This window comes from Brienomyrus brachyistius, unplaced genomic scaffold (genome assembly GCF_023856365.1).
Source record: "Brienomyrus brachyistius isolate T26 unplaced genomic scaffold, BBRACH_0.4 scaffold87, whole genome shotgun sequence".
NCBI classification, from domain to species: Eukaryota; Metazoa; Chordata; class Actinopteri; order Osteoglossiformes; family Mormyridae; genus Brienomyrus; species Brienomyrus brachyistius.
Genome location: NW_026042362.1, coordinates 57,861 through 174,428, shown reverse-complemented (window position 1 = coordinate 174,428; position 116,568 = coordinate 57,861). Strand labels below are relative to the sequence as shown.

Below are 116,568 nucleotides of genomic sequence, written 5' to 3'. Positions count from 1 at the left end.
AGTGAGCAGCTGCCATTCTGCGAAAGTCTGGCTTCCCTCTTGGGGACATGATGAACAGAACAACATGTGAAAGACAGTGAACTAAAGTGATGTGTGGCGGAAAAGTAACACTGCACATCACTCTGAACACACCATCCCCACTGTCAAATATGGTGGTGGCAGCATCATGCTCTGGGGGTGCTTCTCTTCAGCAGGGACAGGGAAGCTGGTCAGAGCTGATGGGAAGATGGATGGAGCCAGATACAGGGCAATCTTGGAAGAAAACCTCTTGGAGTCTGCAAAAGACTTGAGACTGGGGCACAGGTTCACCTTCCAGCAGGAAAACGACCCTAAACATAAAGCCAGGGCAACCATGGAATGGTTTAAAACAAAACATATATCCATGTGTTAGAATAGCCCAGTCAAAGTCCAGATCTAAATCCAATCGAGAATCTGGCAAGATCTGAAAACTGCTGTTCACAAACGCTGTCCACCTAATCTGACTGAACTGGAGCTGTTTTGCAAAGAAGAATGGGCAAGGATTTCAGTTTCTAGATGTGCAAAGCTGGTAAAGGCAAACCCTAAAAGACTGGCAGCTGTAGTTGCAGCAAAAGGTGGTTCTACAAAGTATTGACTCAGGGGGCTGAATAATTACGCACACCCCACTTTGCAGTTATTTATTTGTAAGAAATGTTTGGAATCATATATGATTTTCGTTCCACTTCTCACGTGTACACCACTTTGTATTGGTCTTTCACGTGGAATTCCAATAAAATTGATTCATGTTTGTGGCTGTAATGTGACAAAATGTGGAAAAGTTCAAGGGGGCCGAATACTTTTGCAAGCCACTGTAAACTACAGGCATCACCCTAATGGTAAGAAGTGTGATCCGCTTACGACTGACACGCAGTAGAGACAGGATCCCATCCAACACGGGACCCACTATAGGCTCACACAGAAATAAAGGAGAAAAACACCAGCTGCCTTTTCCAAGCTGTTTACATTCCTGCGCTTCCTCATGGTGACAGTAACAGCCCGTGTCACATGACCACGGTCATGTCCTACCCATCACACCTGCCTGACCCTCCTGTCTCCTCACTAGCGTGACCCTCATGATTCATGCCTGTTGCTTGTTGCCCCTCGTTAGTCTTTGCATTTAAGTATCTATTTGTCTCGGTCATTGATGTTAAACCTTCCTGCTGCCTGTGACCTTCCCGGTTGCCAGTCCTCCCATTTGTGATCCCTCACGATCCTCTTTGTTTCCAGTCTCAGCCCATCTAGTTCAGCAAACCCCCTTTTTGTTTCGCTACCAAGGATGCAGAGATGAGAGTCTTTTACCAAGCGTACGGTGTCCAGAGTGGATGAGCATGACCACAGTGAGAAGAGGATCTGATGGATGGAGGACCTAAGTACCATCATAAGTAACGCATGAGCAGAATTGGACCATAAGAGGAACTGGCCGGCTCCATCTCACACATGGTACGTGGGTGTAGAAGTTACTCAAAACCATATGGCTGAAATCCTCCACATGTGCATTTTGAATGTATTGGGCATGTTGTCCTGTTTTAACCATGAGAATCCTGTGAGGGGCGGCTCAGTGGGTAACAGGGCTGCCTTGCAGCTGCAGTGTTGAATGTTTCCATCCTTCTCCTATGCTGTCTGTGTGGCGTTTGTTTGCTCTCTTTATCCCACATGGGTTTCTTCCTGCAGTGACTCTGACAGGCATCTGTAAATTGCCCAGAGTCTATGACTGTGAGTGTGCCTTGTGATTAAATGGCATTCTATCCATGGTGGACCCCAGCTTTGTACCCTGTGTTTCCTGTAATTGGCTCTGGGATACCCTTGTGATAAGTGTTTGGAAGATGGATGCATCACATCTTAGTACTTGTGACGATCTGTCCCGTCTCCTCCTGTTTGGGCCAGCAGAGCTCACTAATGGCCCTCCGTAACTCTCCTAACCCTCCCCAGCTGTATCCCATCGCTGACGTTCTCCACCCTGGTCTGTTAGCCTCCTACACCTCTCTCCCGTCGGTGATTACTGTGTATAAATGTTCCTGCTCTCATGGTTCCTCAGCTCCGTCATCATTCTTCCAAGTGTTGTTTGCTGTATTCCCTTAATAAAGCCTGTGTCTTTCCCAGAGCTACTGCATCTGAGTCGTCCTTAACCCAGATTATATTACTCATCACATAGAATATCCATTTACATTTAACCCCATGGACACTAAGCTTTTCTCCCAGGGGTCTAAGGTCAGAGAGCCCAATTGGACCAATTTGTCCAGATAAATACATTTGTAAAAGAAGTAGTGAATACGTTTCCAATCAATTCCTATTACACATTGATGTTATAATCAGAAGCCACATTATGAAATGGAATATATCCAAACAGCATTTTAATCTGACCAGTAGGGCATGCTGTTGTACCATTTGTAGAAACACTTTTGCATTTACCAGACTTGTTTACCCAAAGTGACTTACAGCAGTGGGAAGGGTTATGTTTTATGCATATTCTTGGGGGATTTGAACCCATGACCAATGCATCATAAATGCAACACTCTACTTGTTCAGCTAGAGAATCTCTATAAAAAAAGTCCTAATGACTTGAAGTAATCAGCTCCTAATGCCAGGTAGCTGAAAACACAATGAGGTTCTTCCTCAATGTGATGCTGCCCAACCCAGCAGACGGGAATCTGATGAATCAGACACGCCTGCCAGTGTCCAGTTTAACCTTTGGGGTCCGTGGACTTGACGGCCAATCAGAGATGGCAGACAGCTGTCCACATGGCCCCGATTGAGCGGTACGTTTGCGTAACCTGCTGGCTGTAAAAGGAGACCATGTGTTTGAATGCTGCATCGCAGGCCTGACACATGAGAAAGACCAGATGCCAGCCACCTCAGACATGTGGATTTTATCTGTGTTCCACAGGCACTTTCATATAAGTGATTTACAGGAACAGCCAGTCTAGTGCAGGGCAGCGCAAACACCCTCATGCATATACTGGTTTTAGCACAGCTTCATTGTAAAGCATATCAGATGGCCTCAGAATCCTGCTCCCTGCTTAATACAAGGTGAATAGGGAGTAGGAACTGGGGGACCAAGGAGTAGTAGACTATGGGATTAGGGGCCACAGGACTAGGAGACTATGGGACTAAGGGAATAGGGGACCAGGGGAAAAGGGGCTACAGTGTTAGGGACCATGGGACTAAGAAACAAGGAGACTAGGGACTTGTGGATCATGGAAGTGGGGCAAAGGGGAATTGGGCACCATGGACTATGAGACTAAGGTATAGAGGGACCACAAAATTTGAGCACTTAAGACTAGAGGACTGTGGGACTGCAATGCAGCATCTCCGGAAACCTGTTTACTCCTGCTGGGCAGCTTTCATGTGGCACCCCCTGCTGGACAGTGGAGACACTACAGAGGCTGTGTATTGTGTTCAGTCACCTTTTACTGTAAATCACACATGGGTTCACGCTCACTTGTGTCTGCTCTGAATCCCCATGCGCCGAGGTGAAAACTCCATCCACTTTAGGTAATTCAGGGGCCTCTTGCCAAGTTATGTGAGCTTCGTGTCTGATTCTATGGGCTTCCGTACTGGAAGCAGTCCAGGGTAATTCTGGGAAAGTGTGGAGCTTAGACAAACCAAACTACAGCGTAACATGCAGCCAAGGGGGATTTTAAGATTTTGGTATATTGTGTGGGCATCGTTCTGTTCTTGATATTGATTGATGTATGTAATTATGTAGTATTTTTAATATACGGATAGCGCACTATTGTATACAAAGCGACAAGCCAAGCTTGCAGTTTTGCAGTGATCATGTGCTGCCACCTTCTGGGAAAACGAAGAACGGATTTTCAGATTAAGATCAAAAAAACTACACATTTACATTTTAGCCCATGTTACACTGGGCTTTTCTCCCAGGGCAGTAAGGTCAGAGAGACCTACCAGAGAGAAATCTACCATAGTTACTGTTGTATATACATTCATACCGACTTACATTTTACTTATTTATCAGAAGCTTTTATCAAAACGACATACAAATGAGGAAGCAGATTGACACTGTACGGTGCTGGGCGTCGCCCCGGTATGCAAAGTGCTTGGAAAGATTAAAAGCGACAAAACATTGTATAAAAGATTGAGTGCAAGTACATCAATTATTAAAAATAATACTTAAGAATATCAGTAACAGAGCTCAGCACCAGCATGTATGGGCCTTCAGGACCTGTGATGATGAGCACAAAAACACCAACGCAAATCCCCAAACTGCACAATATTGTGTTTTGAGTGAAACCTCAATGAGTCTTTAGGTCCATGATACTGTAACAATTTCGAGGAACTTTGGCGCTACATGCAATTCCCAAAGCGGACCACTAGATGGCGGCTTCCTACCGTGAGCTGAAACAGCCGCCGTAGGGGCGATACGCGGCAAGTTTCCCCAGCCGCCAACCGGCGTGCACCGGGGCTGCGTCTGGGTCAGGCTTTTGCCTGCCGCTTTCCTCCAGCTTATTTTCTTGTGTAACTTGGTGCTGGGCTCCTCGCCATATAAACAAACTCAGCCTAGCAAACATTAAGAAATCTGGATGCTATGAAAGGATCGTCTACCATACTCCCATATTCCACTCTGCTTTCATCCGATTGTCTTTGGTTTGTGCTGCTGGGAACCATTATCGCTGTCCTTTTATTTTTCTGCAAACGTAATCGTATGATCACATTATATCACGACGTCCCTTGTCCCCACCCACGTTTTGTTGAAACTGCATGAAGGTCAGACCCACTTTTGTACCGTTTAAAACACATGTTGATCATTTTTTCTCCTGCAAAAAAGAGCATTTACTTTTATTTTGGAGATATTTTTTTGCAAAGCGACTTACAATTGAGAAAGCGGCGAGTTGAGCAGCAAACTTAAGGCGGTGTGACTAAGCAGGTTTGGACCCACGAAGCTCAAATTCCACGGTCAAACAATTAAAAACATTTTCTTTGAGAAGGCAGACGCAGGCAGTCACTGGTGCGTTTGGGGTTAAGGGCCTTAGTCACAGGAGCATAGTGATATAAGCCACTGAGCCAAACGCCAACCCACAGCACTGACCTCTGGCAGAATTCACCTTTACAAGCATGTTTGGCAAATGCCACTAAGTACAAAACTGATGCACTTTTACATAAATAATTGTACTTATCATCAGGGTTCAAATGTCAGAAGTGCTTCTGCTACTCTTTAGTAAGGTTGCAAATTCCATCTGTCCATCCATCCATCTTCTGTAGCCAGGTACACGCACACACACAGGCGCACACATGCACGCTAACACGCGCACACACACACAGACGCACACACACAGAGGCGCACACATGCACGCTAACACGCGCACACACACACAGACGCACACACACAGAGGCGCACACATGCACGCTAACACTCGCACACACACACAGACGCATACACACACGCTAACACGCACACACACACAGACGCACACACACAGAGGCGCACACATGCACGCTAACACGCGCACACACACACACAGACGCACACACGCACGCTAACGCGCACACACACACACACACAGAGGCGCACACATGCACGCTAACATGCGCACACACACACAGACGCACACACGCACGCTAACGCGCCCACACACACAGAGGCGCACACATGCACGCTAACATGCGCACACACACACAGACGCACACACGCTAACGCGCACACACACACACACACACAGGCGCACACATGCACGCTAACATGCGCACACACACACAGACGCACACACGCACGCTAACGCGCACACACACAAACACACATGCGCACACACACACGCACGCACACGCGCACACACACACAGAGGTTTGTAATTATATCTTTGTGGGGACTCTCCATTTGTTTCGATCGTGAAAACTCTAATCCCAACAATGACAGTCTACCCAGCCCCAACCTTAACCATAAGTAAGCAAACAAAATACAAGATTTTAGGTATTTTCAGTTTTGTGATTCTATTCACAGATTTTTTTTATGAAATTGAGGTTATCCTTGTGGGGTGTGGGGAGTGAAAATATCCTTACATGGCAAAAGGTTTTTATCACATCGTGGGGGACATTTGGTTCCCACAATGTAATACACTGTGTTCACAATTATTAGGCGAGTTGTATTTTTGGGATTAATTTCAATAAAAAACAAATATAGTGTCATCAGTCAGTCCAAAATGTTAATGAACCTGAAGCCTGAATGTTATGCAAAGGAAATGTGTGAACATTATCAGGGGAAAACACGTGTGTGCAGAATTATTACACAACTATTAGTGTGCAGAATTATTACTCAACTATTAGTGTGCAGAATTATTACACAACTATTAGTGTGCAGAATTATTACACAACTATTAGTCTGCAGAATTATTGTACAACTATTAGTCTGCAGAATTATTACACAACTATTAGTGTGCACAATTATTACACAACTATTAGTGTGCACAATTATCATGCAACTAAATGAAAAACCTACATTTTCCCATCTACCTTGTTTATTATCATCTTTCAAAGTGCGAATAATAACATCACATAATTTCCAAATAAACATTTCTGACATGAAATATCAATTAGTGAGCAATATAGCCACCTCCTTACGGACGCAGCAGGAAGTGTGAGTGTCCTGCAGGCTGGAGAGAGAGCTGCTGATGACGCGCTCAGCGGTCCGGACCCTTCAGAAGACTGTGCAGACCGCTGAGTGCATCATCGGCAGCTCTCTCCCCAGCCTGCAGGACACTTACACTTCCCGCTGCATCCGTAAGGCCACCAGCATTGTGATTGACCGGTACCATCCCACCCACCAACTGTCTACTACCCCTCTTCCATCCGGAAAGAAGATTCTGCAGCATCAGGAGCAGGTCTGCACGACTGTGCAATAGCTTCTTCCCCCAAGCAGTCCGGCTGCTGAACAGCAATAAGTCTTCCATTCATGGAATCTGTTATTTTCTTGTTCTGTTGACGATTAACTTTTTGTGCAGCAGCAACCACAGCCTCCCAGACACTGTTCAGAGAGCTGTACTGCTTTCTTTCACTGTAAATCTCCCATATAAGCAGGGCCCACAAGTTCTCAATAGGGATTATTTCAGGTGAGGAAGGGAGGCATGTCATTATTTTGTCATCCTTAAGGCCTTTACTGGCTAGCCATGCAGTGGAGTACTTCGATGCATGCGATGGAGCATTGTCCTGCGTAAAAATCATGGTCCTCCTGAAAGATGCTGACTTCATCCTGTACTGCTGCTTGAAGAAAGTGTCTTCTAAAAACTGACAGTAGGTTTGGGAGTTGAATTTGAATACATCTTGACATTTTCTGGAAAAGTAGAGTGTACCCTTGGGGAGGTGGGCTCCGGCTGGGCTTAAGATACGGTTTCATTAATGAGACTCACATGGTCAGAAGGATTGAGGTAAACGAGTCTCACTGGCTGTTTCTGAAGGTGGGACCCTCCCCCAATAAAAATCTCACATCTTCCCATTAAAATAATAAAATTGTAACTCTCCACTACGATTATTCATGTTACAGGGTCCAACTGACAGCACTACTTTGAGGAGAGTTCTTCATCTTCTACCTGTGTGTTGGTAGAATAGTGATTCAGAACATGGGCTTGTGATCTGAAGCAGGCGGGTGTTCGCCGTGGTACCTTTGAGGGAGGTTCCTCACTAAATTAGCCTAGTTGTGGGCATCTCCATCACTGCAGTTTGCGAGGGCTTGGTAACCTAGCCACTTGCAGTTGTTTCCCGTTTTAAGGTTCCCTTTTAGTAGCGCTTGTACTCAGTCAGTGGATGGCGATTTGCTGGAGTGTCCCGGACCGGCGTGAGCCAGGCAGCCGGCGGGATACTGATCCACTACAATTGCTGCTGTTTTCTGCTTTTGTTTCGTTTATTTTGTTTTCGGGTTTCCTGTTTAATTAGTATTAAGTATTTATGTGTTTTGTTTAGTTTGTTGTACGTAAACCGTGGGGCGCCGTTGGGGAGGCTTGGTGTTGGGTGGTGAGGATCTGGTTTGGGGGGGGGGGGGGGGGTAGGTCATGGTCGTGGTCGCTCTGCCTTCTTAGCCCACCCCCCTGGTGTGTGTATCTACGCCATGTGATGTGGTGACCCTGTGGAGTACCTTCTGACAGTGTGTCCCCCCACCCCAAGGTAATAGCTGCCGGGTTTGGGTTTCTTTGTGTGATTGGAGTGTTATTCTAACATGATTTGATTTGTACCATTTGTGGGTGATTTTTAAAGTAATTGCTTTGCTGTTTGGTTTTTCCTTTGGAGTGTTAACTGAACGCAGAATAATAAAGGCAGTGTTCATGGTCTTCACGTCCCCCGGGCGGTGATTATGAATTTGTGTGCTTTTATATCGGAGTGGGCGTAGTCGGCAGGATTTCACCAGTACATGGTGCAGATGTGACTCCCTGATCGCTTCCTGCGGAGGTTAGGTGAGATTTTTTATTTTTTGGTGTTTAATTTGTCATAGTGGAAAGGCAAAGTAAAACAGCAGCATTAGTTTCCCAGGAGCCGCTACTATCTTGAGTAAATTTTGTTTGCCGGGCTTCGTTTGTGCCGTCTAGTTTTATTGTCCTATTGTCATTATGGACGACGAAGTGCAGCAGCTCAGGAATTTGTTGGGGCAGCTCCAGCCTGATAATGATCGTTTGCACCAGGAACGAGCAGAAGTTCCAGGTCCCTCTACTGCCACCCAATCCTCCCCTGCACCTCCACCTGTTTCGGTCGAGCCTCGTGTCTATAATGAACGTTTTACTTTTATTTCTAGAGACCGGAAGTGTCCAATGTTTGGGGGCAGGTCTGGTGTGAGCTTTGAGGAGTGGGAGGAAGAGGTGCGAGTTTGTATGCGGGCCTGGCTTCTGTCGTCTGCTGATCAAGCATTTTTTCTTTTTGACCATTTAGAAGCAGAAGCTAAGGAGGAGATTAAATATGGCCCTGCTGTTGAACGGGGTGACCCAAAAAGGAGATACTGGCACATGGAGAGTCATGTCACCGGTTACAGGGTGGTCCCACACGCAACTACAACCGGATCTTATATACGCACGCTGGCCACAACAATTAATCTATCAATTCAACAAAATCACGATACCTGAAAAGATCGCACATGGAACTCATGTTTTTTTTCATTGGTACATGTCAGGGTCTTATGTTCACCAGAAATGGTTGTCAGTTCAACAAGACATGCATCAGGATGCACCAAGAGAGCTACAGAAAGTCAGTGATACCAGATGAGCATGCAGGTACTATGCATGTAAAAATCTCATGGACAGACTGCCAGCTGTATTGCGTGTACTACATGAGATAGATGGAGAGAGCAGTGCGGAGAGATCAGTGGATGCACGGGGCCTGCTTTCACAAGTAGACCTTACCTTTATTGGAATTCTAGCAGTTCTTAGGAAGATTCTTGGGGAAGCCAAATATCTGTCAGACATGCTTCAAGCACCTTCCCTTGATCTAGCTAGAGCTGTGGACCTAATCCAGGCACTACAGGACACTTTATGGGAATACAGGGGTGAATCATGTTTTGATCAACCATGACAAGATACTGTGTACAGCAAAAATGTATAATGTTGTAGTTGAGGCTGTTTTTTTTTTGTGATTATAATTTTATTGTCATTCCGTCAATTTATCAGAAGACACATACAGGACAGAGATACCACAAGAATAAATGACAAAAAAGCAGCAAGAGAAAGGAGAAAAAAGAAAAGAAAAAAAGAAAAGGAAACACAGAACAACTTTTCACACTTGACATGTTGGCAGCAAACTCATATAAACTAGACCATTCAAAGAAGCTCTTTAAGAGCAGCAGCCATATTCCTCCAGGTATTTACAGTGATTGCTTTGCCTTGTTAATCTTTGCAGTGGTATACTCTAAATAGACAATGTAATGGAATGAGACAATCCAGAATTGCTTCAGGTTTGTATCAGGGTGTATCCATCGCTGTTGTGTGGTTTTCTTAGCAGCTGTAAAGCCTGCCTTTAACAGTTTTTTATCACGTAATGAGAACTGGTACATCATGTCATCATTAAGCAATAGTAAGCAAGGCTCCATGTCAAAGTATAGTCCAGTAAGATCACATTACACACGAGTGACAAGCTTCCATAAATGTTGGGTCACTGGAAAGTCCCAGAACATGTAGAAACGTACCGGTAGTGTCAGTGTTGCAAATGCTGCAGTATGGATGGGGAGCAGGTTTGATGAGATACCGTTTGTAGGGTTACAATAGAAACGATGGATAGTTTTAAAGTGAATACGTACATGACTAAGGTTTTTGGAAGTAAGGCAAAGATTCGACCGCACTGTTTCCCAAACCGGGTGGAATCCTAACCTAGAAAGTTCTAAATCCCATTTTGACAGAATCTTCAAAGGCTTATGAACGTTAAGGAGTAAATTGTTGTAAATGTTTGTGACCGTGCCTTTAGATGCCTCGACAGGATCGATCCAGCTAAACATTGGGTGATCATCTAAGACAGAATTCCATGGCACAGCATAGGTCTTCATTGTGGATCGTAGCCTGAGGTCGAAGAAAAATGAGAAGCCAGGCAGACTGTATTCTTTTTGAATGTCCTGGAATGTGCGCACAACATTCGCATCAAACGTATTATAAAATGTGAAAACCCCCTTGGATGACCAGGGGGGACAAACAAAAGCTTTATAGTCTGACAGAAAGTGGAAATTGTTCCATAAAGGAGATTGTTGACCTATTACTTTTTCGGCGTTGTACCATGCAGCTAAGGTGGATGAAAAGATACAACCAAGTTTGTGTCGTGATTTACGAAGACCTACCCCTGGGAAAGGTAAGTCCTGGAGTCCGTGGGGATGCACTATAGCCGATTCAATACCTCTCCACGACACTACACTGCCTGCGTCTGTCCAAGTGCGCATAGCCCTAATTTGAAATGCCCAATGCTACAGCTTAAAATCAGGGAGGGCGAGGCCACCGTCTGATTTGGTGCGCTGTAAAACTGAGAAGCGTTTCCTGGGTTGTCTGCCGTTCCAAATTAATTTGGATACAATGAAATTCAAATCTTCAAAATAATTTGGAGGTGGTACATATGGAATCATAAAAGACCAAAAGATAAGTGAGTAAAATATTCATTTTGATTGAACGGCATCTTCAGCTAGAGAAAGACGTGGAGACAAAAGGCTGGAGGAGATAAAGACAGCGCAGAAAGAAGACGACGTATGCAGACAAGTGACAAACCACTGTTTCACAGAATGGCCAGAGAGATGTAAGTTAGATCCAGACATTAAACCATACTGGCAGCACAGAATGGATTTTCACCTTGCTCACGACCTTCTCATGAAGGGAGAAGGACTTGTGATACCTCCCCCCTTGAGAGCGGATGTTCTTCAGCGTCTGCATGAAGGCTATCAGGGAATTACAAAATGCCGAGCCAGAGCTACACTGTCAGTATGGTGGCCCGGTATCACAGCACAGATTAGCCAGATGGTGGACAGCTGGGTCCTAAATGGCCAGATCTGCAAGTTTTTCGCAAGCAGGATGAGGAGAGAAGGCGTCAGCAGGCAAAACACTACAACCGCAGACTCCGCTCCAGACCTCTCGCAGAACTGACATCTGGTCAGACAGTTTGGATTAGCACAGAAGGGACTGCTGGGAGTCGTCAGACCTGCAGATACTCCTAGACCATATGTGGTAGAGACTGATAAAGGTCATCTTTGGCCTACAGGGACTGTTACTAGGTCAAGTTGACTGGAAAACCACCTGACAGAATGGACTTGTGAACAAAGAGGGAAGTTCAGTAGAAGAGAGAGAGAGAAGGAGGTTGTTGATAGCAGTAATAGAAATTAATGTCAAAAGGTACACAGCACATTTGACTTAAGCTAAAAGGAGGAGGTGTAATAATAGAACTACTGTTCCCATAATGCTCTATTCCCCACAGTGCTTTTGTGCCTTGTATGCAGTATTCCAGTTGTTGTATTAAACACGATCTAACCATGTACTGACAGTCCCATCTGCTCATTATACAGTTTAGTCAGGGTGATGACTGACTGATGACTGATAACTGAGGGGGACAGTTAAGTTACTTTGGTTAGTCTTTATTTATTTATTATTTTTTTATTTTGGGTTATTTCTGTATTTTTTCCCATTTTTTTAAATTTTCTTTAATTGCATTTGGTTGTTTGGAGCCTATTGACACTTGATAGAGGGATTTAATGGACAATGAAGAGTGTGCATCCTATCCTATCCTGTAAGGCATTCAAGTTTGTCCATCAGCCCACAGGCCAGCAAGCAAAGGCAGTTTAAAGTTTATAAAAGTTTAGATGAATGCAAGTATTTTCTGGCTGATCATGTACACGGGACTGATTGCTTCCTAATCGTATAGTTTTTATTGTTTATCGTTTTATATGTTTTATCCTGATTAATTCTGCAAGGTTTTTGTGGTTTTTCGACCTCCCAAGAGCAACTTCGATTTTGTTTTGTTTTTAGTTCATACTTGGTTCAGGCAGAAGTTCTTTTGGTAAGTAGTAGTAAATTTATCGGATTTAAAATTTTAAATAAAAATAATAATTAAGTTCCGTTTCAACCCAAGTAACTTATTTTAGTGTACTCGGCACTTTATTGCATTTAACGGTACGCTAATTAATCTTTAAAGTTAAATACGCTATATAAATTTACTGGGCTGGGAGTACGGGGTCATAGTGAGTTAGTTAATTATGGGGCCGGCTCAGTGTTGCGTTTGCAACATGTTTGCCCTTCTGGACGTTAGTGTCCAGTCGGACTTCATCTGCGAGCGATGTAAGCTAGTGGACTCGCTCATGGTCAAGGTTCGCGACCTTGAGGAGCAACCGGCTCTCATCCAATGCAACAGTGAGTTAGAGGAGCAAGTTAATACGCCTTTTAGGGAGAAGGTGTGTACGCCACTAGCCGGGAGGGGGGAGAATGAAGAGCAGAGAGGTCGAGAGAGCTGGGTGACCGTAGGTCTTAGACGCAGGAAAGGGCGTACACACGTTGCAGAGGCGGCATCACCTGAGGTGACTGTGTCGAACAGGTTTCAGGTTCTTCCAGCTTTAGAGCCGGAACGGACTGGGGAGGCAGGTGGGCCCTTGGGCACTGAGGAGCCCCCTCCCCCCAGGAAGAGGGAGGTTGTGGTAGTGGGGGATTCCATTATTAGGGGAGTAGACAGTTATGTGTGCACGCGTGATAGAGGGTCCCGTACGGTGTCTTGCCTGCCTGGGGCCCAGGTAGGAGACCTTCCAGATCGTGTGGATAAGCTTTTGGCCCCAGCTGGGGTGGATCCAGTTGTCGTGGTGCATGTTGGCACCAACGACATAGGCAAGGGTAGAAGGGCTGTTCTGCAGGATAAATTTATAGAAGTCGCCAATAAGCTTAGAAGCAGAACGTCCACGGTGGTATTCTCCGAAATACTCCCCGTGCCACGTGCAAGTCAGGCTAAGTTAGCTGAGATAAGGAAATTAAATGCGTGGCTAAAAGGATGGTGTAGGAAAGAGGGGTTTAGGTTTATGGGGCATTGGAGGACCTTCTGGAACAGGTGGGACCTGTTCAAGCCGGATGGGTTGCACCTGAACCAGAGGGGAACCAGTGTATTGGGGAGGCGTATGTGTAGAGTAGTTGAGGAATGTTTAAACTAGGGACTGAGGGGGCAGGGAGGTTAGTTAACTATGTCAGTGGGGGGAAACGGAAAGCCCCAAATAATCATATTGTAAGTGGGCACCGTAATAGGCCTACCCTTTGTTGTCTGTATTTAAACGCCAGAAGTATTAGGAATAAAATTCATGATTTAGAGGCTTTTATCTCATCGGACTCTTATGATATTATAGGAATAACTGAAACGTGGTTGAGTGAAAAGGATGGACAAGAATATAATATGGATGGTTACACGTTGTTCCGTAAGGATCGTATAGGAAAAAAGGGAGGTGGTGTTGCAGTATATGTAAAGGAAAACTTGCAGGCAAGGGAACTTACTGATATAAATAAAACTACGGAAGCAATATGGGTAAAAGTAGATGCTAAAAACTCAAATAGCCTAATTGCGGGTGTTTGTTACAGAACACCTAATATAGCTGCTGAGGAAAGCAGATTGTTATACAGTGATATTAGGACTATGAGCAATAAAAATGATGTGGTAGTTATGGGTGATTTTAATCTACCAGGAATGCAGTGGGACATTGTCACTGGCTCTTCAGAAAATGAACTGGAGATGGTGGAATTAGTACAGGATTGTTTTTTTACTCAGTTTGTTAACACCCCTACCAGGGGAGATGCCATTCTTGATCTTGTTCTCTCTAATAACCAGGACAGGATTGGTAAATTAGACGTTTTAGAACCACTTGACAGTAGCGATCATAACATGGTCAAATTTGAGGTTAAGTTTAGTGTTCGAAGAGCTAAGTCCAAATCAAAAATATATAATGTTAGGAAGGCTGACTTTAAGTGTATGAGACTAAAACTAGAAACTGTGAACTGGATGGAGTTAAATAACAAAACTGTTGAAGAGGCCTGGGAATTTTTTAAAAGCACATTATTGCAAGTGCAAGAGGACTTCATACCTGTTTCCAGCAAGAATAAATCTAGGAAATTGAAACCTAGGTGGTTTACTAGGGAAATAAAGTATAAAGTAAGGAGGAAAAGGGCTTTGTTCCAGCAATGGAAAATAACTGATGATGACAGAATTAAGCAGGAATATCTAAGTCTACAGGCTGAGTTAAAAAATGATATTAGACGAGCTAAAAGAAATGTCGAAAGGATGGTTGCATTGGAAGCTAAGGATGATGTTAAAAGTTTCTTCCAGTATTTTAACTCTAAAAGAGCTCTAAAACCTGAAATTACTAATCTGCAGGATAGTAAGGGTCTTATAATAGTAAACGACATTGATATAGTAAATGAGTTCAATGATAGTTTTGCACGGGTATTCACTGTTGAGGACCTTAGTAATTTACCAGTTATTACCTATCCAGCATTGTCTATAGCTAATATATATATAACTGAAGCAGATGTTTTGCAAAGCCTAGCTAAGTTCAAAATAAATAAATCACAGGGCCCTGATGGCATCTTACCTATAGTGTTAAAAGAGATGAGGGATATTATTTGCTGACCCTTAACTTTACTGTTTCGAAAATCCTTATCTGAAGGTGTGGTACCTTCTGATTGGAAGCACGCCTTCATAACGCCTATTTTCAAAAAAGGGGATAGAAGTAATTTGTCTAACTATAGGCCAATCAGTCTAACTTGTATAACTGGTAAAGTTATGGAGGCTATAATCAAAGAGAAAATGGTAGATTACCTGGACTCCAATAACATTTTGCGGGATAGCCAGCATGGATTTAGGAGAGGTAGATCCTGTTTAACAAATCTGTTGGAGTTTTTTGAGGAAGCTACTCAGGAAGTTGATGATAAGAAGGCCTATGATGTCATCTACTTAGATTTCCAAAAGGCTTTTGATGTTGTCCCCCACAAGAGGCTCCTACTTAAACTCAAAGCGACAGGTATTTTAGGTACCGTAGCGACCTGGATTGATAACTGGTTAACAGATAGGAAACAGCGAGTAGTTATAAGAGGCACAATGTCACAGTGGGCTTGCGTTCATAGTGGGGTACCGCAGGGTTCGATTTTAGGACCACTATTGTTCCTAATTTACATAAATGATATGGATACCAATATATACAGTAAACTGGTGAAATTTGCAGATGACACCAAGGTGGGTGGTGTAGCAGATACTGAATTAGTGGCTCAGCAGCTACAGCGGGATCTTGATTTAATTAGTGACTGGGCCGATACCTGGCAGATGAAATTTAACGTCGATAAATGTAAGGTACTCCATCTAGGGAGCAGAAATATAAAGTACAGGTATTTCATGGGTGTCACTGAAATAAAGGTAGCTGATCATGAGAAAGACCTTGGTGTGTATGTTGATGCTTCCATGTCCCATTCTCGCCAGTGTGGGGAAGCAATAAAAAAGGCCAATAGGATGTTGGGGTATATCTCCAGGTGTGTGGAGTTTAAGTCAAGGGAGGTAATGCTAAGATTATACAATTCCTTGGTGAGACCTCACCTAGAATATTGTGTGCAGGTTTGGTCACCATATCTTAAAAAGGACATTGTGGCCTTAGAAAATGTGCAGCGTAGGGCCACAAAAATGATTCCTGGTCTTAGAGGAATGTCATACGAGGAACGGTTACTTGAGCTAAATCTGTTCAGTCTCAAGCAAAGGAGACTGAGGGGGGACATGATCCAGGTATATAAGATTCTAACAGGTTTGGATGCTGTTCAACCAAATAGTTACTTCAGCATTAGTTTAAATACACGAACTCGTGGCCATAGGTGGAAATTAGCGGGAGAACATTTCAAGCTGGATTTAAGGAAGCACTTCTTTACACAGCGTGTAGTCAGAGTATGGAATAGCCTTCCTGATAATGTAGTGCAAGCTGAATCCTTGGGTTCCTTTAAATCAGAGCTAGATAAGATTTTAACGACTCTGAGCTATTAGTTTAGTTCTCCCCAAGCGAGCTTGATGGGCCGAATGGCCTCCTCTCGTTTGTATAGTTCTTATGTTCTTATGTTCTTATGTATAATGACAGACAGACAATATGTAAATCAATTTTGAAATCAGCCTATGGCTGGGCAATATTGTACAATAGTAAAGTTTTTTTCATAGGAAATGATATTGATAATTATCACGATATAATTTTATTCTACATTTTTACTTAAAATTCACATAATTGCGTTTAAAAAGGCAACGTGAAAATTGAGAAACGTGGAAATTGAATTGACTGCAAACTTAAATCTAAATTTAATAAATTATATATATGATATTTGAATGATGTGTGAATGTGCCCTGCGATGGGCTGGCCCCCCATCCTGGGTTGTTCCCTGCCTCGTGCCCATTGCTTCCGGGATAGGCTCCGGACCCCCCGCAATCCAGTAGGATAAGTGATTTGGAAAATGGATGGATGGATGGATGGATATATATGATATTTGATGTATACACAGGCCTATAGAGGACTCAGACGTCAATCCCTCGCACAGGCCTATAGAGGACTCAGATGTCGGTCCCTCACACGGGCCTATAGAGGACTCAGACGTCAGCCCCCCACACAGGCCTATAGAGGACTCAGACGTCGGCCCCCCACACAGGCCTATAGAGGACTCAGATGTCGGCCTCTCACACAGGCCTATAGAGGACTCAGACGTCAGCCCCCCACACAGGCCTATAGAGGACTCAGACGTCGGCCCCTCACACGGGCCTATAGAGGACTCAGACGTCGGCCCCCCACACAGGCCTATAGAGGACTCAGATGTCGGCCTCTCACACAGGCCTATAGAGGACTCAGACGTCAGCCCCCCACACAGGCCTATAGAGGACTCAGACGTCGGCCCCTCACACAGGCCTATAGAGGACTCAGACTTCAGCCCCTCGCACAGGCCTATAAAGGACTCAGACGTCAGCCCCTCACACAGGCCTATAGAGGACTCAGACTTCAGCCCCTCACACAGGCCTATAGAGGACTCAGACGTCAGCCCCTCACACAGGTCTATAGAGGACTCAGACGTCAGCCCCCCACACAGGCCTATAGAGGACTCAGACGTCGGTCCCCTCACACAGGCCTATAGAGGACTCAGACGTCAGCCCCTCACACAGGTCTATAGAGGACTCAGACGTCAGCCCCCCACACAGGCCTATAGAGGACTCAGACGTCAGCCCCCCACACAGGCCTATAGAGGACTCAGACGTCAGCCCCTCACACAGGTCTATAGAGGACTCAGACGTCAGCCCCCCACACAGGCCTATAGAGGACTCAGACTTCAGCACCTCACACAGGCCTATAGAGGACTCAGACGTCAGCCCCTCACACAGGTCTATAGAGGACTCAGACGTCAGCCCCTCACACAGGCCTATAGAGGACTCAGACGTCAGCCCCCCACACAGGCCTATAGAGGACTCAGACGTCAGCCCCCCACACAGGCCTATAGAGGACTCAGATGTCATTCCGCTGGATGCATTAGAGAACCAGAGCGTACCTCTGGCAGATACGTGGTGGCTGTGTGGTCAGGAGGGAGGATTGAGGCCTCCTCTCCCCAATAATTGTCGAGGCCTCTGCACTAGGGGGATGTTAGCTAGCCAGGTGGATATTGACAAACAGCCCTCTAGGTCCCACAGGTTTGTTACGAGCTGCGAAGATGATCCCAGTGTGTATATAGATGCCATATGCCAGCCGAGGGGCATTCCAGAGAAATATAAGGTGAGAAGTGAGATAGCTGCAGGGTTTGAATCAATATTAATTTGGCCTACTGTTAACAAAAATGTGGAATGGAAAAATTATTTGTACTATAATCAGCAGAGGTTTACCAACTATACTCAGGAGGCACTCGAATCTCTGGGGGAGCAGCTTCAGGCCACCAGTCTGATGGCATGACAGAACAGGGTGGCCCTGGATTGGCTCCTGGCAGAAAAAGGGGGAGTGTGTGTGCTGTTCGGGGATCAGTGCTGTACATTTATTCCCAATAATACAGCCCTGGATGTTTCATTTACTGAGGGTATGAGAAAGTTGCAGGGGTTACAGGATGAGATGGCGAGAAATTCGGGACAACATGACGGGTTGTTTGACTGGTGCTATAATATGTGGGGTAGTTGGCAGTAAGCCCTTATGAAAGCACTCTGCGTGCGTGCTGTGTTCATTCTTGCTTTGCTACTAATCTTTTGTTGTGTACTTCCTCTTGTTCGCTCCCTAGTGGGAAGAGCGCTGTCTCAGCAGGCGACTATAGCTGCAATGTTTAGAGTGGTGGGAGGACGGTTTGGAGCGGCAACCTCCTGGACCAACACGGAAACGGATGGCGACATAGACACCTTGGATACGCTCCTGCCCATAGCTGAAGTTCGGCCGTACCGCCTGTGAATACTCCATGTTGGAAACGCTGCAGCCTGCCTGCCGCCCACGACACCTGGGACTTTCCTGCTCATGACAGAGTGCCTGTTATAGTAATCTACAGTGTTATCAGTTAACCTTTCAGTTATCTTTGCATTAGCCGTATATGTTTATGTAATGAGCTTGTGGTAGGTGATGTACTCCTGGTAGATTATGTATTCCTGATAATATATGCAATGTATCCTGGGGAGTTCATTGCTGTTGGTTGATTCTGAGTGTTGATAGTTTGTGAGCCATGTCAGCCATGGACCCCGAAGGGGGGCCGCGCCTGTGGCGGGCTGGGAGTGGAATTTCCCTAGATCTTAGGGTTTTAGCCCTCCCTCCTAGGCTGGATGGACAGAATTGTGTGTGGGACTCTTTAGAATCCCAAAGGGGGGAAATATATGGGATATTATTTAGCACTATACAATGTAGAATATAATCATTACGGTATTATTAAAAAGCATGCCAAATACCCGTGATGTAATCATTATAATGTAATCAACACAATGTAATCAATTGAGTATGTATTTGCACCTTGTATTAGCCTCAAATGTTCTGTTAGCTACTTTATGTTAGCCCTGAATGCATGAATATCCACCTTTATTAGTGTTATGCCTTATCATTATGTTGAAGGACAAATATATTATCAACCCTCTAATTAGACAATGTGCAACAGGCTCACCAAAAGTTCACGGCTGAGCATTTTTAAAAAACCAAGTGGAGATGGTCGCACCACCATTACGTTCGGCTGAGGGACCAAACAGTAAAAGAATTGATGGACAAACTTATCACCTAGGGGTGTGGATTGATGTAAAAAACAATGATTGTGAATGGTTGAAGGAATGATGATGCTTAAGTGACGAGATATTGTTAAATGATAAGAACTTGTATAAAAATAGGTATAAAACAGTACTGGACACACTTTAAGTGTCCGGCCTTGGTTGTAACTTAATTGTTGCAATAAAGACTGAATTTGGATCTACACCAGCGGCTTCTGACTTCTGATTTAGCAGGGAATGAAAAACCACAAAACTAACATTTTGCCTTTTTCCCCATCTGTAACTGTTATTATGTTATTATCATTTAGAACTGAATATCCATACTCCCTTTTAATCTCATGCATCTTTTTTATCATTCCCCAGACTTTACTAATGTCAGTTTCCCGTCCTACTGAATTACAGAAGGACCTCCAAAACTCCCTCTTTGCTCATTTAACTACCCTCCTTACGTTAGCCTGCAACTTTTTGTACTCAATCAAATTCTGAAAGTTGTGAGTACTTTTTAACATTGTAAAAGCTTTGTTCCGAGACTTAACTGCAGTATCACATTCCTTTGTTTACTATGAGATCTTTGGTTAGTCTGCTTTGCTGCCTCTAGAATTACTGCATCATGGTTAGATTTCTTTTGTCCGACATAAAGCCGGCCCTGCAAAACGTCACCTAACGTCACCAAGTCACATGGTACAAAAACCTACAAGACGATCGTGACAGATCGTGCAGCACGTGCAGAGAGCAAGTAAGATCGTGCAGCACCTTTCAGCCGGCATAACTGTAAATGTCGCTACTATGTGCCCCTGGCTTATTTTGTAAATGTCTCGTAAATGTTCTTGTTTGTTTTGTTAATCTTAATGGTCACTGGTCAGCTATTACTTCTGTTGTAATTTAAAGCTTCAATAACAAAAATAATAAAAAAACCTCTCAGCCGGCTGCACAAACTGGAACTGCCTCCGTGACACAACTTTGCCCTTATTGGCTGAACAATTTTAGTCACACGCATGACGTTTGTATCTCTGGAAGTTCCGATACGTTATCTGCTATTTCTCCCGAAAAGCCTGTAAAGAAGTAAAGTTTCAATAAATGCTCTAATAGTACACATAAGTTAGTCATTTATTTATTGTTAGTTACTGTAATGTTGCGCTGGTTTATGTGTTTAATCGTCTAGTCTGTGAAGAAGGCATTCAAGTAAGAATTGCATTGTATTCTGTGCATGACAATAAAAACTTTGAATCCTTGAAATAAATGTATTTGATCTTTTTCCTGGCAGCTATCTTTTCACTGCTAGCACTTTGGATCAGGAGTTGGTTATTGTAGAAGAGGTAATGTGCATGCAGGTGATATTTTTATAGATGTATCTACACCCTTTTGGAAGTGCGGCCATCTCAGTCAGGTCTCGCACTACGAGGAGTAGAAGTTGTCTAGTTTGGCTGCTGTCAATTTATATTACAAGTGTATATTACAGTTTCTATTATTATATTACACTCCTGCAGCCGCCGGCAGATGGCGCTCCCCCTCACGTCAGCTGCAGTCAGACCTAAGTGAAGTCGAACGCACCCAACGCATTCCCAATTATCAAAAAAACCCACTAATTGAATGGGTCGCGTAATTATCGCTATGAATTCTGGGAGTCTGTGCAACTTCAAGACCGCAGCTCTCGTGTTACTTATAACAAGGAAGGAACATTATTCTATATTTTTAATGGCGACCGAATGATTGATTGATATAATGTAGTGTTTCATTCTATATCCTGTTTTGATAAGATATCGACATTTCGTAAACATTCGATATACAGTTAAACCATAATTGGTCCGTCTTGTTTCTTTGTCACCCAGATACTTCACAACTGTGTTGTGAGCGGATTTTCAGCGCTTATATGTTTTTAAACTTATCTTAAAATTTTGTGGTACTTCTACGTTTCTGCGCTTTTGTAAATGTAGATCGTATGTTTTGTCATTTGATTAAAGCGTTTGAAGACTTTGCAGCGCGCTGACACCAATCGGCCACCGTAGCTTAGCAACCGAATCATAACAATTCTTTTCCGTTTAGAGTTTTCATTTGAACATTTAAAGCAGCTCAGACTTGCAGTTTATCAGCAAGAGAGAAGACGCGAAAGATGTCCATCGTGAAAACCACCGTGAATCTCCAGAGGATTGACTGGCTGCTGCCGAATGGTGCAGTCAGTGTGCGGATCGCCCCGGAATACATCCCCGGTCCAGTTGGCCGAGGTAAGGATGGCAAAATGATGCCCAGACTAACTCAGCACTTAAAGAGTTAAAGTCAGAATATGCTTGACTAGTCTTCTTGAATCTTCTGTTCTATTATCTTGTTTTAGAAGTACATGTCTAAATAATAAAGTAGTTCACCTTTAGCTTTAATATACGGGAGTCTTTTTGCATGTCTACTGCATTATATAATGAAATCAGTAAAATATGTGGCTGTGCTGTGTTTAAACATCAGAGAAAATCATCATGAAGTGGTAAAGTAACAGCTGAATATGTCCTAATATACGAAAATAAGACAGGGTCTTATATTAATTTTTGCTCCAAATGACGCGTTACGGCTTATATTAAGGTAGTATTTTCCCAAGTATAACATGCTACAGTATATTTACCGGTATTCATGAAAAAAATCCACATTTATTCAAACACAGACATCATGTCATCTTCTAACAGTATCTTTCCATGTAAACAATTTGACGGTGAATTTATTCATGAACAAAATTCTGCTGTATACTACATATGTTTATTCAAATATAGTCGTAATGTCATGTTCTTCTGGAACATCATCGTAAATCTCCAAGTTCCAAATTCCGTCCTGAATATCTCGCAACTCAATTTCCTGTAGAACCAGTGTCCCCAATCTCTCATGTTTAGCAATAACTCTGTCCTTAAATGAGCGCCTCTTGTCCATGTAGCCTTCTCGTAGTATAACCGCATCTCATTCTAGTTACCGTACAATCCATGGGACAATAACTAGGGCTTATATTACGGGCTTCTTGAAAAATCATGTTAGGGCTTATTTGCTGGGAAACGCGGTAGAAATCAGAAAAAGCATGAATCTTAGTTTGGTACCTTGAGAGTGAATAAATAATGCAACTTATGGAAAGTGTAAGATATGTAAAGGATTTGACTTAATAGTCAGTTGTTGATGCCAGCATTTGGATTGAGTGGGCTGCTATATTTGATGCACATGAACCTTTCCAGTGTTGTTTTTCGCTGTTGTTCTGCGTATCAGGGAATCTGTGCACAAACTGGCTTGTTTTTATAGGTCAGGTTCCCCTGCTGAAACACAGACGGCCCAAGTCAAGACCAGCGCATAAGTTTCCCAAGCATGTGTTTCCTGTATCCAATAAAGACGGCAGAATTTTTCTTAGTGTGCAATACCGACTGCCAAGTGTGATATCTGTGATGGTTGTGATGTAGTGTTGTTGTACAGTGACATAATGTTTCATTTAAATTAAATATGCTGTCCCCTGTCTTTATAATCCCAAAGGACAAACCAGTTCCAGTGATGCTGGCCGTCGGAAGAAGTGCCGCACCAGGCCGCCGGCAGCCAGCTCCCTGACCACGTCTGCCTCTTCTGGATCTGCTGCCATCCCGGTGGTAACCAGCAGGGGTCAGCAGGGCACAGGCCGCCGTAGAAATACGGCGGGAGGCCGGTCAGGGCGAAGAAGGAGGTATGACCAACAGAAGGGGTTAGAGCCTAAGCCCAGCTCACCAACCTTCTCCTCCTCTTCATTTTTATTTCCGTCTTCAGCCCCCTCCCCTTTTGTTTCATCCCCATTTCTTTTTATGGGCTCCTCTGTTTTATCGCCACACTTAGTCACACCTGTAAGCCCAGCTCCACATCCATATTCAGCTCCAGGCCTGGTTCATCTGACCCCTCTGCTTCAGGCTCCAGCACAGGCTGTAGCCGCCTCATCTCACCTGGAAAAATTCTATTGGTTGTATAACTATTATGTAACCAAGTACTCTAAAATGACCTATGACGCCAAGTGCTTTACTGAGTACTGGTGTCAGGAGTTTTGGAACAGACATTTAAATGAAATTAACTTAGCGAAACAGGGGAAGAATGAGGATAATGAGGGTACTCATTCAACCAAGAGGCGTAGGATTGATGAAGATGAGTTCATCTTTCCTATTGATGCACTGGAGCAGCTAAGTACCATGCCCAGGGCTCAGGAGATGGGTGTGGAGATGGGCTATCAGTCAGATGCACATAGCTACATTTCCCTGTAGATTCATCACATAATTACACGAGAGTTGTCATACATACTTAGGATAAGATAAAATTAGGATATGTTACCATGTAGTTCTATAACATAAGGTACTATAGGATAAGATTAAGATAGGATAAGGTTAAGATAGTCTTAACTTGTATGCCATTTTATGTTTTACAAAGACATGATAAATTACCATAAGTTTAGGATAAGATTATATAAGATAGGATTGCATAGCATAAGATAAGAAAGATAGGATAAGATAACATAGAATAAAATTAAGATAGGATAGGTTATGGTAAGCTTAAGATTGTACAACATAGGATTAGATTAATTATAAATAAAGCAGTCCTCCTTAGAGGGGGGGTGGTGGAGGGAATATTTAAGAAATAAAAATAGAATTAATTAAGATAAGGTTAAGATAAGATTGTACAACATAGGATTAGATTAATTATAAATAAAGCAGTCCTCCTTAGAGGGGGGGTGGTGGAGGGAATATTTAAGAAATAAAAATAGGATCAGTTAACATAAGGTAAAGATAAGATTGTACAACATAGGATTAGATTAATTATAAATAAAGCAGTCCTCCTTAGAGGGGGGGTGGTGGAGGGAATATTTAAGAAATAAAAATAGAATTAAGTAAGATAAGGTTAAGATAAGCTTGTATAACATAGGATTAGATTAATTGTAAATAAAGCAGTCCTCCTTAGAGGGGGGGTGGTGGAGGGAATATTTAAGAAATAAAAATAGGATTAGTTAACATAAGGTTAAGATAAGATTGTATAACATAGGATTAGATTAATTATAAATAAAGCAGTCCTCCTTAGAGGGGGGGTGGTGGAGGGAATATTTAAGAAATAAAAATAGGATCAGTTAACATAAGGTTAAGATAAGATTGTATAACATAGGATTAGATTAATTGTAAATAAAGCAGTCCTCCTTAGAGGGGGGGTGGTGGAGGGAATATTTAAGAAATAAAAATAGGATCAGTTAACATAAGGTTAAGATTAGATTGTATAACATAGGATTAGATTAATTATAAATAAAGCAGTCCTCCTTAGAGGGGGGGTGGTGGAGGGAATATTTAAGAAATAAAAATAGGATCAGTTAACATAAGGTTAAGATAAGATTGTATAACATAGGATTAGATTAATTGTAAATAAAGCAGTCCTCCTTAGAGGGGGGGTGGTGGAGGGAATATTTAAGAAATAAAAATAGGATTAGTTAACATAAGGTTAAGATAAGATTGTATAACATAGGATTAGATTAATTATAAATAAAGCAGTCCTCCTTAGAGGGGGGGTGGTGGAGGGAATATTTAAGAAATAAAAATAGGATCAGTTAACATAAGGTTAAGATAAGATTGTATAACATAGGATTAGATTAATTGTAAATAAAGCAGTCCTCCTTAGAGGGGGGGTGGTGGAGGGAATATTTAAGAAATAAAAATAGGATCAGTTAACATAAGGTTAAGATTAGATTGTATAACATAGGATTAGATTAATTATAAATAAAGCAGTCCTCCTTAGAGGGGGGGTGGTGGAGGGAATATTTAAGAAATAAAAATAGGATCAGTTAACATAAGGTTAAGATAAGATTGTATAACATAGGATTAGATTAATTGTAAATAAAGCAGTCCTCCTTAGAGGGGGGGTGGTGGAGGGAATATTTAAGAAATAAAAATAGGATCAGTTAACATAAGGTTAAGATTAGATTGTATAACATAGGGCTACAGTGAAGAAATCAAAAATTTCAAGGCAGCATGAAGGTAACGCACAATCAGGGATGTGCAATTTCTGAGGCATGTATTCAAAAAAAGTATTTTAATTGTGTTTTATGATTCATATTTGACTTAGTTCATGAAATAAAATGTTTTTTTCTACAGACTTTGATCAGTGTTTTTGTAATTTGTAAAATACGAGAAATACTGTATGCATGGTAATGTCAGGTGTGCAAAATGTTTGTGCTAACAAAGGACACAGAGCCCCTAGAAGGGCACAGAGCCAGGCTGAGCACCGCAGCGCTATCCAGCCCATGGCTGCCGATGGTCACATTCCACCAGAACCCCCCAACACTAACTCCCCAGGGAACTTCCAAGCAGCAGAGCAGATTCCAACAACCGAGGATCAAAGGAAAAGAAAAGATACTGGCAGGAAGAAGATGATCTTGTGGCCAAAGGTTAAAAATGTAGAAGTTTGGAGAACAAATGTGTTACAAATGAAATATTATTTGAAATGTGCTACAGCTTAATCATTCTATCATACATCTATCCATCCATTTTCCAAACCGCTAATCCTACTGGGTCACGGGGGGTCCGGAGCCTATCCCGGAAGCAATGGGCACAAGGCAGGGAACAACCCAGGATGGGAGGGCCAGCCCATCGCAGGGCACACTCACACACCATTCACACCTACAGGCAATTTTTTAGCAACTCCAATTAGCCTCAGCATGTTTTTGGACTGTGGGGGGAAACCGGCGTACCCGGAGGAAACCCCACGACGACATGGGGAGAACATGCAAACTCCACACACATGTAACCCAGGCGGAGACTCGAACCTGGGTCCCAGAGGTGTGAGGCAACAGTGCTAACCACTGCACCACCATGTCGGCCCAAAAATTTAAACAAATTCATTTTAAAAAACTTTAATCTCAGAGCCAATTGCCATTTGCCCACAAATATTTAAATTATTATTGTTTATGATTATAAATGCCGAATACATTCCTGGAGCCTTCGATTTAGCATACACAGTGCCCTCTACAGGATTCTGTCGAAACAGCATCTCTCAACCTCGTTCACAAGATTTGTGTCTTTTTCACAAAACGTTTTTCTTTGTAAATCCCAAAATCTTCCTATAAATGTATGTATGAATGCTTCTCATCTTTTTCAGTCACACGAAGCCTTTATGAATGAGCTCCCCGATTAATCTGTTTACATGAAAACATCTTAATTGCGTTAAGGCATGTAAACGTAGCCACCTAACGAAAGGTAACCACGTGACTTAGCAGACTGCATGTTCCTCATCTCCTCTGTATGGACCATAGAGCTGTGTGTCGGAGAGTCTGACAACACGCTACGTTTCAAGATACAGGCATTACAATTCAGTGCGCTGCTCTATTTTGCCAACACATGGCATATAGAGAGCACACCACCAAATGGATGAAATCTGAGTAAAAACATTTGATTTTTAACGCAATCAGAATAAAGGGGTCTGCATTTATCACTGTCCCTGTAACAATCCAGCATCGTAGCACGAGAGCTATTTCGGATTCAGCCAACGAATAACGTTGCTAGTCAGCAGCCTTGTGCAAGCTACTGAAAATTACTAATTACCAATTACTGCATATAAAAGTAATTATAATAAGGGTGGGATTCGACCGTGTGTCTGCCTGGGGGGTCGCCGGCCAGGATCGCCAGCAGTTTGGACGTGTGGTTGGTGTGGCAACGCGCTGCATCAGCGTCTGCTCCCTCTGCCTGACCTGCCCTGTATAATAACATAATCAAGGAAAATAACAGTGGGCTAAAGGTTGCATAGTGATCACATTAACATCGCGTCGATGTTGAAATACATGGTGCAAACAAAAGTAGTGGAATTACACTGACGAGTTACTACCAACACTGCTAGGCAGCTAGGTTTGCTAATGCTAACGTTAGCAGCGCACCCATATGCTACTTCCTCTCGCAAGATAAGGCAGCGTTACTGTCACTGTGTAAATACAATGAGATCTCTTTGGAGCAAGCCTGTCGATACCATGTTAAGTGTAAAACCACAAGTAAAATACCTAGAAAAATAATAGAAATATAGATAGTGCTGAACCATGGTGAACAGTGGAGTCATAACAGAGGCTGTGCGTTGTGTTCAGTCACCTTTCACTGTAAATCACACATGGGTTCACAATCTTTTGTGTCTGCTCTGAATCCCTCAGGGCTGGAGTGAAAACTCCATTCACACTAACATGGTGCCAAGGGGTATTGGGTAGTCATGATTCTATCCTTTTTGGATGCAATTTGTTTTACTGATTTAAATAAGTTTTAAAAAATTTCAAAATATAAGGATAGCTCATTGTATCCAAAGGGATGTGCCAAGCTTGCAGTGTTGATGTGCTGCCACCTTCTGGGAAAATGATGAACTGATTTTCAGATTAAGAACATGTATGGTTTTCTGGTATCATTTGAGAACCGTTCATGCTGCGAACCTATGCTTATGGGTTAGGGTTAAGCTTGGGTCTAGAGCTCAGGGTACTTCCAGGCTTGGAGGCCAAGGGTAAGGTCTCTCTTTCCCCATGTAAGCATTTAATGATGATCCAGCACCAGGGCTTGGGTAAGTCACCACGAGTTGGGAGCCTCATTCCCCAGGTAAAGGATGAACGATGTCCATCCAGCCCAGGGATTCTGGTGAACCTCTCCTTACGCTGGAAGCCTCCTCCCTCAGGTAAGGGTTTAAGAATCTCGCGGTACTTCCATTGAGCCTTGGGGTTCTGGAGAAAAATCCCAGGGCCATCCAACTGTAGCAGTGTGGAATTTTGCGGGTAGGACTTGTTGATTATTTCCAGTAAGTGTGTGTGGGGACCCCTAGTGTGTGGAGGCGTCATTGGCGTTTCCCGGTCCGGTAACTCCCCTTCCGCACCGCAGTGGTCTGCCGTGGTACGCTGGCATGCTGGCTGAGGTTCACACTTATTCTGTGTCTTGGTGGGAGGTTTTGCTGTTTTAATTAGCGTTAATCCTCTGCTTGATTTAAATGGCTAATGGTAATATTTTATATTGCAGTGTTTCTCTTGTGTCTGTGTTGCAGCTCCAGTGGTTGCAAGTTATTCTGGTGACTAGGCCTATAGCTACTTGTCAGTTGCTTTACTTGATGTGTTTTAATTGTAGTTACGGTTGTTGCCAGGATTACAGTTTCAGTTGCTCGTCAGCTTCAGTTTATGCCTCTTCCAGCAGATTTGTCAGACAATAATAGTTTGAACCAGCACTGTGGCTGCTGTGTTTCCTACGTCAGTTTTTCTTTTCCGTCAGTCTTGTCTTGTCCTCGGTCGGTCCGATGTCGCCCAACAACTGCTGCTTGAAGCTCCTGATCCTCGGTGGGACATCGGCGATGTGCTGGGAGCCTTGGAACGCGCTAAGGATCGTCGCACCTTTTCCTGCATTTGGAGCTGTTTCATTCCCTAGTTCTGCGACTTAACAGACTTTGGGCCGCCCTTTCTTTCTGTTTGGGACTGATACAGAGGGACAGCCTGTATTCTGCTACTCATTGTTTGCACTCTTCATAGTTTTCAACACTCAGATTCTTGGTTAGATTGGGGTATTTTCTGGGAGACTGTGAGCAGTGGCTGCCTCGATTGATCTGGCTGACTAAGATTTGATTGGTCTGGGGTGGTGGTGTTCACACTTTCACCTTGTGCAGTATATTTGTGTGGGGATCAGTGTGGTGGAGCACAGGTGTGTGTGTGCGTGTGTGTGTGTATGTGTGTGTGTGTGTTAGTTTAAGGGACTCTATTCCCCATTTTGATCAACTTCCCCGGACACCTGTCTCCTGCTTGAGTTTAGTCAGCCAGTGGCCAAAGGCTGGTTGCTGGTTTATTTTTTAAGGTTGTTGATGCTAAAGCGCTTGTCTTGTTTCTTTGTTTTATATTTTCAACAAACTGTTAGTAGTACAAACACATCTCTATAGCTCCATTCGGTAAATGAACTTGTGTGCTCTTATTTTAGAGTAATTTTTCCTGTGGTGAAATTCCCCAGGTGGTGTAGTCGTGTCCTTGTACTACTGACCGCTCTCTGCCACAAACACTTTACTCTAAACCTAAGCCTAATCCTAACCCTAACCATAGCCCTAAACGTCATGTCCTGCCACCTCCCTGACGTGGCTCTAATAAGCCATGCCTGCTGCTCGTTGGTCTCGCGTCTCGTTCCATCCCTCATGTTAAACACTCCCAGCTACTTCCAGTCTGTTCCCTTGTTATTCCTGTATAAGTGCTTCCTGGCCCTGTGTTCCCCATTGATGTGGTGCCCTCCATGTTGCTCGTTCCCTAGCCTCCCATCTTGATCCCAGTAAATCCCAGTTTATTGTCTGACAACACCTGCTCCCAGAGTCGTTCATCCTGGCACCCAACAGAATGACGGAACTCGACCAGTAGATTCCCCAGGTCCCTACAGCCGATCACTGCTGCTTGTGTCAAGCATACCTAATGTCGCTGGTTCAGGCCGCAGTACAGCTTTCCCCAGAGAGAATGGCCCATCTCTGACGGATGGCATAGCCGCCCTCTCCCCGCACTCCCAAGTGGAGGGTGTGACAGCTATAGCGGAGATCCTCAGGGCCCTCTGGAATGGAGTGAGTGTGCTGAACCCCGCAGAGGTGGGGTGCTCTGGAGAAAAGGAGCCCGCCGTCTCCATGTCGTTTGCCGTAGGGCGACCTGCGTCCTCATTGTCACTTGAAGTCTGACAACATGATGCTTCTCTGGGATTTACTGTGATCCCCCTGTTCGCCAAAACATGCTCCCCAAAGCTCTCCAGCACAGAAGAACAGGCTTCACTCCTAGTTCTATGGTTGTCAGAGTGCTGGACCACAGTAGAGGTCGGACTTTGCTTCAACATGGTTTTATTGGAAGTCTGCACACAATACAGATGTTTCCTACCATCCTTCGTTCCAATTAAATGTGGAAACGTTTTGTCAGCTGGCTGGACAAGACCCTACTGCCTCTTTTAATAGTACACATAGTAGTGAGCAGTGGTGACGTAATGGTTAGGGACTCGTGATTGAAAGACACTGCATCTACAGCATCTGGCCCAGGAGAGCCAGCCGTTGCAGTCGTTACATCCGCACTTAAGGCTCCCGGCCCAGAGAGAGAGGCTCAGGCCGCACCCACAGTGTCCAACACAGGTGAGGCCTTGGTTGCCTCTAGGCTTCTCATAGAATCTGACACGGTTCCCTGGTAACCAGCCGACACCTGCCACACTGCTCCATAATGTCAGGCCAGCATCCACCTCTCTGTCCCCTGATGCCTGGCCAGCACCCACCTCAATGTCCCCAGACTTCCAGCCGGTGCCCACCTCATCTCCTGACGGCCTACTGGTGCCCACTTTCTATCCTGACGTCCCATGGGCACATGCCTGCAGGCTGCCACCAGCCCAGAGAAGATGGATCCAGAGGATGTCCTGCTGGGTCCTGCTACGTGGGTCCCTCCTTCATCCCAGACTCCAGTTACTCTGGTCCCAGTTTCTGGGGTGGTCACCAGTATCAACAGGAGTCCAAGAAAGCGGCAGGCAGAATGTCTGTCTCCCAGAGAGGGTTTGCCAGTCTCTGCTCTTGCCCTGTATGTCCCTTGTCATCTTCCTGTTCCTGTCCTGTTGTCTCCTTGCTGCCCTACTGCTCTGCGGTTCCTCACTTGTTCACCACTTTCAGCAACAGTATCTGCTATGTACTAGAACTGTAATCATATGTGAGTGAGTCTGTCTGCTTTGAAGGAGCAGAGATCCCAGCTCCTTACTGTAGGTACAGGGCATAGAAATGGGTAAATCCTGTAAGGTAACATTCTTACAGTCAGCATAGATTCCAACACAGTTCTGGAATATGAAGTTCATAGTCAGTCATCATTTTGTAGCATTAAAATGTAACTTTTAAATAAATCCTAACAGTATGTGTGATTGTGGGGGGTGTGGGGTCTCGGGGTGTAACCTCTGTCTCTGGGTTTGTTTCCTGTCCCTCCTGCTGTATGTGTGAAGTCTGCATGTTCTTCCAATGTGGGCTTTCTCCTCCTACTTTGGAGAACATGAAACTGCGATCAGCCGATTGGAATCTCTAAGCTGCCCTTAGTGTGAGTCTGTATGTGTGAGTTTGTGCTCTGCTATAAACTAGTATCCTGTCCATTGTGTCCCCTGCCCTGTGCCACCTGGGACAGGCTCCAGGCTGCCCAACCCCCTGTACAGGATAAGCAGTAATGCAGGACGGCTCCACACTGTTCCAAAGAAATGGCGCTCCAGCTCCCTTCAGGACTTCAGACCAGCTGCTCTCACTTCACACCTCCAGGCTTGTGGGTGTGGTTCCCACTCCTAGTTCTGCATGTACAGCTTGCATGTTCTCCCCGTGTTCCTGTGGGTTTCCACAGTTTTCCTCATGCTGTCCAAGATCATGCAGTTTGGTGAATTAGTGTCTCTTGATTGTCCTCAGCATGTGAGTGAGTGATGGACCCTGTGATGGACTGGCATCCCATCCAGGGTGTCTCTGCCTTGTGCCCTGTGCTTCCTGTGATGTGTGTGTCCCATAACCCTGTACTGGATAAGCGGTTATTGGAATTAGTTGGTATGGGGCGCTGTTTGTAAAGGTAGCAAACATTTTTGTACTTGCCACTTTTTCAACATTTAGTGCAATTTTCTGACTTTTAGCTAGAAGTCAATGGTGTTGTGGATCATCAGGTTTTTTTGCTGTGTAAATTATGTTCGAAATTGTTTATCATATGTAAATATAAATGGTTTGTCTATATATAAATATTAAATGTAAATGTAAATATAAATATAAATGTTAAATATAAATGTAGACTCTAAATGTTGAGAATGTATGCAAATTAGCCACGCCCATTTGTGTAAAATGGGCGGGTACCAATGAGATCGCAGGATAGGGCTGATGCGGGACAACATGGCGAATTCCGCTCTCTTAGAGGCCATAGAATGTGCAGTTTTGGCAGGTGTTCGCGCTGCGTTACATGGTATTGCTACACAGCCGGGAGCAACATCATGTACACCTTCCACTGTGACATCGGGAAGTTTTATAGTGGGTAATATTTGTGTGAGTTTATCCATGACAGTATGGTATTGGATCAGTGGGTAACGCCTCAGTGAGGTTATCCATGTCAATATGGTATTACATCAGTGGGTAATGCTTGTGGGAGGATATCCATGTCAGTATGGTATTAGATCAGTTAGTAATGCTTCTGGGAGGTTATCCATGACAGTATGGTATTAGATCAGTGGGTAATGCTTCTGGGAGGTTATCCATGACAGTATGGTATTAGATCAGTAGGTAATGCTTGTGGGAGGTTATCCATGACATTATGGTATTAGATCAGTGGGTAATGCCTGAGTGAGGTTATAGATGTCAGTATGGTATTAGATCAGTGGGTAATGCTTGTGGGAGTTTATCCATGGCAGTATGTTATTGGATCAGTGGGTAATGCTTCTGGGAGGTTATCCATGATAGTATGGTATTGAATCAGTGGGTAACACCTGAGTGAGGTTATCCATGTCAGTATGGTATTAGATCAGTGGGTAATGCTTATGGAAGGTTATCCATGACAATATGGTATTGGATCAGTGGGTAATATTTGTGTGAGTTTATCCATGAACGTATGGTATTGGATCAGTGAGTAATGCTTGTGGGAGGTTATCCATGACAGTATGGTTTTAGATCAGTGGGTAATGCTTGTGGGAGGTTATCCATGACTGTATGGTATTAGATTAGTGGGTAATGCTTGTGGGAGGTTATCCATGACAGTATGGTATTAGATCAGTGGGTAACGCTTGTGTGAGGTTATCGATGTCAGTATGGTATTAGATCAGTGGGTAATGCTTGTGGGAGGTTATCCATGTCAGAATGGTATTGGATCAGTGGGTAATGCTTGCGGGAAGTTATCCATGACTGTAGGGTATTGGATCAGTGTGTAACGCCTGAGTAAGGTTATCCATGTCAGTATGGTATTAGATCAGTGGGTAATGCTTGTGGGAGATTATCCATGACAGTATGTCATTGGATCAGTGGGTAATGCTTCTGGGAGGTTATCCATGACAGTATGGTATTGAATCAGTGGGTAACGCCTGAGTTAGGTTATCCATGTCAGTATGGTATTAGATCAGTGGGTAATGCTTCTGGGAGGTTATCCATGACAGTATGGTATTAGATCAGTGGGTAACTCTTGATGGAGGTCAGCCAGGACAGCATGTTGGTAGGTCAGGAGTGACGTTTGGGCCCTTCCATGTATTGACACTATTGTGCTGGAAGGGTTCGTGTCCCTCTGTGAGGTTAGCAGCTATGTTGTTGGGGGAGCTGCCCCTCTTTGGGTCTCCTAAGGCAAATTGTTCCTGGGTGAGCGGCCAGACAAAGTGTGAGTCACTAACACTAAGGATCATGATAAGGATCACTAAGGACCTTAGAGCTGAAACCAGGGAAGAACAACCTTCTTCTGTGACTCTACAGCCTGCAGAGAGACAGACAAAAACACTGATAAATAAGATCACATCACCAATACAATTATTACTTATAAGTAAATGTAACTACTTTCCTATTGACAATGTGTTTCCTTTCAATAAATACAGTTAACTGTGTGGAAAGAATACTCAGTAATACTGACCTCAGTATCCCCTGTTTACAGTCTGGAATACTCAGTAATACTGACCTCAGTATCCCCTGTTTACAGTCTGGAATAAGCAGTAATACTGACCTCAGTTTCTCCAGTTTACAGTGTGGAATACCCAGTAATACTGACCTCAGTTTCTCCAGTTTACAGTGTGGAATACCCAGTCCAGCAGAGAGCAGCTTCACTCCTGAATCCTGTAGGTCATTGTCACTCAGGTCCAGCTCTCTCAGATGTGAGTGGTTTGATCTGAGAGCTGAAGCCAGCGCCTCACAGCATTCCTCTGTGAGTTCACACCGGTTCACCTTTAGGAAAATGAAAGACTTCTAAGATTCAAGATTCTTTATTTGTCACATGCATAGTTATACAGGTACAACATCCAGTGAAATGTATCCTGAACCACTCTTTTGACTGTGCAACATTAGAATAATTTAATAATTAAAAACCACTTTTTGCATTGGTGCACTGTATATTATATCACAGTGAGCCATTACATTCATCACAGAAGAGATTCTTTTAAACAATGAATTTATTGTACAGCCTTTAAGAAGCACATTAACACTCATCTCACTTTTGACTGGAACATTGTATTTTGTTAAACTCAGCTTGTTAAATTTAAACTTGTTAAATTTAAAATTGCAACACATCCATCACTTTTCTTTTTCTATTAGCTGCTAACCAACACAGTGCTAACCATGACAGTTTGGTGTAAGATCAGCGGGTAATGCTTGAGGGAGGTTATCCATGACAGTATGGTATTGGATCAGTGGCTAACGCCTGAGTGAGGTTCTCTATGACAGTGTGGTGTAAGATCAGTGGGTAATGCTTGAGGGAGGTTATCCATGACAGTATGGTATTAGATCAGTGGGTAACGCCTGAGTGAGGTTCTCTATGACAGTGTGGTGTAAGATCAGTGGGTAATGCTTGAGGGAGGTTATCCATGACAGTATGGTATTAGATCAGTGGGTAACACTTGAGGGAGGTTATCCATGACAGTATGGTATTGGGTCAGTGGGTAACATTTGAGTGAGGTTATCCTTGATAGTGTGGTATTAGATCAGTGGGTAACGCTTGAGGGAGGTTATCTATGTCAGTATGGTATTAGATCAGTGGGTAACTCTTGAGGGAGGTCAGCCAGGACAGTATGTTGGTAGATCGGGGGTGACGTTTGGGCCCTTCCATTTATTGACACTATTGTGCTGGAAGGGTTCGTGTCCCTCTTTGAGGTTAGCAGCTATGTTGTCGGGGGAGCTGCCCCTGTTTGGGTCTCCCAAGGCAAATTGTTCCTGGGTGAGCGGCCAGAGAAAGTGTGAGTCACTAACACTAAGGATCATGTGACCCTGCCCACATTGGGGAGACCCTTCCCTGGAGCAGGTGAGCGCCTAATTTACATGGGCCCCCCCTCCTGTGTATCCACCATCTGCAGGGCGAGCCGTGGGGGTTGGGTGCAATGTGGATCAGGTGGCAGTGTATGCAGGGGCCTAGGCGGACCGATCATCGGCTACCAGTTCTGGTTCTAGGAACATGGAACGTAACCTCTCTGGTGGGAAAGGAACCTGAGCTGGTTGGGGAGGTAGAGAGATACCGACTACATATATGCACAGGTTGGGCTTGAGAGGGGCTGGACTCCCCTCTATTCCACTCTTGACTTGCCCCTGGTGAGAGGTGCTGGGCAGGTGTGGGTCTACTTATGTGCTGATTTTACACGGCCGCCATTTTGAATGGAAAGCGAGGCAGAGGAGGGAGTCACCCCAAGTGGAGCCTGTAAGTACAGTCACATAACAACGGCTTGGACCATAAACTTTGAGCTGGTGCCACATTTTACCATAAATGATGTTGAAAAATGGGCTGAGGAGGGATGTTGAATATCAAGAGCAGTTCTGTTAAAAGGATACAGCGACTGAATAGAGGGGAGCATTACTGATATTAAAGGTAAGCTAAGGATTTTGACAGGCGTAGCCTAAGTGTCAATGTAGTAGCTAATCAGCAAACATCAAAATATTCTTTGCAGCGTGAATAACTAACGTTAGTCATTAACAAGCATGATTTATTTTCTGAGTTTACAATTTTCTGAGACAACAAGCACTATTATCCTGAGATAGGCTGAAAACGCTGGATACATATTACTAAACATATATGGTACATTACAGAGTTAATCAATGGGGTATGAATATATTTTAGGTCCAAGCAGAGTCAGGTACTTCACCTCAAATGGATCATGGGTTTTCACATAGAAAATAAAAATCTTCAGCACCACTGTGAGGAATTATAGCAGGAGGCAGCTTGGTTATATGAAACATCCTCACTACTGTAAATCCATGATTCTGCAAAAGTGTGTTTTCTAAATTTGAACTTAGCTTCTAAGTGTCCCGGTTACAAGGAAATCAAGGGAAAGACAAACCTTGATCACATTCTCGTTTTTGATAAGATGTACATCCTGGTTCACAAGAATATGTCATACTAGCATCAACGAATTTTGTGGAATTCATCCCACCTCAGCCTCGTTTTCATTTTGAAAATGGTGACCTCTGCGAAATAAGCTAATAGCCCCCCAATTCAGTGCCAGAACGTTGGAGTTCACCCCAGTGAGCGAGAGGGTTACCTCCCGTCTCCTTCGAGTTGGGGGAGGGGGTCTGACTGTTTATGCGTATGCACCGAACACCAGCTCAGAGAACCTGGCCTGCTTGGAGACCTGAGAGGGGGGGCTGGGAGGTGCTCCCCATGGGGACTGCATTGTCCTGCTGGGAGACATTAACGCTGATGTGCGTAGCGACAGTGAAACCTGGAAGGGTGTGATTGGGAGGAACGGCCTGGCCGATCTGAATCCCTGTGCTGCCCACAGTGTGTCCATAACGAACAGCATGGTGGAACATAAGTGCTCCTGTGACCGGAGCACCCTGGGCCGCAGGTCGATGACCGATGGCCGTCTGATGGGACTGGCAGTTTGTCACTTTTAATATCTGTCCTTAAATGTTTCATGTTCTTCTAATTAAATTTTTTATTGTCATATTTAGTCGTACGATTTTACTTTGTGCATTAAGCATTTTATTTCTTATCATCTTTTCTGGAAATCACTTTGACTGACCTTCTTGTATGAAGATGTGCTATACAAATAAACTTGACTGAAACCGACATAAAATATTCATTCTCTACTCACTTCAGCTTCTCCAGTTTACAGCTGGGATCCTCCAGTACAGCAGAGAGCAGCTTCACTCCTGAGTCTCCTGGGTGATTGTAGCTCAGATCCAGCTTTCTAAGGTTTGACTTCAGAGCTGAAGTCAGGGAAGAACAGCCTCTCTGTGACTCTACAGCCTGACAGCCTATAGAAAGGAAACCACAAAATTTCAGACAAAATACAGGCAGCAGCGACCTGTCAAAACACCAGTGCTGACGTTGCCAGTGACTGGCCTGGACCCACCAGAGCAAACAGCCCTTCAGCACCCCCCCCCCCCCCCCCCCCCCCCACCCTTCCCCCATCCCAGGTCTCCCTGTTGCTGATAAAAAGCTGCCATTCGGGGGTAATATTCTGCACTTGGGTTTGCCTGAGTGCCTCTGTTCCTGCAGCTGCCACACACTGTTCACTGAAGCTCACCTTTTAGCGTCACTGACTGTAATAACAGACATAAATGATCAGCTTCTAAATTAGACCATCCAGTGAGCGCAAACCACTGCATCAAACAACTGGACTCTCTCATCCCAAGTCCTGCCAGAAGAAGAGCACTGAGGACAGAGAGGATGAGACCCTGGACTGATGTCAAGATCAAATGGTGTGACGTCATAGAAACCGCAAGATGCCCAGGGTCGAGCACAGAACCAACCGTGAGGAAGTGAGGAATGCCAACAGGAGGCGGTTGGTATTAGATCAGTGGGTAATGCTGGTAGAGTAACCAGTGCTCCCACCCACTCTTTATTTTCTACATCCTTTTTTGCCTGCTGTCGTGTCACAGAGACACAGAGTTTGGCCAAAACACACTGATGCTCTTCTGACTGTACATTAAGTCGCTCAGTCCCCACAAGCCGTAGTGAGGAATTGTCTCTACGAAAAATGACCCTTTTCACAGAGACCCCTCTGTGTTGTCCTGTGTGTGTGACGCAGCTCCTGACCCCCTGCCCAGTCAGCATGATCCCCAGTCCCCATTTATCCCCAGTTGTCACTTTGCGAGGCTGCAGAAGTCCTGCCATTTCCTGCAGACTTCAATCCCAGATCACTGCTGGCCACAGTAGCCTTTCATCCTGGCAGAGATTTCCCTCCATTGTTTTCTCCACATCCTTCATTAGAAGGAGATGTGAACATCCCCAGCAACTACTGCAGGCCTGTCTGGCTTTAAATTACGCAAATTATAGAGATAAGTTAATTGCAAAAAACTTTATGGATGGAACAGTATTTTCAGAAATTCTGTTTGAGAGCCCTTAGCACATGAACATTTTAAAGCCTGTGGTCCACACAGATCTGTACAGTACAGTGAGAGCTGATTATAGGAGAGATTCATCTCTCATAGCTGACAGACGGCTGATGTGACACAGAATTGTGGCCATGCAGCAGATTTCTAAAATAATAGAGTATTTTATTTGATGTAATTCCAAGGAAATGTGATTTAGCTTCTTCTAAGGGACTGTGAATAGTCCAGCGCATGCATTTACTCTAGTGTACAGCAGAACAATATTACAGGTTTTCTCGGTCGCTTTGGTACATTTCTCAGATCAGAAATGAAATTCTCATAACTACTTGTACAACCTCCACATCATCGAGTCCCTTTTGCACATCATACATGCAAAGTCTCATTCTTTTGTTCAAATTGCAAATGCTTTGGCTCAGTCGTGCGAATAATTATGTACAATCATCTGCTGATTCCTACATTTTCAATTGTTCATGACATGTTGGTCAAAATATATGTGACTCATCACCATGAAATGAGTCTTATGGGTGACTCTTATGGGTGGGGAATAAGACTCATTTCGTGGTGATGGGTCACATATTATACTGGTTCTCTGTTGAAAAGTCTGACCCCCCAAAACATCTGGTGTTAGTTCATTGTATAAGTCATTACATGCAAAATGGTCGTCATAATCGCTCAAGCATGTTCTCTATACATCTGTATAACTGCGTGTGTGTATATATACAGTACTGTGCAAAAGTCTTAGGCAGTCCAAAGAAATGTTTGAAGCTGTTTATCTGGGTAGCAAGTGTATTTTGGCTTAGAACAAAAAAGACAATTTAACATTAGAACGTCTGCAAATTAAGAGTAACACAATAAAAAACTAGTAATCCGTTCCATGATTTTGTTAAATTTCACCATTATCAATTAAATAATTAAATATATTGGTTTAAAAAGTCAGTGAGAGATTGACTAGTTGTATGAGGTGTGTTAGTGGTCAAGTCAAAAAATACATGGCTGCACTGGAAGATCGCTGCAAATACTGGGATGATTTTAGCAGAGGTTCTGAAATGGCGAAGCTGACACACTTTGACAGGCATCATATCATAGTTTTACACCAACAGAAGGATAACACTTCAATCTCCCAAATTCCTGTGAAAATGTTACTGCGACACATAGGCGATTAACTACACACTAATACAATCCAAATCCAAAACACACATGGTAAATGTGCTTTTCTACTCTTACGAGTACTGAAAGCGCTTTACAATTCATGCCTCACATTCACCCATCCACACACCGGTGGCGGAGGCTGCCATGCAAAGCGCCAACCTGCACGCCGGGAGCAATTTGGGGTTCAGGGTCTTGCTCAAGGACACTTTGATGGGGTCAGGAGAAACCAGGGCTTGAACCTGCAACTCTCTAGTTGCTAAACGATAGCACTACCTCCTGCGCCACCATCTTCCCCAAATGTAAGGAGAAGGAGGTTCCTCGGAGCTCCGAGATGTTTGGCTGTAATAAATCTGGAATATAGCTATATAACATAGTTTTTGATAACACCAGCATTTATTTTTTAGGCAAAAATGGCAAGCAGATCAGAACTGGCCAGATTTGATGTTGCAGCTTTTAATGGAAGACAAAACAAAATTAAAAAGTGCTGAAGTTTGAATGATTGTGTGTTTATTTCAGTTATTGATGTTGATAAGATTGGTTTCCTCATACAAATACAACACACATGATGTTTACTTGAAATGACTGAAAAGTGATACCAGGATCAGGGGGTCAATAAGCTTTTAAGTAATAATGTGGATTGTGCTTGGGATAGAAGCTGCATGTTGTGTTGAAGAAAAGTATAGATTTTCATTTGACAAAATATTCAAATTAATTGTAATAATAATATTAGTGACGTTCATTTTTAGATGACATTAATTGCATAACTAATAATACATTGAGAAGAAATGTTTTGTTATTGTGTAGATGGAAAGACATGAAAGTAATGTGGAAAATCGCCTCTTACCACTGAAACACATTGGTATGGGTGGTGCTAATAATAGTACTGCAGCCAGCCAGTAGGGGGCGCTTGACATGTTGCGTTTTCACCTTTTAGAGACATTTTGGTCTCCATGTTTTTTACAGTCAATGCTTTGATGACAGATTTGAAAGCAGTATGCATAATGCATCAGGACTCACACTGAAATTGCCTATATGTGGATATATTATGTAACATGGTTCTGTAGGAATGCTGGTACCTTGGAAACAATATACAAATATGCCTTATATGTGAGTTTGGATATGGGTGTGGCTGCAACTGGAGAGGCTTGTAGTACATATTCTGCAAAATTTTCATAATGGTTGTTGCAAATATTATGTAGAAAATATGACAGAGACTTGAATGCAAACATGGGTTTTGTTGGGAAAATATCAGTTCATGAAATACATTACTGAGGAAACTTTTACTTCTATTTAATACTTTTAGGCACACATACATCACGAGGAAAATAAACTATTATTTATAATAATTTATATACCGTGCAATGATTAAACAAAAAAACTATAGCATAGAAAAATCGAATGATACTATCAGACAAAATGGCCATGGAAATGTAACACAGAGCGGTGAGCTGGAGACCAGAGTCTTGACCCTGAGGAGTGAAATAAAATATTTAATTTATCTGTTGTGTCGCAAACCTGACAGATACACTGCTTGTCAAAAAGAAAAGAACTTACTTCCTCACACATTTCTAAAAGGATGTTTTTGTCAAATCCCTCCAACTCACTGAAAAACCACAGATCAAGATCACATATTATGGCCTAAATAAAAATATAATATAGATATATAATATAGACAGTTCATGGTGCATTTTGTAATACTCAAGACACACCAAGGCCATGCACAGTGCATACTGATAAAAGGGCGGGGAAAAACACTTCAATACATTCTCTGTATCACAAGTGTTACGTCCAACAATTCAAGGTGGACTCTTACAATTGTCACGCGCGCTCGTCCGATCCTCCCGTGTGCCACGCCCCCTCGTTAACCTCGTGTGGAATCCCAATGTCATTCGCTGTTTCCAGTTGTTTTCATTAGTTCTATGTATTTAACTCCGCGTCAAAATATATTTTCCCCGTCCAGTCATTTAAGTCCCTACTTCTATTGTCCTGTGTTCCTAGCTGGTTTCCAGATTCTCCATCTTCCTGCTCCTGCTTCCCCGATCCCTGACGTGACAACAATCAACTTGAACGCGCCACAGTCCACAGAACCAATCTGTTGAGGAACATCCTGCAAAATACAAAATAACACTAACGAAAACATTTCTTACAATTCTAATACAAATGTAACGACAGAAAATGCTGAAATCTACTTTACCATGTTTTTCAACCATTTTCCAGTGTCCTGGGCTTATTCGGTTTGTCAGTTTGCTGCAAAAAGAATTTTGGAATTGTCAGGGGCAACATAACTACAGCTTTTCATGAAACGGGATTAAAACTCTATGTATGAATTAATGGACACACAGAAGACCTTTTGTCACATTTGTAAATGTTTCACTGTTGTGCTACATCTGGTTGTGAGTGTTACCGAGAGCGTATGACAGTCTCTGCCCCAATTGTCGTCAGGAATGAACGAAGAAAATGATGATTAAAATATTAAAAAAACAGCAAACGATACGACTTAAATATTATAGCATTTATTGTACAATATACTATACATATGATCAGGAGCGCACATAACTGCATGGTGCGCAAGTACGCATTCCCCGTACACGTGCGGCAACTCCTTGTTGTAGCAGCGGAAATGCGTATTTATTTTATGTGCATTCACGCTGTTATGACAAGAAATTACCGTGCATCTTAACATTTAGGCTAATTTGTAATTCTTTCGCGGCATGAAGGCTAAAATACACAATGATTTCTTGTCATAACAGCGCGTATGCACATAAAGTAAATACGCATTTGCGCTGCTACAAGACATTACCACGCGTATCGCTTTAGACAACGAATGAGTACTTTCATATCAGTTATGTGCCCCCTGCATATGATCATTTTTGCATATAAAATAAGGGGGGCGACTTACGCAGGGTTGCCAACTTGGGTCAGCTTGTTTGGCATGAGATTTTCAATTCGGGACAAGCCTACACACGTATTCACATTTATATAACAGTTTCATTACCTTGTAAATAGTCTTTATGGTTTGCAAACTGCCGAAACGCTTCTGATGCAGCCAGTTTTAGGTTTTAAATGGATTAATAGAGATTCTCCATAAGATTTATTGCTGTGAGCGTTTGAGTCCGAAAGCCCGAGTCTCGCGCCACATACGTCAGAGTGGCAATCTGCTTACAGTCGAATCGGAGCCGAACGCGGCCGAAAGTCGCCGACGAGCTGCATAGGATCGCATTGTCTGTTATGGTACGAATGGGCGTCCGTGACAACAACTTGATTGCTTTTGAATCACATGTACTTATCTTCTCAAACTGCTTTCGAGCATCTTAACGACTGGTTGCATTTTGAAGTGTCTTGCCATCTAAAGAATGGAGAACAAAGAAATAAACATAGTTAAGATTAAAATTAAAATTACAATTAAAGTAAAAATAACGACGAAGGAAGGTGTCATTAAGAAGACAGATGACACAGACAAGCCCCGATCGACACGGAGGGTGCCTGACATGCCGAAGGTAAAGCCCTGGCTTAAGAGACCTTATTAGAACACGTTAATTATAGCATAAAATGTGTTATATCAATAATCTTTCCTTGTTTTAACAATCGGCTGTCCAGACTGGAAGAGAAGAAAATCACCAGGGCCAGAGGGTTCGTCCGTGGAGCGGGAGGGACAGGCTACCCACGCTGGAGGAAGAAGGAGCGACGAGGAGGAGGCCCCAGCTGAAGTTCCTCCGTCGTCCGGACAGCAACGGCTCCTGCGAGGTACAACCAGAGAGAGGCCAGGGGCAGCGTCAGCGATCGGCGGAACAGCAACTCCTGACAAGGATCCATGGACTTATGGGATATGGCCGGAGAAGGAGGACTGACTGCAGAGACATTGTTCCTGATGGACTTGTGGGTTATGGGCGGGGACAGAGGGATAATAGCGATGTTGTTGATGGACTTGTGGGTTATGGGCGGGGACGGAGGGATAATAGAGATACTGTTTAAGTGTTAATGTACAAAAGAGATAGGATAAGATAAGATAGGATAAGTTAAAATAGGATAAGATAAGCTAAGTTAAAACATAATAAGATAGGTTAAGTTAACATATCATAAGATAGGCTAAGTTAAAATAGGATAAGAGCTTTACAATAAAACATATACTTACTTTTCAAACTGTGTCTTTGTCATCTCTTCATTGTTGTGTCTGTCTTTGATAATTTCGCACCGTTAATTTATATCTGACACTCTCCTAAATGTCAATAAGCAGAGACAGAGGAATGGGAGGAAGGTACGGTTAAGTATAAATGATAAAGTATCAAAATCACAGAGTTACCTTATTTTGACGCAGAAAGAGTCATTTCCGTGTTACTACCACCTATAAGTTAATGGCTGCAAATGTTTTATAGTTTTAGTCCGGTGCACTCTGTATCCATGCTAACTAGCTAGCTAACGTTAACATGACACAGTACAGTCTTCCAGCTTGGGGATTCCCACCCTGGTCCGTGGCCAGTATTCCGCAGGGGGGTTTGCGGAGGGGTTGGTTGCAAATGCAAACGCATCCCTTCATGTTCGTGCGTTGTGTTCGGATGTGAAAATAAAAAAATCAAATTCAATGTTTATGTCATATTATACAAGATAAGACTGTAAAATAGTTTGCCCTGCATATGGATGCCATGCAGTCAGAGTATGATCAAGATAGGGTGTGAGTGTGGAAAAAAGACAAATGTAACAGTATTTGAGGGAAGAGTGAGAAGGAGGGAAATGTAAGGAGAAGGAGGTTCCTCGGAGCTCCCAGATGTGTTTGGCTGTAATAAATCTGGAATATAGCTATATGACATAGTTTTTGATAACACAAGCATTTGTTTTTAGGCAAAAATGGCAGGCAGATCAGAACTGGCCGGATTTGATGCTGCAGCTTTTATTGAAAGACAAAGTGCTGAAGTTTGCATGACTGTGTGTTTATTTCAGTTATTTTATATTGGACTCAAGGATTGGTTTCATCATACAAATACAGCACAGATAATGTTTACTTGAAATTACTGAAAAGTAAGTGATACCAGAATCAGAGGGTCAATAAGCTTTTAAGTAATAATGTGGATTGTGCTTGGGATAGAAGCTGCATGTTGTGTTGAAGAAAAGTATAGATTTTTATTTGACAAAATATGCTAATGAATTGTAAAAACAATATTAGTGACATTCATCTTTAGATGACATTAATTACATAACTAATAATACTTTGAGAAGAAATGTTTTGTCATTATTTTCTATTATCATTGCTTCTTACAGTAAATTATTCTTGATGCCCCCAGTCGGTAGCCCATGTATGTAAAATATGTGGGTAGGATGCCGGTTAAACCCCCCGATTCACGTGCAGCATTTGATCACAGTTGACCCCATTCATGCTGGGCAGAGTCATCCTGTCTTAGCAGAGTCCTGCTGAAGCTGTCTGTGAGCTTATTCTCCAGGTCTCACTGGCTTTTGTGTGGCTCCCCACACTTCTGTCACAGTAGACAGTCCTGCCTGCCTGCAGCTTAACCAATGAAGCGGCTCTTTCCTTGCATATAATTAATGCAGCAGCTATTTACTTGCATCTATCACTCAGGCGGCTGCTTCCCTGCATGTGACCTACTACAGTGTTTTATAAGGTGTTTCCTTTGCTGTTCTCAGTCTCTGCCCCAATTCCCCAGTTTCTTTCGCAGTTTTTCCTGCCATCTCTGCCACAGCTTCAGCTGCATTGTCTGCAGTCTCTCCTGCACTGTCTGCTCTGTCTGCAGCTCTGCCTCTTTCAACCCCCCCCCCCCCCTCCTATGGCTCCTGCTGCAGCCAAACCCCCCGCAGTTACACCCACTATTCCTACTACTGCTCCTGCCCCTAATGCCCAACTGCCCCAGCATCAGCAGCTCCTGCTGCCCCTAATGCCCCAGCTCACTCTCTCTCTTGCTCTTCTCCTGATCTCAGACTCCCCTGCTTCCTCTCCTCTCTCATCCATCTCTTCTTTTGTCGTTTTCACCTCCATTTCTGCTATGACCTGCAGTGATTTATTTGTGTAATGACTGCTGCCATTGTTTGTCACCATGTTCTCTATAGCTGTCAGCAGCTGTTTAATCTGAAGGCTGTTACTCCTGCACTCTGATGCATCCAGGTTTCCATCAGAGCTTGAAGGTCTTCCTGACTCTCGCCTGGTTCCTGATCAGGTGTGATGATCTTTGTTCTAACAGCCAGTTCTTCATTTCCTCCAGTGTCTGAACAGCCTGTGGTTCCCCAGCTTCTCTCCTCTCTATCATCACTTGCTGTAGTTGTTCCATGATCTGCAGACTGAGAATTTTTATCTTTTCTGTTCCAGTGCTTAGAGTGAATGACATGGACTCGGCCTCCACACTTATCAACAAGTTCCTTCAGATCCTTGTTCTCCTTCACATATTCCTCAGTGGTTTGGTTTTCTTTAAGCCCATCAGCCTGTGTGAAGAGGACACCTGTGTGTTTCAGGGCTTCCTCCCCAAACCACTTCAGTACCATCTTCACTGACTCGTTCTCTTCCCCCAGGATAACATTTCCTGCGCTGCTCTTCCCAGATCCTGTGTTTCCCAAAAGCACAATTCTTACTTCAGAAGGTGCTTTGGGAGAGAAATACAATATCAGTTACCATGAATATTATACATTTGTGTCAGTTTGATTGAAGACTCATAGCAATGTGCTACGATCAAGCCTGTCAGCAGGAGGCACCGTGAATGTGGTTATAATGAAGATGAACATGTCATATTGCTGTGGAAATTCTCCAGTATGACTTTAGCATGTCTTGGGTGCAACTACTTTATTCTGTCAGCAGATGGCAGTGCAGAGCCACACAAAGCATGAGCGCATGGGAAAGAGACTGACAGTCAGAGGTACTTATTCAACTCATTTTATTACTGAACACAGATATTTCATCTGTCTGCTTATCCAAAGGAAAACCTCATTTCTATACATAGTTTGTTTACCTGAACACTGACAGAAAAGCTTAGATATGCAGCCACACTTAGCAATTTCACGACAGATGCTTCTGTCCAGCTCAGTGGATGTCAGTCTGGCTCAGGGGTCGGCAACCGGATTAAGAAGAGCCACTTTTCGGAAAAGAAGCCAGAGAATTTTACTGGAAACAAACATTTATTCCAAACAGATTAGCGACTTTTTATACATACCAACGACAGAGTAAAACAATTTTCAATGTTTCATGGACTTTTGAAGAAAAACAGCATGTTTGCCCTAATTTTATTAATTATATCGTTATAAGCCTATAAATTAAGGAATGGAAATTCACTCAAAAAAATGCAATATGCTGTTTATTAAGAAGATAATTCCTTCATATTTTTGCATTATGTATTCAAAAAAGTTTATAACAGTTGAAAACAGTTGAATTAGATCGAGCCCATTATGTAACTGGAACCCCTCCCACATGTAAACACAGTGATGCACTACAGCGTTGGTTTGTTGTCTGAGGCTATGATACTGACCACAAACACATTCTCAAATTTCACTGCACCAGTCACAGCATATGCAGGCAGAAAAATGACAGCAAACAACATTCAGCATTAGACTCTAAAACCGTATATAATGTCTGTGTTTATCCAGTGGTCCATAAACTAAAATAAGCTTTTTATTGCCCAATTTTTATATTAGATGAGACTAAAAATTGAGAAATATCTATATGCACAAGTAGTTTTTCCTGATAAGGATATCAAGACTGTCAGCATTTACACATCAGATTATGACATATCTGAGTAGCCCAGACTGTCTGGAAAACAAAGCCATACAGCATATGTGGCTGACTAATGTACATACAGTGTCCATCCATCCACATGCGGGTCATTGTTGCAGGGGAGCCTGGGCCCATCCCAGCCAGCACAGGGCAGGGGTTCACCCTGGGTGTGACGTGCATCAGAAATACAAATTTAAAGTGATCGATATATTAAACAGTCTGAGACATTTAGAATGTTACTGTATATTTCCAAAATTTTATGATAAATTAAGCTTTCTTTTGCTTTGAGAAATTTAAACAGAAAGTTATAACTCTTTTCTGTTATGTTTCAGTCTGAGCCTCTTTTGTCTGTGAATATACTTTGACCCATCGACTGTATAAAACATGGACACTTGTCTGCATACACACAGGTGCATCCTGCCATTCTGACACTATTCTTTGGTAAGTTTTATATTTACAGAAGACATAAAAATGACAGGGCTGAATTATTCTGTTGCCGGCCGGGGGGTTGGGTTTGATTATAACCACCACCAACTCTTATAACAGAACCATGTCAGGACACTAGGGGGCACTAAAGTATAGGGGTAAGGGGAGATACAGGAAAAGCAGAGGATACAGAAGTAAAAGGCTGAGTCTGAATGCATCTGTGGTCGTGGTCTGTTGGAAATTCTAAGATTCACAGCAGAATATTATACATGGGGTCAGAAGATCGGCAGCAGGAGCCCGTGAGTAGAAAACCAACATTAGTTTGAAGGTCAGAGGAAATACAGAGGATCTGGCAATACTAGGGCCTGCTACAGTAAGTGAGGGAGCTGGCCAGCTTACAGATGCGTTTCCAAGAGGGGAGCAAAGAAAATAACATGAGAGGTGGAGCAGATATTTTCAGTAGAACCTCCAGGAAGCTTCAATTTTGACAGGCCAAGCAGCTGGACTTAGTGCCTACGATGCTTTGAGTGATTTTGAGGAGCTTCAGGAATATCTGAAAAGACTTAGGAAGACCATTCAACTCGCTGCTGTACATGACTGGGGAGAAAAGCAATGACACGCTGGTTTTGTCTGAGGAACAGAAATAGTTTGCAGAGACGTTTACATTTACAGTATTTGGCAGACGCCCTTAGCCAGAGCGACTTACATAAGTGCTTTAAGACGCTGTGATGAATTTTTCCGATACTAGCTCAATAAGGACCCAGGCTATGAATACCATCTATCTGAACACTGTTGAGAAAGTGCAACAATAATTATTATTTTTTTGTACACATACACACACACGGAAAAGAGCTGAGTAAGAATACAGAGTACTACTTCAGGTATTTCTGAAAAAGGAAAGCTTTGAGTTGTCGCTTGAAGACAGCCAAGGTTTCTGCTGTTCGGACATCAAGGGGGAGTTCATTCCACCAACTGGGTGCCAGGACAGAGAAGAGCCGAGATGTGTGTCGTCCTTGTGCCTTGAGGGGTGGAGGGACCGGTCGAGCAGTGCTGGAGGATCGGAGAGATGGGGGTGCAGTACGGGGTGTGATGAGGTCTTTTAGGTAGGATGGTGCCAGACCATTTTTGGCTTTGTATGTCAGCATCAGTGTTTTGAATTTGATGCGGGCAGCTACAGGAAGCCAGTGGAGGGAGCGTAGCAAAGGAAAGGTGTGGGAACTTTAGAAGGTTGAAAACAAGTCGAGCAGCTGCATTCTGAAGCAGTTGGAGGGGACAGATGGCACGCAGTGGTAAACCCGCTAGAAGCGAGTTGCAGTAGTCCAGGCGTGAGATGACGAGGGACTGGACGAGTATCTGGGTAGCCTGAGTGGAAAGAAATGGACGTATTCAAAACCAAAAGCCCTGGCTGAGTATTTTATTATTAAACACATTATAATATATGAGAGAGCAAATTTTAACAGCCGAAATCAACAGGCAGGTGAATCAGCAGGAAGTTGTATTATAAGACAGAGTTAGCTGAGGTGGCATCACCATATGCACTGTCAGCCCCTGGACATGGAGCTCTGTACACATGGAGGTGAGAGTCAGCTTGGCAGCAAAGGGCAGCCACCTGCAGTGGCACCTATGGAGCTGGGAGTTAAGGGCTCTGCTCAAGGGCCCAGAGACATGTGGCTGTTCTGCCAAAGCCAGGCTGGATCGAGCAACCTTCCGATCTTCCGAGGCTTAGCCCACTCTGCCTCATATTAGGATCTGTGTGGACCTAACAAGACTCAATGGAAGTGTCTGCTGAACGAGGCACATACTCCCAGCTGTGGATGACACACTTGCCAAACTGGACGGGGCAGTAGAGTTCTCCAAACGGGATGCCTGATCGGGATTCTGGCAGATACTCTCATATAAAGACTCCGAGCCCTTGATGACCTTCATTACACTCCTTCAGCAGGTACCGTTTTAACAGACTGCCTTTTGGGATCTCCTCGGCACTCGAGCACTTCCAGCTGAGAATCTCTCAGATTGTTTCAGGCATACCTAGAACAATGTGCTATACTGATGACATTTTGGTAATTGGCAAATATATGCAAAGTTCCCCAGAAGTTTGAGAATGCAGACCTCACTCTAAATGAACACTGTGAGGTCAGAGTGAATGAGTGAAGTTCCTGGGACATAAAATAAGCGTAACAGGGACTGAGGTGAATCCCGACAACATTAAAGCCGTTATCAACATGCCCAAACCTCAGAGTACTGAAGGAGTGAGACGCATTGTGGGGATGGTGAACTACATTGGCAGGTTTTCTCCCTGGCTGCCCCCAGCCAGATGGAGAATACAGACCAGTGATGTACATGTCTGTGTAGGAGTCTGACTCCCAGTGAAACCCGATACGCACTGATCAAAAGAGAGAAACTCCTGTGTCAGCAGATGCATCGTCATACAGCCTTGGAGGAGGGCTAATGCAGAAGCATCCGGATGGAGAATACAGACCAGTGATGTACATGTCTGTGTAGGAGTCTGACTCCCAGTGAAACCCGATACACACTGATCAAAAGAGAGAAACTCCTGTGTCAGCAGATGCATCGTCATACAGCCTTGGAGGAGGGCTAATGCAGAGGCAGCCAGATGGAGAATACAGACCAGTGATGTACATGTCTGTGTAGGAGTCTGACCCCCAGTGAAACCCGATGCACACTGATCAAAAAAGAGGCCCTTGGTGTGACACGGGCCTGTAAGTGAATGATCATATGTCTCTTGGGATTGGACGTCACGGTGCATACAGACCACAAGCTCCTGATCTCCTTGATAGGCTCTTGACCACTTGATGACTTTCCTCGAGGAACTCAGACTCAGATTGAGGACGAAGAGATTCAAATACAGAATCATTCATGTTGCAGGATAACAACTGGTGGCAGCTGGTGTGTGACCACAAGCTCCACTCGGATCCGAAAACACAAGGGAGAGTGACACACTGGAAAGGGAGAGTGACACACTGGAAAGGGAGAGTGACACACTGGGAAGGGAGAGTGACACACTGGAAAGGGAGAGTGACACACTGGGAAGGGAGTGTGGAGTCTATATCGATTATGTCATGGAGCACATTCCTGTGACAAAGACTAAACTAGGTCAGATTAGAGACGTGTTGAATGAAGACAGAACCACCAGGCCACTAAGACAGTTCGCAGACAGAGTTTAGCCTGTACACAGGAAAGCCGTCCCAGAGAATCTCTTACCTTACTGGTCGTTCAGATTGGACACACATGTAGCAGAGGATGTCCTGCTAAAGGGAGAACAAATCCTTATTCTGACCAGAGACATCAGAGAAATGGTGGAACAGTGTGACATAATCTGCCAGCATTCTGGCCAAGTAACAGAACCTCTCCTCACAGCACCTTTGCCTGCAGGACCATGGTAGAGAGCGGCTGCAGATGTTTTCCAGTGGGAAAAAGGTCACTACTTAGCTGCAGTGATCACTTCTCCAGATACATAGAAGTAGCCAATCTGCCGACTCTCACAACTTGAACATGTCACTAGTAGCCCCTGTTTTCCCAATGCAGCAGAGAGTCAGAGAGCTGTTAGAGCAGCCAAACAGATACTGAATAAAAATTAGTGTAACAGACTGGGCCACAGCCTGCGTAGTAGGGGTCTAGGTTGCCCAATCCTCCGGACGGAAAAGGTACAGCAGGATCTAGGTCCCTGTACCCTCACCAATCGCCTCCCTAGTCTGCTACATGCACTACGTGAGCAGATCGGCTAAGGCTCCAGGACTTCCCTATCAGCGTCACGGTGCCAGCCTGGAGTGTAGTACTGTTGGGGATAGCGTGATGTTTAAGTACCCACACCGTACTCCCCCCCCCGACCGAAGTACCCAGCAGTAGCAGGTGAGACGCCCCTACTCCGGAGAGAGCCTAAATAATAGAAGCAGGGTAACCACTGTACACCAGGATAGGGTAAATTGAACACACAGGCAGTTTATTCTCTGTAAGATGGTTACCAAATTATTAGATGGAAAGAACCAAAGCTCACATACAACAAAGGACTGCAATTACCAAATTGAGTTTCACCAACCACCTGACTCCCCTCTATTAATGAAACCCCAGCCCCAGTCACCCTACTGAGCGCTCAGTGTCTAACGGTGGAGGCTTCAAGTAAGAACTCCCGTTTACCTCCGACGGGATATTTTTTACCCTTCATATAACACGTTCGTAGTAACCTTACAACAGGACACATTCATATTACACATGCATAACAACAACCTCATAACAGAAATGAACCTTATTCATTTAGCACTTTATACCACTGGCTCATTGTAATAATCCGTCCGATAACATCAACACTCCCATGCGAAAGTCTGTTCAGTACATTTACTTCTGAAAATGGCCGCCAGAGAAATCAGGCATCCGGGCATGCAGTTAGAACATAGCGGGCCTGCCCTGCCAGGTGGTAGTGTGTGCAGAAAATGGGGTGTGCAGCAGCGATCTTTTAAAACTCCGCTTACTGTCCGTCACGTTAGCAGAAGTCTTCTACTTCTTGGCCAAGTTGCTGATCACCCTGATGTACATTCGCCGAAATAAACTTTATTAAATATCACCTGCGTCGTCCTTGGTGCTGGAGATGATGAGTCGTCTCTGTGTAGCAGGGAAGCTACCGCGATTCCTCCAAGCTCCGGTTCCCTCTGCGCGGCACCGGGAGCAGCTCTCGTCTGTCGTTCTGGTAACACACAGCAATTTCCCTTCTCCGGAGCACCAACGTGGCTCGAACCTGCCTTCAGACTAATCTGGTCCTGTGTACCGGTCGACTACATTAAGGAATTCTCCCTACTTACTCTACATCACCCGTTCTCACCCGAACGAACAAAAAAAAAAACTACTTCCCCCCTCTCTCTCCTGCCAACTTCACTGCCCTGCTATATGCAGCAACGTTACGTCGTGACGCACCATCACATTAGGATCAGAAAGCTCTCTTGGCTTACAGAACAACTCCATTAGGACACGGAGTCTCACCAGCAGAACTGTGATGGGGAGAAAGTTAAGGTCTACAGTTCCAGTCCCTCCTCAAACACTCAGAGCGGAGTGACCAGACCTCTAGGTCATTAAAACGAAGGACATGAAGATAAAATGAATCAAGATAAGCTCACGAAACAAGAGAAGAGCAGGAGACAAAAAATTCAGGCAATTTACCCTTTCCCTCAGCTTATAAACCCTGATCATGGACTCCATGGTGGGAATAAATGCTCCTTTTCTGAAGGCGTCTTTGCTGTTAACATGTCTTTGCTGTCCAGGTGTAGATGTGACAAGACTATCATGTGGTCTGCTTGAGGTGTGTTTGGTTCTTTTTGGTTTGACAGTGGCAGGAATGTGGCGATCACTGCATGTTTCAGTCACTGTACCCACAGCTCAGTAAAGCTGTCCTCTTTGCGATGTTCTCCAAAGGTCTGTCAGAGGGTGTCAGTGAGGTCGGCTGCTTTGCTAAGATCAGCCTTAGGTGACTGGAGCACGTCTGGCAGAAACTTTGCTTGATCGAGCATCTTTCTGAACACTACAAGGAGCCCTACAAAACTCAAGTCAATCTGAGACTGCAGTCCTCCTGCAGCTCTCTGGGGATCGGCATCATCTAAAATCTCACCTGGTAGCCTTAGTCCAGCACTCAGCCTCTCCGTAAGGTTTCTACACACAGCACGGCAGCAGGCCCACCTAGTCTCACTGAGCCTTTGCAGTTCCCCTGGGCTCCACTGAACATTTCTTTTTGTACATCCAGCCATTTCTTGTGAACATATGAGCCTGACATGATCACATACAGTCTTTCCAGGAAAGAGGAGAAAACATGCAGCTACAGGGACATTTTTCACACAGTCAACAATGACAAGATGCAAACAGTGTGGGCTGCAGTGAACATAAAATGCATATCTGGCAACCTCTCTAACTCCTGTTTGGACCCCAGAGCATCTGCCACTCACGACCTTCACTGCTTCGGCCACCAGCTTCTCTCTGTATTCCAGCCCATACTTATCCAGACATAGAATAGAATAGAATAGCTACTTCACTGTCATGCAGAACATACACCAGTTAGTGCACATCAGAGCAAAATTACGTTGCATTGACTCATCATCGGCCCAGTACAGTGTATAAAAAAATATATAAAGCGGAATTAGCATAGAATATGCATAAAAATATATTAACAGCACTATAGCAGCAAACACCAGTGTACATCGTCGTTTCAGACATTTTGCAGTAGACAATTTACAAAAAGCAGCTCTTGAAAGTGACGTGTGGATGGATGGAGAGAGGCGGGGGGGGGGGGGGGGGCTGCCATGAGGTATTGAGAGTTCAGGAGTCTAATGGCTTGAGGAATAAAACTATCACAGAATCTGACCGTCCTGGTCCTGACGCTGCAAAGCCTCTTCCCAGAGGGCAGCAGGGCGAACAGTCCGTGGTGGGGGTGGGCGGAGTCTCTGATGATGTCACAGGCTCTGCTGAGACAGTGTTTGTGTGCAATGTCCTGGATGGATGGAAGAGAAGTCCCGATGATCCTCTCTGCAGGCCTCACCACTCTCTGCAGCCATTTCCTGTCTGAGGCTTTCGAGCTGCCAAACCAGATGGAGATACAGCTGGTCAGCACGCTCTCTATGGTGCCTCGGTAGAAGGTGCTGAGGATGGGAGAGGAAAGCTCTCTTCATCCGGAGGAAGAAGTGCAAACGCTGCTGAGCCCGTTTAACCGGTGATGTTGTGTTTGGTGACCAGTCCAGACTGTCAGTTATCTGCACCCCCAGGAATCTGACGCTGCTGACCACCTCCACAGCACTGTTGTCAGTGACGAGTGCTGAATGACTGGGCTGTTTCCTCCTGAAGTCCATGATCATCTCCTTGGTCTTCTCCACATTCAGGATCAGGCTGTTGTCACTGCACCATCCCACCAGTCTCTTCACCTCCTCTCTGTAGGGCAGGTCATCGCTGTTCCTAATGAGACCCACTAATCTACTTTGGATTAAGCCTGAACACCACCTCTCACCCCCCCATCACAGACGCCCCACTATAACACTGCCTTAATATATTACCTGCACTGAAGCCCATTTGGAGCGAAGTGTTTCAGTGCTGCTCCGGTCTCCTCCCACAGTCCAAAGGTGTGCAGGGTTGGCTGATCGGCGTCTCTAAATTGGCTTTGTACTTGTGTGAGTGTGGCTGTGTGAATGTGTGCGCCCTGTGGTGTGTTGGTTCCCACCCAGGGTTGGTTCCTAGCCAGGGTTGGTTCCCGCCTGCGCCTGTTGTTCCTGGTGTGGCAGTATGACTATTTTAGGTAACTGCGCCTTTAAATTTGTGGGGCGATTTGTATCGTATCGTAATTTTTGGTAGCGCCCTATAAAAATGGCAGTGGCTGGCTGGAGATCACAATACGTCATTATGGGCTGCTATTCTGCCTGCTCTTACAGCGACGGTCTGGATTGCCTGTCCTGCAGTTGCTGCTGCTTTGCCTCTTCTCTTCTCTTCTCTTCTCTTTCTCTGTATTATGAATGTGGGGATTGGTAGATTGTCCTTCCTTGTTTAATTGTCAGGATTAATTGTTTAGCGTAAGGGGTTTTATTATTTTGTGTGTTTTAGATTCTTTGGGTTGGGACGCCATTAGGGAGGAAGGGAACTTTGTGGTGGCATGTTGTATTGTGTGTAGTAACGGGGCATTGGTGTGTGTGCATAGGAGTTGTAGTGTTTTGTTTCAGGATGCCCTCTGTTGCCTGACTGTTTAACCTCTTTCCCTGTGTGGAACCGCCCAGAGGTTTTATTTTGTCGTGTGGATGGTGTTTTATGGTTAATTTTATCTTTTAATAAAAGATTGTAAGTGGAGTCACGTCTCTTGCTGCCGTGTATAACGGACCTGAGTACCTTTCTCTTGGAGTTTCATTTAGCTTAGGAACTATTTCCCTGGGTGCAATTCCCAGGGTGGCGTAGTCGGTGTCTTAAGGGGTGGTTCCCCTGAACTCTGAGCCCAGCGCTGCAACACTGGGATAGGCAATTCTATATTATTCTGTTATATATTTATATTTAGTTACATCAAAGGTGTTTGGGTAGCTTGCAAACCCTATAGACTATTTACAAGGTAATAAAACTGTTACATAAATGTAAATGCGTGTGCAGATTTGACTCGAATTGAAAATGTCACACCAGCCAGGAGACCAAAGCTGGCAGCCCTGTGAACCTCTGAAATATATGTAAATAAGCGGGAAACCTTTTCCTGCCACTGAATTAGCTTTCATTAGTGTGTCATTCAGGCCACACACTGGTTTGTGTTAAATCTGCCAGACAAAAAATAAAGATCAGGCTAAATAAAGATGCGACTCCGAAATGCCTGAGTGATTCGGTGTCCAAGGCCTGTGAGATACTGGCACCATATCCAAGGGGCCCCATCGCGGGGACCCAGATAAACAGCTTTTGGAAATGGATTCATGCATTTCATCTAAACTCAGGACAGAAAATCACCTCCAGACATCTAGACAGGACATCAAGGTCCGTGCTGCATTTAATCGTAAGCTTAAAGTATAGAGGCCTTCATAAATGTCGAGTTTTGCAGTAACAATGAGGTCAATCCTCTTTGAAAGCTGTCAGCTGGGAAAGTATGTTGGATTATTGAACAAGACATACAGTAATAACTGCTTAAACAAGCTGATTTATCAATCTGTTTTATAATAATACACTCGTCCTTCCTGAATAACCCCTCACCCTGTTGAATACAGTGATCTGATGCCCATTGCTAATGTATGGGGTGCAGCACTTGATACTCACAGGATGCTAATTCATTGCATGGAGATTTCGGTTCACTTACATTTTCTTCATATTCTGTGCAATAAGTGCAATAACCAGAGGAAACCTGGTAATCTACTCAAACACGTCTAGGTCTGATTTAGAGTCAAGGCAAGAGAAAATGTTATTTACTGATTTTCAAAGTTCTCAAATCTGTAACACTTTAGAAGCACAAATAATGTAGTATTATGCTGTTACTTTTGTATTAATTAACCACAAACTAAGTCTTAGTCAGCAGCTTGATTTTGTCCGTAAATATGGCCGCTGCACACGCTGCATCTAACTGCTGCTGTCGTGGATTTTTAATTTCGCCGGCAGGAAACGGCAACATCACGTTCATCTAAAACGGGAAAGTGCTGAACTTCTGCTGCGCGATATCTGTTCCTGCAAAATATATGGATGATTTATGGCTCGTAATATTATTGTTTTTTTGTATTATGAAAGAATGCAAATGACTGCTAGTTACAAACTTGCATAAAAAGAAATGTCCCGTTAAAATGGAGAAATCATGGTATTTCATATCGCGCATAGATCCGCTTTCTTATAATTTAATTCTGATCGTATTTTATTTAGTAATCTGTGTTTTGTCTCCACCTAGTGGCGTCCCTGAAAAGTACACATTGTTTCCGGAATGATAGCTTTTCTGTGAATTGACGTGTCCAATGGATGTAAGAAATATGGCAGCAGTTTGATAGAGAGACATTATAACTGACTACAGTCACTGTATAGAATGTTAATCTGCAATAGATAATGAATCCAATGGTGGATTGTCAATGGATGTCCATTGTATATTGTATATGTATATTTTTACACGTCTGTTATTAATGATAATGCATGCAGATAAATTTAGTAGCTTTTGCCAGCCGGGCGTGGGAGGGGTTCAGTATCTATCTGTGTATCAATTTATCTGAGTCAGACAGATAAGTGGGGGCAGAGGAGTAAGGGTGCATGGGCACGTGCCCCCTCTGTCTGACGGAGGAGCATCCAGACCTTTTACAGTGGACTGGGGGTGGCAAGGCTGCCTGGGCTCCTGCCCGTTCTGTCTGACGGGGGCATAACCAGAACTATTACAGTGGGGTGGGGGTGGCAAGGGTGCCTGGGCACCTTCCGGTTCTGTCCGAAGGGGGCATAACCAGAACTTTTACAGTGGGGTGGGGGTGGCAAGGTTGCCTGGGCACCAGCTCGTTTTATCCGACGGGGGCATAACCAGGCCTTTTACAGTGGGGAGGGGGTGGCAAGGGTGTCTGGGCAGCTGCCCGTTGTGTCTGACGGGGGCATAACTAGACCTTTTACAGTGGGGTGGGGGTGGCAAGGCTGCCTGGGCACCTGTCCGATTTGTCCGACGGGGGCATAACCAGAACTTTTACAGTGGGGCGAGGGGGGTTAAGGGACCCTGGGCACCTGCCCGTTCTGTCTGATGGGCGAGCAACTAGATCTTTTACAAGTGGGCTGGGGGTGGCAAGGTTGCCTGGAAAACTGCCAGTTCTGTCTGACGGGGGAGAAACCAGACCTTTTTCAGTGGGGTGGGGGTGGCAAGGGTGTCTGGGCACCTGCTCGTTTTGTCCGATGGGGGCATAACCAGACCTTTTACAGTGGGGTGGGGGTGGCAAGGGTGTCTGGGCACCTGCTCGTTTTGTCCGACAGGGGCATAACCAAAACTTTTACAGTGGGGTGGGGGTGGCAAAGCTGCCTGGGCACCTGCCCAATTTGTCCGACGGGGGCATAACCAGACCTTTTTCAGTGGCGTGGGGGTGGCAGGGCTGTCTGGGCACCTGCCCCTTCTATCCGACGGGGGAGTAACCAGGCATTTTACAGTGTGGTGGGGTGGGGGTGGGGAAGGGACCCTGCACACACCCACCCGTTCTGTCTCATGGGGCATAACCAGACCTTTTACAGTGGGGTGGGGGCGGAAAGGTTGCCTGGGAAACTGCCCGTTCTGTCTGACGGGGGAGCAACCAGACCTATTACTGGGGGGTGGGGGTGGCAAGGGTGTTAATTATTTAAGAAAACAAATTTCATTATTTATTGAAATATATTAATAATTTTATTTACTTTAATCCACTGAAGTAAGACAGTAGCAGGACATAATTATATTTTCCCGTGTTTTTTCGGTCTGTTATGTCTCCAGTTAAATGATTATTATACACATTGATTGACAGTCATTGTGTCATTTATGTTCAGCTGCAGTAATACAGTGAATTTAACTTAATCCAGCAGACTGTGGTTTCATTATGTCACTCAGTTATGCTTTGGGTGATGCTGAAGCAGGAAAAAGCAGGACAGAACAGAAAGCCTTTATTGTCATTGTACAGGGAGGAAATACAGTAAATAGATATAAATATATAATATGTACATAGATAGGGGAGAGGGAAAGCCCCCCCCCCAATCATGATTACATTTAATTACATTTTAGTCAGAGAGAAAATGTATAAAACTATATTTTTCATGTTTATTCAGCTCACTGAAGACAGTCATTTATTTTTTGTCAAACACACAGTCCTGTGTAAAAGTCTTAGGCAGTCCAAAGAAATGTTTAAAGCTGTTTATCTGGGTAGCAGGTGTACTTTGGCTTAGAACAAAAAACACAATTTAACATTAGAACGTGTGCAAATTAAGAGTAACACAATAAAAACTAGTAATAATTTCTTCTCTTTTCTAAAAAGTTACTGATATCTAGTTGGATGGCTAGATGAACACCGCTTCAGTACCCAAACTTCTCCTCAGGGGCACCTCAGAACAATGACCTCAGTTCCATGATTTTGTTAAATTTCACCAACAGCCCAATTAAATAAACATATTGGTTTAAAAAGTCAGTGAGAGATTGACTAGCTGTATGAGGTCTGCTAGTGGCCAAGTTAAAAAATACATGGCTGCACTGGACGGTCGCTGCAAATACTAGGATGATTTTAGCAGAGGTTCTGAAATGGCGAAGCTGACACACTTTGACAGGCATCATATTATAGTTTTACACCAACAGGAGGATAATCTAATCATCATTTTCTTTGCCTGCCTAAGACTTTTGCACAGTTCTGTACATTTCAGAGTAAAAAGGATTATAAAGGTTAAAAAGCAGAGATTTTATCTTTTTGCCAGGAGAACCAGCAACACGTCACAGTGACACGGAGGAGTTACTATAAACCCCAAACCCTGGATAGAGGGACTCAGTGAATGAGGAGGTGAATCTGTGCAGGGGGGTCAGTCCATCAGAGGAGACTCTGTAGAAGGACAGAGCACCAGCCCCCCAGTCCAGATACACTCCTACTCTGCGGGGGCCTGAGGGCTCTATGGGTATGAGAGTCTCTTTCTTATTGTGCCGGACAGAGTAACTGTTAGTATCACAGCACAGACACCATGACTTGTCATTGAATCCAAGCCAACAGTCACTCCCTCCTTTCCTCCTGATCCCTTTATAAGTGACTCCTATCCAGGCTGCACGTCCATCCCACTCAGCCTCCCAGTAACAGCGGCCAGTCAGACTCTCTCTGCACAGAACTTGTTCCCAGCTGTCAAATCTCTCTGGATGATCAGGATATGGCTGCTTTGCCCCCCATGTCACCTTCCTGTTCCCCCCTGACAGAGACAGGTGTCTATGTGCTGTGTTGGGGTCCAGCATCAGCTGGCAGGAGTCTGTAGGCAGGAGGAAGAATTATTAATCCCATCAGGCCGCCTGTACTTTATGTTTCTGTACGACATAAAAACAGCACAGCTTCCCCTAACGAAGCGGGAACTGAAGTTTATGAAACATAAAGTGGGCGCGCGACGGCGGCGGGAAGAGCCGCCAAAATGGGGCGCGAGCTAAACTAACAGCTTAATTAATTTAATTAAAAAATGACAAAGCAGCGACATTCATCAGACATATTCATCACAAGCATATTTACCACAAAACGGCACCAGAGATCAATACTAAAGTCAGTGTCTTTCCTTCTAACCGCTAATTCCGGCGCGTGCGGCTTGAAAATGGCCATCAATAACAGAATATTTAAGTAATATTGTTTAAAGTGATATTTAATAAACATTTGGACCTGGATTCTGATATAAACGATGATTCCGGCACAGATCGTGCATCATAAAAAACAGGAAGGTTCTCATTAATTCCGAAAAATATTGCTCTGAAAAACGGGAATTATTATCTCATTAATTCGAAAAAACAGAATTAATTTTTCCCAGATGAATGCAATACGCTTCCATAGAGAACCGCTTACCGCGCGCGTGACTGTAGATGCTGCGCCGCTGCCGCGAGGCGTGAGCCCCGCATCTCGCGCACGCACGCGGCCGCTCTAATCTGTTAACATGGCGCCGAAATGAAATTTGATATTTTCCGCCGCACATCCAGTGTGTCCCGGGCGCAAATTTCTTTTAGCACCGTGGATCAGGAGAACTTTTTAATATTCATGAGCGAAGCCCTACACGATTGGCTAGCTGATTAATATTTATGAGAGGGGCACTACCTCATTGGCCAGTTAACATCGATTTGTGCTGCCTGTTTCTTCTACCTAAAGCAGGGGTGTCCAAATCCAGTCCTGTGGGGCCGGAGCCTTGTGTAGCAAAGTTCTTTCCCTGTTCCACCGTAAATAATTCAGCACAAGAGCTGTGTGGTTATTAGCACAAGGAGATGACTCAGGTGTGTTAAATGAGGGGAAACCCAAAAATGTGCAGGACTCTGACCCTCCAGGACTGGATTTGGGCTCCCCTGGTTTAAGGGATTCAGTGACCAATCAGTAATATTCTCTCATGAATATTAAGGAATGTTACAGAACCACCCTGTAAAAATGCAAATTCACATTTTGCACTTGAGGACAGAGTCCGGTCTCACTGCCTACAGGTGCCTCCTTAGGACAATACTAACGAATCTCACACAGAAAACACATACACACACGGCATCCGCAAAAAGAACAAATGCAAAGGATTCTTTTTTTTTGTGAAATTAAAGATGTATAACTACATCAGAATAAATTTTAACCATTCTACTCTCCCACACAAACACAATACAAGCAGATATAAAGCATTTGTAAAAAATATTTTTAAAAACGATTAAATGAATTGATAGAGTTTTTGGTGATGATTTTGATTTTTTGTTTCTCGTTTGGATGTTTGTCTAAAATGACATGAAACTCACCTAAACACAAACATGGAAATCCATCTACACACAGTGCAAAAAGCCACACTCATCACAACAATTGTGTGAATACAACCATAACATAGTATTAATGGTATTATTAATAAAAACATGCAAAGACACTTACATTTCTGTAAGCCTGGTCTAGTCCTGCACTCTCCACCGTGATCCACACTATAGGAGAAGCAGAATGACATAGTACTGCTGTATCCATTTATTTATTGGTGCCTCTTCTTCATATACATGCATAAGTATCTGTAGCGTGTCAGACACACACTCTGTACTCACTGCAGCTTCTCCAGTTTACAGCTGGGATCCTTCAGTACAGCAGAGAGCAGCTTCACTCCTGAGTCTCCTGGGTGATTGTAGCTCAGATCCAGCTCTCTCAGGTGTGAGGGGTTTGACCTCAGAGCTGAAGCCAGGGAAGAACAGCCTTCTTCTGTGACTCTACAGCCTGACAGTCTGCAGAAAGATGGAAAAAAAATCCACAATGAATAAGATCACCTGACTATTACAAGCATTAAATTACTACAAGTGACTCCTCTAATAAATATTTCTATAATCAAGCAAAATTAGCAATATCTTTTGAACATTTTATAAGAACCTATACTTCTCAGAACAAGAACCAGATCCAGTTGATATAGAATCATTTTTAAATAATATAGACTTACCCATATTAACCAATGAAACAGCAGATGCCCTTGATGCCAGAGGTGGAGATTTCAGGTCCAGAGAGTACAAATCCAGACCAAGATTTTGTTTCAACCAACCAGATGAATATAAAGAGTCACAGTCACAGAGACTCAACTGGTTTGTTGAAAAAAAATCTTGGTCTGGATTTGTACTCCCTACACCTGAAATCTCCACCTCTGCTTGATGCACCATTAACATCAGAAGAACTCCATAAGGTCCTCAACCAAATGCCTAACAACCAATCGCCAGACCGGATGGTTACCCTGCAGAAATCTATACACATTTTTGGGACATATTATCTCCACTCTTAAATAGACTGGCAAGAGAAATTAAACATGCATCACAAATACCATCAAATATGAGCGCAGCGACCATTACAGTGTTATTGAGACCTGATGAAGACCCAACACAGCCCTCCAGTTACCGCCCATTACAGTGTTATTGAGACCTGATGAAGACCCAACACAACCCTCCAGTTACCGCCCATTACAGTGTTATTGAGACCTGATAAAGACCAAACACAACCCTCCATTTACCCGCCACTCTCACTAATAAATACAGACTTGAAAATCATTACAAAAGCTCTCGCCACTCAGTTACAGACAGTCATTCCTACTATAATCCATCATGATCAGACAGATTTCATCAAGACAAGACATGCCTCAGACAACATCCATAGATTATTTAATTTAGTCAGTACTGCTCAGCACACCCATACTAAAACCATGATTACATCATTAGATGCAGAAACGGCATCTGACAGTCAGTTGGACATTCCTCTTTAATACATTGCATAGATTTGGCTTCGGAGAATCGTTCACCCACTCGGTTAAAATACTGTACACCTCAGCCAAAGCTACAGTGTCACAGATGGGATCACATCACCTGCATTCACACTCCGACGGGGAAGACGGCCTGCATGCCCACTCTCTCCTTCACTGTTTGCCATCTTCATAGAAACAATTGTGGCAGCAATACGACAGAACAGTGAAATAAATGGAATTCATACTAATAAGTCAACACAAAATTAGTCTCTATGCAGATGATATCTTGCTGTTTTTATGAAACCCTCAATACTGTATATGAAATTTTAATTTTATTAATACCTTTTCAAATCTATCAAACTACACAATAAACTGGAAAAAACCCATAATATTCTCACTGTCTGAAGATGCCTGGGATTCAGCCAATCAGGATGGTCCATTTCACACTGGAAATATCCGGTACTTGGGTATCTACATCTCCCACAGGCTGTCTGACTTGGTTACCCTCAACTACACCCCCTTATTCAAGACAATAGATGAGTCTCCCACTTAAATCAATAAAAATAAAATTACTCGTCCAGAATAATTTCAGAAAAATTCTTTCAAACTCATTAATGTCACACTTTTGCTGGAAAAACAAAAACACAAAATCAAACATTCCACATTACAGAAAAGTAAATCTCAGGGTGGATTACGAGCTCATTTTTCTTAATTATTACTTCATTAACTTCATTCATTAAATGGTCACACTACAGCAGTAACAGCAGCTCATGCTTACAGCAGGAGCAGCTGTACTGTAAAAATCTCAGACATGCAGACTTACTCAAAATGTCATTAAAGAAACAAAACTGCTTTAACAACACAGTGCTGCCATTTCCACAGCACTGACAGCCCAGTGGAAAGCCATTAAAATCACTAACTGTACTCTCAGACCCTGTAAATACACACCAATCTGGAATAATCTGGACTTCCTACTTCACAATATCACTATTCACTATCACTCACAGGAACAGAAAGGGATTACACATCTTCACCTCCTTTTCAGTAACAGTCATTTCATGACATTCGAAGACTTAATCAATAAATACGAGTTGAGAATATGCAATTTCTCTAATATTTACTAACTGAATCCAGCATCAAAACCAAAATGAACCTCACACATAATACACTGAATCCTCCTCAGATGAGACAACATTCTGCAACTTAAAAATAAAAAGAAACAAACAGATAATTATCTTCATGCTCTGTGGGCCTGTATACCTGCTCACAGTGCACCATGGGTGTCACAGGTAATTATCTGCATGCTCTGTTGGCCTGTATACCTGCTCACAGTCCACCATGGGTGTCACAGATAATTATCTGCATGCTCTGTGGGCCTGTATACCTGCTCACAGTGTACAATGGGTGTCACAGATAATTATCTGCATGCTCTGTTGGCCTGTATACCTGCTCACAGTGCACCATGGGTGTCACAGATAATTATCTGCATGCTCTGTTGGCCTGTATACCTGCTCACAGTGCACCTTGGGTGTCACAGATAATTATCTGCATGCTCTGTTGGCCTGTATACCTGCTCACAGTGCACCATGGGTGTCACAGATAATTATCTGCATGCTCTGTTGGCCTGTATACCTGCTCACAGTGCACCATGGGTGTCACAGGTAATTACTGTATGTTCTCTATAGGTGAAAGATCTGGACTGCAGACAGGCCAATTCAGCACCCGGACTCTTCTCCCACGAAGCCATGTGGTTGTAATAGCTGCAGTATGTGGTTTTGCATTGTCCTGCTGAAATACACAAGGCCTTCCCTGAAACAGACGTCCTCTGGAGGGGAGCAGGTGTTGCTCTAAAACCTTTATATACCTTTCAGCATTCATAGTTCCTTCCAAGACATGCAAGCTGCCCATACCGTATGCACTTATGCACCCCCATACCATCAGAGATGCTGGCTTTTGAACTGAATGCTGATAACACGCTGGAAGGTCTCCCTCCTCTTTATCCCGGAGGACACGGTGCCCTTAATTACCAACAAGAATGTCACATTTGGACTCGTCTGACCATAGAACACTTTCCCACTTTGAAATAGTCCATTTCAAATGAGTCTTGGCCCACAGGACACGACGGCGCTTCTGGACCATGTTCAGATATGGCTTCCTTTTTGCATGATAGAGCTTTAGCTGGCATCTGCAGATGGCACGGCGGATTGTGTTTACCGACTGTGCTTTCTGGAAGTATTCCTGGGCCCATTTAGTAATGTCATTGACACAATCATGCCGATGAGTGATGCAGAGTCGTCTGAAGGCCCGAAGACCACGGGCATCTAATACAGGTCTTCGGCCTTGTCCCTTACGTACAGAGATATCTCCAGTTTTTCTCAATTTTTTTGATAGATGATGACATTTGCAAATCCTTTGAATTTCACGTTGAGGAACATTGTTTTTAAAGTATCCCACAATCTTTTTATTCACTCTTACACAGATTGGAGAGCCTCTGCCCATCTTCACTTCTGAGAGACTCTGCCTCTCTGACGTCCCTTTTAATGCTAATCAGGTTACAGACCTGATATCAATTAACTTAATTAGTTGCTAGATGTTCTCCCAGCTGCATCTTTTTAAACTTTCTTGCTTTTTCAGCGATTTGTTGTCCCTGTACAGACTTTTTTAGGACATGTAGCAGGCATCAAATTTGAAATGAGCTCATTTACTGGATAAAGCTCTACAATTTCCCAGTTTGAACATTTGTTATATTATCTATGTTCTGTTGTGAATAAAATATAGGCTCATGTGATTTGAAAGTGTTTTATTTGTTATTTCATTCAAATTTAAAGAACTTTTCTGGAATTCTGGTTGTTTGAATGTTTGCTGGGGGCAGCATGGTGGTGCAGTGGTTAGCACTGTTGCCTAACACCTCTGGGACCCGGGTTCGAATCTCCGCCTGGGTCACGTGTGTGGAGTTTGCATGTTCTCCCCATGTTGTTATGGGGTTTCCTCTGGGTACTCCGGTTTCCCCCCACAGTCCAAAAACATGCTGAGGCTAATTGGAGTTGCTAAATTGCCCATAGGTGTGCATGCGTGAGTGACTGGTGTGTGAATGTGCCCTGCGATGGGCTGGCGCCCCATCCTGGGTTGTTCCCTGCCTCGTGCCCATTGCTTCCGGGATAGGCTCCGGACCCCCCGTGACCCAGTAGGATAAGCGGTTTGGAAAATGGATGGATGGATTATTATTACTGTTTGATTCATGTATTGTATGTTTCAATCATTACAGATATGTATGAAAGTGTGTCTGTGTATGTATGGACATTCATATCTATGTATTAATATACACTGCTCAAAATAATTGAAGGAACACTTCTTAATCAGAGTATAGCATCAAGTCTATTAAACTTCTGGGATATTGATCAGGTCAGTTAAGTGGTGGAGGGGGTTGTTAATCAGTTTCAGCTGCTTTAGTGTTAATGAAATTATCAACAGGTGAACTAGAGGGGCAACAATGAGACGACCCCCAAAACAGGAATGGTTCAAACAGGTGGTTCCTCATCTTTTCTGACAGTTTTTTCACTAGTTTTGCATTTGGCGACGGTCAGTGTCACTACTGGTAGCATGAGGCGATACCTGGACCCTACAGAGGTTGCACAGGTAGTCCAACTCCTCCAGGATGGCGCATCAATACGTGCCATTGGCAGAAGGTTTGCTGTGTCTCCCAGCACAGTCTCAATGGCATGGAGGAGATTCCAGGAGACAGGCAGATACTCAAGGAGAACAGGGCCGTAGAAGGTCCTTAACCCATCAGCAGGACCGGTATCTGCTCCTTTGTGCAAGGAGGAACAGGATGAACACTGCTGGAGCCCTACAAAATGATCTCCAGCAGGCCACTGGTGTGAATGTTTCTGATTGTTTGGTCAGAGACAGACTTCATGAGGGTGACTAGAGATATTATGTGGTACCTTGGGCGGAGCTTAATTCTCCGCTTCTGACATCATTAATTAATAAAGAATTTAAGCATAATAGCCCAGACGTACCACGGCCTATAAGCCGGCAGAAAGAGAGCTATCCTACGGCCTACAAGATAAAAGTATATGGCACCAAATTGGAATCAGTAGTCGTTAAAAGAATAAAATACATTATATGAATTTATCAATGCGACATTTTAAACAATAATTAACCGCGTTATTTCCTGATTATTGCTATCGAAAATGCTCAGAGCGCTTTACTTCATTATTCACATTGACAGAAATGTGCTTCATTACTTAAAAACATTACGGTTATAGGGGTTTTATTTGCTAAAACAGGCGCTCCGCCGGCGTAGCCATTTTTAAAGGGGCGTCGGCGTGGGTGCGCATGCGCCAAACGCCGGACTAGCGATCGTCCATTCCGACCCGCGTTGTTCAAACAGAGTAGTCGCATGTGGCGGGTGTCCGGGGTCGTTTCGTCCTATTTCGTTTTAAAGTTTGCCGCTTACATGCTTTCTCAAACCTGGTAAATATAACTAAAGTCTTTCGTGTTGGTTAAATGTAATGAGTGATCGCTTCTTTTAAAACTACGGGCTGTATGTTTATTGGTTTGGTTGTGCTGCTATCGTTTGCGCTTGTTTAAATTTGTTCTTCTGCTGCTTCTTTCGGACCTGTTTGTTTAAATTCACACTGCTTTTATTTTTAAAATAACCCAAAAGTTTTCCTTCTTTTGGTGCTTTCTTCTTTTAAAACATTTGGGTGCTTTCTTTTAAAATACGCCGCGGCGCTTACTAACAACACGGGGCCGGACGGACGCCCCCGCTGAACGTGTATGCGCTATCTTGCCATTATCCTGCTCTATGTTTTATTATACCTTAAAAACGTAATCAAAAAAGCACATTAATAAAATACATGTAATGTATTTTTATTCTATTAAAGTTTAATCTCCCAAACCATCCTATCGGCAACACGTGGCATAAGCATGTATTGATACCATATATGGACATAACGGCAGTCTCCCAAAACCATATCGCCCCCTATCGGCAGCATGTGGCATAAGCATGTATTGATACCATATATGTGCATAAACCCTCGACCAATCAAAATCAAGGATAAGCCACTTCCTCTTATGATGTCAGAAGCGGAGAATTAAGCTCCGCCCAAGGTACCACATAATATCTCTGTGGCTTGAGGGCCCAACGTCCTCTAGTGGACCCTTTGCTCACTGCCCAGCACCATGGAGCTCGATTGGCATTTGCCATAGAATACCAGAATTTGCAGGTCTGCCACTGGCACCCTGTGCTTTTCACAGATGAGAGCAGGTTCACCCTGAGCACATGTGACAGACGTGAAAGGGTCTGGAGAAGCCATGGAGAACGTTACGCTGCCTGCAGCATTGTTCAGCATGACCGGTTTGGTGGTGGGTCAGTGATGGTCTGGGGAGGCATATCCATGGAGGGACGCACAGTCCTCTACAGGCTAGACAACGGCACCTTGACTGCCATTAGGTATCAGGATGAAATTCTTGAACCCACTGTCAGACCCTATGCTGGTGCAATGGGTCCTGGGTTCCTCCTGGTGCACGACAATGCCCGGCCTCATGTGGCAAGACCATGTAGGCAGTTCCTGGAGGATGAAGGAATTGATACCATTGACTGCCCCCTATGCTCGCCTGACCTAAATCCAATAGAGCACCTCTGGGACATTATGTTTCGTCCATCCGATGCCACCAGGTTGCACTTCAGACTGTCCAGAAGCTCAGTGATACTATGGTCCAGATCTGAGAGGAGATCCCCCAGGACACCATCTGTGGTCTCATTAGGACCATGCCCCAACATTGTCTAGCATGCATACAACCATGTGGGGGCCATACAAACTACTGAATATGATTCTGTACTGTAATGAAATTTCAGCAAAATGCCACATCATTTTTCACTTTGATTTTCAGGGTGTCTTTGAATTCAGCCCTCTGTAGGTTGATAATTTCATTTCCATCAAACGATGTGGCCTCCTTTCATTCCTAACACATTACCCAGTCTTCGTCAGTATTGTCATGACCCGGCTCGTCCGCTCCTCGTGTGTGCCACGCCCCCTGATTACCCACGTGTGCTTCCCTGATCGTCTCCAGCTTTGTCCACTTACGAGCGTATTGTGACAGAATCGTGACAAGTATAGATATCCAGCATGATTTTTTCCCTATTGATATCTGATGTGTTTTCAAAGTGATCCTTTAATTTTTTTCAGCAGTGTATATGTGTGATAATTTTTTTACTTACTAATTTCTTTTTGACAATTACGGCTCCTATCATCCACAAAAATCATATATAAATACAATCCTGTCTGTTTTTTTTTCCTTCTTTACATTTATCTCCTTTTATTTGCCTCTCCCCTCTACGACTCCTCACATTAAATACTGACTTCACTCGCCCCCCAGTCACAGCACTTCCACTAGCCCCTAGTATGGGGGAGTGGTTCTTTTCCCCTGTGCCTCTGGGTGGGGCAGGTCACCTAATGCACTGGGGGTGGGGTGTCACAGACACTCACACACGCGTACCCTGCCACAGACACTCTCACACACACGTACCCTGCCTCAGACACTCTCACACACACGTACCCTGTGACAGACAATCTCACACACGCATACCCTGCCACAGACACTCTCACACACACGTACCCTGCCGCAGACACTCTCACACACACGTACCCTGTGACAGACAATCTCACACACGCATACCCTGCCACAGACACTCTCATACACACGTACCCTGTCGCAGACACTTTCACACACACATACCCTGCTAAGGACACTCTCACACACGTGTACCCTGTCGCAGACACTCTCACACACGCATACCCTGTCACAGACACTCTCACACACGCGTACCCTCCCACAGTCACTCTCACACACGCGTACCCTGTCGCAGACACTCTCGCACACACGTACCCTGTCACAGACACTCTCGCACACGCGTACCCTCCCACAGAAACTCTCACAAATGCGTACTCTGTCACAGACACTCTCACACACGCGTATCCTGTCACAGACACTCTCACACACGCGTACCCTCCCACAGACACTCTCACACATGCGTACCCTGTCGCAGACACTCTCACACACGCGTAGCCTGTCACAGACACTCTCACACACGTGTAGCCTGTCACAGACACTCTCAGGCACACGTACCCTGCCGCAGACACTCTCACACACGCGTACCCTGTCACAGACACTCTCACACACGTGTAGCCTGTCACAGACACTCTCACGCACACGTATCCTGTCGCAGACACTCTCACACACGCGTAGCCTGTCACAGACACTCTCACGCACACGTACCCTGCCACAGACACTCTCACACACGCGTACCCTGTCGCAGACACTCTCACACACGCGTAGCCTGTCACAGACACTCTCACGCACACGTACCCTGCCACAGACACTCTCACACACGCGTACCCTGTCACAGACACTCTCACACACGCGTACCCTGTCACAGACACTCTCACACACACGTACCCTGCCACAGACACTCTCACACACGCGTAGCCTGTCACAGACACTCTCACACACGTGTAGCCTGTCACAGACACTCTCACGCACACGTACCCTGCCGCAGACACTCTCACACACGCGTACCCTGCCACAGACACTCTCACACACGCGTACCTTGTCGCAGACACTCTGACACACGTGTAGCCTGTCACAGACACTCTCACGCACACGTACCCTGCCGCAGACACTCTCACACACGCGTACCCTGCCACAGACACTCTCACACACGCGTACCTTGTCGCAGACACTCTCACACACGCGTAGCCTGTCACAGACACTCTCACACACAAGTACCCTGCCGCAGACACTCTCATACACGCGTACCCTGCCGCAGACACTCTCACACACGCGTACCCTGCCGCAGACACTCTCACGCACACGTATCCTGTCGCAGACACTTTCACACACGCGTACCCTCCCACAGACACTCTCACACATGCGTACCCTGTCGCAGACACTCTCACACACGCGTAGCCTGTCACAGACACTCTCACACACGTGTAGCCTGTCACAGACACTCTCAGGCACACGTACCCTGCCGCAGACACTCTCACACACGCGTACCCTGTCACAGACACTCTCACACACGTGTAGCCTGTCACAGACACTCTCACGCACACGTATCCTGTCGCAGACACTCTCACACACGCGTAGCCTGTCACAGACACTCTCACGCACACGTACCCTGCCACAGACACTCTCACACACGCGTACCCTGTCGCAGACACTCTCACACACGCGTAGCCTGTCACAGACACTCTCACGCACACGTACCCTGCCACAGACACTCTCACACACGCGTACCCTGTCACAGACACTCTCACACACGCGTACCCTGTCACAGACACTCTCACACACACGTACCCTGCCACAGACACTCTCACACACGCGTAGCCTGTCACAGACACTCTCACACACGTGTAGCCTGTCACAGACACTCTCACGCACACGTACCCTGCCGCAGACACTCTCACACACGCGTACCCTGCCACAGACACTCTCACACACGCGTACCTTGTCGCAGACACTCTCACACACGTGTAGCCTGTCACAGACACTCTCACGCACACGTACCCTGCCGCAGACACTCTCACACACGCGTACCCTGCCACAGACACTCTCACACACGCGTACCTTGTCGCAGACACTCTCACACACGCGTAGCCTGTCACAGACACTCTCACACACAAGTACCCTGCCGCAGACACTCTCATACACGCGTACCCTGCCGCAGACACTCTCACACACGCGTACCCTGCCGCAGACACTCTCACATACACGTACCCTGTCGTAGACACTCTCACACATGCGTACCCTGCCGCAGACACTCTCACACACACATACGCTGCCGCAGACACTCTCACACACGCGTGCCCTGCTGCAGACACATGGCAAATGAGAAACGGGACCAAACTGTTTGTTTGTTATAAGCGAAATTCCATTATATGTGAGTCCGCTATATGGGATGCTTTTTCTGCATGTTCTTAAAGGCGCATGGCCAGCGGACCTCATCTGTTATAGACGATATTCCGTTATAAGCGAGTCCATTATAACAGGATTATACTGCACCCCCAACTCCACCTAGCAGACATACCTATGAGGGGATTGAGGTATGGACTGATTCTAACCGTGTTTGGACTAAACACCCCGGGATTAAAATATATCGTCCATCGTCATTCACCCACATTATTGTTGTGCCACAGGTGAACTGCACAAATGTGTTTTTTCACTGATCACTTATATAACTTGTTTCTCACAGAAAGAGCTAGAACACCTATCTTGCCTTTCCCAGCGGAAACGGAGGCTTATCGTTTCTCTCCCAGGGGAAAAGGGAAAGCCTTGCCCAAAATGCTTCGTAACCGCAAGTGCAAACAGCCTCACCTGGACAGGAATTGGAGAATAAAGGGCACATTCCCTGAGGGGAGGGGTGACCCTGGCCAGCTCGCCCCCTGCCCGCACGCGTACTGCTCCAGATTTAGTATAAAGGAAGGGGGAGAGCTCACCACTGAACGGAGATCAGCCATGGGGTAGAGCGCGCATCACCCAGCCTTCTCAGGAATCACGTGTTGGTCTCCTGCCAGGACTGAAAGGGGCTCCCCAGTCCATGTGTGAAGGTGGGTGATTATAGAACGTCTGAGTGTAGATGGCTTATGGCTACTTTTTCATTTTATTAATTAATGGGAGTACCTATCATCTATCCATCCATCCATCCATCCATTTTCCAAACCACTTATCGTACTGGGTCGCGGGGGGTCCGGAGCCTATCCCGGAAGCAATGGGCACGAGGCTGGGAACAACCCAGGATGGGGGGCCAGCCCATCGCAGGGCACACTCACACACCATGCACTCACACACGCATTCCTATGGGCAAATTAGCAAGTCCAATTAGCCTCAGCATGTTTTTGGACTGTGGGGGGAAACCGGAGTACCCGGAGGAAACCCCACGACGACATGGGGAGAACATGCAAACTTCACACACGTGACCCAGGCGGAGACTCGAACCCGGGTGTGAGGCAGAGTGCTAACTACTGCACCACCACCCTGCCCCCGATTACCTATCAATGCTTATGAAATATATCATAATTTTGTGTATATTTTAAGAAATATTTCTGAATGGACCAAAGCAAACCTGTTTGTTCCTTCGGCAGCCCTATATCCCCCTCTCACATTAAAACAATATTCTAGGTGGGGTCTTACCAAGGAATTGTATAATATTAGCATCACCTCATTTAACTTAAACTCCACACACCTAGAGATGTAACCCAGCATCCTATTGGCCTTTTTAATTGCTTCCCCACACTGGCGAGAGTGGGACATGGAAGCATCAACATTCACACCGAGGTCTTCCTCATAGTCAGCTACCTTTATTTCAGTGGAACACTTAAAAAATCTGTACTTTATATTTCTGCTCCCTGCATGGATTACCTTACATTTATCTACGTTAAATTTAATCTGCCAGGTTTCAAACCAGTCGCTAATTAAATCAAGATCCCGCTGTAGCCTCTCCGCTGCTAGATCAGTATTTGCTACATCATCCACCTTGGTGTCGTCTGCAAATTTAACTAGTTTACTGTATGTATTGGTGTCAATATCATTAATGTAAAATAGGAACAATAGTGGTCCTAAAATTGAACCCTGCGGTACCCCACTATGAACGCAGGCCCACTGTGACATTGTGCCTCTAATAACTACCTGCTGCTTCCTGTCTGTTAACCAGTTTTCAATCCAAGTTGCTACAGTTCCTAAAATCCCTGCAGCTTTGAGCTTAAGCAAGAGCTGTTTGAGGGGGACAACATCAAAGGCCTTCTGCAAATCTAAGTACATTTTGTGACCAATTTCTATTTTTGCTTCCTCAAAGAACTCAAGTAGATTAGTTAAACAGGATCAATTTCTCTTAAATCCAGGTTGGCTACCCCTCAGAATGTTATTTGTATGCAGGATATTTGTATCCATAACTTTTCCAGTTATGCAAGTTAAAGTAATTGGCCTATAGTTTTCTGGATTACATCTATCCCCTTTTTTGAATATGGGTGTTATATTAGCATACTTCCAATCATAAGGTACCACATGTGCAAATAAGGATTTCGGAAACAGTAAAGTTAAAGGTTGGCTAATAATATCCTTCATCTATTTTAAAACTATAGGTAAGATGCCATCAGGACCCTGTGATTTATTTATTTTGAGCTTAGCTAGGCTTTGTACCACATCAGCCTCAGTTATACATACATGCCCTCTACAATTATTGGCACCCCTTTGTACAAGGGGTAAGAAAAAATCCACCTTCTGGTGAAGGTGCTTCATCTCACACGGAAAAGATGAGAAAAATCCAACCTTTAATTAAAATCAATTTATTTGAAGAAAAATCAAATCCTTCATCAAGAAATAATTATTTTCAACAAAAACACATGAGCCACGATTATTGGCAGCCCTGCAAATTATAGTGAACACAATGTAACTGAAGCATGTTTCCCATGTAAATTATACATGTCTGAGTTGATTGGAGTGAATAGGAACCTTCAAGCTGTAATCCATGACTTCCTGAGTAACTGGGGTACAAACATGAGGAGACACAGAGGCCAAATTCCCTTAGTCATCCATCAACATGGGAAAGATAAGAGACACACAGACCAAATGAGGGAGAAGTGTGCTGACTTCATTAGTCAGGGAATGGGTATTAAAAAATAGCTACTCGCCTTAAAATGCCCATTTCTACTGTTAGGGCAATAATTAAAAAGTGGACATCAACTGGAACTGTTAGAAACCTGCCTGAAAGAGGACCCAAGTTTATTTTGTCCCCACATACAGTGAGGAGGATCGTAAGAGAGGCAAAAAATCCCCAAGGATGACTGTTAGTCAATTACCAGACAAAGTAAAATCTTGGGGTTATCAGGTCTCCAAAAAGCCATCAGATGCCCCATTCATGCTAACAGACATTTTGAAAGTTATGACAGAAAGAAGCTTTTTCTGTCAGTTACTTAAAATGTTAGTGCCAGGAGTTTGCAAAACATTATACAACTTTGACTGGAATAAAATTCAATGGTCTGATGAAACAAAAATGGAGCTTTTTGTCAATAAACTTTCAAGTTGGGCGTAAAAAGAAGGATGGTTATAATGAAATGAACCTTATCCCAGCTGTATAATATGGTGGAGGTTCTGTGATGTTGTGGAGCTGTTTTTCCTCATCAAAATTTGGCTGCTGCTGCCAGGAAACAAAAACTGGGCCTTCATTGGATCTTCCAGCAGGACGGTGATCCTAAGCACATGTCCAAATAAACATAAAAATGGTCAGCTGACCGCAGAATAAAGCTTCTGCCATGGCCATCTCAGTCCCCTGACCTGAACCCCACTGAAAACCTGTGGGCTGAGCTGAAGAGGAGAGTGCACAAGAGAGGGCCGAGGACCCTGGGTGATCTGGAGAGATTCTGTAAAGAGGAATGGTCTCAGATGCCCTGCTCTGTATTCTCCAACCTTATAAAATGTCATAGGAGACTCAGTGCTGTTATACTGGCAAAGGGAGGCTGTACAGAGTATTAAAAGCAGGGCTGCCAATAATCGTGGCACATGTGTTTTTCTTGAAAATAATCATTTTGTGATGGATTTGTTTTTCTTTGAATAAATTTATTTCAATGAAAGGTTGGATTTTTTAAAGTTTTTTCAGTGTGAGATGAAGCTGCTTCACCAAAACGTGGATTTTTTTCTAATCCTTTTTACAAATCTTTACAAGGGGGGCCAATAATTGTGGAGGGACTGTATATTGTTTATATAGGACACTGTATTTGTACTAAATGGTGGTAAGTTAAGCATGTCCTCTACTGTCAACACCCGTGTAAAATAATCATTAAACTCATTTACTATATCAGTTTTCATTTTCAATTATAAGGCCCTTACTATCCTGCAGATGAGTGATTTCAGCTTTTAGAGCTCTTTTGGAATTAAAATATTGGAAGAAACTTTTAATGTCATCCTTAGCCTCCAATGCACTTTCTTACTTTCGACATTCCACTTACTGTAACGAGTCTAATGTTATTTTTTAAGTCAACCCCTAGACTTAGATACTCCTGCTTTATTTTGAAATCATTAGTTATTTTCAACCTTAGTATTTCCAGCGTACAGTGTGAAATACCCAGTAATACTCACCTCACTACCCCCAGTTTACAGTGTGGAATACCCAGTAAGACTGACCTCAGTATCTCCAGGTTGCAGTGTAAGTCCCCCAGTCCAGCAGAGAGCAGCTTCACTCCTGAGTCCTGCAGGTCATTGTCACTCAGGTCCAGCTCTCTCAGGGGAGAGGAGTTTGATCTGAGGGTTGAAGCCAGTGCCTCACAGCATTTCTCTGTGAGTTCACACCGGCCCACCCTTAAAAAAATTAAACACTTTTAAATCCACTTTTTACACTGCAGCACTGTATTCAAATGAGGAGAATAAGAACAATAACATAATGGATTTTCAGAAAACAATGAAATTATTAAAAATCATTTTAACAATCATTCCGATTCTGTTTGGTGTCCATTATTTTTTTGTCCATAACATGTTAAAGTCCGCATGTTTATCTGTAACAGTGCCGTTAACTTTGCTAAACAACACAAATGTTTTGCATGGATTATATGTGTCACGCCCAGCTCGTGCGATCCTCGTGTGCCACGCCCCCTCATTAACCATGTCTGCTGCCCCGATTGTGACCAGCTGTTTCCTGTTATTTCGGCTTGTCTTGTGTATTTCAGTCCGTGTTCAAGTCTATTTCCCTAGATGTCATTAATGTTTTGTGTCGTGTTTCCTCGTCTGCCCTTAATAAATCCAGTTTGCTCGTCTTCACATCTCCACTGCCCAGTCTGCCTGCTCGTCCGCTCAGCGGATGTCACAATATGGGTGAATGGATATTTCCTGCTTCACTGCTTAATTATTTCTAACATGGATCGAGGGCTGATAAGATTGTGGGATATAAGGAAGTAGGAGAAGAAAAGAGAAGCTGTTTGTGTCTGTTCATTATGTAACTGCTGAAAGGCATTGTGGGTTTTCTTGCTGTCCAGTTACTTTTGTGTAAAATGCATATTCTGTACTCACTGCAGCTTCTCCAGTTTACAGCTGGGATCCTCCAGTACAGCAGAGAGCAGCTTCACTCCTGAATCTCCTGGGTGATTGTAGCTCAGATCCAGGTGTCTCAGGTGTGAGGGGTTTAACTTCAGAGCTGAAGCCAGGGAAGAACAGCCTTCTTCTGTGACTCTACAGCCTGACAGCCTGCAGAGAAAGACAGAAACTCCCCAATAAATAATATCACCTCACCATTATAATTATTCAATAAATGTGATGCTCTAATAAATAATTCAAGAATTACAGTTTAGTGTCTAAGACAAGGCAGGACCCCTCCTCTCTTTCCCTTAGCTAATTGCTCACTGTCTCCTCTTTATAGTGTGGAATACACTGTAATACTTACCTCAGTATCTCCAGTTTGCAGTGTGGAATATCCAGTAATACTGACCTCAGTATCTCCAGTTTAGAGTGTAGAATACTCAGTAATACTGACCTCAGTATCTCCAGTTTAGAGTGTAGAATACTCAGTAATACTGACCTCAGTATCTCCAGTTTGCGGTGTGGAATACCCCACAATACTGGCCTCAGTATCCCCAGTTTACAGTGTGGAATATCCAGTAATACTGGCCTCAGTATCTCCAGTTTGCGGTGTGGAATACCCCACAATACTGACCTCGGTATCTCCAGTTTGCTGTGTGGAATACCCAGTAATACTGACCTCAGTATCTCTAGTTTACAGTGTGGAATACCCAGTAATACTGGCCTCAGTATCTCCAGTTTAGAGTGTAGAATACTCAGTAATACTGACCTCAATATCTCCAGTTTACAGTGTAAATCCCCCAGTGCAGCAGAGAGCAGCTTCACTCCTGAATCCTTCAGGTTATTGTCACTCAGGTCCAGCTCTCTCAGGGGGGAAGAGTTTGATCTGAGAGCTGAAGACAGCACTTCACAGTGTTTATCTATGAGATCACAGCTGTTCAGCCTGAAACAGAAAACACTTTAAGACACAGACATATACACATCCTACACATTAGTAAAATACAAAGCATTACAATAAGCATTTGTTTTCAGTATAATTAGCAGCAGAGCTTACACTTCAAAATGAATTATAGTCTGCAGAGTGTTCTGTGCATCCTGACAATCTGCTACAGTCATATGATCACTAATTGTGAGTCAGTGCATCTTTGCTCAAAACTAGAGGTAAAAACATTAAGTAGAAGCTACAGCAAAAAATCACAGAATATACAGGAATATATAGGAACACATCAACAGCAAGATGGACGTGAACCTCCCATAACAGTCAGACCAGTGCTTCCAGTGCAGTCCTTAGCTATCTTTCTGCCAGGTGTCCCTACACTCGACACGTATCACTGAAAGGAGGAGATGTGAACATTCCCAGCAGCTAATGCAGCAGCAACTGGCACTTGGATTCCTGATCCCATGAGTATCCTTTTTCTCCCTGTATTGTTATACCTGGGAACATGTCAAATCACCAATTACGTCTGGGTGATATGACGATATTATCGGTAATGAGCGTAATCAGACAAGTATCCCGGTGTCGATACCTGACAGTGACTAACCGGCGATTATCGTCTTTGCTGGGGAAACGCGCTTAGGCTACATACAAAGCAAGATAACAGAAGGATTCATGATTTGCTTTCAGTTCAGCTTTCTAGCCAAAGATTCTGAAGCAGTTAAAAAGAAACATTGCGCAGAATTTCACAAGCATTGTCCCTTGCAGTAACCATGCGTTTGCCATTCTTGTAAGTTCAGTATTGTCACATCACCAACTTCTATCTCTGAGTCAGCAGCCAGAATCTCAGCCATTCAAGTGCAGCTTTCTGGTGGGAATTTTGAGCTTCCCAACTCAGTTTTTCGTGTCTGAGTCTCAGGCACGGCTTTAAGTGTGTCCCTGACCCGCCGTCTCGGTGGAGGACTGTCTGCTCGCGGTCAGTGAAGTAGTTGGAGCCGCTAATGTTGTTTCAGCTTCCCGAATGAACAAAGCTATTGTGATCTTTTTAAAAGACGTTTCCATAGTTGATGACCTCATAAAAAGTGGTCTCAACATTAAAGATGAATTCGTACAGATATTGCCTTTATCAAGCCCGTCAAAAAGAGTTGTTTTATTTAATGTTCCCCCATTTATTAGAAATGAACTACTGTCCAACATTCTGGGCGCTACGGGAAGCTGGTGAGCCCGATTAAGATGATTCCTGTCTTTTAGGCGGCAAACATTTATGATTCTTAACGCGCCGCAGGAGGTCCTGGACGTGTCTGTTAAGATCACAGTGGAGGGGAAAGTTTATATGATTTTAACAGCTCCGAGAGTGTGAAGTATTTTGCGTGCGGTGGTTTTGGGCATGTGTGGCAGGCCTGCCCGCGAGGGGATCCCCCCCGGGGGAGCGTGAGGAGGGGCGCGAGGTCCCGGCGCTAGTGCGGGGCGCCGATACTGTAGTGACGGACTTGGACTCCCCCACCCCCCCCACCCGTAGTCACTGATCTCAGACAGCGGGCTGACAGAGGAGCCCGGCCCGGACGCAGCAGGGCCTGCTGGGGGCAGCGCGGTGAGTGACTCCGCTCCTGCTGAGACAGCGGGCTGACAGAGGAGCCCGGCCCGGACGCAGCAGGGCCTGCTGGGGGCAGCGCGGTGAGTGACTCCGCTCCCGCTGAGACGGCAGGCTGGCAGAGGAGCCCGGCCCGGACGCAGCAGGGCCTGCTGGCGGCGGCGCGGTGAGTGACTCCGCTCCCCCTGAGACGGCGGGCTGACAGAGGAGCCCGGCCCGGACGCAGCAGGGCCTGCTGGCGGCAGCGCGGTGAGTGACTCCGCACCCGCTGAGACAGCGGGCTGACAGAGGAGCCCGCCGGCCCGGACGCAGCAGGGCCTGCTGGCGGCAGCGCGGTGAGTGACTCCGCACCCGCTGAAACAGCGGGCTGACAGAGGAGCCCGGCCCGGACGCTGCAGGGCCCGCTGGCTGCGGCGCGGTGAGTGACTCCGCTCCCGCTGAGACGGCGGGCTGACAGAGGAGCCCGGCCCGGACGCAGCAGGGCCCGCTGGCGGCAGCGCGGTGAGTGACTCCGCTCCCGCTGAGACGGCAGGCTGGCAGAGGAGCCCGGCCCGGACGCAGCAGGGCCTGCTGGGGGCAGCGCGGTGAGTGACTCCGCTCCCGCTGAGACGGCAGGCTGGCAGAGGAGCCCGGCCCGGACGCAGCAGGGCCCGCTGGCTGCGGCGCGGTGAGTGACTCCGCTCCCGCTGAGACGGCGGGCTGACAGAGGAGCCCGGCCCGGACGCAGCAGGGCCTGCTGGGGGCAGCGCGGTGAGTGACTCCGCTCCTGCTGAGACAGCGGGCTGACAGAGGAGCCCGGCCCGGACGCAGCAGGGCCTGCTGGGGGCAGCGCGGTGAGTGACTCCGCTCCCGTTGAGACGGCAGGCTGGCAGAGGAGCCCGGCCCGGACGCAGCAGGGCCTGCTGGCGGCGGCGCGGTGAGTGACTCCGCTCCCCCTGAGACGGCGGGCTGACAGAGGAGCCCGGCCCGGACGCAGCAGGGCCTGCTGGCGGCAGCGCGGTGAGTGACTCCGCACCCGCTGAGACAGCGGGCTGACAGAGGAGCCCGCCGGCCCGGACGCAGCAGGGCCTGCTGGCGGCAGCGCGGTGAGTGACTCCGCACCCGCTGAGACAGCGGGCTGACAGAGGAGCCCGGCCCGGACGCTGCAGGGCCCGCTGGCTGCGGCGCGGTGAGTGACTCCGCTCCCGCTGAGACGGCGGGCTGACAGAGGAGCCCGGCCCGGACGCAGCAGGGCCCGCTGGCGGCAGCGCGGTGAGTGACTCCGCTCCCGCTGAGACGGCAGGCTGGCAGAGGAGCCTGGCCCGGACGCAGCAGGGCCTGCTGGGGGCAGCGCGGTGAGTGACTCCGCTCCCGCTGAGACGGCAGGCTGGCAGAGGAGCCCGGCCCGGACGCAGCAGGGCCCGCTGGCTGCGGCGCGGTGAGTGACTCCGCTCCCGCTGAGACGGCGGGCTGACAGAGGAGCCCGGCCCGGACGCAGCAGGGCCTGCTGGGGGCAGCGCGGTGAGTGACTCCGCTCCTGCTGAGACAGCGGGCTGACAGAGGAGCCCGGCCCGGACGCAGCAGGGCCTGCTGGGGGCAGCGCGGTGAGTGACTCCGCTCCCGCTGAGACGGCAGGCTGGCAGAGGAGCCCGGCCCGGACGCAGCAGGGCCTGCTGGCGGCGGCGCGGTGAGTGACTCCGCTCCCCCTGAGACGGCGGGCTGACAGAGGAGCCCGGCCCGGACGCAGCAGGGCCTGCTGGCGGCAGCGCGGTGAGTGACTCCGCACCCGCTGAGACAGCGGGCTGACAGAGGAGCCCGCCGGCCCGGACGCAGCAGGGCCTGCTGGCGGCAGCGCGGTGAGTGACTCCGCACCCGCTGAGACAGCGGGCTGACAGAGGAGCCCGGCCCGGACGCTGCAGGGCCCGCTGGCTGCGGCGCGGTGAGTGACTCCGCTCCCGCTGAGACGGCGGGCTGACAGAGGAGCCCGGCCCGGACGCAGCAGGGCCCGCTGGCGGCAGCGCGGTGAGTGACTCCGCTCCCGCTGAGACGGCAGGCTGGCAGAGGAGCCCGGCCCGGACGCAGCAGGGCCTGCTGGGGGCAGCGCGGTGAGTGACTCCGCTCCCGCTGAGACGGCAGGCTGGCAGAGGAGCCCGGCCCGGACGCAGCAGGGCCTGCTGGCGGCAGCGCGGTGAGTGACTCCGCTCCCGCTGAGACGGCGGGCTGACAGAGGAGCCCGGCCCGGACGCAGCAGGGCCTGCTGGGGGCAGCGCGGTGAGTGACTCCGCTCCTGCTGAGACAGCGGGCTGACAGAGGAGCCCGGCCCGGACGCAGCAGGGCCTGCTGGGGGCAGCGCGGTGAGTGACTCCGCTCCCGCTGAGACGGCAGGCTGGCAGAGGAGCCCGGCCCGGACGCAGCAGGGCCTGCTGGCGGCGGCGCGGTGAGTGACTCCGCTCCCCCTGAGACGGCGGGCTGACAGAGGAGCCCGGCCCGGACGCAGCAGGGCCTGCTGGCGGCAGCGCGGTGAGTGACTCCGCACCCGCTGAGACAGCGGGCTGACAGAGGAGCCCGCCGGCCCGGACGCAGCAGGGCCTGCTGGCGGCAGCGCGGTGAGTGACTCCGCACCCGCTGAGACAGCGGGCTGACAGAGGAGCCCGGCCCGGACGCTGCAGGGCCCGCTGGCTGCGGCGCGGTGAGTGACTCCGCTCCCGCTGAGACGGCGGGCTGACAGAGGAGCCCGGCCCGGACGCAGCAGGGCCCGCTGGCGGCAGCGCGGTGAGTGACTCCGCTCCCGCTGAGACGGCAGGCTGGCAGAGGAGCCCGGCCCGGACGCAGCAGGGCCTGCTGGGGGCAGCGCGGTGAGTGACTCCGCTCCCGCTGAGACGGCAGGCTGGCAGAGGAGCCCGGCCCGGACGCAGCAGGGCCTGCTGGCGGCAGCGCGGTGAGTGACTCCGCACCCGCTGAGACGGCGGGCTGACAGAGGAGCCCGGCCCGGACGCTGCAGGGCCCGCTGGCTGCGGCGCGGTGAGTGACTCCGCTCCCGCTGAGACGGCGGGCTGACAGAGGAGCCCGGCCCGGACGCAGCAGGGCCCGCTGGCGGCAGCGCGGTGAGTGACTCCGCTCCCGCTGAGACGGCAGGCTGGCAGAGGAGCCCGGCCCGGACGCAGCAGGGCCCGCTGGGGGCAGCGCGGTGAGTGACTCCGCTCCCGCTGAGACGGCAGGCTGGCAGAGGAGCCCGGCCCGGACGCAGCAGGGCCCGCTGGCTGCGGCGCGGTGAGTGACTCCGCTCCCGCTGAGACGGCGGGCTGACAGAGGAGCCCGGCCCGGACGCAGCAGGGCCCGCTGGCGGCAGCGCGGTGAGTGACTCCGCTCCCGCTGAGACGGCAGGCTGGCAGAGGAGCCCGGCCCGGACGCAGCAGGGCCCGCTGGCTGCGGCGCGGTGAGTGACTCCGCTCCCGCTGAGACGGCGGGCTGACAGAGGAGCCCGGCCCGGACGCAGCAGGGCCCGCTGGCGGCGGCGCGGTGAGTGACTCCGCTCCCGCTGAGACAGCGGGCTGACAGAGGAGCCCGGCCCGGACGCAGCAGGGCCCGCTGGCGGCGGCGCGGTGAGTGACTCCGCTCCCCCTGAGACGGCGGGCTGGCAGAGGAGCCCGGCCCGGACGCAGCAGGGCCCGCTGGCGGCGGCGCGGTGAGTGACTCCGCTCCCGCTGAGACGGCGGGCTGGCAGAGGAGCCCGGCCCGGACGCAGCAGGGCCCGCTGGCGGCAGCGCGGTGAGTGACTCCGCTCCCGCTGAGACGGCGGGCTGACAGAGGAGCCCGGCCCGGACGCAGCAGGGCCCGCTGGCGGCGGCGCGGTGAGTGACTCCGCTCCCGCTGAGACGGCGGGCTGACAGAGGAGCCCGGCCCGGACGCAGCAGGGCCCGCTGGGGGCGGCGCGGTGAGTGACTCCGCTCCCGCTGAGACGGCAGGCTGGCAGAGGAGCCCGGCCCGGACGCAGCAGGGCCCGCTGGCGGCGGCGCGGTGAGTGACTCCGCTCCCCCTGAGACGGCGGGCTGACAGAGGAGCCCGGCCCGGACGCAGCAGGGCCCGCTGGCGGCGGCGCGGTGAGTGACTCCGCTCCCCCTGAGACGGCGGGCTGACAGAGGAGCCCGGCCCGGACGCAGCAGGGCCCGCTGGCGGCGGCGCGGTGAGTGACTCCGCACCCGCTGAGACGGCGGGCTGACAGAGGAGCCCGGCCCGGACGCAGCAGGGCCCGCTGGCGGCGGCGCGGTGAGTGACTCCGCTCCCGCTGAGACGGCGGGCTGGCAGAGGAGCCCGGCCCGGACGCAGCAGGGCCCGCTGGCGGCGGCGCGGTGAGTGACTCCGCTCCCCCTGAGACGGCGGGCTGACAGAGGAGCCCGGCCCGGACGCAGCAGGGCCCGCTGGCGGCGGCGCGGTGAGTGACTCCGCTCCCCCTGAGACGGCGGGCTGACAGAGGAGCCCGGCCCGGACGCAGCAGGGCCCACTGGCGGCGGCGCGGTGAGTGACTCCGCACCCGCTGAGACGGCGGGCTGACAGAGGAGCCCGGCCCGGACGCAGCAGGGCCCGCTGGCGGCGGCGCGGTGAGTGACTCCGCTCCCGCTGAGACGGCAGGCTGGCAGAGGAGCCCGGCCCGGACGCAGCAGGGCCCGCTGGGGGCAGCGCGGTGAGTGACTCCGCTCCCCCTGAGACGGCGGGCTGGCAGAGGAGCCCGGCCCGGACGCAGCAGGGCCCGCTGGGGGCAGCGCGGTGAGTGACTCCGCTCCCGCTGAGACGGCGGGCTGGCAGAGGAGCCCGGCCCGGACGCAGCAGGGCCCGCTGGCTGCGGCGCGGTGAGTGACTCCGCTCCCGCTGAGACGGTGGGCTGACAGAGGAGCCCGGCCCGGACGCAGCAGGGCCCGCTGGCGGCAGCGCGGTGAGTGACTCCGCTCCCGCTGAGACGGCAGGCTGGCAGAGGAGCCCGGCCCGGACGCAGCAGGGCCCGCTGGCTGCGGCGCGGTGAGTGACTCCGCTCCCGCTGAGACAGCGGGCTGACAGAGGAGCCCGGCCCGGACGCAGCAGGGCCCGCTGGCGGCGGCGAGTGACTCCGCTCCCCCTGAGACAGCGGGCTGGCAGAGGAGCCCGGCCCGGACGCAGCAGGGCCCGCTGGCGGCAGCGCGGTGAGTGACTCCGTTCCCGCTGAGACAGCGGGCTGGCAGAGGAGCTCGGCCCGGACGCAGCAGGGCCCGCTGGCGGCAGCGCGGTGAGTGACTCCGCTCCCGCTGAGACAGCGGGCTGGCAGAGGAGCCCGGCCCGGACGCAGCAGGGGCCGCTGGCGGCAGCGCGGTGAGTGACTCCGCTCCCCCTGAGACAGCGGGCTGGAAGAGGAGCCCGGCCCGGACGCAGCAGGGCCCGCTGGCGGCAGCGCGGTGAGTGACTCCGCTGCCGCTGAGCCCGGCACTGACCCACCTGTAGACACACCGCAGCGGAACATCCCGAGCCTGAGCTGGACCTGCACTTACTGGATTCTGATAAAGATCATGAGGACGTAGAGAGTTTGGCTGATGACTTGGAGGACTCACAGGCCTCCATGGACTCCAGCACTCCTGTAGGTAGGACCAAGGTTTACTCTCTTGAGCAGATCTGTTTCTTTCTGGACAGCACTAAAGGGCAGAGAAAACCTAAGATAGAGTCCTATTTCCCTGATTTGAAACTGTTTCTAGCTTCATGTACGATGACGATGAGGAAATGTACTTTGGACGAGCTTGATAAACAGAAGCGGTGCAGCTTAAAGAAGCTGATGAGCACTGTTAGGAGTGTGTTATGCCACCGCTAGCAGCACAGTGGGTTTATCTTCTATGTTTCTTGTCCTTTATCAGCTCTTTTTATCAGTTTTATGGCTTCATTGATTTTTGACTCGCTAAATATTAACGGGTGTCGCAATGCTACTAAAAGAGCTGCGTTGTTTGATTATATTGCTGCAAAAAAGGTAGATGTTGTGTTTTTACAAGAGACTCACAGTGATGAGGGGAACCAGGCTCAGTGGCGGGCTGACTGGGGCGGCCAGGTTGTTTTTAGTCATGGCTCTTCTGTCAGTGCTGGGGTCGCTCTGCTGTTCTCACAGAGGGTCCCAGTCCTGCGACCGGTGGTTACAGATGTTGTACCTGGGAGGCTCCTGTGTTCAGTTTTACCTGCATGACGTGTTGTTTTCTTTTATTAATGTGTATGCACCAAATGCAGGCTCAGAATGGGTGGCCTTTTTTACAGATTTAAACACGTTCTTAGAGACACTGTCACAGGAGAGCGTTGTTGCTCTGGCTGGTAATTTTAATTCTACTTTGGAGCACGTGCTCGACAGGAATCACGAGGAGCCTCACCCTGGTTCAGCTTCTGTTCTGCGATCTGTTATTGACTACCATGGTCTGACTGATGTGTGGAGAGACCATGTCCCAAGGTGCAGACAGTGTACCTGGGTGAAGGTGAACTCTAACATGGTGTCTGCTGCTCGGCTGGACAGCTTTTATACAAACTATCGGAATAAGGGCAGGTTTTTAAGCTGTGGCATCGCTCCCTTCCCTCTCTCCGATCATCATTTTGTTTCTGTCACTTTCTCTTGCACTGATTTCTCCTCCCAACATTCTTACTGGCGTTTTAGTAATAAATTAGTTCAGGACCACAACTTTGTACAATCTTTCTCCTTCTAGGAGGTGTGGAGGGAGAAAAAAATCAAAATTCAAGTCCCTCAGTCAATGGTGGGATGTCGGAAAAGTGCAAATTAAGCTCTTCTGCCAGAACTATGCTGCATATTTCCAGACTGAACTACAGAACCGGTTTAAAAGACTGGAGGATGAGATCTTGCGGCTGTGCACAGGAGCAGAGCCTGGCAGGGTGGGAGATGCTGAGGCCCTGCAGAGGAACTGACTCCTGTTGAAAGACCTTCTGGTGGAGAGAGGGGCTGGAGCATTGGCCCGGGCCGCTATACGAAGGAGACTCATATGGACGCCACACCGCGTATTTCTTTGGATTGGAGAAGCACAGGGTAGAGAGAAAGACCTTTCGGCACTTGATCCTCCCCGATGGGCGTAGTACGTTTGACAAGCACGAGATTTTAACACTCAATAGCCTTTTATGAGACCCTGTTCTGTGCTGAGGCCTGTGATCAGACAGTGGCTGATCAGTTTCTTTGGGATTTACCAAGTCTTTCAGCCGCAGACAGACATGAGCTGGAAGAGCCTTTGACTCTGACAGAACTTACTGCTGCTGTCCATGAGCAGTCAGTCGGGAAAGCGCCAGGTCTGGACGGACTGACCGCGGAATTTTATAAATGTTTCTGGCCTCTGATTGGTGAAGACTTGTTCTGTGTTTTTCAAGAAAGTGTTGATATGGGCCTTCTTCCATCCAGCTGCCGGAGGGCTGTTCTAACGCTGCTGCCCAAGAAGGGGGATCTGGGACTTCTGAAGAACTGGCGGCCGGTCTCGCTTCTCGGTGTGGATTATAAGATCTTGTCCAAAGCTCTGACTATCCGGCTGAAAACGTGTGTTTCGACGATCATTCACTGGGATCAGTCTTACTGTGTACCAGGGCGTTCAATTTTTGATAACCTTTTTTTAGCTAGAGATCTTTTGTCTTTTGTGTCAGAACGAGGTTTGGACGCAGGTCTGGTCTCTTTAGATCAGGAAAAAGCATTTGACAGAGTGGACCACACCTTTCTGTTTAAGACCCTTCAAGCTTTTGGTTTTGGTCCAAAGATTGGTTCTTACATTAGACTCTTGTACACCAACGTGTGGAGCCTCCTGAACATTAATGGCTCTCTCACCAGGCCTTTTCCTGTCACCAGGGAGATACGGCAGGGCTGTGGGTTGTCTGGGCTGCTGTACTCACTGGCGGTGGAGCCGCTGCTTCAGGCTTTTCCAAGGCGTCTCCAGGGAGCACCGGTACCTGGCATCAGCCTTGGGGGAGGAGTGACTGTTACACTTACTGCTTATGCAGATGACGTCACTGTTTTTATCAGGTCCAACACGGACATGGAGGTGCTTACAGCACTTCTTGGCGATTTCCAGCGTGCCTTTTCAGCTCACGTCAACTGGAGCAAAAGCGCCACGTACCTGCTGGGCCAGTGGTCCGGGCGGGACCCTCCTCAGCTGCCACAGCAGTGTGTATGGGGCAAGGATGGCATCAGAATACTGGGTCTTTACCTGGAAACTGAGCGCTTCATGGAAAAGAATTGGAGCGGATTGGTTGACAGGATTACTGGACGACTTCAGCGTTGGAGGTGGATTCCGCCCCAGCTCTCATATCGAGGGAGAGTGCTGGTGAGTAACAGTTTGGCTGCCTCCATGATGTGGCACCGACTCATGGTGCCGGATCCTCCGATGGACCTGCTGCATCAGGTCCAGAAGGGGTTTACTGATATCTTCTGGAATGGGCACCACTGGCTCCCTTCGGGGATTCTTCATTTGCCAGTGTCTGAGGGAGGGCAGGGCCTGGTTCATCTGCTGAGCGAGGTCAGGGGGATGAGGCTCCAGTGTGCAGACACTGCTTTGCAGCACCGAACACCTGCCATGGATGCATGTGGCCCTCGCCCTGCTCCGCAGCTGCGGAGGCCTTGCATATGATAAACAAATGTTTTTACTTTCTGGAGATGCACTTCAGCTTATTGGAGTGAGTGGTTTTTATGCTGCGGTGCTGAACGCTTGGCGCTTGTTCCGGGTGGCACGGATGGAGAATGACCACTATGGCCTCGAGGAACCATTGTTTAATAATTCCTTTGTTTCCTCGCGGATGACACTTACAAATTCAGTCGATTAGATACTTGTGGAGTTGGGGGTCACAAGGGTAAAACATATTTTACATGCTGAGTCTGGACACTTTTTGTCACCTGACTCACTTGCTACCCAAGTGGGGTTCCGGTCTGTGAGGCTGCTTGGGAACCTTTACATGCACTTGAAGGTTCTTTTCCCTCCAACCTTTCAGGAATATTTACAGTGGATTCCGGGTCGAGGTGCGACCTGCCCTTCCTTCCCAGAACTGTGTGTTACCCCGTTGGTAGCTGTTGATCACAGTGACACTGGTCACATACTTTCCTTCTGGTACTTGCTGAATATCCGGTTCTCCCTGGCAGGGAGGAAACTCCTGCACCATGTTGCCGTTAAGTCTTTTTTCTTTCATGACCTGAAAGGGAGGCCAGATACGAAGTGGAGGCCCATTTGGCTGCTCCAGGGGAGTTTTTGCCGTCATGGAGGCTCCTCTATAAGAGACGGCTTCCCAAACATTCAGGGGGCCTCCAGTGGAGAATCCTGCCCTGCATACTGCCCACCAACAGTTTTGTGTCTCGGTTTAATGCTGCTGTTGTGTCTCAGTGTTTGTACTGTAGTGAGCGTGACACTGTTCTCCATACCTTCTGTCATTGTGTCAGACTGGCACCACTGAGTGGGCTGCTGGGTCGTTGGTCTGGGGATCATACTCACTGATGCTGTGTCTCACTGTTTGTACTGTAGTGAGCGTGACACTGTTTTCCATACCTTCTGTCATTGTGTCAGACTGGCACTGCTGACATTTCAGGGACTCCCCATGTCTGCGATCCCACCTGCCTCTCCCTCCTACTTATGCTGCCATATCTACTATACTATACTAGCCATATTTGCTGGAGCTTACATACTGCACCCACCTAACTGTTTGCACTGCCTCTAGTCTCCCCAACTTTGGCTAACTGCACATTTTATTTCCCCTACTCCCCCTGGCTGTGCTGCCTGGAGAACTCGAATTTTCAAGATGTCCTGCCTGCCCTGCTGCCTGCGACGTCTCCACTACCTGTGACGTCCTTCCGGCCTGCTCACCCTTCTGTCTGTGACATCTTCCCTGTTTACCCTGCTGCCGTACTACTGTTCACCCCCCCATCTGAAGCAGCTCCAGCACTTGCCTGTCATCACCTCCCTGCCCCCCACTTTGTGACTGAAATGTTAAGATTGGGATAATGTGAATTAGGACTTTGCCATCTTGATAATTTGACTTCCTCTGTTGCCCCCTGGAGGATGGGCTCCCCCTTTCAGTCTGATTCCTCCCAAGGATTCTTCTTTGTAGGGTAATTTTCCTTGCCACTGCCCCCTCTGACTTGCTTACTGGGGGCTTTGGGCAGGGATGCTGTAAAGTGCTTTGAGATGATGTAATGTTGTGAAAACACACTATACAAATAAAACTGAACTGAACTGAAATTGCATTCAGTGTTTGATGGGGGGGGGGGGGGGACTCAAAATGAGATCTGAACCAGCAACCTTTCGCTCATGGACACAGAGTCCGAACCCAAAGAATCACGCACCACACCCAGTATTTACAGAAATGCTTCCTACAGCATCCAGAACTGAAACGAATATGAGTGGTTTTCCCACTATTACTTAAAACCATTCTGTATGATGCTGTATCTTTGGTTATTTGTTACACAAAGGATGGTCGTGGAAATCTTGTCTTTTTTGTTTTTACTACATCACTACCTTCAGTTAATATAAACTAGATTAAAAAGGAACCTTGTTGATAAAAGAGGGGAAATAAATGACATGTATACATATTCATTTTATATTTTAAACAATGTTTATCTATGTCTGCCAGACTAGATGTGTCGTCACATCCTCAGCCAGGTGCAGCTGAGGCCAGCAGAGGGCGCCAGTGAGCAGCCAGAGACAGCAGTCATACGGAAGCTCCCAGCTCTGGGCTCCATCACATGAACACGCCTGCTGACAATAACACTCACATACCACTGATACACCCTGTGGATAAAGAGCCCTCACTGTTTCTATAGCAGGTTAGGATGCTGTGCTGTGATCAGAAGGCAGACTGGATGGGAATGGAAACGTAGTAACAAACAAAAAGTGACATCACTACCTTCAGTCATTATAAAGTCTGTGGTCAAGATTAGCTACTGCTATACAAACAGCTTTAGCTGTGATTATCAAAATGAAACCCACTTATGAGGGGAAATATATAATATATATTACACATTTCAAACAATATTCATGTATCACTGCCAGACCAGACATGATTTCCCATCCCCACGTCACTTACAGAGCCGTCCTGGAGTTCTTGACCACAGGCAGCAGCCTGCAGTGCTCTTCATCTGATCTGATGTATTTCTTCAGATCAAACACATCCAGCTCTTCATCTGACATCAGCATCACAAAGGCCAGAGCTGAGTACTGTGCAGGTGAGAGGTCATCTGCTGAAATGTTTCCTGAATTCAGGTATCTTTGTACTTGCTCTACTAGAGAATTGTCACCCAGTTCAGTCAGACAGTGGAACAGGTTGATGGTCCTTTCTGGAGATAAATTCTCCTGTATTTTCACCTTGATGTATTGGGATGTTTCCATAATAGTATGTGAGCTGATTCTTGTCGGCCCCAGTAGTTTTTGTAACAGAGTCTTACTGGAGTCTGTTGAGAGGCCCAGGAGGAAGCGGAGGTAGAGGTCCAAGTGTCCATTCTTGCTCTCTAATGCCTGATCCATTGCAGTCTCCAGCAGGTCAGCTGATGAGTTTGACAGAAACACATATAAAGCAGCGAAATACTCCTGGATGCTCAGATGCACAAAGCAGTACACCTTCTCCTGGTACAACCCATACTCCTCTTTAAAGACTTCTGTGCACACTCCAGAGTAAACTGAAGTTTCAGTGACATCAATGCCATTCTCTGACAGATCTTGCTCATAAAATATAAGATTTCCTTTCTCCAGGTTGTCAAAAGCCAGTTTACCAAGTTTTAAAAGGAATTCCTTGCTGTATTCTTTAGGCTTAGTTTCTTGGTTTTTCATATACTTGTCATTTTTTAAACTTGTCTGAAAGATCAGGAAGTGTGTGTACATTTCAGTCAGAGTCCTTGGAATTTCTCCCCTGTCAATCTCACTAAAAAGCCTCTTAAGCACAGTGGCTGAAATCCAGCAGAACACAGGTATGTGGCACATGATGAAGAGGCTCCTTGATGATTTTACATGTGTGATAATCCTGCTGGCCAGCCTCTGATCATTAAATCTCCTCCCGAAATACTCCTCCTTCTGGGCATCACTGAACCCTCGTATCTCTGTCACCTGGTGGACACACTCAGGAGGTATCTGATTGGCTGCTGCTGGCCGGGAGGTTATCCAGAGGAGAGCGGATGGGAGCAGATTCCCCTTAATGAGGTTAGTCAACAACACATCCAGTGACGTTTTCTTTGTTACATCAAACCAACTCTCAATGTTCTGAAAATCCAGAGGAAGGCGACACTCATCCAGACCATCAAAGATGAACAAGACTTTGTATCTAAACAACTCAGTGGATTGGAATGATTTCAGTTCTGGGACAAAGTGGTGAAGCAGTTCAATCAGACTGTATTCACCCTTAATCAAATTCAGGTCCCGGAAAGGAAGAGCAAATATGAAGTGAACATCCTGGTTTGCTTTTCCTTCTGCCCAGTCGAGAATAAATTTCTGCACAGAGACTGTTTTCCCGATACCTGCCACCCCTTTAGTGAGTACAGTTCTGATAGGTGTCTCACGCCCACATAAGGGTTTAAATATATCATTGCACTTGACTGTAGTATCTTCTGTTCGCCTTTTCTTGGATGCTGTTTCAATCTGTCTCACTTCATGTTCATCACACACTGCTCCAGTCCCGCCTTCAGTTATGTAGAGTTCTGTGTAAATCTCACTGAGAAGTGTTGGCTGTCCTTCCTTAGCTTTCCCTTCAAATACACACTCAAATTGCTTCTTAAGTTTACGTTTGATTTCCTGTTGATGTTGCAACATGAGCTGTCCTGAAAAGAAATGAGAGGAAAATGCACTAATTCTCACCGTGATCCTGACCAGTATGAGAGGAAGAATATTTTCCAAAAACATACTTTTTTGCACATAAATATGCAGATATTTCCCTGTGACTGTGAATGTGAAACTGAAAGTTTTATCATGCGTATTTTACTGGAACACCGCATACAAGACCGTGAATAAGCCTTAGGCAGCCAAAGGAAATGTTTAATGCCATTTATCTGGGTAGTAAGTGTATATCTGCTCAGAACCAAAAAAAACACAAAATCCCTTTTTATTTCCCAAACCTCTCCTCAGGGGCACCACAGCCAGTCCATGTATTTGATAAATTTCACCACCAGCTCACTTCATTCATTAATCAAATTAGTTTAAAAGCTCAATGACATATTGATCAGCCACATGAGGTGTGTTAGTGGTCAAGTAAAAAAATTACGTGGATATACTGCACGATTTCTGCAAATATTAGGGTGATTTTGGGAGAGGTTCTGAAATGGCAAACACACTTTGACATACATATTATAGTAGTTCTACACCAACATGAAGACCATTTAAACATCCTTTTCTTTGGCTGCCTAAGACGTTTACACAATATTGTACATGTACATAATGTTATAAAGTTCTTACTCTTGTCCAGCAGGTCAGCAAGATCATTTTGCTTCATGGTCCTCAGGACGTACAGTGTGATCTTCAGAGCTACCTCTCTAACACTGGTCTTCTGCATCTGACCATCACAGTCCAGGTCATTGCCCTCCTCCAGCTGAGGCTCAGAGCATTCTGGGTAATTCTGATCTAGGTACCTCACAAACGTCTTCAGCTCGTCCTTTAGGAACTTCATGGCTTTTTCCTCTAGTGACTAAAATAAACAGTCAGAGTTAATTATTGGTACTTGCACCAAACCTTTTCAGAGTTTTACTTGTGAATCATAGTTTAAAACATGATGAATGATGAAGATGATGAATTTCTTATTATACAGCTGTATATAATGTAAGCTAATTGACATAACAGCCAAGAAAATATATATCAGCAATAAATACAAACCTTCAGTTTGGATGATAAACCCGATTTATCATGTAGATCTGAACTGCAATCTTCCATTTGGTCTCTGTGAATTAGGCAGAAACATAAAGACCTCAATTCATCTACACAAATGTAACTGAAAGACTGAAAAGTTCCCCATTATAATTGCTGTTAATGAAGATAAAGAATAACATTATGGTATATTACAACACCAATTCCAAAAAGTTGGGACATTGTGCAAATTGTAAATAAAAACATACTGCAATGATATGGAAATCTAATAAACCTGTATTATATTCATAACAAAGTATAGAAAACATATCAGATGTTTAAACTGAGACATTTTGCTATTTCATGAAAAATATTGGCTGATTTTGAATTTCATGACAGCAACACGTCTCAAAAAAGTTGGGATGGAGGCAATAGGAGGCTGGCAAAGTTAGTGGTACAAAAACCCAACAGCTGGAGGAACAACTTGCAAATAATTATGTCAGTTGGCAACAGGTGAGTAACATGACTAGGTATAAAAAGAGCATCTTAGAGTTGCAGTGTCTCTCTGAAGTAAAGATGGACAGAGGGTCACAATCCCCCTAATACTGCACTGACAAATAGTGGAGCAATTTCAGAAAGAAGTTCCTCAGTATAAAACTGCAAAGAGGTTGAATATTTCATCATCTACAGCACATAATATAATCAAAAGATTCTGAGAATCTGGAGAAATCTCTGTGAAAAACCAGACTAGACGCCTGTGATAATTTGGCCCTTAGGCAGCACTGCATCACAAACAGGCATAATTCTGTAATGGAATCACTAAATAGGCTCAGGAATATTTCCCACAAACATTGTCAGTGAACACAATTCGCGCTGCCATGCACAGATGCCAGTTAAAACTCTATCATCCAAAGAAGAAGCCGTATATGAAGATGATCCAGAATCACCGACGTCGTCTCTGGGCCAAAGCTCATTTAAAATGGACTGCGGCTGAGTGGAAAACTGTTCTGTGGTCAGTCGAATCTAAATTTGAAATTCTTTTTGGAAACCAGGGACACCATGTCATCCGGACTAAAGAGGAGAAGGACCACCCAGCGTGTTATCGGCACTCAGTTCAAAAGGCAGCATCTCTGATGGTGTGGGGGTGCATTAGTACATATGGCAGGGGCAGCCTGCATATCTGGAAAGGCACCATCAGTGCTGAAAAGTATATCCAGGTTCTAGAGCAACAGATGCTCCCATCCATACGACGTCTTTTTCAGTGAAGACCTTGCATTTTCCCACATGACAATGCCAAACCACACACTGCATCAATTACAACATGGTGGATTCGTTGAAGAAGGGTCCAGGTACTGAACTGGCCTGCCAGCGGTCCAGATCTTTCAAGCACTGAGTACATTTGGTGCATCATAAAACTAAAAATATGACACAGAAGATCTAGGACAGTTGAGCAACTAGAATCCTGTATCAGACAAGAATGGGACAACATTCCTCTCCCAAAACTCAAACAACTGACCTCCTCAGTCCTCAGACATTTACAGACTGTTGTTAAAAGAAGAGGAGATGCCACACAGTGGTAAACATGGCCTTGTCCCAACTTTGTTGAGATGTGTTGCTGCTCTGACATTCAAAATTTTTCCTTACAATGATGCATTTTCTCAGTTTAAACACTTGATATGTTTTATGTGTTCTGTTATGAATAAAATACAGGTTTATGAGATTTCCATATCATTGCATTGTTTTTATTTACAACGCAGAACATCCCAACATTTTCGGAATTGGGGTTGTAGTTTGGAAAGATGTATCTGCCATGTTAAGCTTTATTCACTGGGGCGGCTTCCTGATTCTCTCATGACAGCAGAAGAGAACCAGTGACATCAGGCTCCAGCACACAGAGACACAGCAGGCAGGAAGGACAGTTTTCTATGCAGCCCTTTGTACCCAGTGACATTTAGAGTCATTCACTTGATTAGCAGAGCTAAATACCAGCATCTGATTCACAATCCTCAGTCAAAAAACTGGTTAAATAGCTTGTTGGTTAAATTCAGCACCTACAGGGCTAATGGGCCGAATCTGTCCTTCAGCACCTACAGGGCTACCCCCCCCCCCCCCAGAGTGAACACACAGCTTCCTATGCAACCAGCTAACAGTGAATCCCCCGGCTACCCCACCCCTCAATAAGGCTCTGCTTTGCATATCAATGGAGCCGCCTGCTCTGTGAGCGACTGGCCCCGACCTGGGACTCGCAGGTGAGCAGGGAGCGTCAGATGGGGGGGCGCCTATCAGCTTGTTGCCCGCATCCCTGCCCCCCCGCTTCTGAACCAGCTGGTACCTGGGCCCCCAGTAGCTGGGGCATTACTGCTGCTTAAATATGACGAAACATTAAACTTATCATCATCGTGCACCTGTTCTCCATCCCAGTGGACATAATGTGCATGATGTCATCAGTGTGCGCCACTCCCTCTAGAATGTCCTACTGTATTACAGAATACTAACCGCTTCAGGGGTCATCGTTTGTCTGTCAGCCAGCAGCAGTGAGGGAAGCTGCACATGCAGGGCAGGCAGCCTGAGAGCTGACAGGCCCTGGCGGGGCAGAGTCTGGCAGAGGAACACACCTGACCTCTTATCTGCAGCCACATAACTGGCCCAGCTGTGCATGCAGGGCAGACAGCCTGAGAGCTGACAGGGCCTGGGGGGGCTGCGCGCTTTAGGAGCTCGATGGCTACCTCCAGGTCAGAGTTCCAACTCATGCGGCCCCCTCCGTCTGCATACTCGGACCGGATGCTAGTGAACGTCAGCACAGCCTCAGTGGGATCACTCTGGGTCGCCATCCGTGTCCATAACACTGTGATATTTTTATATTTTGTTTAGTCACTGTCTGATTTGAAAGTTTATTAGTAAAATAGCAAAGACAAGATATGGTTATTTGTACAGAACATTTCACACTTATGCGACTGAAAGTATTTTATGGAGATAAAAAAATGCAGAATAACATTATACAGTAATAATGACACATGAACTCTATGTTGGCTATGGGGATCGAACCAGGAACTTTTGCAGCGTAAGGCGACAGCATAAACCACTGCACCACCATGCCACTGTATTGGGCACTTGTAACATTTAAGTAACTTACACATTTAGTGTAGTGATTCCTGTTATCAGGCATATGATTAATGCCTATGTTGGATTTGGCTCCGCCCGGTGTGTGCAAGGGTGCTTGGGTAGCGAGCATAATAGTTCAGTTGCTCTTACTTGTATAGTGAATGGTGCATGTAAATAAAGACTGTTCAGTACACGAAACAATCCTCCCTCGCCTCATGACATGGTGTCAGAAGTAAAAGACTGAGCGCCGAATAAGTGAAGAAATGTCAAAATTTAACCCACCGGAGCCGTTCGACTTCTCCCAGCCAGCCGCGTGGCTGATATGGCGACAGCGTTTTTCCCATTTCCGAGTAGCGTCGAAACTGGATAAGGAGACCGGCGAAGTGCAGGTGAATTCACTGCTTTATGCGATGGGCAGGGACTGTGAGCCTATCTACAATTCCTTTCGTATGGGGGCAGAAAATGAATTTAATTATGAAGCTGTAATTGCACGGTTTGACGACCATTTCGTGCCTAAACGTAATGTCATTCAAGCTTCCATAAGAGCTCTGAAGGCGGGAGAATCTGTGGAATCTTTCGTGAGAAATCTTTACGAGTTGGCCGAACAGTGTGATTTCGGAATTACCAAAGATGGGCAAATTAGGGATAGGATTGTGATAGGAATAGTGGACAACGAGGTTTCACAAAAATTACAACTTGAAAAGGATTTGACGCTGTCCAAGGCAATTCAAATCGCTCGTGAGAGTGAGCAGATAAAGGTGCAGTGCGCCGACATAAGGACAATTATGGAGCTTGTACATTGCACTTCATATTGCACACACCTAGCTGTTATCACTGCCTATAGCCTCCTCTACTTTAACTAATTGTACATTTTATTTCCCATACTCCTCCTGGGCTGTGCTGCCTGGAGACCTCAATCTACCAAGATGTCCAGCACACCCTGCTACATGTGACATCACCAGTACCAATGACATCCCTGCATCTAGCTCGCCGTACTGCCTGTGTCATCTTCCACATCTCATGACTTGGACAGTGTGACTTGGCACTTAACCATCTCTCCTATTTGACTATCCCTGACGGCCCCTGGAGGATGGGCTCCCCCTTTAAGTCTGGTCCCTCCCAAGGTTTATTCCTTTTTGGGAGTTTTTCCTTGCCACTGTCACCTTTGGCTTACTCACTGGGGGCTTTGGGTGAGGATGCTGTAAAGCACTTTGAGACGATGTAATGTCGTGATACTGCGCTATACAAAAATAAATTTGTTTGTTTGTTAGTGGAACGACATGAGGCTACGTTCAGAGATGGCACTAGTTTGAGTCTGACTTTTTCAGGAAAGTCTGGCTTTATTTAGCTACTTTCATGGAATACCCCCTTGAGGCCCATGGGGCATTTTCCGTACGTCGCTTAAATCATCCGAGATCAGATGCCTCATCCTGGATGAGTTAATGCCGGTGAAACTCATCTGGGATAAGTCAAGTTCAAACGCAGCTGTGTAGTAGATTAGTCTAGCTGGATCCATTTATCCGAGATGATTGCACGTGCCTGCGCTGCTTGAATAGCCCATATACATCGAGTCTAGAAACCTTGATTGCAAGTCTCTCGTTGGGTTCTGCAAAACGTCAAAAAACAGGGCACAATTTTTCACGCAATCTGAGCAGGACCTTTTATTAGAGGATGTAAATAACCCCAAGGTTTGACACGAGACTAATTAATGTTACAAAACATACTGAGTTGCGTATTGCATATTTTTAATATACATTTGTATTCTGTATTCATTTGTATACATTCATTTATGCTTATGTAGTTTTATTTAATGGGACCCCTTTTTTTGAGGGACTTCCGTTTTTTTTTGGTTACCAGAACATCGTTAAGCTAAGCTAAGTGGAGAACGTGTTTGTGTTTTGCATTATGATATTTTGTAAATGGTATAAACACCCAGGGGGCGGCATGGAGCTGCAGTGGTTAGCACTGTTGCCTCACACCTCTGGGACCCGGGTTCGAGTCTCCGCCTGGGTTACATGTGTGTGGAGTTTGCATGTTCTCCCCATGTCATCGTGGGGTTTCCTCCGGGTACTCTGGTTTCCCCCTACAGTCCAAAAACATGCTGAGGCTAATTGGAGTTGCTAAATTGCCCATAGGTGTGCGTGTGAGAGTCAATGGTGTGTGTCTCACACAACCCCCATCCTGGGTTGTTCCCTGCCTCGTGCCCATTGTTTCCGGGACAGGCTCCGGACCCCCCACCACCCAGTAGGATAAGCGGTTTGGAAAATGGATAGATGGATGGATGGATGGCCAGACCTTTAAGTTTGACTGCAAAACACAAAGCACCTATGACAGACATGATGTCACAACACCATCCCTCACTGATGTGTCTTACCTGGCTCAAGCTATTCAGAACAGCAAACCCATTAACAGGCTCCCAATGCCAGAGCCTGCGATGTTTATTGGGGATCCAATTCATTTTATTGAATGGAAGGCATCCTTTATGTACTCATTCAGAGAACAGGTATCTCTTCAGCAGATAAGCTGTATTACCTTAAGAAATATATCAGTGGTCCTGCTCATAAATGTCTTGAGGGCACGTTCTACCAAAGTGATGATGAGGCATGCAAAGATGCTTGGAATAAGCTTGGTCAGCGATACAGTCAGCGATATGGTCAGTAATACGGTCAGCGATACGGTCAGTGATACGGTCAGCGATACAGTCAGCCATACGGTCAGTGATACGGTCAGTGATACGGTCAGCGATATGGTCAGTGATACGGTCAGCGATACGGTCAGCCATACAGTCAGTCATACGGTCAGCGATACAGTCAGCCATACGGTCAGTGATACGGTCAGTGATACGGTCAGCGATACGGTCAGTGATACGGTCAGTGATATGGTCAGTGATACGGTCAGTGATACGGTCAGCGATATGATCAGTGATACGGTCAGCGATACGGTCAGCCATACGGTCAGTGATATGGTCAGCGATACAGTCAGCCATACGGTCAGTGATACGGTCAGTGATACGGTCAGCGATACGGTCAGTGATACGGTCAGCGATACGGTCAGTGATACGGTCAGTGATACGGTCAGCCATACGGTCAGTGATACGGTCAGTGATACGGTCAGCGATACGGTCAGTGATATGGTCAGTGATACGGTCAGCGATACAGTCAGCCATACGGTCAGTGATACAGTCAGCGATACAGTCAGTGATACGGTCAGCCATACGGTCAGTGATACGGTCAGCCATTCATCATCCAAAGTGCATTTCTGGAGAGGCTCTCAAAATGGCCACAAATACGGTCCAAAGATGCCAAAGGGCTACAGACATTTTCTGATTTTTAAATGCCTGTTTGCAAACTATGCCTCATGCAAAGGGCCTAGACATACTGAGTGCGGTACAGGAGCTGCCTCTAATAACACAAACGAATGCATTGGAGTTGGATTTCAAGGATGTCAGAGGAGAGTTTAAGGCAAACTCTCAAGAGGATCTAATTATCCTGGACAGGCTCAAGGAAGGTATAAAGAAAAACTACCAAGGACGTTATGAAATGCCACTTCCTTTTATACAATGACCACGTTTACCTGATAACAGGCAGCTTGCTGAAGTCAGGCTCAGACATTTAGGGTGTAAATTCTGCAAGGATGAGAAATATAAACAAGATTACGCTGCAAACATGAAGGATATCATTGAGAGAGGTGATGCTGAAGAGGTCCATGATTTTGGCACTCATGGTGAACGATGGTTCATTCCCCACCATGGTGTCTACCATCCAAAAAAGCCAGATAAGTTGTGTGTTGTGTTCGACTGCTCTGCAAAGGACAATGGTACCAGCCTAAACGAACATCTACTTCCAGGTTCAGACATGATTAATAATCTAACTGGCGTTCTCATAAGGTTCCAGCAGCATCACATTGCTCTGACATGTGACATAGAGAAAATGTTTCATCAGTTCCATGTCAAGGAGAACGACCGCAACTATCTGCGCTTCCTGTGGTGGAAAGATGGAGACATGAGTCCACAGCCAAAAGAATACCGAATGAAGGAACATCTTTTTGGAGCAGTATCGTCTCCTGGCTGTGCAAACTATGGACTTAAACGTTTAGCTAATGAGAGTAGACACTCATCCATTAGGGTCCCAGTTTATTGATAGAGACTTCTACGTGGATGATGGAGTCACAAGTATGGAAACTGTGGAGAAGCCATTCAGTTAGCACAGGAGGCAAGAGAGGTATGTGCAAAGGGTGGCCTTCGTCTTCACAAGTTTGTGTGAAACACCCATGCTGTTTCACAGAGCACACCCTCATCAGAGCGTGCTGCAGATGGTAAGGCAAAGGAAATCACTTTCAATGACAGCCCCCTGGAACGAGCGCTGGGGATTCAGTGGAAGACAGAAAGTGATTGCTTTAAGTTTAACATCACTCTAAAGGAACCACCAATGACACGGCGGGAAGTACTGTCTACCATTGCTTCTATATTCGATCCTCTTGGGTTCCTTGTTCCATATTTCCTTAAAGGGAAAAGGATCCTCCAGGAAATGTGTCGCCAAGGTACTGGCTGGGACGACCCACTGCCAGAGGAGCTGGAGAGCTGGCAAAGGGACCTTGTCAAGTTAAAGACCATGAACATAGATAGATGCTACTTACCTCTCAATTTTGGAAGGGTTGTGAAGAGAGAGTTACACCACGTCTCTGACGCAAGCACCTTAGGGTATGGTCAGTGCTCCTATCCGAGAGTCAAGAATGAGAAAGGAAAGGTCCATTGTGCTCTCATCATAGGAAAGTCCCATGTAGCTCCCACAAAGGTGACCACCATACCAAGGCTAGAATTATCAGTGGCAGTAGTCTCAGTTACAGTCAGCAATATGCTTAGAGAAGAGCTTAGCTATTTGAATGTGGAGGAGTTCTTCTGGACTGACTCCAAAGTAGTTCCGGGCTACATAGATAATGATGCATGACGCTTTCACATGTTTGTAGCCAATAGGGTTCAGACATTTCGCCACAGTACAAATCCTCAACAATGGCTTTATGTCTCAACGAAAGAGAATCCAGCAGACACTGCGTCTAGAGGAAAAACCATGAATGAGTTGTTTCCTCAAATTGGTTTGGTGGTTCTGTGCTCCTCTGGAAACAGGAAATACCTCTAATAGGTGATCCAGAGGTGAGAAGAACTGGAACACTGCATACAGGGGTGTAGTGTCGCTGACCGCTTGTCCGAGTTCTCATCATGGTTGCAGGCTACTAAGGCCATTTCATGCCTTTTGCGACGAGTTAAAGGAAAAATAAATGGCCCCGCTAATGTAAGTGCATTGGAAAGTGCAGGGCGTGCCATCGTCAAACACCTCCAAAAGCAGGTGTACAAACAAGAAATAAAGTTACTGAAGAAGGGAGGTCGGCTGCCAGATCATCCCAAGGTGCAGCACCTACAGTAGATGCCTTTGTAGATGCAGATGGCAGAATCAGGGTGGGAGGAAGGCTCAGTCGATCATCCTTCTCCAACTTACTCAGACACCCAGTGATCTTATCAAAAACCCATCATGTGACTAAGCTGATAATTAGTCATTATCATGAAAGAGTAAAACATCAAGGCGAGGGCTTTACCATCAATGAAATCAGATCCAATGGCTATTGGACTCCTGGAATAAGCAGAGCAGTTGCATCTTTTATCCGGCAGTGTGTCACTTGCCAGAGACTCAGAAGACCTCCAGAAGGTCAAAGGATGAGTGACCTTCCAAAGGAAGGTGTAGAGCCCTCCCCACCTTTCTCATAGTGTGGCATGGACTGTTTGGTCCCTTTACCACTAGAGAAGGAAGAAAGCAGCATAAAAGATATGGTTTGCTTTTCACTTGCTTCTGCTCACGAGCGATCCATAGTGAAATGTTAGAGGATATGTCCACTGATGCCTTTATAAACGGTCTGAGATGTTTCATTGCAATTCGTGGTGCTGTTCGACAAATCCAATGTGATCAAGGCACCAACTTTGTGGGGGCAAAGAACGAATTGAACAAAGCTTTACAAGAACTTGACACTCCCAGACTCACCACCTTTCTATCCGAAAACCATTGTGATTTTGTTTTCAACGCACCTCACTCCTGTCACGCCGGAGGTGTGTGGGAGAGCCAGATAAGGACCATAAGGAATGTGTTGAACTCCACATTATCATTGGCCTCTTGCAGTCTCAATTATACTTCTCTGCGAACGTTGTTTTATGAAGTCATGGCTATACTCAACATTCGCCCACTTACTGTGCACAACCTGTGCAACCCTGATAGTATGGAACCACTCACAGCCAATCATCTACTTACAATGATGTCCAACATGGCTCTACCTCCACCAGGGAAGTTTGTTAGGGAGGACCTTTATGGACAAAGGAGATGGCGAAGAGTACAGTAACTGGCGGAACAATTTTGGAGTTACTGGAAATGGAGTATCTCCACATTATTATTGCAAGACAGCGTTGGCACACACCGAAGAGAAATGTACAAGCGGGAGATACAGTGATGCTTGTGGATGACTTGTTACCCAGATGTGAATGGAAACTGGGACGGATTTTAGAGACTGTCACTGATGAAGATGGCCTGGTAAGAAAGGGTAAAATATGTATAGGAGATAGGAGACTTAAGGAGAAAGGGGAACGCCTTGGTAAGCTGTCAGTGCTAGAACGTCCAGTGCAGAGGTTAGTCTTGTTATTAGAAGCTACTTAAGTACATTTCACTGATGATTATGCTTTATTTTCCAAATGATACAGATTTGAAAATTATTTGTGTTTGTGGGTATTGCTTGGAACAGACGTAATTTTGGTGGGAGTGTAAATAACCCCAAGGTTTGACACGAGGCTAATTAATGTTACAAAACATATTGAGTTGCGTATTGCATATTATTAATATACATTTGTATTCTGTATTCATTTGTATACATTCATTTATGCTTATGTAGTTTTATATAGTGAGACCCCTTATTTTTGAGGGACTTCCAGTTTTTTCGGTTACCAGAACATCGTTAAGCTAAGCTAAGCAGAGAACGTGTTTGTCTTTCGCTTTATGATATTTTGTAAATGGTTTAAGCACCCCCCCCCCCCCCCCCCCCGGTAAAGGTACAAGCTCTTACGTTGGCTACGTTTTTTTTTTGGTAATTAATTTATTTTAAATAAATCGTGAACCATCAGTCAAGTCTTTCAGCCATCAATCCGAAGGGAATGCTACAGAGGAGTATGATGAATTCAAAGATTTAGTATCTACTAAAGGAAACACATCAAAAGCGACCCAAACCAGAAAAGACGGCTGGCAAAAAGTGTCCGACAAATTAAACGTGTAAGTAGTTTTTAGTTATTGTATTTATCACTTGAATGTAGTATTATGGTTCCAGTGTTTCATCATTCTTTTATTGTCATAATTACAGATAAAATCATGCAGGACATGGGAACAAGTTAAAGTGAAGTACAAACACAACATTTCATTCATATATATATATGTTTGTATGTATGAGTTTGTGTGTGTATGTATGTGTTTGTTGATTTTACGTATATGAATGGCGAGGCCATGACTGACTGGATTTCCACGCACGGACACTGATTAAGTCTGTGAGCTAATCCTTGTTCACACAGAACTAACCTGCTCTGAGCAGGTCTGATGATTTGGATGTGCTGCTATGACAACACATCCAGCAAGACTTTCGAAAAACCATGCCAAGTGCCACAGGCGGCTGGCGTCTGCCAAGTGCCCCAGGCGACTGGCGTGTGCCAAGTGCCCCAGGCGACTGGCGTGTGCCAAGTGCCCTTTGGCCTGACCATAGACCCAGAGAGACATGCATGCTAGTGGGCTGTAACACTGTTACCTCTCAGGGCTCTTTCTCTTACACCCCACAGGGGGGCACATTTCATGACTTGCACTATAAATGTTGCCACTCGCAGCTTCTAATGTCCTGAGGCCCCAGGGCTCTGGCCCCACTGGCCCGGTCCATAACCCAGCTGAGGCTCCAGGGGGCGCTATCTTGGGGCACCTTCAGCCACCGGTCATCTTATTTTATACTCAGGGGATGAGAACCACTACAGTGTCACATTAATTATGACCTGCATGCAAGTATTTAAACGTCTCCTTTGGCAAAGAAACCAATAGTCTTTCTCTTTTTTTTGTCTGATGACAGTAGTTTATTGATTAAGCCACACAGTTTGACTAAACATGTTAAACTAAAGCCTTCGTCTGAGTATGATCTAATGAATTCATGGGAGTGAAATTATTTGTTATCAAAACAGAAACATTCGTCTCACGAGATGACAATCTATTGTCGAGTCATTCTTTAATGGACATGCAGGGGGGAAACAGGCAAACCAGTTGTTTTCCAGCTCTGTGCTGAGGACTGAAATTTAAAATCCACTTTTCAATTGAATAACTTCCAATTCTAGCTCGCAGAAAGTCAGGTTTTACAGTAATCCTCATCCATTTACCTCAGATGTTATTTATATAGAATACAGACAAAACTTTTGTTTAAATTCTCAAGGTGATGGAATCTGTTAAAGGTAAAAATTGGTGCATTCATTATAAATGTGTTTTTTCCTCATAGCTTGTATGTGTCTCTGTGCCATTTGACTGAGAGTCTGATTGTCATTAACAGTGTTTGTTTAAATGCACATTTACCTTTGATCTGTAGGAAAAGATCCCTCTCTGAAGGCATGTGGAGGCTCCATTGACGCGTCACACTTCAGGGAAACACAGCTGGGTACAGGGGAGTCTGCTCTCTTCATCAGGACACTGTGGGCAGCGAGAGGAAACAAATCCTAATGGTATAAATATAATTCATACAATGGGGACGGCATCACACTGCTGTTTAGCCTTCTGCTCTGCCTTCATGTACTTTGATATGCTGTAAAGATCTTGATGTAAACAGACTTAATTACAGTCGGCTGATAAGGAAATTGTCTCATCTAAAATTTAGATATTATATGAAACTTTTAGTATGACCGTTAAAAACCTCCATAACTAGACTTGACTGATGTTCCTTTTTACCTGTTTATATATGTTTTTGTTTGTTTGATTAGTCTTGTTATGTTGCCATTTTGTATAGGAGGGATGGTCTGTTACTTGCCTCTAGTATAAAAGAACTGGCTGATTGTGGAAGAAGACGGTGAAGACAGAAGATGGCGAGGTCTTTTTATGAAGCTACACATATTAAAGTGCTGCCCACTGACCAGCCCTAGCTAGGAGCCCAGTTTACTTTTATGTTATGGCCTGACTATAGACCCAGAGAGACATGCATGCTAGTGGGCTGTAACACTGTTACCTCTCAGGGCTCTCTCTGTTACACCCCACAGGGGGGTGCATTTCAGAAGCAGATCCATCCATTTCTATGCTGATCCAGACCAGATGATTCCTGCTGGGGCCTCTGTGAACATGAAGGGTAAGTAGATACATAGATAAATACACAATATCGAGTATTCAGCATTTTTACATCAAACTGATGAATTGGGTCTCCATTCTGTTATGTTCCATGTGTAGAATTACACATAATAAAGAGGTTTAGTGCAAAATTTCAATGCCACATTTTTTTATAAATACATGTATAAACATCCTCTCCTGGAGATGACACCTTATGGTGGTGGAGGGGTTTGCGTGTTCCAGTGATCCCAGGAGCTAAGCTGCCTGGGGCTTTATGCCCCTGGTAGGGTCACCCAAGGCAAACAGGTCCTGGGTGAGGAACCAGACGAACTGCGGCTCATTAGACCCCTTATGATGAGTAAAAACATGGATTCACGTTCTCCCTCCCCTGGACGCGGGTCACTAGACTTTTATGGATGGAATTTCTAGGCACAACTAGGGCGTTGAGGTGTCCGGTTTGGTGACCTCAGGATTGGGTCTCTGCTTTTTGCAGATGATGTGGTTCTGTTGGCCTCATTGGACCGTGACCTTCGGCTCTCACTGTCGCAGTTCGCAGCCGAGTGTGAGGCGGCTGAGATGAGAATCAGCACCTCCAAATCCGAGACCATGGTCCTCAGCCGGAAAAGGGTGGAATGCTCTCTCCGGGTCGGGGAGGGGGTCCTTCCCCAAGTGGAGGAGTTTAAGTATCTCAAGGTCTTGTTCACGAGTGAAGGAAGGATGGAGCGTGAGATCGACAGGCGGATCGGTGACTGCAGTGGGTGCATGTATACAGCAGTGATATTACAGCAGACCAGGGGAGGCCAGATGTACTTAAACAAACTACATCTACACAGTACAGTACAAAAACCACGACCTCCATCACACCTATCACCCCCCTACCCTCCCCCCCGGAACTCAGAATACACGAAGCGGATGTGAGCCGGCTGTTCCAGAAACAGAAATCCAAGAAGCCCCCAGACCAGACGGTGTCTCCCCCTCCTGCCTCAGAACCTGTGCTGATCAGCTGGCTCCCATCTTCACCCGCATCTTCAATAGATCCCTGGAGCTGTGTGAAGTTCCCTCCTGCTTCAAACGCTCCACCATTATCCCGTCCCCAAGAAACCCACCATCACAGGACTGAATGACTACAGACCTGTCGCCTTGACGTCTGTGGTCATGAAATCCTCTGAACACCTGGCTTTAGCCCATCTGAAGGACATTACAGGACACCAGCTGGACCCCCTGCAGTTTGCCTACCGGGCAAACAGGTCGGTGGATGATGCAGTGAATATGGGGCTGCATTATATCCTGCAACATCTCAACCGTCCAGGAACTTATGCCAGGATCCTGTTTGTGGACTTTAGTTCGGCTTTCGACACCATTGTGCCTAATCTCCTCTCCTCCAAACTCTCCCAGCTCAACGTGTCACCAGCTACCTGCCAGTGGATCACTGGCTTCCTGACAGACAGGAAGCAGCAAGTAAGGCTGGGGGGGTCACTTCTGAAACACGGTCCCTCAGTATTGGTGCCCCTGAAGGATGTGTCCTCTCCCCACTGCGCTTCTCCCTCTACACCAATGACTGCACTTCCAGGAACTCAGCTGTAAAACTCCTGAAGTTTGCAGACGACATCATCATTGGACTCATTCAGGATGGTGATGAGTCTGCATACCGGCAGGAAGTTGAGCGGCTGGTACTCTGGTGCAGTCAGCACAACCTGGAGCTGAACACGCACAAGACTGTAGAGATGACAGTGGACTTCAGGAGACGTCCGTCATCACTGCTCCCCCTCAGCATATCAGACAGCCCGGTGTCTACTGTGGAGTTCTTCAAGTTCCTGGGTACCACCATCTCCCAGGACCTGAAGTGGGATACCAACATCTCCTCCATCCTCAAAAAGGCCCAGCAGAGGATGTACTTCCTGAGACAACTGAGGAAGTACAGTCTTCCACAGGAGCTGCTGATCCAGTTCTACACTGCAGTCACTGAGTCTGTCCTCTGCTCCTCCATCACAGTCTGGTATGGAGCAGCCACCAAACAGGACAGGAAGAGACTGCAGCGGACCGTAGGGACAGCAGAAAGATCATCGGTGCCCCCCTGCCCTCCATCACAGTCTGGTATGGAGCAGCCACCAAACAGGACAGGAAGAGACTGCAGCGGACCGTACTGACAGCAGAAAAGATCATCGGTGCCCCCCTGCCCTCCATCCAGGACCTGTCTCTCTCAAGATCCAGGAAAATGGCAGGAGAATCATCACAGATCCCACACAGCATGGACACAGACTTTCTGAGCTGCTGCCCTCTGGCAGACGATATAGAAGCCTGCAGACCAGGACACCCGACACAGGAACAGCTTCTCTCCCCTCGCCATCTCCCTCCTAAACAGCTGATCTGTCACACTGCTAAACACCTACAACTAGCACTGCAACTGCACTGTATGTACAGTCTGTGGGATATATTTCTGTAATCTTTGTATTTTCTGTATATAAGATTTACGTTGCTTACTATATCGTATTGTTCATTTACACACTTTATTTACACCGATGATCTTTTTTGCTACGCAGACTGAGGTCCTTTGGAGTGCAAGGGCCACTCCTGAAGACCTTTTATGATTCTGTGGTGGCGTCAGTCATCTTCTATGGTGTGGTCTGCTGGGGCAGCAGCATCTCTACTGGGGAGAGGAGAAAACTGAACAGGCTGATTAAAAAAGCCAGCTCTGTCTTGGGAGGTCCCCTTGACTCAGTGGAGGTGGTGAGCGACAGGAGAACGTTGGCTGAGCTACATTCCCTGTTGGAGGACATCTCCCACCCCTTACAGGACACACTGTCAGTACTGAGCAGCTCCATCAGCGACAGACTGGTGCATCCAAGGTGTGCGACAGAGAGATACCGCAGGTCTTTTCTTCCATCTGCCATCAGACTTCACAACAAACACTAAGGCACATACCATCTTGTATTGTATTGTATTGTATTGTATATATTGTATTGTATTTTATTTATATTTCTTATTTCTATTGTTCGATACTTGTTTTTTTTTTTTTTTCTGCATTCTGCTTATTTCTGCTGCACTGTCCACTTTGCTGCTGTATAATGCAAATTTCCCACCCGTGGGACTAATAAAGGCAATCTTAATCTTAATCTTATGTGTACAGTATATGTGTGTGTATGCATATACATATATGTACACACACACACACACACACACATATATACTGCACACATAAAGTGTGTAAATGAACAATACAATATAGTAAGCAACGTGTATATATATATATATATATATATATCAACATATTCAACCAACCATCCATCTTCCAAACCACTTATCCTACTGGGTCGTGGGGGGTCCGGAGCCTATCCCGGAAGCAATGGGCACGAGGCAGGGAACACCCCTGGATGGGGGGCCAGCCCATCACAGGGCACACTCACACACCATTCACTCTTACACATGCACACCTATGGGCAATTTAGCAACTCGAATTAGCCTCAGCATGTTTTTGGACTGTGGGGGGAAACCGGAGTACCTGGAGGAAACCCCACGATGACATGGGGAGAACATGCAAACTCCAAACACATGCAACCCAGGCGGAGACTCGAACCCGGGTCCCAGAGGTGTGAGGCAACAGTGCTAACCACTGTACCACCATGCTGCCCCTACACAAATATAAATATATTTACATATTATACATACAAATAACACTTTTATACATTTTAATATTTTCCTCTATATTTATAAATGTAAATCCATATTACATATTCATATTGTAGATTGTTGTTGTTTTTACACTGTTGTGCTTGAGACCATCGACCGGAATCAAATTCCTTCTGATTCTGATTCTGAGGCTGATTTCCAAGGGACCTAAAAGTAGTGACAAGTTCGGGGATAGAATTTAATGCTATATTTTCAGTATTTTGTGTATGTTTGTAACATTGCAAAGTGTTTTTATAAAAATGAATTTTATCATAATTTGAAAACCATATCAAACACTGTACACCAGGGGTCTCCATCTCCGGTCCTGCAGAGCTACTGTCCAGTAAGTGTTTCTATCCTACTGGCTATTTACCTGAGAACAGGTGTGACTCATCAGAAGCCAAGAAGTCACGTGTTCTCGTACAGGACGACCGCTTAGAGTCTTGCTCAGCTCCCAACTATTTAATTTCTCCACCATTTAACCTCCAAATCGCTATTACAACAGTTCCGAATATACTTTAACCATGTCGAGTCACAAAGATTTTCCCTCCCATTCTAACGCGGGCGGTGCGTATCCATGGTATTGAAACATCCCTAGACGCCTTTGACGATATAAAATCATCAATCTCCTCCACTGAGAGATCTCTTTCTAGCTTATTACTGTTAATGATTTGTTGTGATTGTTTGGCTCCACTACTCACGGTTTGACGGAGTGCCCCCAACCCCCGCCCCCAGCAGACGTATACATATGAGGTGATTGATGCATGCATTGATTCTGATCGTGTATGGACTAATCCCGAGATTCAAATACGTCGTCCATGATTCACCCATAATATTATTGTGCCATGGTTGAACTGCACAAACATGTTTTTCATTGGTCACTTGTATAACTTGTTTTTCACGAATAACTTTTCACGGAAAGAGCTGGAACACCTGCTTTGTCTTGTCTTGTCTTTCTCTGGAGAAAGGGACGCTTACCTTGCTTCTCCCAGGGGAAAAGGGGAAGCGTTGCTCAAAATGCTTCGTTACCACAAGCGCAAACCCACCGTCTGTGTAAAAGTCAAGTTTGTGTCTCTAAAATCACACCGTGTGTTTATTTTCCGGTAAAATGTGTGACTCCCCCCCTCCGTATTTACTCCGCTCGGTGTCCGCGATGTGTGATTCATTCCTGCTCGCTGGCTCTGCTGCGCCCTTTTCGGCACTGATAATAAAAAGCTCACACTTATACACACACACACACACATACATCAGACTTACGTACTATTTGCTTTAAACAGTTAGGGCTGTTTATACGACTGCAAAGTATGAATACAATTTCAGATTGGAGAACACAGAACAGATCCGTAGTAAAACCTTTGACTTAATAAAATGTTAAGCCTTGAGTTTAACCCGGATGTTTCGGCACACTAGCATATTAATCCCCAACACTTTAAAAAAGAAAAACTTAATATAGCTTCAAAATATTACAGCCTACGCCCCGGTCCATGTTTACGCAGCACCATATATTAGGCGAACTCATGGCTGAGCGTAAGTAATTAAATATTGTTGATGTTAATTCGAAAACTCTTCTGATACACGTACAGTAACCTACTGTGCTGTACGGACGTATATTTAATGTTTAATTATATTGAACACTCAAATTTCTCATTACATTTCTAATAATAAGAAGCCAAGGATTAAGTATTCTGTTCTCACCAGACCGAAAAACCGTGACATTGTCTCTTTTTGCCAAATCTGCTGTTTTATTTTAAATCCCGCTATATATGTAGGCTGTGCAAAACATATTCATTTTATAATAATAATAATAATAATAATAATAATAATAATAATAATAATATAGTCTTACCTTGAAACATAGAATATCTTTAAATTATTCCAGAATCTTGATCAAATGTTTCTTGATAAAATAGCGACGCTGCCTTTAAAATCCCGACACTTAATTTCACTTTCGTTTACAGGCAGGAAATAAGCTCCGTTTCATGCAAAAAATGGACAAGGACTCAGCGGCACATCGTAGGGTTTTGGGGGGATATTATCTATGTGACTTAATAATTAGTAACAATAAAGGTAATTCGGTTATAACACACATTCAGGATGATCGTGCATGTAAAAAGCGGTACTGCAGTAACACTTAAATCATTAACAGTGGCGATTTGAGAAATTTAGAAATGGGATCAAACCTATTTGGGGGTTGAGGCGTCAAAGACAAAACTGTGTAATTTTATAATTTCATCAAAATATATTAACTGGTGCAGCAAAGTAAAGGTCAAACTAAATACTTGAATCACACTTTTTTATTTCCAATGCTCAACAAGCACAGCTAACATTATACAGACAGAACATTAAACAAAACAAGAACAAAGATATTTAGACAGTTATTGCAAAGTAAAAGATACCATCTCAGTACCAAATATGACAGAACATTTTAGCACTATGTATATACATCAGGTTAAAAAAAGCATCAAATCAGGATACAGTTCTGATTGTTTTTATTTTTAGATTTTCTGATTAGATTAATATAATTTATTAGGTCTAATTTGTGAACAGGGAAAAATAGGTTGGATTTATTGTATTTACATTTATGAATATAAAATTAACAGTATTAAATTTATCCGTATTGTCGCGCCCGGCTTGTACGATCCTCCTGTGTGCCACGCCCCCCTCGTTAACCTCAAGTGGATGCCCGATGTTATCGGCTGTTTCTTGTTGTTTCATTCAGTCCTGTGTATTTAAGTCCACGTCAGAGTACGTATCCCCAGTTCCGTCATAGACGTCGTGCTCCGTGTTTCGCCTCGTCTGTTTGTTCTACCTAATAAGCCGGAGCTCCTGATTCTCCGCTCCCTGCTCGCCCGACGGCGATCGTGACATGTATTCTTCCGGGTACAAAAAACCGCAAAAAACTTCTTTACAAGAAAACTGAAAATTATGACATACATTTGTTTGTATCATGTTAAGCATATCAGAGCAGAATTTTTCAGCAAAAGGGCAAGACCAAAATAAACGAACATTAGTTTTTCAGTCACATTCACAGAAAGAACAGCTGGTGTCAATCTCTCTGATCCTTTTAGACTGCAAAATATTTGGAAGGATAAACTTTATGTGTCAATTTAAAGGTGACTTCTTCTACTTTATTTGTTGATAAAAACTTAGAAGGTAAAGTCCACACCTTTTTCCAAGGTATATTAACAGGTGTTGTACCGAATTCTGCACCCCTGCCGTGAAATGCAGGGAATAAATATCTAGTAATTATCTTTCTCCACAATGAAGATCCGAAATACCTAAACAAAAAAGATATTTATCTTTATGAGGGCTAACCTGGCAGGAAGTTCATTTCCAATCTCCCCTTTGATTCTATCACGAAATGCTGCTAGCAAGCGACATATTTAAAGAAATAGATATAAGTTCATGAATGCCATATCACGTGCAGCGCGGGGCTGGGGGCATTTTACGGCAGCTTACTTGTTTTGTATTTAAGAAACTGTCTCAGTACCTGTGCTATTAGTACCTTACAAAGTTCGCTCTGTTTATTGATCTTGTTCTATTGTGCAGGTTTATGAAAAGCATATTATGAGGAGGTGAACTGACAGGAGCATGCAGGGGTGGAAGGGGGTGTGTCCTTTAGCATAAGGGTATGCACCCTTTTCAAATCTATCTGCTAAGATAACTTTAGGGGACCTGCCATGAATTGCACCCCCTTTGAATTCTGGGTCTGAATGTCCTACATAAATGAAATTTCCTCAGGTAGTACTATTTGTTACTGTCAGAAGTATTTTTTTCTTTTTTCTCAGAACTTTTTTTAAAAGCTGTATGATTTATTTTTCATGTTTTGACTGTAAATCAATTAGAATCAATAAAAGTGATGACACTGAATATTGTTGTCTACTAGGCTGTGCCGTTTATTTTTGCACTCATCATCAGGACTCCATGTCAAAATCTAAATAGATGAGACCTATAACTGCAACACAATGCATAATAATCATGTTCCAAATCTGGCTATTGGCTGTGTAAGTTCCCAGTTTCCCTGTGATGTGCTAAAGATTATTAACTGGATATGTGGGTTAGTACTGTTTGGCATTACTTCATTATTCATATATATGTTTTTGTCTAAAATATAGCTTCAGAATTACATTACTTATCAACTATTTCATACTGACATTTTGAATTTTTAAAAAGATTTCACTTTTTTATGTTACACGTACACCTTTAAGGCGCTCTTTGACATCAGCCAATTAGGCAAGGTCCTCGACTCAGACTCTGTGCTGGAGAACCGGTTAGTTACATTTCAACTACATAAAATCGCATAATCTAGCCATGGATACTGAAATTTATCAGAAGATTTTTATTTATAAAACTGAAGGACAATACCCACCAGGTTTTTCTAAAGCCCAAAAAGGTGATCTTCGACGCAAAGCGTCTAAATATTGTGTAGAAGGTAAGTATGAAGTTGCGTGCACTAAATTGGCATTTAGTCAGAATTTCATTATGTACAACCATAAATAATTTTTAATTGAGGCATATGTGGATTATGACCTTAGAGCTGAGTGATTTTTAGGGGTCCAAACAATTTATATAGTAGGCCTATTTGGCAGCAACATTAATGTCCAAAAAGATTTAGGATTGTGTGCTGATTTTTATCGATTCCTATTTAAATGTTATTCTTAGAATATTTGGTACCACTTTACAATAAGGCTCCCCTTCACCACTTATAATTGGTAGGAATGCATTGAAAATGTTACGATCGGGGCTAGCAGAACGGCGATCGTGCGGGCAGGCAAGCAACAAACAGGCTGGAAGCTGAAAATCAGGGCAAACGAGGGGTTTATTCGGAGACGAAGCACGAACATCGACTAACATCCGGAAGGCCGGAGCCGGAGGGGACCTCGGAACGGCCGAGGAGGCAGGGCGAGGGACAGACAGAGGGGACGAGAAGGGAGTCGGAGGGGACCCTGGTGAGGGCAAGGAGAGGGGGGGAGCTGCAGCAGGTGGCGACGTCCTCCGACGAGCCGGAGCGGGAGGACCCGCAGGCGACCGCCGAGGAGTCGGCGGAGGGAGCAAGGCAGGGCGACGAGGGTGTGAAGGGGGACCCACAGGCGATTGCCGACCCGGGGGACCGGGACCTGCAGGCGCCGACCTAGCGCTGGCGAGGGAGGACGAGCCAGGGGTAGGGCGGGAGGGACCCCAGTCCTTCGTCTGTGTCCCCTCCCTTTACGGGACACAGACGATATGATCCCCGGTCGGGGTCGAGTACGCCAAGGTGCGGGCCAAAGAGTCATTAGAAGGGTCCCCGAGGGGTCCCATTCGAGCTCCTCCACCTCTGAGGAGGGAGGAGCGACGGTGGGGTCCTCCGGGACCTCCTCGGGGACTGGGGCAGAAGGGACTGGAGAGGGGTCAGGGACAGGAGTCACCGGGGTAGAAGGGACTAGAGTGGGGCCAGGAACAAGGGCCCCAGGGGTCACAGTTACAGGAGGCGGAAGGAGCGCCTCGGGCGTGGGAGCTGCAGGCAGAGGGGGCACCTGCCCGGGAGCTGCAGGCTGCTGCAGAGGGGGCGCCTGTCCGGGAGCTGCAGGCTGCTACAGAGGGGGCGCCTGTCCGGGAGCTGCAGGCTGCTACAGAGGGGGCGCCTGTCCGGGAGCTGCAGGCTGCTACAGAGGGGGCGCCTGCCCGGGAGCTGCAGGCTGCTGCAGAGGGGGCGCCTGCCCGGGAGCTGCAGGCAGCGTAGGCAGGGGAGTCTGCGCAGGCGGCGGCTGCGCAGGCGGCGGGAGCGGGGTCCGAAGGCAGAGGCGGCTGCACGGGAGCGAGGTCCGTAGGCAGAGGCGGCTGCACGGGAGCGGGGTCCGAAGGCAGAGGCGGCTGCACGGGAGCGGGGTCCGAAGGCAGAGGCGGCTGCACGGGAGCGGGGTCCGAAGGCAGAGGCGGAGGCTCCGGAGCAGGGTCCGCGGGTAGGGGTGGCTGCGCCGGCGCTGTGAGCAGAGGCAGTAGCTCGGAAGTAGGCGCCGCAGCCTTCCGGAGCTGGATCAGCCTCCTTACACCCTCTGCCAAGCGCTCGAGGTCCCCTTGATCAGAGGAGGGGGTGAAGGCATCAAAGTCCCTCCTGAGCTGTCCGGTGAGCTTGTCTAGCTCCGGGCTACCCGGGGTGGCCGAATCTGCAATCACCCTCCAGTAGAGCCCTTGGAGGGTGAAGAATCGATTGGCCAGGGCAGCCTTTGCGTCTGGCGGAGGCGTGGGGAGCGCCTCAGGGGCGGCTGCCGCTCTAATGCCTCCCCCGTTGGCCAGTGGCTCAGGCCGGAATAAATACCGCTCGGGGGGCTGTAGATGTCCCGGGGGGAATGGCTCCGGGTCCGGGAACATGAAGGGCTCTTCCTCTTCGTCGTCACTTGCGAACCCCAGCCGGGCCAATGAGCAGGCTCCCAGACGTATCGGTCCTGGGTCTGGGAGCGAGACAGGTTCCTCCTCGGTCGGGAGCCATAGCTTGGAGAGCAAGCGAGCTCCCAGGTAGATCTCCGGCTCCTCCGGGATCCTCCCTCTCCTCTGTCTCCTCTTATTTTTGGGGTCTGTCATTCTGTCACGATCGGGGCTAGCAGAACGGCGATCGTGCGGGCAGGCAAGCAAGAAACAGGCTGGAAGCCGAAAATCAGGGCAAACGAGGGGTTTATTCGGAGACGAAGCACGAACATCGACTAACATCAATGACAGACAAGGGAAACAGGTAAGACCAGGACTTAAAATAGGACAGGACTAATCAAAGTAATCGGACACAGCAGGAGACGATCAGGGAATCACACATGGCTAATCAGGGGGCGTGGCACACACGAGGAGCGGACGAGCCGGGCATGACAGAAAACTGTGGTATAACTTGT

General features: G+C 46.1%; 1 protein-coding gene and 2 long non-coding RNA genes across 11 annotated transcripts; 1 reads left to right on the top strand and 2 right to left on the bottom strand.

The window, feature by feature from the left end:
* The first annotated feature begins 24,285 nt into the window (after positions 1 to 24,285).
* LOC125727138 (uncharacterized) lies at positions 24,286 to 25,753 on the top strand. Of its 3 annotated transcripts, none has more exons than XR_007388560.1 (4): positions 24,286 to 24,398; positions 24,633 to 24,749; positions 25,101 to 25,334; positions 25,452 to 25,753. It is a non-coding gene; the product is annotated as an uncharacterized LOC125727138 (long non-coding RNA). The 3 variants fall into 3 exon arrangements; XR_007388562.1 differs by having other exon boundaries at positions 24,633 to 24,866; positions 25,218 to 25,334; XR_007388561.1 differs by lacking the exons at positions 24,286 to 24,398; positions 24,633 to 24,749 and adding an exon at positions 24,885 to 24,983.
* Positions 25,754 to 41,015: 15,262 nt separating this feature from the next.
* Positions 41,016 to 41,394, bottom strand: LOC125727141 (uncharacterized). Its single transcript, XR_007388565.1, has 2 exons — positions 41,305 to 41,394; positions 41,016 to 41,219 (listed from the first exon to the last, which is right to left on the bottom strand). It is a non-coding gene; the product is annotated as an uncharacterized LOC125727141 (long non-coding RNA).
* A 17,382-nt stretch (positions 41,395 to 58,776) lies between these two features.
* Positions 58,777 to 111,657, bottom strand: LOC125727124 (NACHT, LRR and PYD domains-containing protein 12-like). 7 transcript variants are annotated; one of them, XM_049003831.1, is made up of 12 exons: positions 110,413 to 110,976; positions 105,951 to 106,052; positions 105,308 to 105,421; positions 93,615 to 93,678; positions 93,201 to 93,429; positions 90,850 to 92,569; positions 78,066 to 78,239; positions 77,291 to 77,464; positions 76,412 to 76,585; positions 62,061 to 62,234; positions 61,900 to 61,946; positions 58,946 to 60,283 (listed from the first exon to the last, which is right to left on the bottom strand). In XM_049003831.1, the coding sequence occupies exons 1-12, from the start codon at positions 110,475 to 110,477 to the stop codon at positions 59,766 to 59,768; spliced, it is 3,555 nt and encodes a 1,184-aa protein (XP_048859788.1). In that variant the 5' UTR covers positions 110,478 to 110,976; the 3' UTR covers positions 58,946 to 59,765. The 7 variants fall into 7 exon arrangements, with proteins under 7 accessions (XP_048859790.1, XP_048859791.1, XP_048859788.1 ...); XM_049003832.1 differs by lacking the exon at positions 110,413 to 110,976 and adding an exon at positions 111,558 to 111,657 and having other exon boundaries at positions 58,947 to 60,283; XM_049003833.1 differs by lacking the exons at positions 76,412 to 76,585; positions 77,291 to 77,464 and having other exon boundaries at positions 58,777 to 60,283; positions 110,413 to 110,977.
* Positions 111,658 to 116,568: the final 4,911 nt, after the last annotated feature.

What these genes read in the sequence shown, in the direction of transcription:
- LOC125727124 (XM_049003831.1), bottom strand. Translation starts at nt 110,477, where the DNA reads ATGCATCAATCACCTCATATGTATACGTCTGCTGGGGGCGGGGGTTGG. An exon ending in TGCTGACCTGCTGGACAAGA is followed by an intron (nt 92,570 to 93,200) that starts GTAAGAACTTTA and finishes ATTTCTTTTCAG; the next exon opens with GACAGCTCATGTTGCAACAT. An exon ending in TAGACCAGGCTTACAGAAAT is followed by an intron (nt 60,284 to 61,899) that starts GTAAGTGTCTTT and finishes TCCTGCCTACAG; the next exon opens with ACTCCTGCCAGCTGATGCTG.